Raw genomic sequence first — 124,821 nt, 5'->3', positions numbered from 1 at the left:
GATCAAATGATTAAGCTAACCAACTGTGAAAACATTTAAAACATTAATAGATAATAAATGATGGAAAATAAGCATTTGTTGCAGTTTTCCATCCCTTGTAATAGACTCATGAGGTCTGTTTCTATTGTTAAAGCTCATAATTAATATTCTCGACATTAAGTACTCTGTATATATATATATATTTTTTTTTTTTTCTACAATGAAACAGCTATATATTAGAGGTATGTATTTATAGGGAAGTATTAAATCAGCCTTTCTTTCTCGTTCTTAATTCCTATGTGGCTTTGCTTTTTCCTTTGTAGTGGGGATCCCCATCCCCCTCTACTGGACCACTGTCAGTGGGAATCTCCTTCAAACCCCCGCTGCTGCCTGGCCCGGCATCGCCTCACGCTGCCTCCGCACATATGCATGTCATGCGGTGTCAGTGCCGAGGTGTGCTCTGATGTTATGGGGCCTGATGGCAACATATTCCCTGCTGATAGCGAAGATTGCTACACTCAGGTATAGCTCTGAGTCTGTGTGTCTTGTGAGCCCGCCCTTCATGTTATGGGTCTATACCCCGGCTGACTGGTGAGCCCCCTGCACCTAAGCGAGTCCTCAGTGACAATTCAGCATGGCAGCCGGAGGTTTATGGGGCAGGCGAGTCTTCTCCACTGTTCTCTATGCTCTGTTTCACTGGGCACTTGCCCCCATTTCGTCCTCTTCTCACACTAACCCTCCTGTTTTTCCATGTGGCTGAGCTTGGACCAGGAGGAGGTGACTCACACACTGTGGCTGATGTACTGAGCATCATCACTATGCCGCTCTGTTTTGCATCCCCCCAGTTAAATTTAAGCGAATGCCTGACGGTACGGGACGCAAAATGGTATCGATCCTCACTGGGCAATTCAGCTGCAAATGCTACACTACGGCTCAGTTTCCGCTACTGCTCCTAAACCTCAGAGAGCATCAGTGACTTGCTTGTCTAATCCTTAATTTTTTTTTATTTTAGCAAAAATAAAATAACTAACTCAATAAGATATGAGATAAAATATAAAGATCATAAGAACAGATGGAAGAAATTTCACAAAACTTATTCACGTAAGGCCTTGGAGGAGTTTTTCCACCTGTATTAAAAACAGCGCTGAGTAATATTCAAGTTAGCTGTGATTTAATATGACATTTAGTAGATTTTGCTGTAGCACACAACACAGAACAGCAGCAGGCAGCACCCATGGGAATCTCCTCTCCTGGCACACAGTTAACATTCTGCATTTGTCCGGCACTCTGTAATTTATTGGATCTCATCTGTCCAGGCTTTGATTTATATATTGATTTGAAAAATAAATAAAAGTGATAGGAACCTGCATTGGGGTGTAATGATGGACTGTGTCGACATGCAGGAGTAGGGATATGAAACATTGGGAGGAAATTAGATATTATGCCCCCAAGACAACTGCAGCCAGCAGCACATTCATTATTGGCTGGATATTTATTATTAAGAATTTCTCTTCATGAGTGACTGCTGTGGAATATTTCGACCGTGCTTGAGCAACCAAAATGGTGTGTGTGCGCGAGTGTGTGCGTGTGCGCGCAGTACAGTACGGTTTTGTAAGTGTGTGCGCAAATGTTTGCTGCCATGTTTCAGCAGATGAAGACAAGAAGAAGGCTTGGTTTGTCAGACTCTTAAGAGTAACACACACACGCACAGTCCTGTCAAGCTCCTTAGGTAAAACGATAAAAAAAATACATGCAGTTCACGCATAAAAAGTCACGATCTCGGTTATAGAAGGCACCGGCACGCTCTCCAGCTCCATATTTCAACATGACAGGACCACATTTGAGAAAACAGTGGGCTAGAAAAACACTAGACAGCTGTTAAATACCAAAACTCCTTGCCAGGACTTCCACCGCCGCTCTGCACCAGTTTTAATCACAGCACAGTGAATTTCAAACAGCAGTATACAAAAAAGAGGGCTGCTGTCCAAGCCTCCAGAATTTTTATTTCATTTTTTCCCTCCCACTTCTCTGCTCTAATCCACTTCAATTATGTTTCCTCCCATTTCTCCTGATCACTTTACAGCTCAGGAGCACCTGTGCTAATTGTAGCTGCGATGATTGCTGATATGTTTCTCATCCTTAAAGGAGTTTGCGAGGGGGACGACAGATAAACATCCAGCCCTGGGGCTTTTTGAGAAGCATGGCTCAGCCTAGCAGATGGCCATCATATTATACGAGGAGAGCTTCTTGCGCTGGCTGGTACGGGTGGGTGGGGTGTAATGAGTCTGAGGTAGGAGGATGAAGAGGTGTGAAGCAAGGCTGTTGTGGAGAGTGAAGGAAAAGAGGGAGGAAAAGGTGGGGAGGTGGAGGTGGAGTGAAGGAAGGTAATGAAAGGAAAGAGAAGATACATAATGAGAGAAGAAATGAGAGCATCAGGAGGAGATGAGAGAGAACGACAGAAAGAAGGCCTAAGAAAAGGGGGAAAGCTATTAAACGAACCTCAGCTCATTTAAATTTCTAATTCGGTGCAGAAGTTTGAATTTTGGAGATGTAATTTGGTCTTTTACTGAGAATCAGCCTTGGGGCTATGTTTCAGCTACAGCCAGCAGCTGGTCAGCTTAGCACAAAGAGCAGTAACAGCTAGTCAGCTCCGTCCAAAGGTGATAATATCTGCCTTACAGCACCTTGAAAACGCATTAAGGGAAAAAAAACAAAAAAACTCCACTGCTTTGTGGCAACCTCACACTGATGACAAAACAGGAAAGTACTGCATGTTCTTCCAAAAATAGTAACATAATCCTACTTGAGGTTGTGGAAATGCACTGAAATAATATGAAGCTTCAGGCATGCTTTGCATTCCACATCTACTGTCTAAGTTTTTATACATTAAGGTGCTAGTAGTTCACTTTTTTGTTAAGTTCGGGCAGAGTCTTGCTAGCTAGTTGCTAGTTGTAGCTTCATATTCATCCTACCAATCAGACGGTCGGTGTCGGAGTTTTCTTAGGCAAGGTACTTGAACCCCGAGTTGCCCCTGTGGTGTCCATCGGAGCCTGAGTATGTGTGAACGTTAGAGTGTGTAGGCATAGATATATGAATGCTGTCTGAATGCATGTGTGTGAATGTGCCTTGCAGTAAGAAAATGCTTTGATTATTCAACTGAGTAGAAAGACACTACATAAGTGCCAGTCCATTTACCAATCACGAGCACTATTAGCAGAATAAGCTGCTTCCCCAAATGCTAAACTGTTTCCTTTAAAAATACATTTTTCTTTTAGAAATCAATCTTCATATCATCTCGTTACACTGCTGTTATTCAGGCCCTTGTCCCATCAGAAATTAACAACGTTAACTGTGGTGGTGTTGTTCCATTAAGATTGTCTTAGAGCACAGCTATCTGCGACACACTGATTCATTTTACCAGTTACGCCCATGTTTACCCTGCTTATAGACTTCTCAGAATGACTCCTGTGAAAAGGGCCTATTCCACCTCAGGTTGTTCTCATGTTTTAAAAGAGGCACAACAGGCACAATGGGAGTGTGTGTCCCATTAAACCCACGATGACAGGGACTGTGTCATCTGGTGTGTGTCTGTGTGTGAATAGCAGTGTGAGGGCAGCTGCATATCCCTCATTTCGCCACCTTACTGCCCTCACTGACACATAGCACCCATAATGAATGGCTCTGCCAGCACTCCCCTATGTGGCCATCCGCGGTCTGACCACATATTATATAGCAACCTATCTGAGGTGGACCGCATATTATATAGCAGCCTATTTGCGGGAATGATGAGCTGCGGACACCTCCCATTATTTATTAGGAAGGGCCTCAGCCGTGCGAGAGCAGAGGTTGGTTGGATGTGTGTGTGTTGGGAAGTGTAGGGTGTAAAATGAAGAACAAGAAATGAGTAAAGGATAGAGGAAAAAAAGACAGAAAAGCAGTATCCCAGATGACTGCAGCTGCATTTATCTTACAATGAAACGGTTTCCTGTTCTTGGATGTTTGCTTTAAATTTAGAATTTCAAACAGCCTGTCAACGTTTAAAGAAAAACTAACCACCTAAACTCACTTATTACTAGACAGCACAACAAAATAACGCAAAAGTACACGAGTTAAAATAAAATAGCTGACTTCGGTGGATGGCAAATTCCTCTGTGGCTTTGAAAAATGGCAAAAAACCTAACCGTTCTAACAGGGGTCAGCCGGCTTCGTTAGGTGTGTTCTCTCGGTGCTAAAAGACAAATGATGTACTTTGCCTTGGGTCAACTGGGCTTTCCCATCCCATAATGACCTTTCAGGGAGCTGGAGGAGAATAGCCTTTCCCATAGCGATAAAGCAGTTCTGTACGCCGCACATCGAATGTATGTAATGGCAAACTAATGTTTTTAACCCGTAACATGACCCCTCAACCTCTAATGGACTGTTTCGCTGCCCATCAATCATACAAAGACAGTATTAAAGCAAGGCGGGCTTTAAAAAAAAAGAAAGAAAGGGGAAAAAAACATCTGTTTTTCCTCCAATTTTCTTGTCTGTGTGAAACTCAAATCTACAGCCAAACAAGAAAGCATCCAAAGTAATTTTCTCTTTCCAATTGAGTTACATGCTCTCAATCTGCGCAACACTTGCCATTTTGCTGTAGAAGAAAACTTAGTAGTCCTTTGTGTGTGTGTGTGTACTGCTGCACTACCAAAGGTTCCCCGGAGGAGGGAAGATCTCTGTCAGTTTGTCATCACACACAAGCTGCCAAGTTTTATGAAATACCAAATTACTAATTGGCCCAGCGTTAGGTTTCCCGCCTGGAAGTGAGACTGTAATATCGGGACCTCTATTAGGATCACAGAGAGAGCCACACTCAGCCCGTCTCCTGCTGAGCTGGCAAGTCTCCGTCATTTCACAGCACGCCGGAGACATGCGCATACAACACAAATGATAATGAGGGACAGACTCAAACATTTTCACCGTGTTCGTAGGCTACTTAAAACACCGCCGCGGCCACGGTTTCACTACCAACATTGGCGATAAAATGAGCACTACTGCGGTGCAATTCTTTTAAATGAAAGGGAAACATCTGATCGGATGGATGATCCTCAGTCCAACTGCATTGTCTAACCACTTTGTAAAGTTTGCACAGATGTGATTGTTAGACTAAAAGCCTACACATTAACTGTGAAAACTGCAGAGGTCTATTTGTTCTGAATGAGGCCTGAAAAACGTCAAGCTCCTTGGAGCCTGTGTGGAGCACAATGAAAGCGAGCAGGTGCAGAAGAGGGTATGATAAAACCTCTATGAAAGGATACACTTGCCTCACAATATTTCCACAATACTGACAGACACCTGCATTGTTCATATCATCCAGTGCTTTACATCAAAAGAGCCGTGCGGTTAAGAGGGGCTAAAAGCACGATACTGAGTGAATAAGACCGGACGAGCACAGATCTCCGGGGTGATGACTGGATACTGAATCTGGATTAAAACCAGATGCACAGATATGAAGCTAAAACCAGAGATTCAGAGACGGGTGTGTGTTTGTATGAATGTGTGAAAAACAGCAGTACACCACTGTCCTGAATGTACTGGCAGTCGCACTAATGTCAGTCAAGTAATCTTTTTAACCACAAGAGGAAAAAATAAAGCCGGATATAAATCCAGACCAAAAATGCTTTAATAGCCCTGCAGGGGAAGCAGCGGTTTGCCTGAGGAAGAACCAGGTGTGAGCTTTATCATGCCATCATTTAGAAAAACTGAACTGGTATTTATGTGACACACACACACACACACACACACACACACACACACACACACGATGGATCTAAATGAATAGGACAGCCTCAGCGCTGTGAAGACTGCTGTTTATTTTCCGTCTAGCAGTGCTCTCTTTTTTCAGGACTCCTAATCAAACACGCCCAAGGCCACTGGATGGATAAACACACACACATTTTGGCAACATTTCAATTCTTCTCTCAAGTGGTGCAAAAGGAGAGAATAAGGGCTGGCCGACAAAAAAAGAAAAGAAAAAGAAAACACCACCACTGTAATTACTAAATACATATTTTATTGTAAAAAGAGCTTTACCCTTTGACCCAAACGTATATGGTTAGCAAATTATGGCAGCTGTTGATGTTCAGGAGTGACTGACTCCCAAAAATGTGACCATCGCACATAACACAGATTATGAAGGTTCGAGTCACATATGGATTACCCCAAGAAACCCAAAACAAACAAAACTTATGAAAGCCACTTTTACGTATAAAGAAGGTCCTGAAAAACATGTTCTTCCATCTTTCTGGCACATGCAGGGGCAAATATACTTTTTTTTAAAAATCAATATGTATTATTTTAAGATGGGTGACAGTAATTTCACACATGATACAGATTACCACGTATCTCTGTACTTGTTCTTTCAAACATTTCATTTTTGCTCCAACCACTCGAGGGTTAAAGTGTTTCACTCAATTCCAGTGCAAAACTGTGCAATTTGGTGAGCTAATGAGCTGGCTTCCCTTTAGAAAGTCTCATACTGCATGTCCTCAGTGTTGTACAACACATTGGAAAAAAAGTTTCAGTGGGGCTTTGAAGTATTGCTTCACAAGATCCCACTAGGCATTGATCCCCTTTTAAAACGCAGTTCCTTCATTTTCCTGCAGACAGGGCCACTTCGGTTAACCCGCAGTGTCCTGGTACGCAGATGGAAAACAGCGACTCCCTCTCCCACAGTTTGATTATTATCAGCTGTCTGTAAGGCTGATTGGAGGTCGAACCCTGTGTGCCCATCTTTGGCTCAACATTAGTGGTGATGAGGCCCGGCATATGCTTCAGCACATCCTGTGGGTATTTCATCCCGGAAGTAGTCTGTCGGCACAGGACTTCCACCGAACCTCTGAGTGTCTCCTACACGTTTTGTGAAAGAAATCGGACTTTCTTTCCCGCCAGCAGCCAGCTCCTGAGGTCCTTGATGGAGGGAAGCTTCATTTTGTCCTTGTTTTTACTGTAAACATTCAAAAAAATTCCAAAGAGCACCAGAAGGCCGCCCCAGATGTACCTGACGAGGTCAAAGACGGAGAGGTTAGATGTTTTATACAACTAATGTGGGAAGACTTACGACACCCCGAGAAGTTTGTGGCTTCAGCTGAATGATGTAAAAGGTTAATAAACGGATAAATATCTACTTTCCACAGAAATGCAAGGATACAGTCTGTCCTAATGAGCAACACTGGGCAAAGGCTTGCATGCACAAAAATCCACAGGGCATTGTTAAAATAACAACACATAACTTTTTTTTTTTGGACAGTTTGAGTGAAGTTGAGTTTTGCTGAAACGATGGACCAATGCTGCTGCCCTATCAAACACATGCAAACCAGGTGTAATACAGGTGTTGTATATCATACAACTCCTCAGAAATTGATGCAATTAGTATTTATAAATTTGGTTAAATCTGCCATTTACTGATAACACACTGTAGTACTGCAGTTTTTTGGTTTTAAAAAGTGTTAGCTGTTGCCATAAAAAGGGACTGAGTCCAGTTAAGGGTGAGGGCACACACCAGCTGGAGGGAGAATAAATTTGGCTGTGATGACACACAAAAGTTTTTCTGTTTCGTGATACACACACACACAGTTTTTAAGAGTCACTGAACAACAGAGCAGTGGATTCACTCTCTGACAGCGCAGAGGGCGAACAAAAGAGGAAAGGACAAACTGAAGGAGCGGAGGAAAACTCGAGGTCTGCAAATGGACTGAGGACATAAAAACCAGGGGCAGAGAAGCCAGATCAAGTTTTTTATTAGTCAAAAGAGGGGGTCAGCGGTCACACTGTAGACTTACTTTAAACTAGGAGGAAAGTGTTTTAAGTCAAAAGGTGGTGGTACTTACTGGAAAGTGAAGGGTTTTGCAAAGAACATGAAGGAAAGTACGATAGTCATGGCCTTCCTCCCAGTGGTCACTGCACAGAAACCCGCACAGATGCGTTACCATCAGTGACACTCGTTACATTTCTTTACTTAATTACTTTTAAAATATGTCTAAGAAAAGACAAACATCCTGGGTTAAGATAGTGATAATTTTTTTTATCTATATAATTGTGTGGCTGACTGAAATATGACTATTTGCCGTTTATGCCAACAATGCTGTTTTCACACGAGATAAAACTATTCTGAGGAAAACTTTATAAACTGCGACTCTGACCTGTTACAGCAACCAAAGCCCCAAAGAGCTTGATTAAGGCCAGCACAAAGGAGATCCCAAAATAACCCGTAAGAGAGAAGAAGAACGCGTAACCATATGTCTTCACGGGATGCTGAGAAGGAAAGAGGGGAGAACAGATAAACGAACAGGGTCCAGATGAAAAAACACTAAAAACTGCAACCCTGTGCTACTGGAAAACATCAAAACATCATCAATCTACAAGGTTAAAGCTGAAATACAAAAAACAGGATCCTGACACATTAGTCCTAAAAGGATCTGATTTCACATTCCTTCCAATGCTAACGGTTGAAAACATAAAGCAAACAACCCCACTAAAAGCTAGGAATGTGTAATCACATCATCTTCAGGTATATTCACCTCTGAGCAGAATGCTACGGCCGGTCCCAGCCCACCAACACACAGCAGGCCCACCAGTATGTAGACAAAACCAATGGAGTATGAGTACAGCACCTGTGAGCGACAAAATGCGGCATTACCACAACATAGAACAGAAGTACTTTCAATCACACCATCAACCAAAGCATTCGGGATTTTTCTCCAACAATGTGTGATCCTATCAAAATGCCTTTGGATTTATATTATTTCACTAGTGTACCATTTCAGAGTTGGAGCCGTTATGGAGTTTCATGGCTTTCTCTTGCACGTTTCCAATGGCAGCATCTGCACACAGCGCCAGGGAGATGAGAAGGACACCTGCGTGCACAGAAACATGCACATGTAACCATTCAGGGTGAAGAAGGGGAAACATTAACAAACTACTCAATTTCAAACAGACGCCTCAAGGTGCTTTAACTAAATATATTATAATATTATTCTAGAAGTTCATAGAGCACAAATAGACATTTTATGCACTAAAATAAAAGTTTCCAGCCACAATTCAGTGATCCAAGAGTAAAAGTGAAAGAACCTGTGACAGACGTCAGCAGCTACATTATGGAGATGTACATCATATATACAGTGTCTTTAATGTACTCATGCAACATCTCTGTATTTGTATAGGAGCCTCTGTTCGAAGACCATCTGAGTTTGCAGGTGGATCTCAAAGGAAATACCTGTGACATTGAAGTTGGGGGCCACTTTGCTGTCTGCTAGGGTAAACCAGATGAGTCCCAGACTCATGCAGAGAGCAGCAGACACATCAGCCACATTATAACGTTTACCTGGGACATAAAGATGGAGGAAAACGTTATTTAAAATCTTATATTTTTATTTTTCAAGCCTTAAATCTAAACCTATTTCTTTTACTTGTCACCTACAAAAATCAGGCAAAGTTTTTAAAACTACACCAGCATGAAATCTACACTTTAATGTATGATATGTGTAACACTTTAAAACATCCCAGGCACAATAAACCAAACTGAGAGAGTTTCCCCTCAAGCACAGCTTACAAAGAAATCTTTGAAAGATGACGACCCACCTTTAATAAACAGAAGTTGACATTGGACTGAAGTAAAAACACATCACTAAAGAAAGTTTTTGCAACAGATATTGTTCACAACTTAAAGTTTCTTGGGCTGTGCATGCAAGAATGAAAAAGGAAAAAAAACTGAAAATGAAAAAAGAAAAAAAAACGTGGGAGGAAATAAAACAACAGGATGAAGGAGTCTTTCAAAAACAGGCTGACGGACGGATGCCTTGAGGTTGACGGGGGACGTGGCATCAGGTTGTGGTCGGCTTTGATTCCCTGACTCGTCTTTGAAGGGCCTCACATCAGATGCATCCCCACACCCCTGCCTCCATCCATCCATCCATCTGTTCATCCATCCCTCTCTCCCACTTTCTTTCCTCTTTGCATTTGGAGTGAACAAATTCTGTTTTCCACTCGACCCCCTTGAGGGACCGTGGTCCTCACATCTATTCATCCAGAGAGACGTAAGGAGGCGGGTGAAAAAACATAAAGAAATTTTAAAAAAAATGCACGAAACCCTTCTCACGTTCAGGACGTTGAACCTTGTGAAGGCCAGTGTGAGGATGAAAGGACAGACAGAAGTAAGAGCGGGGAAGAAACTGCACGTACTGCCGACCGGGCCCTCACGACAGAAAACAACAGACGTGGATGAAAAGGATGCACTGAAAGTTGAAAGGTGGTCACTGCTTCAAAGGAAATATGTGATGAATGAAATGAGGTGGAAAAAATGAATCTACTTTTCCCCCCCTGTAAATGATGATGTAACATTCACTTTTATTATATTCTGAATAATAAAAAAAATCTTCATTTTCAGTTATTTTGAAAAGACTGTTACCTCATGTGCCAACAGATTTGAGCTACATGTACGATTACAGTTTTGTTGAAATGATGAAAACTTAAGAGATTACAGTAACAGGTTCATGCTCTAAGGCGATCTCCTGAAAGCAGGAACCTTTAAGCTGACCCTAACTGTTGATTTACATTTGAACAAGACCAATTAAGCTTTTATAAGCCAACCCAAAAAACAAATACCAGACTAAATAAATATACCATTCAAAAAAGTTAAAGGAAAACTTTGAAAACAAACCAAATCCCAGTGGGGGAAAAAAAAAAATACTGATAGGACTGGATAATGTGTTAGGAATAAAAGGAGCCCCAATGTGCTTGTATGCATCCCTAACAATATCAGGGGAATGCTGCTAAACGAGATGAAGGATGGAGTCTTGGGGGGGGGATCCCCTCCCAGTTCTGAACCATTGCATCACAGAGCTTCTGGACAACTTGGCGGCATAAGATGGACAGAAACATAATGTCCCAGAGGTGTTCTCTTGGATTTAGGTCAGGTGAGATTCGTCAATGTTATCACTTACTTACTCCTCCAGGACCTGCCTATAAATTCTCACTGCATGAGGCTGGGCATTGTTGTGGACAAAGAGGACCAAAGGACCCATTGCACCAACACAGAATCTACTAATAGTCCAAGGATATTATCCTGATACCTAATGGCAGCCAGGATGCTGCTCACTAGCCTGTAGATGACTGTGCGTCTCTCAATGCATTCACCTCCCCAGACCATCACTGACCCACCACCCAACCAGTCATGCTGCATGATGTTTCAGGCACCATAACGTTCTCCCCAGTTAATCCAGACCCTTTCACATCTGTCACGTGTACTCAAAGTACATGCTCTCTGCTCCCATCTAGAGAGCTAGGTGTCTAGAGGATGTCAGTCCCTCATGCCACCCTCATGAAATTTGCTTCTGATTATTTGGTCACACCAGTGGCCTTCTGGAGGTCACTTTTTGTAGCTCTGCACATCCTGCACAAAGGAGCAGATACCAGTTCAGCTGACGGGTTGTGCATATTCTACGGTCATGTTCAGCTCTCCTAAAGTAACTGTCTCACCCACGCTTTTAAGACTGTGCTGGGAAGCATAGCAAACCTTGTGGCAATCAAACATATTAATGTGTCATCCTGGAGGAGTTGGACTAAGGTATCAAGGAGTTGGTCAAGGTATCATCTCATGTCATCAGTAGTGACACTGATTCTAGCCAAATGCAAAAAATAGTTCTTTTAATTTGTTGAACAGTTTACATAACACAGGAAATCCCCTCAAATTATTTTACAATGAGAAAGGCATAGAAATGGTCTACAGAGAGCTGCAATACTGATGCCTGCGGATCATCTAGTAGCAAGGATGAAGACTTTGCAGAGCAGGAACCAAAAATACACACAATGCGCACACTGTAAATAAGTATCAACATAGGAAGCTGACCTTGTATAAACACTCCTCCAATCATGACTGGGATGAGTTTACAGCACTTGAAGATGACCTGTGTAGGGTAGTTCAAGTAGCCCAAAGAGGTATTTGACAGGCCCATAGTGCCCACCGTTAAAAATGCTATAATCATATAGGTCTTCCCTGGTATCCTGGAGGAGATGAAATTTAAAAAAAAAACAACAAACAAACAAGGAAGAAAAAGTCAGACACAAAATGTGTTTTACAGTAAAGGCTGTCTTCTGGGGGGCAAAGCATAATCTGTTATCATACCTTCTGCGTTTGTCCTGTGTGAGCTGAAGCTCTACTAATCCAAACATGGAGTAGAAGCCAAACTGGACCAGAGTGAGGTACCAACCAAAGGGCTTGAATCCTTCCACAGAAAATATTAACTCCTATATTGAGGGACGAATATAAAGACATAACAAAACACCCTTAATAGCCTTGTCTCAGTTTTATTTAATCAATATATTCACATGTTATCATGTTGAATAACACATGTAATTACTGCATTTTTACTGTATTACTATACGTGTGTGTGTGTGTGTGTGTGTGTAAGAAGGATCGTAATCCCCGTTACCTGTAAGTATCCATACATGAGGTAAAAGAAGAAGACTCCAGCCACACAAATAAAGAACTGTGTGGGTGCACTTAAGCTGCTCAGGTTGATCCCCAGAACCCTCAGCTCCTCCACAGACTTTATATGAGGTGACATCACCTCTGTAGACGAGGGGATGGAGATTGAAATGTGCTTCCGTGAACTGTTGTAGCCCACCAGGCCATATTTGGCACTCATTGTGTCAGCGCCTGCTGGAAGCTGCAGGGACATAAAGAAAGATTTGATGCTCCTCCTTTATGATGCTTCGGCATAAAGCACAGACTGAAGCTTTGATAAGAAGATAGCGAAAGAGCTCACAGAGGCATTTCATCATTACTGTGTATACGAAATGCAGATTGATACACCCTTCAAACTGCATGCAGTTGAGAAACTAGCATTAGGCAGGCTAACCTAATATTCCAAAGTAGAAAATGAAGGATGGGGCGGATAAACTAAGCCTGGAGCTGAGCTTTCATCACCTCGTGTAAGAAATGGTGACCATTCACTGGGTCATTTTTATGATGACAGTAAAAAAAAAAAGTAACTAGAGTGGCTGTGCCATCAACAGAAAGACCTGTTGAACACGTTACACCATGGGAACTGTGCTGAAATGAGGCGACTAAATGAAGCCATATTCTCTATTATATGAGTATGCAAACGATCCTTGCAGGCAGTGCAAAGCAAACAAGAGATCTTAGAGTAAACACTTAAGCAAAAATACCAGGCGAGGCTTTAGTGATGCAGTATTTTCGATACTTCGTTATTGAGCATGCACATATTATTGTCACTGATTCCCCACATTCTTTTAAAGACTTCTTTTCATTTTTTTCATTCTAAACTATGAGAACTGCTAGTGATCACTACTCTGACTCAAATCCACTCAGGATACGTTGCGGCCAGTGATATTCTGCCACGAGTAAAACCACTGAATAGCATTCACCAAAGCATCCACCACATTAAAGCTGTGCTAAATGAAAAAACATTATAAAAAGAGACTGTTCTTACCCCTGTTTAAATAGCCGGTAACGGTAGCTAGGCTACGAAGCAACCCGTTTCTAACGCCATGAATACTGAATGGAGGCTGTCATTTGATCAGAGAGCAACGATTAACAATCCAAAGACGCAGCTATTAACGTCATCTTACCACACGTTTGCTGTTAGCCACACATGTCGCACCTGACATAGCTTTATCATTCACCAGAGTAAGCTACAATAGCAATCTCGTTACCTTCAACAACACTTCCGGGTGTCTTTACGTGCTCTTATCCCCAGTCTCAGAGGCAACACCGGTGAAAATCATTCCCCTCGACTCGCTCGGCTTCATCTTTCACACACTCCGAACATTTTCACGTTTTTGGTCCTCAGTGACAAAAAGGCCAAAAATGCGCTTACAAGCGTGCTAGCCTGCTAAAGGCTACATGCATTTGCAGGGATGGCAGGCTAGAAGCAGCCAACAACTTCCGCTCGGCTCCGAACTCTGAACTGCGCCGCTATTGGTCAGCGGAGACAGGCACTGCTTCTGCAGGTGGCTTGTTTCATGTTTTTTAGCTCCCGTAAAAATAACAAAAATGTATTGGTCGGTGCCGTCCTGTCGATTCGGCACAAACACAACAGAAGTGAATTATTAGCTGCATTTAATAGGAGAAAGACCTGACGGGCTGTAATACGCTAGCTTACCTGGGTAGAGGAGTTCATCATGAATAGGTAGGGTAGTGTTCCTGTCGCTGTCCACATCATCAGTGACACACAAGCACTTCTGGTTAATCCTGCTGAGTGACGGTCTGAGGTGTCAGTTTTCATTTTACTTTCAATTTTAAGAATTTATTTTTATGATAAAACTATTATTTTGAAAAGGGTCAAATTATGTACAGATATAAAGTTGAAGTCAACCAGGATAAAGGATAGTCAAATATAATGTAGAGGTGTTTTGTTATTTTGATGTCATGCTACGTTGCACCTCTAACTTTGCTAGCTTTTACTTTTTTTCTTTAAAAAATTATTTTTAACTTTTTTTTAAACATCCAATACTGCAGTTAGATGGGAGAATTTCTAGGTTTATATTTTATTTAAATTTTTTAAGTATAATTTAATTTTTACGCTATCACCTTCAAGGTCATCTCCTTGTGCATTTCTTCCAGCGTTCCTGCACCTGCATCACTCTGTGGAGGTTTAGTTTGGACAGCTTCACGCAGCTGTGCAAGCTCGTGAGAGCAAACATCAGCTTCTGTGGTAAGGTATCAATCAGATCCAAAGTGCATGTAGTGGAGCATTGCTGGTGGGGGGAATTTGGTCTCCAGTTAAGGCATTAAAGGTGCATCACATCAGGAAACATGTTCAGCATTTGTCCCCAGAGGTCAGCCTGTGGAGGCAGAGCTCTTTCATAACGTCTTGAGCTGTCTGAAGGAAAGCATTTAGTAGAAGTGACTTGAACCGTGGTGTTTGCCGTTTTCCATACTGTACCCACTGAAAAAAAGCATTAAAAAAGAGCATAGTAGTTTTCCCCAACCCGACGTAATTGTCCCTCAACACCTGGCAACCCTAAATCCCCATTTTGATCTCTGATCATCGTTAAGCTTCTACGTTGATGCTTTATATAAGAATACTCACAGAACTTTTAGATTGCATGTCATCCACCATCGACACTTTTGCTATTGATACTTTACTTGATATTTAACTGTAGAAACATTTTTCTGCTCTCATTCTGGACGATTTAAGTTAATTTTTTGATGGAGTTTAAGTATCAACGGTGGAGATACTGAAGCTGTAGCAGTAATCATTCTGACGTTTAGGTGTCATATAAATATTGTTACTGTGCAGGACAGCTTCACAAGTCAAATATTGTCCTCAACAACTTTTTTCCCTTGATTTTCTACATTTCCTCTTTCCACCATTCCAACAGTCTTCCACCTTTATCCTAGTATATTTTCCCATCAGCTCTTCTCTCCCTTCACCGTGCTTTCATGTTCATATAAGCTTTGCTCTGCATCACAATTCTTTTGCTCTTCCCTCCCCTTATTGCATTATTCCCTCCTCAACCTCCTCTGTTCTGGCTCTGTCTCTTGGCCATCTCATATCCCTGCCTCTCCCTCTTTGGTTTCCCCGGCATAAGGCATGAAGCTCTTTTTTTGCCCCTTCATTTCCCTCCTCCCTCATCTAGCCTTCCTTTCTCCCTGCTGTCCAATCTCAAATCCTTCCCTCTGCCTTTCTCTCTGTCTCTCCCGCTCTCTCGCTCCCCCTGTCCTCCTTCCCCAGCCAGAGGTTAATACACTCCAGGATGGCATTATTTCCTCCCCAGCCCTCCGACAATATAAAAATTCAGAATGGACAGCTCAATCCCTCTTCCATCTCAGATTTGATTGTAATGGTATTGCCTCCTGTCCCTGGGAGGCCCCTGCCGCCTCGCCAACCCAGCCTTTATGACACTAAATGGCCGGGCTACAATTTTTCCATCTTTTCAAAAAATTCTGTTAATAACTCATTTGGAATGAGCCGTCGACACTCCCTGGGCTGTCTGCGGCCAGGTCTCTCACCTCTCTGCTCACAGGGGTCACAATATACAGAAAAAGATGCAGGGCTGAATCGCAAATGTAAAAGGTTAATTAATCTCCCTGAATTTACAATCCCATTCCCCGCGCACTCCAATCGACAGTCCCACAGAGACAAAAATGTCATATTTACAACCTGGCATGGAGAAAAGCACTCAGCAATGCACAGTTGTCGAGCACAGGCGAAGGCCTGTCCGACCACTTTTCCTTCCCCCCGTCCAACTTTACAAGTGCAACCATTCATCTTGCATGATGGATTTATGTAATAAAACCCATTTCCTTTTCCCATACGATCCTATTAAATAATAAAATAATTATTTATTGATTATTCAAAAAGGTACATATGCGCGGGTAATGGCTTTGTACCACACCACTGGACCCGCAATAAATAAAGCAGGCAATGGGAAGGCTTGAGAGGGACAGAGGAATAAAGCAGGGAGAGAGGGAGGGGGGGGGGGGGATGAAATGACTTTTGAACTAGTGAAATCTGGATCCAATATGGCCTCTTGCAGTACAGATCAGGAAGGACATTATTCGATCTTCAGGAGGCTCATGTGGGAGTGCGACCTATGAATGTTTTTAATATTGTAAATCGACCATAGAAATTAGACTAGACAACTGGGTCACAGAGTTTCTCCTAAACGATGGTAAACACCAGTTTTCTTTTTCTGTCCGGGTTACGAGTGTTTACTGTTTTGCACGGATACAGCGAACACCTGATAAAGCACACGATGAAAAGTTAATTACAGAGTTGGAGCTAGGGGAGGCTAAAAATGTCCATTTTAATAATTAACAGACTCCTAAAGTGTTTCTTTTAGAACTTTTTGCTACTAAAATATCTTATTGAGCTACACTGAGCTGTCCAGTAGTGTCTGAACAAAGACATTTAAAAAAAAAATTTTTTTTTCAAGAAAATAATCTCATATAAACACCCTGCCCTTAAATGGTGCTTCATTTTATTTATTATTCACCATCAGTGTCATAAAAAAAGCCCCTCTGCCCAGCCGTGGATCATTTCAAAAGAGACACTTTAATGTCAGCCAGATATTACATTGAGGGCTTCTTAATAACCCATTTGTGTTTGGTCTTATCCTCGGCTAAAGTGCACTCGCTCTCCGTTGTCTTTTTCCTGGGCTTGTCTCAAGCCTCCTGCATGCTACGGAAAACAGATGCTATCTCGGCTATATTACTTCTCAAAGCACTCATATCCTCTCCCATGTTATTTTCTTTGATCTGCTAGGCTTGCTGCTCTTACATTTTTTTCTCAACCCACCCTCCCCACCACCACCACCACCACTCCATCTTCTATCCTCTCTGCCAGAGTGCAGAGGCAAACCGGCCAGACTGGTTCACGGTGGTTGTGGACCTTTCAAATTCACCTCATCTGTTCTCTGTCATCGGAGGGCACGAGGGGCACGGTGTGTCGGATCTCTTAGAATCTCCGTTTAATGAGCCTGCACCATCAGAGGACAGAGTGTCAGCTTACATCCAGTGAACACGTTAAAGCAACAACTCCTAAAGTGTTAGGATTTATATGTTTTGTAAAAAAAACCCAGCAAGTCCAAAATCTTCTTTAGTTCCAGCGCTTCATACCTGTACAATCATAAAGAACACAACTGTTTTATGTAAGAAGAATAATTTTAGTTACAAGTTGCTTTGAGTTGATGGGAACTTTGCAGAAAGTTTGGGTGAAGATAAACTTTCACAAAAACAAGTTCAGGCTTTGGCGCATTAAAGTGGGTCATATCAGTACCTTATACTCATGCATCTGTATCAATACAATTTAGAAATAATGCCTGATCTCGTTTGTAAAGACTATACTTTTTTTCCTTTTTGACATTTTTACCTTTAGAGAGCTGAGAGTGAAGAGAAAATAAATACAGGGCTCAACTTAAAGTAGAATGACATACATTAAAAGTCCCCAGGCATCGATCCAGAGTTATAGCCTCTACTGTACCAGGTTGTTTCTTCAAGTTGTTCCCACAAAAAAACAATAAACATCCCTCCTTTTTCCACCGGTCGACTTCCACTGGTTTTCCCGGTCAACTTTCTTTCAAGAAGTCAAACATCCAATTGAAGCATCGCTTCAATTGTTCTGCCTTACATTGAACATCAGTGTGTTTTTTCCAGGTTTTACAGTAACATTCAAACACATGCAGTTTTTAGGCTTATCTGTCCACATGCACAGGTCATAAGCGGTAAAAAGAGAGTTAACGGGGGCCACTGAAGGCAGGCACAAGAGACCGAGGAATCTCTGACTTTCTTATGAGCAGCCAGGAGGGGGAAGCATCCCTCTTTGCAAGTGTGCTTAGAAGAAAAGGAAAGAAAAAGTAATTAAGCAAACAATTTACCAGGAATTGTGTGTCTGCTTATCCAATCTACCGTACTCGCTTTTGCTCTAATACATACAGACAGAAAATGGAGGTGGGGGTGTGGGGTGCGGGGGGCGCAGATAGATTGTTTTTTGTCTCCTCAGAGTGACGGTAAATGACACACATGTTTCATTGCCCATTCATTTAACCTGCACTGTGCTTATGAAGAGAAAGGGATTGCAAAACAAATTACGTAGTGTCATTTAATTAGGAGTTTGGCTGTGAGCAATAATCCCGTTTTTTCTCATAACCTTTAACTACTTAATGGATTTGAGAAGCTATTACCTTTCAAGATTTCCGTTTTTAATTATTTGGAGTATTGTCACAGATATGAAATGTCAATCACACTCCGGGATTAATGCTGCGCTTTATGACTGAATATTATTTACTTATGGGTTGAAGCTGGAGGAGCTCTCTCATCTGACAGGTTTGCAGACGCAACAGAACTTTGCAATATGCAAAATCCTCTCCGTGTCGTTTATGCTCCCATTTGCTAACAGCCTAATTCTAAATCCACGAGAGGCCATTATTTACTTAGATATTATAATTATGTTTATGATAACGGCAAGCCACGGTAAACCTCATAGTAATATTAGAAGCGCTCTTATGTGAAACTTGGATTGGATTATAATAATGACTCAGTTTTAATATGTACAAACTCAATTTATAGCTTCCCTCCTTTGGCGTTTATAGTGCAGGTGTGCGTGTGTTTAAAACATAATCCGTGCGCTATGTGTGCATGTGTGTTTGGATAAGTCCTCTGCAGAGGAACTACCTCTCACCCTGATCACGTTTAAGGCAACGCTGTGAAAGTAGCAGAGAGAGTTTGTTTAGTTTCCCCTGGAGGACATCGCAGTTCTCTGCCAACAGACCAACCCACGTACTGTGACGCTAGGCCTGACTGTGTATACAGATATCTTAAATACATGAGCCATCTGAGGTACCCTTGATTTTTTCTTCTTCTTCTTCTTTCTTTTTTTTTTTTGCCAGATACTCACAGGACCACAAGGGCATGTGTCCCGATCTTAAATCAGCACTCCTGCTGTGACAGCACGCTCCGTACCTGGACAAAGTGGATAATACGTGTCTATTTTGAATTTTTAAGTAGATCCAAACTATATATATATATTAGAAGCGCCCAATATAGCTTGTCTGGAAGTTGATAGTTTTACTCGTGCTAATGTCGAGGAGAATAAATGAAACGCACCTCAAGCAGTTCAAATATTCATAGCTTTATTCAAATAGATGTTTTCACCCGGGTTTGACACGGCTCTTAGGCTGGCGTGTTGGCTCCTCAGACCCCCCATGGCATGGGGCATGTAATCATCCTGAAAGTCTCTCTGGGTGTCTGCACTCTCATAAAGCAGGAAAATGGATCGTGTGGCCCAGGAAGGGAAAATGAAAGAAAAGGAGAATGAAATTACAGACCTGGCTGACTGCACAAATCATGCATATCATGTTTTATGGCTTGCCAGAAGAATTCAACACCTGTGGATCATCGTAGCTATAATTGTACATGAACGCACCGGGATGGAGGTGGGAGGAGAGAGTTGTGGTTTGCGTGTCGCTGAAAGTGCGAGCGAGAGTGCGCGCGCGCGTTCTTGTAGGTGTCTGTGTGCTTGAGAGTGTGGTTTTATTTTTTTTTCTTTTGCTGGCATTACTGGCTTTTAGAGACAGAGGTAAGACGATAAAAGAAAGTTACTGGAAACGCCTGTTGTTCTTCCCCGTATATCCTGGGTGAGCCACCCGCAGCCCACACGGTTCTCTCACAGAGGCTTCATTTACCAATGTAATTACCCTGTTTATTTACCCTACATGCTTTTGGTGGTAAAACGGGGCCAATTCATCAGATCAGGACAATTTGGCCCGGCTTTGGGCTTTTGCCATTTACTTTAATTAAATGAGGCAATCAGTGAATCATAAATCACAGCCGGTGTGACCACTAGCTCTGTTTGAACCCGGTCTTCCTCTTTAAAGCTGACACACCTCGCGCTAAAGCTTAAATTAGACACAACTACAGCCTCTGAAAGCTCCAGTGCGGATTGTAATTCTAGTTTATTATCACTCCTCCAGGTGCACGTGGGCTAACGCTGAAAATCAGTTTTTTAACAATTATTATTATTATTATTTAGTCCTAATTGTGTTTTTTATCATCTTCACAAGTTTTGACACTTTCTTTAAAAGTTGCATGAAAGATGCATGAATAAAGGTGAAACCCCTGATCGAACACCACCACCACCACCACCACCACCACCACCCTCTTCCTCTTCTCTCCCTCCCTTCTGTTGTGGATGCTGATGCTTGAGTCAAATTGATTACACCACTCCATCTGCATCATGACTGGCCTCCTCCTGTGTTTGCCGCCTCTGCCTACAGCACAGAGTTAGTGTACAATTACATATAGTTTAATATATCTGCCTGAGCACCTTTAAATAAGCATCACAAGTCCACAAGGTGATTTGTCTTCCAGCCCCATTACTCCATTGTACATCTTGATAGCCAGGGATCGCTCCTAGCTATGTTTAAGCATTAAATAGTGTATTATTATTTCACATAAATCAAGCTGAGTTGTGAGGGGGGTATTCATAAATTTTGCATTTCTCACAGACAGTATTTTAAAGCCCCTCTCTCTCTCTCTCTGTCGCGCTCTCTCCCCTTCTCCTCCCTGCCGCTCTGAATTTGGGAGACTAAAGCAATTCGGCTCCCTGCACTTGATAGTACATTAAAGATGGGCATATCAGCGAGGTATATTCAAAACAACATGTAATGCAGTTTAGATTAAGTTTGAGTTGCTTTACCACATTCATCATAGCACCGTTTCCATAATGAGCGCCCTTGCTTTTTTTGTCAGCGATGCAGCCCGACACATGCACCGATGCCATCAGAGAACACTGTATTGTTATTGTCATGAATAATGGGGGAAAACAGTAATAAAGCCCATTTATCATAATATTTTCCCGGTTAACCATGGCTACTGAATCTCTTATCTGTGCTCAGTGACGAAAGGACGAAACTCAATTTAAATGTGAGCGTTTGCCGTCACTCTTTTCTCGCCAGGACGAGTTGCAGCCCCCCCGAACACCCCCTTCCCACCGGCCTTTGGATATTAGACTGTTTGCGCAAGACGTCTACTGAGGAAATGACTTCACTCAGGAAGCTGGATGTCAGCTTTGCACACGAGCAGGAGAACTGCCAACGTTACAGTCAGGCCGACAACACGTTCTTTTCTCAGCTCGCGCTCCGGTTGAGTGTAAAGCCTACAAAAAGTGACAAAGGAGGAAATTGGACTCGCGGTTGTTTTGGTTACTCCAAGGACACCTTACACATTCGTTTCTATCTCCAGTCTCTGGCCTGGTTTTCTGATTGGTCCTGACATACCAGTCACAGACCGGTGTGAGGTGAAACTCAGGGATTTGTGTGTGTGTTAGCATTACGAGCTCTGCCAAGTCCCCCTAAAGTTTACGCCATTAAAAGGTGGAAGATTACACAGTCGTGAATATTTACATCACTGTAAAATAGCTGTGATGCTTGATTATAATATTTATGCTTACAAAATTGTGATTACGTTGGCAGAAACAATGTCTGCATTCTTTTTACTTGCTCTGATGTCTGTGCTCATGCAAAAAAGATGCAGAAGACTTTATAAATTTATCTAAGAGAAAAAAACTACATAAGCCACCCCGCAAAACAAGATATGATGGCTGTCATGTTGTAAAATGGATCAAATTACCTGAATTATGCAGTATTAGTGAAACTTCATGAGTCACTGGAAATCATACTCCTTGCATATTGGTTAGCTTAAATTGTTCAAATAATGCAAAAGTCTCATAAGTTTGACTTTTGTGATTCCATGCTCTCATTGCAACACTACACCACAATTAAAGCTAATTTTCCCTTTTAAAACATGCTTATCATTTTCTGTACCTAATAATTATATGACCCACTGGGCCCCCGGCGGGGCTTCACTGCTGCAACAAAGTCAGTAGAAAAAAAAAGAAGAAAAATCTTGTAAAAGTCAATGCAAATTGGAAACTGACTGGATGCCAGGACAGTAAGTTGAGGATTGGGTTGGGGGAGGAGGAGGAGGAGGGGGGCGAGGAGGGGAAAAAATGTCTTTGAACTAGTTTTTGCTTGCAGAAAATATCGCTCCTGGGTTGATATTCTTTCTGAAGTGTTTCATGGCAGCGAGAATTAAGAAATAAAGCAGAGAGCCAAATGATTCAGTGAAAAGATGGCACACACCCACAGGTATTCTGTTCACATGACATCACCATGCGTAAAATTGACAACTTCAAGTTTTTTATTATTGTGATTTAAAAAAAAAAAAAACTTGGTTAGTTTATAAGAACCTCTTCCAAGACAGCAAAGTTGCTCAATTCTTTGTCGGGTTTTTGTCAGTCCGGCAGTTTTCATTAAACACAACTTTACAAAAAGACCTATCAGGGCTTTTGTTCTTAATCGCATCACAGCCGCATGAAGGTACATGTGAACGAGAACTCTTTTTTTTCCTTCCTCCACCTTCCTTCATTCCTTGGAAGAACGTTTGCTCTGACCTTGACATGTGCAGGCTGGCTGGATGTTTTCCTCTCTTCTCAACTCGGCTCACGAACTGGAAACTTTGCTCCTGTCATCTCTCTTTCTTATGATCGCTCTGCTTTCTTTAGCTCACGCACACAGGGAACAGACTGGCGACGGTACCTGGGAGGATAAATGCTCAGTTAAATTGAATAAACACGATCCAGACATGCGCCATTCCGGCCTGTCTGTTGCGGACGATTCGCAGAGATCCCCCGATTCCATCAGTGAAGAAGGTGCAAAGATTAGATGTCAGCCGAGAGAGGCCACTGTCAGATAAAAGAGGATCCACGGCTCTCGCGATAAACGTCATTTTAATCCAACATCAGATAATCAGTGATTTTACTGAAATGGTTTCATAGCTTCCTTTGTTATCTTTTGATGATAGATAGCAGTATAGAGTGCATACGTTCACGCTAGTATTTCCTCTAATTTTTTTTGCACACACCCCTGCTGTTTGCTCGGTTCCTCTCAGTTTAGCAACGTCTTTATCTTAAGGTTGAAGTGAAAATATACTCGTATTTTTCCATCTGTGTAATAGTTTGTAAGTGTTCGATCAGTGTCTGTTTTTCAAGATTCAAGATGGCGCTGGAGTGACGGCAGCCTTTCCAAGTAGCTCTGCAACACCGCACCTTTTTGTTAACTTTAACTTTTTAGACTAGGCTTTTCAAACTTTTTTTCACCTTCCTCTACTTATACCTCTTAGATATAGCGATACAAGATGGATAATGCACTTTTTAGTTCACTTGTATTTTTATTTTTATTCCTATTTATTCTATTTATCCCCTTCGTATATTTTATTTATATTGTCTCTGTATTTATATATATGTGTGTGTGTATAACTCTGTAACTTCTGTCGGTGCTGTGCTTTTTTGGAAATCGAATTTCCCAGAGGAACCCACCCGAGGGATTAATAAAGTTCTATCTTATCTTATCTTAATGCAGGACGCGCCCCACCCTCGTAGTCACCATATATGTTTATGCTCCAGATGCTCTCTTGTCCTCTCGTGTTAAAACAAAATCGCCTGTCTATCATCTCACCATAGGTGCACTGGGTGGGGCAGGATTCCAGTCTTTTGAAGCGAACTTGTCATGAGAAATCTGCATCGCCGGGACAGAGTGCAGTCACAGGCACAAGATTAATTGTTTGCGGTGCACCACTTCAAACGTTTTTTTCCAGACGCTCCATTATAATAAACTTTTGCACAGCTCATCATCACCTGTGTGCACACCTGCGGACGGGCACGCTCAGTGAAAATGTCAGTTGTTGTGAAAATACACGCACGTGTTCACGTGCAGGAAGGCGAACATGCACACAAGGGTTCATAGTCATGGAATATATACGTGCGTGTATATGTTTACTTAAAATGTGTAGATCCATAAAATAACTGCATAAATGTATATTGACAACTGACACTCCTCTACACACACACACACACACACACACACACACACACACACACACAACACAACATTAAGCGGTTTTCTCTTCTCTGTTATCTCCAGCTTCCTTTTTGCCCTTTGGTTAAACATTCTCTTGGCATGCATGATCTCATTTAACTTTGATTTCCTCTTTTTCCAGGACGGCATCCTCGATGGTTCCAATTTCCAGCCCATTCCCCAATTTTCAACCCCAATGACAGACAACACACGCTCGAATGGGTGCTTTGCTAAAGAAGGGAATTGGTAAGTGATGATTTTAAATGCTGTTTAAGATAAAAAGAGGAGTTTTCAACAGATAAGAGTGTGCCTGGGTAGAGAGCAGGAAGCTCGGAGATACCAGTTAGAATGTACTGTTACAGTAGCCACATACCACATGTGTGATTTATGGTGCTGGGCTTCAGATAGCGCTGCAGTAGAAAACTATTTTTTTCTTTTTTGTTGTTTTCAATAAACTATTACTTTACATTAGATATGAAATATTTCTATAACAGTGTTGGAAAAAAAAGCTTTCATGTTTTTTGAAGTTGTGCTAAAACTCTGAACCTAAAGGGAATATGTAGATAATTAATTTTATTCTTAAAAAAAAATCCTAAATTTAAAATGCAAAACCCTCCAATCAGTGTAATTTGAAGGTGAACTGCTGAACTGAACTGACCTGACTGGTTCTCAGTGGTGTAACAATAATTATACATATTGCATTCTGGGCTGAAAATAAATACAAATTATTACACCTTTTCCTGAGTTGAATTTAGGCTTTGGATGCATAATTTTAGTTTTATAAATTAAAACATAATTATAGCAAATTTTATGTTTTCTTTAAACAATAAAGTTCTTCTGATTATTTTATTACTATCGCAAAATAACTTGGAAGCCTTTCCCTTGAGAAAATCTGTAAAATTAAAAATAAGACAAAGGATGGATCCCAAAACAATGACAATATTTATTTAATTTGTTCCTCTTCAGTGTGGACAATTTGTCCAGCATGAAGTGCTTTTTTTGTTTTTTCCTCTTGGTTGAAAAGAGCAGCTCATTGTAGAGCTTTAAGTGGTTTGTGTAATCCCCTATAACCTATACCATGAAGCCACAGGATTGTGAAAATCTGTTTTCAGCACATTTTGAGTAGGAGCGAACCTGGGAATTCTCTCTCTCTCCCTCTCTCCCCAACTCTGTCATGAAACAGAGCACCCCATTTCCATATCAATCGGATTAGTTCCAAGACCAGGCAAGTAGGAGTAATGTAAGTAACCGTACAAATTTAAATATAGGACATCAAAAACATTGTTAGGCATTCATTTATTTTTGAGGCAGCCCTGGCTCTCTGTTTCCCTCTGTGAAGATGAGATGAAAATGTATCTCCTTAAATTTATTTTCATTTTATTTTGAAAGGCGCTCAGCACCATAGTATTTTTTTTTTTTTGCCATTTCATGTGCACCATGGTACCCCGCAGTTTTTCTGTGCTTAACCTCTTTTGTGAAATGAATATGTCATATCGAGCAATCCACTTGTTCAGAATGCAACGCCGAGGCGATTTCAGGTGGGCAGCGTTCACGTTCACACGGGAACGGACGCTAACAGTCGTGGGCCGTGGACTCCTGTGGTATTTCAAGTCACGGTTAAACATTTAATTGATAATGGAGTTACACAAGTACATTTTCACATTTATTTTTTTTTCATACTGTAGATAAAATAAAATATGTTGAACTTTGCGAGTGTTTTTATTACTGGGATTACAGGTTGGTTGGTTTCAATAATATTGCAACAGCAGTGAAAAAGTGAAAAATCAAACATGATCTGATGAGAGACAATAATGTCATAAATCGTAAATGCTGCACTTTTAATTCTGGTGTTTTTTTAATTTTCAGACTTTAAAGCAAAGAATTCCGTTAAACTTGTTGAGGAGTTTCTACAAACGACACTGTTAGCTGTGTGTGTGTATTATTCCAGATTACAAATTATCACCTTTTTAACTGCACATAAAACAAAATCTCTGAGTCAGAACCAATAAAAGGAGAACATTTGTTTGGAGCACTTGCTCTGAGTGGGAGGAATTGGGAGGTCATCGTGTGTGAGAGAGTATCGGAGAGATTATTCAGCAGTCCGTGCTGCTGACTGATCAGACGGCCCAGAAACTCCCTGTCCGGATGTGGAGATAGATAGATGGATGCCTGCCTGTGCTTCCTCAGCCCTTTATAACTTAGCCCGTCTCTCTCTGTAATTGAAAAACTAGCTAGGCTGTTTTGTCTTGGGATTTGTCCCTTTATAATGCAGCTTCAAAACAGGAAAACCAATAGTGGGAATAGACCCCCAAATGTAATTAATTTTGTTGGGGGCTGTGGGGGGGGCTGTGGGTGGGGTGGTGGTGGGGGTATTATTGCAGGAGGAAGAATTCTAATCAGTTGCAGATTCCTTCCTGTTTGGTTAGCGTGACCGTGGCCAATTACCAGTGAACTCTGTGTTACAGTTTCACTTCCTGTGCTACCCAAAGAATGGGCTGAGGACGCTGATGCAGAACCGTGGAGGACAGAGCGAGGGAGTGCAAGAGAGAGAAGAGATAGCAGGGAAAAGACAAAACAAAACACATGAAGCCGAGACAGCAGGAAAATAAACAGAAGAGAGGAGGGGGAAGTGAAAGAAAAGGAATGGGGTGGAGGGGAAATCTCCGGCCAGATCTTAGGTGCACATACGTCCTTTATCCACCTAATATAGGACATGACATGTGGTTTCCAAAGGAAATGAAAGGATTTTGGACCTGATTTCTGGAGCTGTTCTCAGGTAAAGGCTGCAACTGCAGAGCAACAGACTTGAACTCAAGGCACAAATGCAATAACGCATAACTCAATCACTGCAGCGATGTTATCGAAAGACACAATTTGGCTTCGCTGTTTTCCCCTAAATGGAATCAAACCACAAGACTGAACAACTGAATGACAATTGGCTGAGGCCCACCTGAATTTGCATAAAGTGTCCTTATTCTTTTTGTTTTTTAAATTTTTTTAGCATGCAGAAGTAACTCAATAAGCTATGGTACTTCCTGGGAAATTCACCATACCTATTAACCCATATACCGCTTTTGGCCAGGCCAGCTGTTTACACCATATTACAACAACATGCCTGAAATGTCAGTCATTGCAGGACTTGAGCCTTTTTTCTTGTTTTTATTGCGTGAATGCTCGCTCGCTTCCACCTCAGCAGGTCGGTAAAAACATGAGATTTTGGTGGGAAGCTAGACTCGGTGCCACAACAGAGCTTTCCAGTGACAATCGCTAACAAGCTCCACTGCCAAATTGGTTCCCTTTGGCTTGATTCCACTCCTTAATTCTCTCCTCCCTTACCCCCGATTGCTCCTCCAGAGGGGTCTAGGCTCATAGTTTCCCATCTGTAATAGTTTTTGTGGCATGTTACTCTCCTATAATTCGCTTTTGATGGCACAGTTTAGTTGTAGTTAGAGGAGCCGTGCACTCTGGAGACAGCATTGGCAGTGGGAAATTAATTGATAAATCCTGTTGTGATCTGATCGGCAGTGCCACCGTAATGCACGTCCTCTATTCATCTTCTTATAAGTTGAAATGGTGGAAAATTTTTAAGGCAGGCACATTTAATTGCTTAAATATAGCATCAGTTGCAGATTGCTACCAAGTTTATTTGTAAGGTATACAATATATCTTACAGATTAGACAGAGGTAATTGCCATTTCAACAGTGTCAGTGATGACACTGCAGATAAATTCAAATAAAAAACAAACATGCCGGGAGTGATAAGAACAAATTTCTTTTCTGGTAAAATTCGAGATATCTGTTTTATATTACACCACAGATGACATGACATTTATTACCATTTCCAGCACAGTTGAAAACATCTCAAGGGGCCCGGTACTGTAGCGGTTACAAGTGGAATAAACTGCTTAGAAGATGTTCAAGGGATGATGCACATAACTGGCAATATGAATGTGAATTCCCTGAGAAGCTTATTTTTGCACACACATACACACACGCACAGAGTGAACAACATGAGAAATGGGCGAAGAGCCATAGTATTCAGTGCAAACTGGAGGGCCCAAGTCGCTAAACTAATCCTAGTACCATAGGATCCCACTTTCAGCCCTGTCTTTTGCTGCAGCTGCCTGGGATCATTTCACAAACACGAGGTATTCCTGGAAGAATTGATTCTGTTAGATAGTACATTGATCACACACATCGCCTGCGGACAGAAGATGGCTTTACAAGCAATAATACGGGAGACAATTATATTATTTTAGTGAAATAAGACAGAGTACAAGCAGCGAGTGCCAATAGCCCAGGCAGGGGGAGGGAGGCACAGGCGGGCCCCCTCTGCGGCTGCCTCGGTGTGTTTGTGCTCCATCCTCAAGTGGCACGGTAATCCACTAAACTTTCCTCCACCCGCTTCCCTCAATGCAATCAGGATGCGAAGGCTCACCAGTGATTGCGTTCATTTGTAAAAGCATCCAAGCCAAAATTGAACCCCAAGGCTGATAAACTATAAAGATGCTGATCAGATCGCAGCTAAGGAGTCCACACTTGAGGGCACGAGGTGTCAGGGCTGGAGCCAAAAGAGCAATGACTCTGTATACCTCACTCAGAGCGAAGCGACTGCCCCGGAATACAAACAAGAGGGGAGAAAACACATAAAGACGACAACAAACTGCGATAGGATTTTTCATCCTGCAGCATCTCCCAGAAGAGGAGGATTTTTAGATGTTTTTTTTCACCCCCTTCCCTTCTTCTGTTTTATGGACTCAGTTGGTAAATGCATTTATTGCTCAGGCTTAAGCAAATGTATTTTATTGATGAATTCTGTGCGAATTTCATAATGCATCTCATGAAAAGCAGAAGCCCAACAGAGATCTTGCAAAGGGAGCTCATATGTTTTCAGCCCTGCAATAGTAAGTTGGAATGAGAGCAATATATAACTATTCAAGTCCGGCCTATTTTGTCTTCCGCCGCTTTGCCCTGTTGTCACCGCACGCACTTGAAGAGTTACTAAAACTTTTTGTCTGTTAGTTATTTCTCACAGCTATTGCCCTGTGTCTTTACTTTAAACACACATCTTCCCCCGCCAAAGCACAAAGACTGAGGACAGACAGGGGAGAGGAAAAAAAACAAAAAAGAAAGAAAGGCAGGATTTGAGGATCTCCATCCTCGTGGCCCCAGTGCGTTAAATGTCAAAGAGCAGTCAGCGGGAGAGACTGATTCCAGGAGGCGATGTGAATGGGACGATTGAAGACCTGCCTTGATTGACAGCTCCTCCTCTCTCGCTCTGCCCCGAGGGTGATTGACAATGTGGTTCATCTCACATTTTGTGACTGAGCTAATCCAGTAAATTCCTACCAGACGCAGCACAACTCAGCAGAGACCTGCCGCTCCTTTCCCAGGTGGAGCTTTCATTTTATCTTTCGCCCTCTCCCCAAAATAAATATGTTTTTCCATCTGTGGCACTCCAAACAAATTGGGGAGGGGTATGGTTGGGGGGGACTATAATTAAGTGTAAGTACATAATTAAGCGAGTTTAGAAAAGTGCTAGTTTTCTATGAATTAAAATGTAGACTAATTACATGTGGGAATTAGCCTGCTGTTGTGCTAGTGATTAATATTGTCATAGGTTACTGTCTCAATATGCTGCCAGTTAGAAATGGGATCACCTCACTGGAACGATTGATCTCTTGCCAAGTTCAATAATTAATTGACTCAACAATCACTGACATGCATCTATCTCACACGTCGTCTCCTATGCCCACAAGGTGCGTCGCTCGTCCTCTTGACCTTGCACCTGTATTTTGACGCACGCCTGTTCCCAGAAAGTCGCTTCCGCCGCACTGCAGCTGGCTTTTCAAAGACGAAAGGAGACACGAGTGCAACATAAATAAAGAAGAACAATGAACTTAGAAGACCTTCGACCTTGTTTTTGGGTGTGTGTGTGCACCGTTGCCGGTAGAGCCCGAGAGTTGTTGCAGTTTCGTTTTTTCTTTTTTTGGGGGCCTTCTTGACAGCCGCGACCCACATTAGTGCAGCAGCTCCGTAAGGAGAGAAATGGGGGAAATACAGTATTTGATGGTTTCATTAATCATCATTCCTAAATTATCACTAAAGTGAGGGTGTGCGTTTAAGAATGATTAATTGCAGAGTGAGGCTAATCAAGCAGTGAATTACCTGCCTGCTCTTTTTGCAGGAGGTTGGTGTTAACCTCAAATGCAAAGCAAAACGGTGTCACAGAAAATCAGTCAGAGATACTAATCGGTGAAGGCCCTTTGTTTAAAAAAACAAAGAGACACACATTGTGACGTCATGTAAAAACGACTCTCCAGAACATACCGGAAGAATGCTCCTCCTACTGTTCTGAAAACCATACGCTAATACTGAAAGATAAGGCTTTTAAAATGTAACCCCCGGTTCTATGAATCCAAAACTGTGTTGATCTGTGAAATCTTTGTAAATGACGAGGCTGAGAAAATGTTCTGGGCTGCTGCAGTGCTAATGTCTTAAAAGTTTCTATCTTTAATTACTAAGGACAGCATTAACATCAATAATTCTCTGTCTTGGTACAGGTGGCTCCAGTGATCTGCCCGAGCAGAGCCCAGACAATACCCCAGTGTGTACAGATCAGGTGTTTAACTTATAAGCATGATGAAAGCCTCGGCAACCAGTTGCGACAATGGCAAAGTGAGATAATAGCCCGCCAAGATGAGCCGCGGATGACTTGTACAAGCATCAAACTTTCACGGTGCATTGCACACTCTGAATGGTATGCTTTTGAAGTCAGAGACTCTCAGGGGTGTGGCAGACGTTGTCTGGTCCACCTCACCGTGTTGGGTTATTAGGCCACTGCTTTGGCTCACACTAAGGCGCTTTCTGATAAGGTTTAGTATTCGTGACATTCAAACGCGTGCGATGTGACCAGATCCTTGAGAAAGGAATAAGTATTGCATTAAAATATACCCCATAATTTGACTCATGCTTCAGAGCCAGCGCTCATTTGGAGGCAAATATTTTGTTCACATACACAAATGAGCCCTCCTAATTGCACGATTTTATGCACAATTCAAATTCAAATCATTCCTTCTTGACACAGCCAATACATCTGTCACGCGGCTCCTCATTTTTTTGTTGAATAATTAAAAAAAGAAATAGAGAAACATACTAATGAGGGAACCTTACTTGAGGGCTTTGACGCTCCACTGACTATCATATTAATGTATTCCTGTGTGAATTAAACGCATCATCAAACACCTAAGTTCCCTCCATATTTTCCTCTGAAGACAAGGGCTGGACACCGGTGTCTACCTTGCCCTCTGCAAAAATGAAGGGCATTCTTCATTAATACATCTCTTGTGATTACTTGTTAATAGCCATGTACTAAAAAGGCCTCCTGCTCAAATTGACAAAAACACCGGGAATTTAGCTTTTTATGACAATGACATTGTTTCGGTCAATGATTAAGTCATTAAGATATGTTAAAGTCAATTTAAAGTGATATGTAGATTTAATATACCTTGCTGCCTTTGTCTTTCCCGGCTCTCTATAAATGTTGTATGCATCCAGAAACCTCCTCTGCTGTTAAGAAAAAATAGATATTTTGAACTGTGACAGCTGCAGACATGTTTCAGGCATGACAAAAGACCTTTGTGAAATGAATTTCCTTACAAAGATCACAGGAGTTGTTTAATAATGTGCCGCAAACACAGTTTTTCCCATCCTATAGTTTAACTTATTAGATTGCTTAAAACAGACAAGCTATCCAATCCTGTGCCAATCCAAATATTTTTTCCAGAAAGCTTTCTAGGCGGTCTTCTGATGTGGCTCTGTGTAAGAAACCAGGCACGCCAGATCAGTGTGGAACCGTTGGTTTAAGACATTTTTATTTCCATTTCCTTAGGTCTCGGCACCAAAACAGCTTTCTTAATGGTTTGGCTTAAATTGCACCTTTCTACATGTTAACCACGCTTCCCCTCTTCTCACCAGGATGATGAGTCATAATCCATCCACCCCTCCATTCTCTTTCACAGGGACATACACTGAACAAAAATATAAACGCAACACTTTTGTCTTTGCTCCCATTCCCCATGGGATGGACGTAGAAACCTAAAATTCATTCTAGATACACAATATAACCATCCCTCCCAAACAGTGGTCACAAATCAGTCCAAATGTGTGGTAGTGGGCACATCTGCTATATTGAGATAATCCATCCCACCTCACAGGTGTGCCACATCAGGATGCTGATCTGACATCATGAGTAGTGCACAGGTGTACCTCAGACTGCCCACAACAAAAGGCCACCCTGGAATGTGCAGCTTTTTGCGCTATTGGGGGTCTGGGGACCCAGAACCGGTCAGTATCTGGTGTGACCACCATTTGCCTCATGCAGTGCAACATATCGTCGCATGGAGTCTATCAGATTGTCAATTGTGGCCTGTGGAATGTTGGTCCACTCCACTTCAATGGCTGTGCGAGGTTGTTGGATATTCGTGGGAACTGGTACACGCTGTCGTATACGCCGGTCAAGCACATCCCGAACATGCTCAATGGGTGACATGTCCGGTGAGTATGCTGGCCATGCAAGAACTGGGACATTCTCAGCTGCCATCTGCCCTGAACAATGTGAACCATGATTCATCCGTGAAGCGCACACCTCTCCAACGTGCCAGACGCCATCGAATGTGAGCATTTGCCCACACAAGTCTGTTACGGCGACGAGCTGGAGTCAGGTCAAGACCCCGATGAGGACGACGGGCATGCAGTTGAGCGTCCCTGAGACGGTTTCTGACAGTTTGTGCAGAAATTGTTTGGTTGTGCAAACCAATTGTTCCAGCAGCTGTCTGGGTGGCTGGTCTCAGACGATCTTGGAGGTGAACCTGCTGGATGTGGAGGTCCTGGGCTGGTGTGGTTACACGAGGTCTGCGGTTGTGAGGCCGGTTGGATGTGCTGCCATATTCTCTGAAACGCCTGTGGAGACGGCTTATGGTTGAGAAATGAACATTCAATGCACGGGCGACAGATCTGGTTGACATTCCTGCTGTCAGCATGCCAATTGCACGCTCCCTCATTGCTTGTGGCATCTGTGGCATTTTGCTGTGAGACAAAACTGCACATTCCAGGGTGGCCTTTTGTTGTGGGCAGTCTGAGGTACACCTGTGCACTACTCATGATGTCAGAGCAGCATCCTGATGTGGCCCACCTGTGAGGTGGGATGGATTATCTCAATATAGCAGATGTGCCCACTACCACACATTTGGACTGATTTGTGACCACTGTTTGGGAGGGATGGTTATATTGTGTATCTGGAATGAATTTTAGGTCTCTACGTCCATCCCATGGGGAATGGGAGCAAAAACAAAAGTGTTGCGTTTATATTTTTGTTCAGTGTATAATCCATTGTCTGAAAATGAGTGACCAAAGGAAAGCAAAACATTCCAACATATTGGAAGAGAATACTTTTACACAAACACACACTACTTCTGTGGAAGCCTGGTGTGTTTTATCACCAGCTGTTACAGCAACAGTATGATTTCTTTGTCTTTTTCCTATCCTTTCTTCAGTATACCTTTGCACACCTCCCTAAATCTCCCTCCTTCCATTTATCCCATCATCCCTGCCTACTCACCGCAGACTTACAGTCAGCAGAAATCCTTCCTCTCGGTTTCTGACAGCTTAAACTGGCTCATTAAGGCAAATTGGGGAATAGCAGAGTAAACTGAGCTTGCACTTATTTTAATGGCCGCTTTGTAACAGAGCAAACATGCCAGCTCATGCTCCATGTAATGGCTTGTCCATACTGAAGACATATATTAGAATTAATTATCATAATAGACCATTTGTGCTTAACTACTAAATGGGTCAGTTCTTGTGGATTGTACCGCAAGACTTTAGAGAGATAAGTTAAGCTGTGGGAAAAAAAGGTGGAAAAAAATCAGATTCTAATAATTACACTGGCTCCAAAACAAAGGCACAAAAAGTACAAAGCACACAGTTAAGGTGTTGGTTTGAATATTTTGAATAGAATTGCCCATAGCCGTTTGAGAGCAAAGCAGGCAATGTGTGATTGATCACGTCCCACGGGGGCGACAGCCAGCATGCCATTTATACACAACAAACGGCATTGGCTACACTAAACTAAGCTCACACAACCTATGCAGATAGCACAGTCTTTCATTTTAACATGTGCATGCTAAACCTGGCTGATAAACGATTTGCCTAGCAGCACTTCCGTCCATATTTTATCACGGCAGACAATGCTCGGTGGCGTTGCCAGACTTAGTGTATATCCAGTATTTAGGCAAAAAAGCTTCTCCTCAACCTCTCAACAGCTTGGCACCCATAATTAACTTCCACGGGACTGATGGGAGCTTAGTCAGAGGCAACAGGAAGAGAATAAAATCTAACACAACAGGTAAGAATAGAAGAAAACAAGAGAAAGAGTCTGTCAAGTCTGGGTCAGTGATGGTTCAGAGCTTCTTTTTCCTCACTGTACAGATAACCTCCATCATCCAGCAAGTTCCTGTTAAGGGTAGAAATGGCTGAAAGGATTAATGAGTGTTTATACTTGAAGCTCTGTAGCTGCTAAACGCATTAAAAACCTTTAAGCTGTTGCATGCCGAGAACATTTTAAGCTAGTATTCTCAAATTTGCCAATAAGTATGAGCAGGGTGGAGTGTTAACTTTCCTATCCAGAGGCAAGAGCCTGGCAAATCTGGAGTTCCAGTATTTTAAAGTACTTTTTTTATTTAATGAAACAAATTTCTTATATTAAAATTTGAAATAACAGAAAATAGAAACACACCGTTTCTTGAACCAGTGCGTTCATACACTAAAAACTATAAACTCCACAAACCACAAACATGCATCTACATACATCTGATTTTTCAGCTTTGGCTTTTTCTCAATGGAGTGTCAACCAGACAGATTACAGGATAGATCCTGCATGTGCTTTTTGTTAAAGGGGTTCATTAATAGCTGGATATGACCTCTGACCATCCCTTTAAATCATTAGCCGGTCAACTGGCGGTTTCTGTTTACCGTGCTCATTGGAGAGCGGCGTGTTAGTCGAGATGGTTAGGTGCGGGTATTTTGATGTTGATGTTCATCAGCTCATATCTGCTTAAATGAGAAAATATTACACTGGATAAATAATAAAATTTGGTCCAGTATGTCTCATTACTGATATCTCATTACTGTATCACATAGAAATAATAAAACAAGCATCTTTGAATATTAATGTATTTATTGTAGTTAGACTGTGTGGCTGTCAGATTGATTGGGGAAGCTTTATGTTTTTAAAAAAATATAGCAAAAAATTGAAAGCATTTGGATTAAGAAATAAGAGTTACAAATGTAAGCGCGTTCATCACATGTGTGTCCATTTGTCTCTATGTGTGTGTATAAATGAGATAGGAGGGTAGCTCCCATTCAGTAACCTATCACTCGAATCTAGCTGTGGGGCACAAAGTCCATTTGTCACGTCCCACTTTTGTTATCGCGCTGCTCTTCAGAGAAAACAAACAACAAAAGTGCACAAAAGACCTCCACAGAAAAACGCTGCCTCATCCAATGAGAGGTTTGCATTAGATACGAAGGGGAGTGCAGGAGAAGTGAAGCTCTGCACAGAAGGCAGGGGAGGAGGGAGATGTGTGATTAAATGCGTGTGTGTGTTTGACCGCCACTCTGAGCGGATGCACGGCATGTGTTTGTGAGCTTTCATAATGTGTGTATGTGTACGTTCGGCACTGTGTGGAGGTGTGCAAGGGATGTCTGTTAGGAGGGTACCCGGAGCCTTGCCATAGCGCCTGGTGCCTAAATCATGTGTACAAGCTGTTTCCAATAAACTGTTAAATTTGATAAAGAGGTCTGGTATTATATTACAAAGCCCACGGGGCACTCGGACCTCTGCTATCATGAATACATTTTGCCTGATAATAATGCTGTGACTTCAGTTGCTGCCACAGGAAAAACTGCTGCCCTCCTGGAAAATCAAGTTGCGAGGCAGGGTGACACCTGTATAAATGGACAGGTGATGAGATTATAATATATTTATGCTTTCTCGGTTAGTGTTAAGGGACTTCTACAAGTGAGCTTGAGTAACACAAGTGACTAGAGGGGGTGACTGGGTGTGCCACAGGGGTAAATCCTCTCACCTCACAGATCAGGACTTTTATTCATGAGGGGAAAACTGCAGAGATATACAGTGGCATTTGGTTATAAGTCACTGTGTTTTTTTGAGGCATCCATGATACTAAAGACCATTTGAGTTTAGAGGATTTACAGCTTAGAGGAATCCTTTATTTCCCCGTGAGAGAAAATAATCACAGAATGAAAATTACTGTATTTTAAATAAAAAACCCAGTAGTCAAAATTGCACTAATTTGGGTCATTATGGACATATTTTACTATAATTTATGATATACCTATATTTTCATAGTTGTGTCTACATACTTGTAGGTATTCTTTTATTAATTTCGTACTTTTAGTGTCAGGTTATTCTTCCAATAAAATAAAACTTTGTTTGAAGTTGATCTAATGTTGTTATATTTAGAAACTTAGTGAATAAACTGTTATATGATGTGAGAATGTGATCAAACTTTTTATCAGAGAGAAAGTGTGAGTTTTGGACACTTGAGCCTAACATTAGCTAGCATAACATTAGCTAGCATAACATTAGCTAGCATGTCTAATCTGCTGCTACTTGTGACAATATTGGGAATAAATAAGCATGGTTTTGAGTGTTGTCTCTTTCCTTTGTGTTTTTACTTTTTTAGTGAAGGGGACCCCTCCAAAGATAATAAAACCTAGGCATGGTCCTTCATATTTTGAGTCTGAAGGTGCAGGCACGAATTAATATTTGCCTCCACGATACACGAGTGCCTTCAAGTTTTCTTTCCCTCTGGCTTTGGCGGTCTCTAGCCATACATATAAAACGCAGAACATCAGTGTTCATCTTGCTACTATATTCAAGATAGCGGGGCAACATGGTGGCTTCCACAAACTAGCGGCCGCTCTTATGTATTTTTAATTGATTAATTCTAATGTTTATAATAATGCATCAATTTGTAATTTTTATATAATTATATTGCCTTTTTCCATTACAGAAATAAAATAATTGCTGACTATACCTTTAAGTATTTTAGTTTAAACCAGAGAACTGGTTGAAAGTTAAGTGTGTTTTAAATAGCATAAGACTGATTTTGTAAACTAGTCCTGTTTATAGTAAAATAGACAATAAAAGGGGGGTAATGTTTGGTGTGTGGCGACCTGTTGCTAGCTCATTAACATGAAGTGTCCTCACTCAGTTTAGCTTTTTGTTAGTTAAATAAAAGCATGTAACCAAGTAACACTGCTGGTACTAATAAAATAAACATGTTCCTGTGATCTTAGGATTTTAGAATTCCTTACTGTGTTACAGCAGTCTTATTTGGTATTCCCGACTGCACCAGTCTGCCCCATATCTCTGGTCTCCATACAGTATCTAGGTAGCTAAGAAGGTAGGCAGGTGATGAATGTTCAGTAATTGTAAGAGTTCAGTGGTAAAAAGATTCAAATCCATGACAGTGAGAAATGGAAGAGAGCCCCCGGGGGAAATTTCAGGCTGTGAGGAAGTGCATCCAACCTGTCTAAATAACAGATCACACCTCAACTTGGTCACTTGCTCAGAACGTAGGCTCTGATATTAGAAATGTGCCTTTATTGCAAATGAGGGCTGCTGTGCAACTCAGTGTAGCACCTTGTTTTTCTTATTAAAAAACAAGTATTAAAGGTGTTACATGCATACTTTTGACATATTGACATTAAGCAAATAAAATGTTAACAGTTAAAAAAAAAAAAAAAAGAAGGTCAGAAGCACAGGGATACGTCTCATCACTATTCTCCAGTTTTCCCACTGCGGCTTTGAGAGGTTTGAGATTTGCTCAGTGTGCAGCATTTGCATAATGATATGACAAATGAATTGTGGAATAGGTGTCGTGTGTTTTGGTGGGTGCATTTGTGATTCTGCATGCACACAGCAACGAGAGCTTGTGTAACGTGCGCATAAATCCGCAACCTTGTTACATGTGTGCAGTTGTCTGTCTGCGCTTGTGCATGATCAAGGGTCTACTTACAGGGTTTGAATGCTCCACGGATTACTGTTCTCTGTTTCGGCTGCACAAGCCAAACTAAATAAACACAATAAACTAACCACATGTGTTTAAGTTCAACCGGTAATATTAATAATCTGCACCATACTTAAGACAGTTTTAAACAACATCCCTCTAGGTTCAAGAGAAACGCTCCACTCATTACCAGTGGATGTCAGATTTGGCCAGCCTGCCTCTGAATCTGACTTTTATGACTCACCGTTAAAGTCCAAATGAAATGCAACAAAGGAAGAATTTTGTTTGGCAGGAGCTGAAATTAATAACTGAGGTTCTTTTTTATGAGTGATTATGACTGAGCTGTGATTATTTCCAGCGTTGTAATCAAGGATTTTGTAAAGATCAGAGGAAATATTTATGTGTGCATTTGTTCCTGTGCTCATCACTGCAGAATGCATTCTTTTGCATATGTGCATGTACACAAAACAGTTTTTCTCTGCAGGGCTCATGATGCAGCCGTCCATGTTTCAGCCACCGCACCACTTAACCAACCAAACCTCTGTGCTGAAGCTAAGCGTGCCTTATCCCATCCAGTATGAGATGCGATATAGCAGATTTGAAGCTAAACAATTGGGCAGTTGTTTTTTGATAACATTGCCCGAACACATTAACCGTAATGATAGCAGTAGCGACACTATCTTAATTTAGCACAAATGGACAAAGGAACAAAAGCCTTGTGTTATCAACAAGTGGCTGTCACTAACTTTTACAGCATTCCCATGTCTTATTTAATGAGTTTTCACTGATGTTGTACGATACTGTAGATATTCTGACAATGAAAAATGAAGGCTCATGATAAATACCTTCAGTGGGTATGGTACTTCCAACAAAGTTTTATAACTTCATCATCAAGGATGCCGCCTTGGTTGCAGTTACATTTCATAAATCATCAATGATACATACACAGAACAGTGCCTGCGGGTATTTCCCAAAGCGTAAGGATAAAACTTTTTGCTAATAATATGGAAAGACTTCATCACTTAGTCACAGCAAAACTGCATAAGACATCAAATTGACAGGAGGAAGATGGTTGGCGCTAAAGTGTAATCAATGTTGTCGATCTAGAACGGCACGTGTGGGCAACATCCTCCCCAGAAAGGACGTCGACCTTCCGGCTTAAAGTGGACGGACAGTACAAGGATAAAAACCTACAAACCTCTTGTATGTTGCCTAGAGATATTGTCCATGTACAACAACTTTACAATAAACCAACAGTCCAAGTTTAACTCAGTGGTCACAGTCAAAATATAATAAAGAAAAGACCAGGGGCCGTCTGCTTCACTGGAAGTGGGGCTCGTAAAGAGCTGACCTTAGCAAACAACAACAAATGAGCGCTCTGTTGACTTCCTCTGTAGACATACAAACCGGATAACTGGTCTTAACGGGACAATCACTGGGCCCTCGCATTATTAATGACATTATTACTGCATAGCGACAGAGTGAGGGAGAGAAAGAGGGAGAGGTGGTTTTAAAAAAAGGAGCGTAAAATGAGGAAAGCTAAAAAATGAGGCAGACAGAGGAAGGTTTTAGAACGAAATAAGATGGATTGACATCACCACCTTTGGAGGATTGTGGAAAGGACGCTGTCTCTCTCCTTTTTGGGTGGCTAGACCCTCCCTCACAGTTAATTGGAGTCCTCGGCTCGATCCCACCATCCCATACTCTAGTGGCGCCCCCCAAGGTCCGGGGAATTACCGTGTCTACCTCCCCTCCTCTATATTTAGGCCATTTAAGGTTGCACTGTTTTAAAAGGGAAAGTCAAAAGATGCCATTCTTTATGAATGTCTGTGGATATGAATAAGGTCACAGCTCCTCTCCCTCCATCCCCTTAGGAGTTCACCTTTTCAAATATAACGAATGCCTCAATTAAAATCCCTTTCAAACTCCATGCTTATTTTTCGATAACAATTGTCCGCCGCTTCCCTTTAGTCCCCCACTCTCTCTCCACCCTCTCTTTTTTTCCCTCTTTCTGAGGAGGGGTGATGTAACGGGCAGACGATGGCTACGCGTGCAAAGAAATGAAACAAGGGAGGAAGAAAGAGACAAAGATGAAGCAGAGAAAAGGAAACACAGGGAGAGAGATAGCTTGAAAAAGGGAGAGGTGTGTGCATGTGTGTCTCTCTGTGTGTGTGTGTGTGTGTGTGTGTGTGTGTGTGTATGTGTGTGTGTGTAGAGTGGGAGAGGGAGCAAGTGCATGACGGAGGGATGAATGTACTGTAGGGCCTAGAATAATGTGAGCCAGTAGATGGCAGGGTAAGAACAGTAATATGGCTAGTTCCACTCTGTCTCTCTGTAGCCAAACAGCAGGTCAGTGGGGAGTCCTAATCACACACACACACACACACACACACACACACACACACACACACACACACACACACACACACACACACACACACACACACAAGGCAAGCTTGCTCAAAATGGAAGCAATAGTCAGAAGTACATCTTTTCCAACAAGTGCATTTAAAGACACTTCGGCACATAACCTATCAGCATGGTATTCCTAATGTTTACACACATTTTCTTGCATGAGCACAAAAAGATTCAAGTATGCAAGCAAACCCTGATTCATGTCGGCAAGTACAAGAAAAAGAAGAAAAAGAAGAAGACATTTTTGCAGGATACGTTTGTTTATGTTAGCTTTCCTCGCAAGACTGTCTGAAAATAGTTACCGTAGTTACACGTGTCATGTTTTAAAAAAGACGCTGACGTTTCCTGAGTTGTTTTGTCCTGATAGGTAATTTGGAAAAACTTCCAACATTTTTTTTTGTCTTTTTCTTTGAGCTTTGTTGTCAAAAATGTTTGCATGTGGCGTGCCTTATGCAAGTTAAAACTAATAGTTACAAGACAGTTTGTCGCCATTTGAGGCTCAAAGGGAAATGAAACTAATGCTGAATAATAATGTGTTCTTAGGGCGCCATTAGCATCGCAACAGTGAAATGCATTAAGGCTCTATGGAAGATGGCTGGCTTTAATAAAAGACCACTTAAAGACAGCAAACAACAGCAAACAAGCAAATCTAAAAAACGTGGGCCCGCTCGCTCACTTAAAACCCGTGGACTCTATCTGCATTCGAAGGGTACGGTGGTGGAGATTAACTGCCTGGTGTTGTTTAACTTGGCTTCGTCTTTGGCTGTGTTCGATTAAACTGTAGGGAGGAAAACCAAAGGCAGGCTTTTTCCATTCAGTAATATTGACTAATTAATAATTATGACAGTTCCCCTTCTATAGCTTTTTGGTTACATGCTGATTTGTGGCCATGATCACAACCACCCATTTTTTTTAAATGAAAACATGCACAACAGTTGAGTTTACTGCATCTTAAAAGCCTGCGAATACACGCAGCTAAATTAGACTTGAGCAAATGATGGTTTACTGCGCAGGCTACAACTACAACGCAGAGCATGTAAAACTGGTTCTGTCACAGTCAGAAACTAACAAGCGGGCTTGTTTTTGGAGTTGAGTGTGGTTTCCATCAAGAGCTCCAGCTGTTTCACATGAACGACATCGAGAGGCTCAAAGCTATCTGCGCCTTTGCTAAGAGGCAGAATATATATTTGAGCACTCGCCCTCTCTCTGTCTACGTCCCTTTCTCTTGCCTCTGCTATCTGTTTACGCCGGTCTCACCCTCTCTCTTTCTTCGCCAGTCTAAACCAATAATCTGCGATATCTTTATCTTGAGAGTCACGGTAATATCATATAGCACGCAGACATCCCCACTTGCCTTTTGGGCTTTTTCCCCCCTGCCTTTGACTCTGACTGGATACTCATCGTCAGGAGCATCTCTTGACAATTTCCAAAATGCGATGTAATGGTTTGTTTATGATTATTTTCTGTAGAATTTGTCCCATTTGTACTGACTGATGTTTATAGAAGAGCACACTGGTAAATTGGATGGCGAAATCCCCCGGTGAACGTGTCCCTTACACATCCAGTGCAACCTCAGTGAATAAATCTCTCAGACTCCAATAAAATATGTTATTTCTTCTCGATGAATCATACAACGTGGCCGCCGTTCATTTCTGACCATGCTGCGCTGGCTGCAGGCTCTGATATTTTTCAGAGAGAGCGTAAGATATATAGAGTAGGACAGTGGCTGTTAAAGTCTGTTAGGGAATACACATCATCAGCTAATCTATAACAGAAAATGATTTTCTAACTGATTTGGAAGGTTGACCGCTAAAGTTGTGCCGCCTTTAATATATTGAATCCCGTGTTTGCTTCCTTTTGGTTTTCAACAAGTTACTCCATACTTTTTAATATTGCGTTTTTCCCACGCACTTCATTTCATCCGCACTTTTAATTTATGACCTTTTAAGGTGCACCACCCTTTCTTTGGAAAATGTGTTGTTATCTAATGATTATAAAGAGGCATCTAAACCTGTCACAGTCTGTATTCTTGTCTGTGCATCCACACCTGTGTTTACTGCTCCTCTATTGTTACAGTTTTATTTGCCCTCCGTCGACATCACTCACCTTTCTTTCCTACGAATCCCTACCACTGTCGGCCTAATATTATCCTCCTAAAACGCAAACAGCTTTTTACCTCGCTGCTTTTCACCTTGTCAGGCCACAATGTAGCAGGCAAGTCGAGGCAGACCTCTATTTAAAGATAGTGAAAATGTTTGGGTGGCTCAACCCTTTCAAATTAAATGGATGGCATCCCAGGGAGGCCTATCAAAAATGATTAAAAAGGGTGGAAGACAGCAAGTGTGTGAAGTGTCAAGACGAGTCGGCACAGGCTGGTCGACCTGCACCGAGAGCCAGGAAGCTTATTAGCATTTCAGCGCATAGCAACCTGCCTAGCCCAAAGCGATGATCTTAACACGGTCTGTCCAAAATCTCACCGCAACCCCACTCCTCACCCCCGCCCCACCTCTCTCTTCTCGTTGCCTTTCCTCCTGCATGTGCAGAAAACATTCACGTCAAGTCGGTTGTTCACTCAAGTCAGGAATGTTTCTGTGTGTTAATGTCAAATTGGAGCTGGGGCCTGACACAGTGGGTGTTTGTATACAATACTCGGAAAGGTTTAATGCCATCCAAATACTGAGCAGAAGTGTGTGTATGCGTGTGTGGGAGGGGGATTCCTATCAGTCCGTTGCATCAAATTGGAGTGTTGGAATAGATTAAAGCTTCGGTTTGCAACTTTTTTTGAGGTAGAAATTGAATTTGACTCCGACTCATTAAAGCGCTTAGATTCCCGTCACGTTGCTGGACCCAGCAGAAGTGTCAGTTTCTTTTAGTAATACCAGCGTATTTCTCCGCTTTCCAAACCAATATGTTTAAGGCAAACTTAAAGTGCCGCTGTCAGCTTTTACCTAAATGTAGGCGTTCAATTTTTGCGATTTTCTAACTCACGGTGCTTCTGTCTGAAGCATAAATCATGTGTAAGTTTCAGCTCGATCTGATGCTGCTGTTTTAGTTCAGTTAGTATTTCAGCCTTTCGAGAGCTGTGGGCTAAAAGCACAATCTGGACAAAGAAAAAAAAAGTGGCACTGTCTTTCATTTTTAATATCTGTCATACTCCTTTTTCTCATCTCACCATCTCTGCCTGAGTCAGTATTGACTTCACTGCTCAGAAAGAAAAAGAAAAAAAGAAATAAATTGGTGCCCCAACCTCTATTCCCAGGCACTGGTATGTATATAACTAGAGTGTATGAACATACTTCCTTCTCAAACATCCTTCTAACTGGTTGTTATTATACACATACCAATTGAGTACAGCGATTACTGTAATCAAGGAAAATAGTAATGTTCCAGTCAAATAACAAGGATCATACCAAAAATGTAAGGCTTAAAGACAATCTTTACGCCATCATTGAGTCCCCACATGACTCAAAAACAAGCTCAGAAATATAAGCAACCAGAGCAAAGTCATGCAAAGTGGCTTCTTCCTTTTCCCCCCTTTACTTGTTTCCTGTTCCCTTTGTCTTATCCCACAGCAAGAGCAACGCATCACAACTGGACCTGAATGCCGAATCAGTCACTGCGCTGCGCCATGTTTCGATATCAAGCATTTCATATGGCTTTATCGACTCTGCGTTTTTATGCTCTTCTTCATCCTGACAGTATAAAGAATGGGCTGACGACATTCTCCCAAGATTGGAGGCCATTTTGTGGCTGAGCTCTGAGCTCAGCAACGTGACTAATGGGAAGCCCTGGAGGACTTTCGGCGGTATCACTCAAAAGCAAAGTTTGAAACAGCGAGGCGGAGAGTTGTGTTTACAGATGCACTTTGGCAGCAGATATTTTGCAATTTTTGAAACGTCTATTTTGGCCGCAGACGAGGCTCAAGTTTTGATTGGTGTAAAAATAAACCAAAAATGAAATTATAATTAAACTGTCAAAACCTGCGCTCGCATACAGGAGGTATCCTTTTGTCCCCAGACTAGCTTGTCTCACTAAAGCGACCTTGGGAGGGGGAGCCTGCCTGTCTACCTTATAGCTCCCAGCTCTCCAAAAGCCCCCACAGAGCATCTCAATGTCTCAAATTAAAGATAAGGTCTGCCTACTCTGTGTACAGTAGCTACCCTACCTTTGGCATGTGGTCGTTGCTAATTACTTTGAGCTGTTAAGGGAGACATATCTGGGGAGACAGGCAGGAGGGAGAGACCTACAAACCCAGTTTAAAAGAAGAATCTGATTTTCCTGTTGCTCCCGATGGCTTTGTTTGACCTGTTGGGTATGCATTGTTCTCTTTTGGACACGTCTGCGTTGGGTTATACCTGTTGTTTTCATGGGAGTTGAGTGACATCCTGCAGCTCTGCGAAGCTTGCTTGCAGCAGCTTCTCAGATATTGCATCGCAAATAAATACATGAGACACCGTGGGTGTGAATGTATAGGAAATATTCTGCTGATCGTGCTTGGTGCACTGTTGCATGTGCAGCTCTGTGGATGTGTGTGATTAGTAGGTCTGGATGCCTTAAGGAAGCTGCCGAGTCTCTCCTGTGACCTGGCCCCGGTGTTAGTTAGTGGCATGGGAGCACTCAGCTGTCATAAATAGGTGTAATTTGCTGGAAAACAGTAACCACGGCTAAACATGCTCTGGGTTGTGATTATTGGAGCAGGGTGGGGGACAAAAAGCAAAAGAAACAAAAGCAGAGAACAAATGGTAAAAGCATTCATTTGTGAACACAAAACAATACTGGCGGTAATCAATTTGGAACACTAAATTAGCTGGTATAAATCATCTGCCAGGCTGTGGCAAGCAATGGTGGTGGTTTCAGGGATCTGGTTTTAGCGTGCTCACTGCCGGGTAAACTGCTCCATTTAACTCTCCTCCGACTCCCACTGGCTCATTGCTAAATAAGGATATCAATTAGGCTAAAGCATTCAGCAAAGGCTCCCAAGTTAACCATCAGCCGAGGCATGAATGGATCTTTGGGGATATTGACTGCTGCGGCAATAGGTTTGTAAGTGGGCTGACCAAGGGGTAATTAAAGCAGCATTATCATGTTACGCCGTTTATGGTACTTCTGCGGCTCTATGCTGTCCATGCACACAGAGGATGCAAGTAGCGACTAGCAACAAGTAAGACTTTGGTTGTAATCCAGAAATATCTTCTTATTTCATTTAACTTGCAAAAGACATGATGTTAAATGGCAGGAGCATCCATAAGTTTGTATCTCACCTGCGCCATTTAAACCAAACTATTAACCAGCGTTAAGTGAATAGAAATGTCAGTTAACGTTCATTCAGATTCTGCGAGAAAGACTCATGTCTTGACGTGATATGAGGAATGATATGATATCTGGAGTAAGCTCAGGGCTGCCCGCTGTATAAGGTGGCCTTGATGTATGTGCAATTACAGCATAATTGCAGAGATAATTACTGTATGGGCAAGATTAATAACTTTATTAGCTAAAATGGTTCACTTTTAAAGGAGGGAAATGTATACGTAGGTCTTTGCGGATCTAAATTTGCTGAAAGTCAATTAACAGGCTGATTTTGTATCTCATTACTCATGTGTTTCACCTTTGAAAGGCACCTTGAGGAGCTAAATTTAAAATGTAAAAAAGGTCAGGAAGTCCCTCGCACAATTAAGCCAGGAGTTTCTAAAAAATTCCATCAATGGGAGGAAATGACAAAGTGTCTGCTTCGGCTAATCTAACAAGAAAGAGCTACTACAAAATTAAATCTTGTTAACTGTCGGACCAGCCTCTTGAACATATCTCAGTGACCAGACGAGTTAACTACAGTTTGCTCGAACAGCTTTTTTTTTTCTTTCATGCTAGTTTTAATGGTTGCGTTTGACGAGGGGACGGCTCTCCGAGCGCCGTGTTTCGAATGAACAACAATCGGCCCTTAAGCTCCTTTGAAACAATAATAACTTCTCCTCTTTAATTTATCCAACCTCACCACGTTGCACCGTTGACAGGGCTAGATTTGTCTTATCAAGACCTATTAACCATTTCCATTTTCTTATTAAATGCGTGCTGTATAATTTGTGATTTTTCCAACGTGATGTAATTATGATGTATCATTTCCCTCAAATAAAGGCCCTGTCCTCTCTTGGTGTTAATTTGAGCGTGTGAACTTTATACTTTGAACTAATTGGTTGCTGTCGAAATCCCCTGAATGTGAGTAATTCGATCAGGTATTCCATAACCATTGTACAATTTAATTTGAGTAATTTAATTGGATTTGACTGCTCATTTCTGGGCCACTCTCCACTCAGTATCCAAGAACTGCAGAGCTGCAGAGGTGTCCTGAGGCAAACACACACACTAGCTGCCACCAGTTTCTCGCACCAGCAGAGTTGGGATCTTCCTGCCGGATAGCGTAGACGGATCTGACGGTGGACGAGGAAATCTGTTTTGTGATATCATGTATTTAATGTGGGCGATATTAAAGTGCAGACATAATGTAAGGTTAAGATTATTAATTCTAGGTGACGGTCAGCACAGGCCGTTATCCATCATAGCTACAAGGTAATACCCTAATATGTTTACACAAGCTTTATTTTTTCCCCTCTCTCTCCGTTTTACACTAAAACAGGGGAATTGCTTTTCTGAAATTACATTAACGCAGGCATCTGTCCTTATGGGGTCAGCTATCTTGTCTTACTGATGGCTGGGGCCTGGAGACTCGGAGGCGGCAGAGAGCAAAAGCAGCAGAGACTCCCCTGCCACCCTGATGTGCTGGGAAAACAGTGCAAGAACCATACTGAGAGACAGAAAGGGAGCAAATGAGAAAGGGAGGAAGAAAGAGAGAGTGAGATTAAGTGCACTAAAGATGAGGGAGAAACACAGAAGAAAGATACTGAGTGAGCGATGCCCATGGGCAAGACTGGCTCTGCCTCAGCCTGGGCCCTCCTCCTAGCGCCAGAGACAAGGATGACGCTGCCACTCTGCATCAGCCTTATGTAGTATTCATAGCAGCAGGTCCTTCTAACACAATTTGTGACCTCCACCCTAGCAGAGGAATATTGGAGTTTAACAATGGGTGGCTCGGTAGGGAGCGAGCGCGCTGAGACCCCAGCGAGCAACTTCCTCGTCTATTATTTCTCTTTTTATATATTGTGTAGAATGTGTCTTTTCTGGGAATTCCACAATAAAATGACTGTTATTTATCATTACCAACCTCTTTATCATTTAGTCAATAAAAGGCCTCTCACTTTCTCTCTCTCCTTCCCTCCATTGCGGTCTGGGAGTCAGATATCTGTATTAGTCCCCACCTGCCTCGGGGCGAGCTGTGTCAAAAGCTAAATCATGATCAGCTATGGCTTTCTGGCTAAATTGTGTATGAAGGCCCGGGGCGGAAAAGGTGCACATGCTCATTATTGGAGACACAGAGAGAAAGAGAGTGAAGTTTGTGCACACACGCACGTGCACAGACACGCACACACGCCGAAGCACATGCATACACAATAACAAAGCAAGGATAAATCGCAAGATTACACATATGCTAAGAGTACAGAGGTCAGGAGGATGTGTATAAAAAGTTGAAGTAACAACTTGAGTGAATCTACGAGTTTGTATCGTGTGAATGTTGATGTTACACAGCTTTACACTAAAATTCAGGTTGAAATATTCTGTTCCCAGACTTTGGTATCTTATAACTAGTGTTTAGTGTTGTTCCAGTCAAACATCAAAGACCTAAAGCTTAAAAACAATCTTTACGTCACTCGTATTCCCCCCACACAAACACAGAAACAGCTTAGCAATACAAGCAAGCACAGCAAAATCTTGCAAAGTGTTTCCACTGACGACTTCTTCTTCTTAATTTTTCCTTTCCTTTCTTCCTATCTCCTTGTCTAATCCTACAGTACTGGCAACACATCACAACTTGGATTCTTATCCATACAAATTGATCTCTTTTAAGAAAAAACTTAAACACAGATCTGATGTAATCAGCCAAACTTATTTGTGTGATTGCAAGCTGCTGTCTCGCTCTTAGCTTGAACAAATTTCTTTTAACCAGTGTAGTTTAAGCTATTATCAAGGGTGAGATGACTGTTTCTGAACTTGGAGTAAAAATGCATCCAAAGTTTCATTTTAGGAGAAAAATTTAGGTTTTAAAAAATTCGGACCTGATCCCCGATAAACAAGCTTTGAAATTTAAAGATAAAGCCTAGTCTCCTGGAGAAACGTAATCTTTTGAGCTTTGGAGGTAGACAGTAGCTATTTGTATCTCGTACCTCATACGATCATGTAATGTTGTCTAATTTGTGGCACTTTGTGCATTCTTTAACTTTGACCTGTCTGTGGACGGCAAATAACTCTGGTATAATCCGCCAACAATCCACCAACTAATTCTGGGACACCATATCGAAAACCCTTTATTAGTGTTAAAGAAATGAATAAAAGAATGTTTTGTATAAACATGCCCTATTATAATTCTCTCTACTTTGACACCTCAAATGACACATTCACCAAACTGTGCCAGCTAAGAAAACTTACGATTATCTCTTGGCCAGGTAGAGTAAATTACAGGAATGTTTGGAAACTCTGTGGCTGTGGTGAATCCAGCGTGAAAGCTTGAAACGTATTCGTCGTACCATAAAGGAAGAGCAGGGAAACTTCAGTTAAAAAAAAAAAAACAATTAAAAAAAATCTCCCCCTCAGCATGGGTGCTTGTCAGTTATGTGCCAACATAAATTCTTAAACCTATCACAAGCTAACTATTTGCTTTCATGCCCTCAAATTACCCACCTGTTCCTTTAAATGCAACATATTTCTGTGTAGTATATAATAAATTGTCAAGACTTGTGTGTGATAAACACAAAACATACCTTGAATGAAATTGTCCAAATTCGTTGAGGCCTATCCAGCAGATGCCAGAAAACATTAAACATGATTGCTTCTCTTCATTTAGAGCTGGGTTGTATCTACTAGTAATGCACACACACAAAGGATTTGGTGTCTCCTTTAGGACATTATCACCTTGTCCAGTCCTCTGGAGTTTACTCCTCTCCCCTGTGGACCTGCACATCCTGCTAGCGCTAATTAATTAAGAGGGCAGGTTGGCCACAGTGGAAAGCAGGCCCAGAGCCTTTTCATCTACCAGAAACAACCAGACAAGACGCCTGGAGAGTTATCACCTCCTCTCCCAATAATTCTGCTGCACAGTCTGCAGAAATCAGTGGAGATTTGGGAACAAGTTGGCTACATATGCAAACTGTACTGCAAGGGGAATTAGATTTTGTAATATCTTTGCGGGCTCGCCTACTGTCTGCATCGTCTGCATGATAGATTTATTGTATGACCTGTAATTTATTAGGAAGACAACAGTACCCATCTATTTGATTCGTAGATCTCACTGTATGTAATGTAGCCCGCTACAGCACTAAACTGTATTACTCGCCTCTTAACACGAGTGCACAGTTCACATCGTAACATTTGCACATGGTTCTTGTACACAATGGAAATAAAGTGTCAGAGGGAACTAGAACTGGGAAGAAAGTAGGGGAAATAATACGACCACATTTAATGAAAGGTTAAATTTTCATTTACTCACTATTGACTGAGCTGAAAGGGCCATTATTTATTGTATTGGCATGATGTGGCCCATTAGTGCTGTATTGGAATTGGTTTGGCTTCTTTCTCTCTCCCTTCCTCACTGGCTCTCTGTTGTTCAGTGTTGTGAGATTGCTCCAAGCTAAAGTGTGAGAAAAGACCTGTATGTGTGCGAGTGTGTGTGTGTTTCCACGTGTGTGTATAGGAGAGGCACAGACACGGGGTGATGTGCGCTCAAACTTTCCCTGCTGAATTCCTTTTGTTCATTTATCCATTGTCTGCATCTTCAAATATCGCTCGCTGATTCGGCCATCGATCTGTTGTTCTCGCGATCTTACTGACACATCAATGACAATCTAATTCCGTTCAACGGATTTTATCGGCCGCTGTCTCCGCAAAGTGACAAGACACATTGCGGCTGCACGTAACCTAATAAAACAGTGGTCTGCTCAATCCAGATTAAGTCACGAGACACCGCGGCTCCAGAAACACACGGCACATTCATTTAGAGAGGCCTTCTAATTGGGGCTGTTAGAGGGCAGGCGAGAGGTGGGAATGTTGCTTTGTTTGAAGCCAGAGAAACCCTCCCGAAGACCATTTATTTATTTGTTTATTAGCATCCCGGTGTACACAAGACAGCATTGCAATAATGAGGTGACATCTACATAATTCCACGCTTAACGCAAGCACCCCGAGGCGAAACTCTACTCAAATATTCAAACGCAGGATCAGGTCAATAGCTTTGAGGATAATAAGGTCACAGAGTTTTTGTCTGTTTTGAATACTTGCTTAGGAAAAGCGCAGTTGAAGCGTTTGCAGGCCAGAAGGTTTTTGTCCTTTATATACGAAAAATTTATTGTTTTCACCATGAATGATGTATAGCAATACAGAAAACGATGAGTTTCATTCTTCTGTTGTTTGAAAATATTAATCAGCGTCTGCAAATTAAATCGGAAGAAAAGTAAGAGTCATCAAGTTTTTGCTTGTTCCTGTTTCTCCTTGTTTTGTTCGTATTTATGCCGTGTTTTTAGACTATATTTAGCTGTCAATAATTTCAAAGTTTAGACAAATATTGTTGTTATTGTAGCTTTAAAATAAAAAACTCAAACTACTTGTTTATTTTTAATTACATGTAATATGGGAATGTTTTTCCCTGACAGCAACATACATGAAATAGAGATATAAATGAGGTTGCTGGAAGAACCTGTCGAGGCCTGTGTCCTAGTACATCTCAAAATACAATTGGTAAAGATAAATAGATGTTAGAATGATGCGTGGCATGTTGAAATATGATTAACCCCATGCTGGAATCGGTGCTGCTGTGACCTGACCTTGGCAGTGAAAGTCTGGCCTCCTACACACAGTAATTCTGGGCCTTTATCTAGGAAAGCTAAATAAAAGCACTCTGACAGAGGGCACCAGATGGCCTGGGCTTTGGACAGACTGGCATGGATAGACAGACTTCTCAGTGTCACATTTATATAGCCGTACACACATCACACACTCATTCAAGCAGATACAGTCACATGCACACAAGTACACACACTCTCAATAGAGTCACAGAGGTCAGCGTGCTAAGTATGGCGATGCCACTGTGAGTGCCATCTGGCAAACCGAGGTCAAGGTTACACCTTTGGGAGCTGTGACCTGGAGCAACTGAACCTGTGTGCACTTTTGGTAGACCAGATTGGATTTTACTGTTGTGCATTGTAGCCATTTGGACTCCTTCTTTTTTTAAAAAAATGTTTATTTGCTCGGTGTCATTGTTTACAACAATTACCCCAGTAACAAATGCGCATCTACACAGATCACACATACCTGCACGATCTTCAGGTTTTACGACACCATCATTTCCCTTTGACACGGTTTCTTTCCTCCTTTTTCTTAAACTCTACATAAACAGCATGGGGCTTTACTGCCTTGTTTTCTGTCTGTTGGCACGCTGTGCCAGCATCCGACACCAGCTCCCTGCCACTTTCACAGGCTGTAAACATCTGGGCAAGGCCTTTCATCTGGTCAATGTGGCAAGGGGACCCAGGGGCTCTGGATTAGAGCCATGATAAAAACAGGCTCCAGCACTTGGTTTAGCAAGGTTTAAGACCGCCACTGTGACAAGCTGTGTTTAAAAAAAAAGCTAAAGGAAAAAAAGAATTTACAAGCCAACACCACAAATTAATAGTTTCCTACAGAAGGCAAACTTGTTTTAGAGTGAGGTCATTAATTTAGCATAAAAATGGGAAGAGGTAGTAGATGCCGTTTGAGTGTAGTTCCTGTATTTTTCCATATTAGTGGACGACACAGGGTTTTCTTTTTTAGCGCGTGGATTTCTGACATTTGTTTTTCAGACTAAATGTGAATTCAAAATGAGGAGTTAATGCTATTTTAAACTTTCATGTTTTATGGCTCTACTTTACTAGACAGAGTAAAAGTCAGGGCACGCTCACATGGGAAGCGATGTGCCTCACATTCAGGAATAAGTAGTAGGATTTAAGAGTGTAATAACAGAGTGAAACAGAAGATGGCAGCACTGCATGTACAGCTGCCGTTAAACCCCGAAGAAGAAGAAGCTGTGTCCGGTATCGTAGCTGTGTCCAAATTCAGGGGCTGCATCCTTCGGAAAACGCATTTGTAGGCCGATTACGTTTCATCTTGTCTTTATTTTTAGTTAGCACATACCTTAAACACCTTAAGCTTTAAGCTAATGATAGTTATATAAGAGCAGACGCATGCTGGTGCAATAAGCTGTACATTTACGTCCAATGGATGCATGATCTGATTAGTCGACTGATCGCAAAAATAATCGGTGACTAGTCGACTATCAAAATAATCATTTGCGGCAGCCCTATTGGATACTATGGAAGGAAACTAATTTTTCAAACCCTAAAAGGGTATTGAAAGTGTAGCTGCTTGAAATAAAGTTAGCTAAAAATGTGTTTTTAATCCAAACACACATGACAGCATTGTATTAGCAACATTTCAGAGACAGTCAAGTGTTCGTGCTGCTAATTTGTGCCACCAGCTAGCAAGCTAACATGTAAGTCTCACTGTGGTCGCCTTCCATGCAAACTTTTATATCGTTAGCTTCATAGCATAATTGCCTAAGTCATTGACTTAGGCAATTATGCTATGAAGCTAACGATATGCTCAAACTGCCAAATTAAAAATGATCCTCAGTCTAAACAAGACAAAATCAAAATTGAATATTCTTCGTCTCAAAGGTGCACGGGTGCATTCTTAATCTGTGTTACGTTCACAAACTTACCTACTTCTTGACGGTTGTGCCTTGTAAAAGTATGTCATAAAAATTGAAGATAGAAGAAATGACAAGCAACAAAAGTCTTAAAACAAGCTGAAAACATTGCACGTGTCCTTTCCTGTAGAGCCTCCTGGCTTTTTGTTTCGGATCCCGCAGTAAATCTTCTGAAGTAAGATGTCAGTCAGCGCTAGTGTCATCAAGAAAAGATGATGTCATTCATCTATCTATATATAGACCTATATGGACTCGGGTATATCCACAATGTGTTTTATCTCATTGAAAGGGCAAATGATTTTCTTTCAGCGCTGTGTCAGGATTGGGATGGACGGCAGTTCAACAACATTAATATTTAAGGAACCTCAGCAACTGGCCTCACCGCCATCCATTATTCGGGTGCTTTTCGACACTCACGGATTGTTGTCCCTGGGTGACACACAGAAAACATCCAGATCTTGCAACATATAGTGAAACTTTGAAATGTGCTTGTCTGTTTGTTATGTATAATAGCTGCTAAGAAAAAATATATATTGAAATAATTGTGTCCTTGAATTGTTGGCTTGTATGATCATTAGTTTATACACTATTTTTTCCCTCTCGAGGAATGCCACGTGGGAACTTTTTGCCGCTTTTTTATTTCAATATACTCTAGCTTTAAATGAAGTGCCCGTATACAGCATGTGCACATGACTCTGAGTAACTGTACATCTCAATCTCACACACACACACACATGAAGCCTCACATACCTGGAAATGATTTCAGGGACTCGGGGGAATGTGGCCTAGCCGCACCCCAGTTCTGACACTGAGAAGCAGCCCCAACTCCATGTCCCTCCTCAACCCACCACCTCTGTGTCCTGTTTCTGGGGCCCCTAATGCATCCCCAGACCCCTACCAGAGCAGAGGCTCTACAACATGCTGGAGCAAATCAAGTATTGACCTGAAGCAGTTATGTGCTGTAGAACATTATATTCTCATCCGGCCATGGTGACTGTAAAGAACACACTGTTTGCCGTGAAACATGGCTTTGCTTATGCACTCTGCTGCATGCCCAGGCGCCCACGACGCTCATATATCAAGCGCCGGCCTTGTCGCTTGCTTTATTGAGAGGGAAAACAAAGGGTTGAGCCGTTTGGAATCATTTTTTCTCAGGACAATTTTTCAAAACAGCACCAAAAGCTTTCCTTTTGGGTTATGGGGTGGCCGAGGAGGAGAGAACGGGCGATAAAATTGATGAATGGCAGATTGATGGATTTCATTCCTCTGCTGTGGAGAAAAACAAGAGAGATGCACATAAGGTTTTTTTTATGTTTTGAGAGTTGGAGAAAGTTACTTGTGACTAATGAAGATGTTTGCCTGTGCATTTCTATGCACGAGTGATTTTAGCAGCTGCAGTGTTTGTTATTTTTGAGCCAGCCGGATATGTATAAGCACATGAGGAGAAGGAACCTAAAAAATAAATAGTAAAATCATAAATGACATGATTACATCATGAAAATACAGAAAATGAAATGCTCCTGAATTTGGAAACCGAGTCATGTGCAACAGAGCAAACTCTTGAGCAGATGCCTGACATGGCTTTGTTAACAGCAGAGTGGAATTTCAGTATCCTTAATGTAACATTTAGATCTGTATATAAAGTGCAGTTCTTTGTTTAACTGACATCATCAAAATGAAAAATGAGGTTAAAAGTTTTAATATCCATTTATTTTTACAAGCTCAGTTTCTATGTTTGGTATGTTTGGATGAATAAAATGCTAAGTGTTTACCTGGAGCCATATGTAGAGCAGTGCATAGTTACACAGGTGTAACTTGAGGCTTCAGATACCTTTAAATGGCGCTTCTAGAGTTAACACATGAAGGACTTTATAAATACAGGTAAAAACATAATTTGTAAAATCTATAACATTTTATTAGTGTCTAACATATTGTATAGAGCAGCTGTTAAAAAGTCAGATGGGCTAAATGATAGATGTTGTTACACTGGTGGCGCTTTGTTACATTTATGTCTGGGAAAAGCACTATATAAATAAACTTTACTTACTTCCATATTGTGGTCGCGTAGCTGGCTCAGGACTCCACCACCAAGTGTAAAACACTTTTAACAATTTGAACTTTGAAGCAACAATGCAATAAATACAAAAAAATAACTCATGAACATTTACAGGAATTTATTGTATTTACAGGAAATGGATGCTGAAAGTTTAAAATCTATTTTTAATTTGATACATTTCATTCAGTGTGGTCTGAAACAAGAACTGCAAAGCATTACACTGACCCTACTGCTGAATGCTTAACAAACTGCAATCAAATTTGAAGCTAAATTCAAGTACAGAAAATAGCAAAAACTTTATTTTAAACACAGAAAAATCTTTTTTTTCCCACTTTTTCCACTGTAAAAAAATCCTAATATAAAAGTATTTTACTGTGTATTTTACAGTTTTGTACTGTTCATTAAATTTACATCAATAGACTGTGATTTCACATTTCAAATGTAAATTAACGTAAAATCACTGTAATGTAATAAAACATAATTTTCTTGTTTTTTAAATGTATGTGTGTACATATGCATATTTAGATTGTTAAAATACATTCACAAATGTATCATCATCTCACAAATATCTGTCCGTTATTTGAAAGATTGAACTGTTAAATTCAAATGTAATGCTATGGAAAAATATATAAAATGATTCTTATAAACTTTTTTTTACATCAAATAATAATTATTATTATTGTTATTTAGGGCGATCGTGGCTCAAGAGTTGGCAGTTTGCCTTGTAATCAGAAGGTTGCCGGTTCGAGCCCCGGCTCGGACACTCTCGGTCGTTGTGTCCTTGGGCAAGACATTTCACCTACCACGTACTGGTGATGGCCAGAGGGGAATTATAAAGTGGAATTGTAAAGCGCTATATGAATGCAATCCATTATTATTTAAACCAACTGTTAACTGTATATTTCTGTACATTTAAGTATTATTATTCATATTGCCGCATTCATTGACCTTGTTTATAGGTAATTTCATTGTTTAATCACATTAAATTGTTCCTAATTTAATGTTTAAAAGCACTTGAAAAAGGCAAAATCCCATGTCAAATTAGGGCAACAAATTGTATTTTCATTACTGGAAATAACCGTGTTTTTATGAGTAAGTTATTTTTCTGTTATTTTACGGTTGTATTTTGGCGCCCCAGCTGCTATTACTGTTTTTTTAAGATGTTTTTTCTAACAGTGTAAGACACATTAGAAAATTCAATAAATAAATAATAAAAGACATCATAATAGTCTTTTAAAGGTTACTATGTTGTGTACCAAACCTGTGCACTTAGGGAAGAGGTAATGGTATCAATTAAATATTCATAACTATGCCATTTCATGGATTTTCTATATTGAGAGCAGAAAGTTTGTGAATAACAAATGAAAAGCATTTCAGTGCAAATTACACCGACATGATCAGCAATCTGTGACGTAGCGGATGTAAACATGATGTTATTGAGAATACGGTGAAATATGACGGTAATGCAACACAGATGTATGTAATACATAATGTTTCGTTTGAGAAAGTGCGTCGTTTCTTCATCCTTTGAGTACACTGCTTTGCTTGGTTAATAAAATGTATACAGCTCAATGGCAAATAAACACTTAAATCTTTCCAATCAATTGCATTTAAGTAAATATATATATATCATATTTGATAACCTAACCTCAATTTTCACCCTTGCATTCTTCCTCCCAGTCAATACAAGGCCTTAGACTTTAATAATGACCCATTAAACAATGTGTTTAGTAAATTGATCTGTGAAGAAACACGCAATCACCAACAGCCACTAATGAGTTCCCATTTGTCTCAGCGAGCAGCGAGGAGACAGAGTGAGCAGCCTTCATCCCTCTCGCTTCTCTTCAATTTGTTCATTTATTACCGTTTTCCGCTATTTTTCTTCTGCTTACTTTTCTCAAATTCTTTTCCTCTGCCCAACTCATCTGAAACCCGTCTCTGTGTCTGGCCGCATCTCCAGCTATGCCCCCCTCCCTTCTTCTTAAAGGCCACAGGTGACTGAACCCGTGACTGTCCTGGCGTCAAGGGATGATACATAACAGCTCAGCCTCAAATGACAAATCCAGCCGACACTGGGCCGAGAAGAGACATATTGATTTTTCAATGATTAATAAGTGGAAAATAATTGTGTTTCATTAAGATGGATGGAGTTTCATTTAGTCCTGTCTCCTCTTCTTCACTTCAGCGCCAGGCAGGCAATCAAATCTGCCGCTGCTGCAACCCGTTAGCCTGCTATGGCAACAAGGCCAGCCACATGTGTTTTGTGTGTGTGTTTGTGTGCCGCTGCAGTTGGAGTATTGGGAAAAAGGAGAGTAATGTGAAAAGGAGATGAGAGCCTATCTCTCAACAGGCCACGCATTTACTAGCAGCAACAGCAGGGCAAAATATACAGACCCCATAGAGAGATCACATGGCGACCACAAGAAGTCAACTTTTCATCCTGTGAATATTTCAACAACACTGATTATGTTTACATACATGGAGATTTCCCCTCTGAATAAGATTTTTCATCCGGGTTTTGAGTCAACACATTGAAAATATCAACACTTGGTTAGAATAACCCTGGTTAGCTCATGCCCTTATTATGGGAAACTGGAAACCATAAACTATTGGTGGTGATGACTGGCCAAATGTTGGCACAAATGTGAGTTCCTGCAGAATCAAAGGGCTTCTTTCGAGACTCCCTCACCCTTTTGTGGTTATTTAGATCACAGAAAAGGAAGAGAAACCAATTTCCTCAGTGATAGCAGCTTTAACATACAGCAGAAGACACTGCATTTACAAACAATGCTAATAAGGAGCACAACTGGAGTGGAAACAAAAACTCCACTCTGTCTTACTCACAAGTTTGTCCCTGCACATGCTGTTTACAACACATACAGGAATACTGCATAAATACGGCAGATGTAGCAAATCAGTAACTGAAGTAAGAGTAGCTATGACTAAAGGAAATACTCTCATTACAAAACAGCAGGTCATGCAGGCGAATGCGAGAACGTGTTCAAATAAGGCACTGTGGAGTGATATATGAATTCTGGTCACGGGTTAAAGTTAGAAGTTTTGGAGTGGCTTGTCAGTCTGCCAGCACTGTCTCGAGCAAAAATAGTTGTAGTAAGAATCTATTTATTATTCTAACCCTGCATTTTTATTAAGATAGGACTGTTATGGAAATCCACTGTTCACTGGAAACTCAGATAAGCACATTTATTTCCCACTTTAGTAGTTCAGACATAGATCACAGGCAGTGTTGGGTGTAAAGCTTCACTGTAATCACAGTTCATTTTTCGGTAATGCTGTAATGTAGCTCATTTCTTTTCCAGCATTAGTAATCACATTACAGTTTTACTTATGGTGTTAATTGTGTTGCAAAGTTATTTGAAATGTCTGCATAATCAATGGATAGAAAAGAAGAAAAATCAAACGTGTCTTTGTTTTCAGCTGATTTCAGGCGCAAACTGGTGGAGTGGTTTGCAAAAATTTGACTAATGGAAGTATTAGTGTTACTTTCATTTTTTTATACCCAAAAAGGACAATAGAATGATAGTAAAGTGTAATTTGGGTCCATGACAGAAGCGACTGCATTATACTGATAACATAGCATCTGCTCTATCTAAATAACTGCACAGACAGCATGCTAACACGGTCAGGAGGGTCAGGCACTACTTTGGTTTGTTAGACCCAAAGGGTTATCAGCTAACACTAGCAAGGCATTCGTTAATAAGTGCTCAGTGGCTTACATGTCAAATATTTGAATTCACTCACCAATATTAAAGAGCAGTCTACTGGGATGGGCTGTCAGTACAGTTAACTGCACAGTAAATCATATTATTTGTCTGCTTATTGTGTTTATCCAGCACAAAACATAGTCAAGAGATCCAGTTCAGTGACTCAAAGTAGATGAGGTGATGCCAAGAAGTGCTTCACCTGCTGTCAGTCAAACTGGCCATGGACCTAATCTGGAACTTTATACTTCAAGTTATTTTTAATAGGTGAGTAAAAGTCATAGAGACTAAAGCCATTTGTTGTTACCAGGCTGTTTATTTCTGGTTTAGAAATGGCGATTGACTTACTTTTAGAGCCAGCCACAAGCGGCTGCTCGAGGTACTGTATATCTTTATTTGCTGAAGGGTTACCCCGGGAATACACCAGGCCCGGCTGAATCATGTTCTGGTTCTGATCACTCCCACTCAAAACAATGCTCGCAATTTCACCAGACGAGCTGCAGCGGCCCAGAAATGGGTCTCCGCTCTGTGCCACTAAAAATAGCGGTCTATTTTATACAAAAGCTGCATGAAGCAGCACAGAGAGGATGTGGAGGGCAAGAAGTCAGGCTCACAGATGGCATTAGAGAATCCGTCAGAGATGTGACATCACACACCACGCGCCCGGTGTATTCCCAAAGTTACCGAGAGGAGACCTGTTCACCTCCTGTTTACCTATAAAATTACTGATACAGATTTTATTATTTATTTTGTTGAGCTTATTTCTTGCATTTAAACCTAGCCAATGATGATTTTCTATACTAAATGGGTAAATAATATAAATGTGGTATAACTATGTAATAAACCGTTCTGAATATGTAAATACAAATTAATGTCATGTTTTTGGCTATTCTCAAGTATAAGACGCTTAAGTTAATGCAGACATTCATTACGATGCAAATCAGTGTAATATCATTGCCGCACAAGCTGCTAATATTATCGAGTCCGTCCCCTAAAAAATGATCTAATAACATTGTTCTGAAGGATAAAGTCGTACAAGACAGGGCCTTGTTTTAAATGAAGGCGTCACAGCAGTCGTGGGAGGGGAGGGGGGGAGGAGAGGTAGCAACCAGGTCTTCCATCCCGGCTTCTCTGTGTATCACTTTAATGTTCATATAATGACATCCCCTCCAAGTTTGTGTCATGGGCCATCAACAATCATAATTGTAAAGTGATTCACTGACTGATGTTGTCAACAGTGCTACTGTCAAGAGAAACTGATACCAGAGAAAGAGAATAGGGCCCTCTAATGAATATATCAATAACCTGTGACAGGTGAAGGAGTGCTCCTGACGAAATTTCAAATAAGCACTAACACCTCTCCTGGATGCCTTCATTTGTTTTTGCTGTCTGCCAGGGTGAATAAGTAAATAACGCAATTAACAGCAAAAATAATGTCATCAACAAAATTCAAACATTCCTTTTGAGGTTATGAACCAAAAAATTCAGTTTTTGTCTTGAATTCTAAATTGCGTAATGTTCAAAAAAATTGCAGGAATATTTCCCTCCTGTTGTCATGCGATAATGTATCAAACCGCCGCCGTCTGTTTACACGTACACCGTATTTTAGATTAGACTGGCGCAGGATACTGCTGAACTTTTTGCTCGGCTTCGTTATTTGCTCATATCAAGGACACCGTAAGTGGGGACGTCAAATTGCTTGGGACCGATTTGTCGTCTTTCGTTCCGTGTGAGTGTTTGTGTTTGTCTTTGTGTCTGCACATAATCACCTACACACTTCACAGGGGAACGCTAGCGATAGATCACCCAAATGAGGTCCAGTCGAGGCCATGATCCATCACCCAGTGTCTAGTCTAACAGAGAGGGTAATGAGAAAGGAACCTATGCAACATTGATGGGGCCCTGGCTGCCGACTACGCATAGACAATGATGGCTGACTGAAGGAGTGACCGTCTTATTAAGGGCTGTTATGAAATGGAGATGCACATTTGAGGTTTTACCATTCGAAGCTCACTGCTATAATTAGGTGTGTTCACCCGTGCACTAAAGTCCAAGTGTATGATTGTGTGTCCGTGCACTCTCATCTGCTGCACACACCTGTCATCCTTACCCATTCTGGGGAATAAAAACATGGCTGAAATGCAATTAAAGGGGCACAGTGGTGCTCCATTGTCACATCACGCTAGGGCTACCTCTTTCTGCCTGCTGCATTAATAGAGTTTCAATTGCCAGCGCCCGCTTCTTAATGGCTGATTTATTTCATTTTAATGCCCTTGTCAGGAGGTAAGGCCTCGATTGAGGGTCTCATAATAACAGGGGGATCTTTTCCCTCTTTCTGCAGCGGTAATGCTTGAAATGTGGACCGGATCCCTTTTCACTGACGCAGCGGGGGCATGTGTAAGTTGGGGGATGGGATGTTTGAATATAAAATGACTTATACTGTTCGTTAATCTGAGCTGCTAACTTACTGAAGTTGACTTTTATGCAGTTATATGACTTTGTGTTCGTAATGTTGATCAAAGTTGCACAGGAGGGTAATTATAAAGTGAAAGGGGAGCATATCATAATGTAGGATAGTGTATCATTAGTTAAAACAAGGGACATAAATGATGTGGGACATAACATACATCATATGTGTGCAGCAGTATTTAAATGCAGCAAAGGTTTTCCCAACATCACTGTCTTTGCCTTCATCTGTCTGTGTCTTGAATTGTAGGACAATGGCAACCCCGCCCCCAAGAGAAACTCAATTGACTGGAACTTCTGTCATTTAACACACTATTAATTGACTAATGTGCATCACATCGCTATGCAGCATAGGTAGATGAGGACCATGGGGCCTTATCAGAGTGGATTATGGGAAATTAGCTGAAGCAGTGACAAAACAGGCACACGCCTGCCTTTTCTCAGCATCACAAGAGCGCACAATCGGCTATGGCAGAGCGCATGTTGCTGTTCGAGATTATTTGCACAAAGGCGATTATTCTAATCACTTAATTCCGGCATTATGAGAAATCTGCTCTGTTAAGCGTTATGTTCCCATTTCCCCAGACAACTGTGTGCAGAGGAGACTTCATCAATATCATTACTCACTACATTGTTTCACTCAAACAACACTTGTATGATTAATGAATAGGCAAAAGACAGTGAACAGCCATAATTCTCACAAATCAATTACTCATGCTAAGGAGGCCTGGGTTGCAGATCAGCCTTAATATAGTTAATCATACACTTTCAATGGGATGCATGAAGTCGGTTGTGTGGGTGTGATAATCAGCACTGATGCATTAAGTGCTTACCGTGTGCATGCGAGGATAGGTGTTAATGCATGTGGTACAAAACATACAGCGCTTTATTGAATATAACTACATCTTGTACATTATACGTTCTTGGATATAACATAATACACAAAGGAGACAAATGCATATAGTCTGCATCATTTTCCTCAATGCATGCTGTTTATTGAATGGGGCCTCCAACTGAGAGCTGGAATAGTACATTTTGCCATTAGCGCAAGAGGTCTTGAAGTTGAATTTCTAATGGTATGATCATCAAAGGACATCATAGCAATGAAGTGATCGCAAAACTTTGAAAATTAATGTTTATTAAGCGCAAAAACTGAAGTCTATCCTGATTATGGAGCTGGGAAGGCTCCATCCATCTGGATGCCCTGTCTATAGACTAATCTTTCATTCATCAATCGATTGATTCCCCTGTCTTCATTATGGCAGCGTTGACACTGTGTTGCAGAATTGAAAGCAAAGATGTCCAATCCTGTGCAAAAGGTTAAACATGTTTAGGTTGAAAACGACAGGTTTATAAATGAATAGTTTTTCTTTGTCTGTTTGTGATCATTTTTATAAATGACATGCATTTGACAAAAATAATCAAGTAAAATGACCTGAGCTCAGTGAATATTCATAAACAAACAAAACATTTAAGTGGTTAAAGTTATACTGACCACATATGCCGAGCTGAAGACTATTGATAAAGAAGTCGGGTACACAGTTATGCCATCGTAGTTAAACTTATTATTGAGTTAGCTCCCAGCAGATACTACACATGCGTGTGAAACCTCTGAGAGGAGGAAAAAGCCTGGTGTTTTCCAAAACGTGACCGTGTCTACTCACGTTTCTGCAATTCTACTACAATTTCCGATGCTTTCTCTTCTGCCTCACTCTTACGAAATCGTTCCGAAGTCGCTGCCCTCCTCCACCCACTGATGCGATATCGTGCGTCGCCAGTCACGGTTCAAAGCGGAGATTAACTTGGTTTTAGTTTAAAAAAAAAAAAAGCAAATAAACTCGTCTACAGTAGCAACCTTTGCACAGAGCCTGCTGCGCCTGTCAACAGGAAAATAACAGATGTACATTTTTTGTTTATATCTACTCAGTATGATGGATTACAGAACACAGATAGCGGTAATTATCGGAAAACCATTAACATTCCGACATTATCCATACCCTTCCACATAGAGATGTGTTGTGGACACGGGGTGGAGAATCTACCTCATAGAGGGAACATATGCTGAGCGGATAAGTACTCGCTTAAATCCAGCCGCCTTGCCTTTAGGTTATATTTATCCTATATTTATTTTTACCACGTTTGCCCAGATTCTCTTTCTCTCTTTTTTTCTCGACACCAAGGTGTATGGGCTCGCAGTAATGCAGAGTGTATGGGAATGGCAATGGCACGCATTGTCCCTGTTTGACAGCGTCTCAATAGATAATCTCTGAGAGTCTTGGATTTTGTTCAATCTATTACCCATAATGGCATATATTTAGTGCTTTCTAACTTTCCCTCGGGCTTCTGTCACCCTAACACAGCATTGAAAGTGGCAGCATGTTAAAAGCAATGCAATGGCACGCTATCTGGCTGTTTATGAGAACTGAAAAGCATTTTGTTTACATTGGAGAAGGGACAATTTATTTGTAATTTTCAGCAATAGAAGCATTAAGGCTTTCAGTCTTGTGAACATAAGCATATTTCAGAGAAAACTGACCCTAATCAGTTCATTTGACAGCAATAATTTGAATTCAAGGTACAACAATTAATGACTGTTTAAACAGCAGCCAGCATCACAATGCAGTCTGCAAACAGTTCACTCAACACTTGGGGATTTCATGTACATCCAGGGATACCTTGGGGAGGAGTCACCTGAAATACACTTAAGCTCAGTCTTTATTTCACCGTATCGGATTCTATCTGCAAACAAACACAAGCGCACCTTCAGTAATCTGAGGAGAAACTCTGAATTTTCTGTACAGTTTAAAGAACACAAGAAGGTCCTAGCCTCTGACATTAAGGTTATATATATATATATATATTACTGCAATAAACTTCCATATATAATGTAAGAACTGTTAAAACAAAAAGATTGAATGATTAATTGAAACATTGTCGCTGAATTTACTGAATAGTTTACTGAAATTTAAAAAGAATGATTTGCGTTTTTGTTTAATATGCTTGTAAAAAAAAGTATTTTTAGTGGAAAGGAGAGGGGAAAATGGTCACTTACTAATACCGGTTTCAGCCTTGAGTCAGTACACATGGCATTTATTACAATGTAAACATGATGGAAACCACCCCCAATACTTCCACAGCGAACACTGCCTTTACCTTTCATTTTACTCTGAAGGACACTGAAGGACAGTGATGTTGCTGAAACTAATTTAAGCTAACCTTTAACAGCTGAGTAATATTCCACCGAAACTGTTGCATCTCTTTAGGTTATAGAGCAAATGTGCAGCAACCTTTTTAGTTTACAAAGAACCTAAAAATACTTGGATCTTAAGAAAAGAGCTCCCTGATCATAATGTTAATTTGAAATAATCTCAATATGAGCAAACATTATACTTAAACGCTGGTCATATCACTAAGATATTAAACTGGTGCAATCTTTAATATTATATAGACAAACCACATAAGATTTGATTTTGGGTTTCGTCAGTCTTCTATTAACAAGTTATGTGATAAAAAACTTTAAGTTCTGTTAATCTCTGTGTCTCTATACATTATGGTATAGCGGGAGCCTTGTCTACTGAGGTCAGTGGGTGGATAAGGAAATGAGGCATCAAGATTTGCTCTAATCTTTCCTTCCCATCATGTTAAGTCCATGATAACAATAAGAACGTGAAGACAGGAGTCTCTTTTCACTGATAACCTTACCATTTCCAAGTTACACATGTACCAGTAGCATGCTTAGACTTTGTGAATCATCTGAAAATTCCAGTTACATCACAGTCGCCGATTGTAGTATAGGAAAAAAAGTTTTATTCCTTTTTTTGCTCATTCTAGCTCTCCCCGTTTATGCTAATAGCGATGGTGTTGCATGATTAGTAGCGACTATTAACAGTAGAGACATTTGCTAATCAACCCGTAGAGTTATGCTGCAGGTCTGGGAGCAATTATGTCCACACACAGAGCCCATATTTGCAACACATACACACACACACACACACACACATACACAGTCGAATGCACCTATACAGACTTGGGCATACTTTCACACACATGTACACACACAGTTAGAAGCACATCAATTACCAGGGCCCAAGTTTTACATTTAATCTTCTTATTGGATCCTTGTTAATGTTAACCACTTCCTTCCCCTGCAGTTTATTTTGCTTTTGTGCATGTGGCCTCTGCTCTCAGCGAGTGTTCGTGGACCAGACCATCCATAACCTGCACAGACAGACAGACAGAGGACGGGGGGGGGGGGCACACGGAGCAGCTGGCCTTTCTGAAAGCGTCGGTTAACTGGAAACAAAAGTGATGCGCCTATTTAAGGACAATCGTGGCCATTTACTTCAACCTTTCTCTTCGAAAACATGAGCAGAGAAAGTTCATGATACGATTCACCCTCCTCAGACTGGCCTTACGTAATCTCCCAGTGCTCTAAAGTAAACTAAACAGATGCTGGCATTTTTTGTGTGTGTTTTTGCTGTCACACCTGGCCACAGTTTCATTTCCAGTAATGCTTTTACTGCAGACATCTTTGTTACAGTAAAGCCAGTGATGCTATCATGTAAAAATGGCCAGTGAGAATTATCTCACCGGTGTCACCTATGAGTCAGTGGCAGAAAGTGAGATAAAGACTGTGAGTTACTAGTTAAGGTAAAATTTAGTGTTGTTGAAACTTCCTGGTAAACATTTTCTGCGCTACAAAAAGTAAAAGTAAAAGCCCCACTGTGGATAGTGTCCATTTCTTGTAAGCACTCTTTAACTGATCTTTAAACTTTTCAGACAGCAGACATTATAAAATGTTGATTTTTTTATAACTTCCAGACTTCTGTGAGTTAACACCACTCCCTATCTTGGTTTCCCGACCAGCGCACAAGTGTTCCCACCACTTCCCAAAGAACCTGACCGCTCAACCCCTCCTGCCAGCCCGCACTGGTGCAACATTTTCCCTGTCTAATTACGTAATCAGTGTCCTCTTAAAGGTATAAGCAAATCACCATCAGGGTGAGCCACTGACCCTCTCTGTGAAAATTTGAGGCTTAGAAAAACGCGATTTGTACCAATCAGGGAGAGCCGAGTCTTGACTCAGAGCCGCGGACAGAGAGTCAGGACCTCTCTAATTAAGACTCCTAACCCCGCACTGACAGACAGATTTGTTTTTGCCTTGCCTAGTGTTTGGCCAAGATCTGCTGGGACCCCTGAGATCAGCAGATATGCGAAGTGAACTACCAGCATCCAGCGATTGCTGTTCATTAACTGACTTGTTCAAACAAAACACAATCAAACCCCGAAAGCTGCCTCGGTGTGCAGTCCAAATAATAGAAATAATGGGTCTTTTCCTCTTACTTTATACCCTGCAAACACTGAGGGTTATAGCTCATACATTATTAGCTGTAATTATGCTAAAATAAAGGGAGCAGAGAGCAGACACGACATTCACTTTGAAATGAGACAAATGCCGGCCTTTTTGCAAAAAAACCTTGTTTTTCCTGATATAAATTGCACAACTATATGTCAGACTAAAGGAGGCATAGAGTCTGCATGTGGATAGTAATAATTGATCTGGTGCATTTCATTTTAGACATGGGGGGAGCTTGTTGGGTAAAGAGTGAATCCAGGCCATCAGTGCTTCCTATTAGGCATCTCTGGTATTTTCCAAACAGCTGCCTTTGATTATTCGCAGCAGGGGCTGCCACAATACTGCCATGAGATAGCATCAGCTGCCTCCAATGGCGCAGGCAGGGACAGGCAACAAGGACAGGATGCAGATGCAAACTCATACGCAGACAGACACACGCACGCACGCACACACATGCCAAGTAAAGACAAAGGCCAAGTAGCAAGGAGGAGGTAAAGGAGTAGGGCGAGATGGCCTGCAGTGGCTCTTCAGGGCTTCCTGTCTTTTTTTCTTTCTTTTTTTTCCACTCCCTCGAGGCCAAAGATTCTTCCCATGGCTGGTCACGCTCATGCAGACCATTTCACATAGAACTCAAACCTTATTTGATGTCATACATAACCGCAAACCAGACCCATTTCCCCTCCCTGGCAATTTCTTTTATTAAGCAACTGAGTGATGCTTTTACGGAAAGTGATCTTATTTGCACAGTCAGCCCCCATTATGTAGACATGAAAAGTTAATCATTTCAGATTTCGGCATTATTATCAGTGACTGCATTTGTAATACATTAAGCCGTGATAGTCTTTTAAGAGGACACAGATGTCTCCGTGGGTCGCCGCCCATAAAATGTAATCTGATTAGAGATAAGTTAAGGTGAGTTAGAATTAATAATAATTGCGACTCATGCATTAGCTTCAAACATGCACCGTAATGTCACGATAAGCAGCAAAAAATAAAATAAAATACAAATATTTAGGAAACCGATAATCAGTCGCAGTATTAGATTAGGGCATAGAGTCTCCATAATAACTCAAATGATGTTCTGGTCTGATTAAAATGCCAAAGTGAGGTGTTCTACCTCCATCTGTTGAATGCCTCTAAATTGAAAATATGCTTGAGGAAGTGGGGGTCGGGTGTTTGTAGGGAGGGGGCTGCTGTTGATGTGGATGTGACGCTTAAAGCCTTTTCCATTTTGGATCAAACTGAGATGAAACTTCCCCCCGCTGCTCGCTTTACAGCAGGTGCTTCATGGTGTGTGCCTCTCTAAACTCAACCCCCTTTTTACCCACTGACATTTAGCAGGCACACACATTTTGATCCCCCGCTGCCACGCTGCCAAATATTGAAAGGCAACGAGGAACATAAAGAGCGCGTATTTACTTAGCGCTCGGCAATGACACTGCACGGGAGGCTGAGGGAGAGGAAGAGGGTGACAGAGAGAGGTTGAGAGGAGGGGTGTGTGTGGGGGGTGGTGTTATCTGTATCCATGGAAAGGCTCAATCAAAGCCGGTTTTGCGACCTGGCGTTTTAGCAGTTTGCGATTTTCGCGAAAACAGTTAAGGGTGAAAACTACTTGGGAAGCACTCAACGTGCCAACCATCAAGCTTCTCAGTTTGCAAGAGCCATTTGGCAAATAATCAGTTTGTTATTGGTCTTAAATAGTGCCTAATTAAAAGAGTGACCTCAGCCAGGCACCCTCATCCTACACCTAACCTAAACAGGAAAAATCTGTTTAATTGCAGCTGGAAAAAAAAGAAAAAGAAAAGAGGTTTTTTTTTTTTTGAATGGGGTGGTGAGAGGTAATTGACCCTCTGTGAAATAAATGAATCCTCGGGGGAATCGGGCTCAAATGGATGTTTAAATGCAAACAGTAGTCAATCCACTCACAGCGAAAAGGGGGCCGAGAAGCAAGCAGCCCGCCCGGTCCCCGCTGAAATCCTATAAAATCAAATCAAAGAATCTGACATTTTCACTAACCAGAGGCCCTGGCGCTGGTTCCGCTACAATAACAAATGGACTAACGGGACAAATTGAAATGAAAGTTGTAAATGAATTCACGTTAAAAAGGTGCTGAGAGAGGGAGGGAGGGATGCAGAGAGAGAGAGAGAGAGAGACTAGAAGTGAGAGGAGAGAAAGAGAGAAGATTAGTGGTTAGGTGAAAATGTTTATTTTCACACTTCAAAGTTCCCAGCTCAGTGTGTGTGTTTAAGATCAACAGACCTTGTGATGAACAACCTGTTCCATGCTGGAAATACATTCTGTGAAACACAACAGTCCTCTGTAGAAAGCCTGCAAAGCACTGACTGGGGAGTATTGAATTACAACTCTACTGCTCTGTGAAGCAGAGAGAGAAATACACTTTCGCTCCCCTTTTCAAAAGATGTCACTTTTATCTGCGTGCCTCAACCTCGACACGCATCGAGGCCTTTTCATCTCTCTAAAGAGACGGCGCAGGAACCCGCCGAACAACTTGTACAGCACGCCGAGGCGCACCTCCACATCATGACTGGGCTGTGAGGAACTGAAGCTGTACAGTAAAGTCTACTGTACCCACTTAAATTTACGGTACCGCTGCAGAAAGGTACTCATTGAGTCTGCATTTTCTTTTAGTGGAGTTTTTATTTAAGTGGTAATATATTTCATATCCTCATATTTGTACTACAGAGAGTTGATTAAAGAATTTTAAAACATTTATTTCAGCTAGCGTACTCTCTTTTATAGCTAAAAATATCAAAAAGTAATAAACAGATACCAGACAGTTTATGCTTACCTCGCTGTGCTCTGATTTATGTTTATTGTGACGTCATATTGTTGGATAAATCCATCCCTCTGTCAAAGAACGATTTGAGGAAACGTGCATTAAAAATATAAGCAAAGTATTTGATCACATGTTGGGTATCTGATCCTCCAGCACGACTCTTTGAAACCCTTCGGCAAATCAGAATCACATTTTATTTATTTCTTTTCTTCCATGCCCAGCAGAGACCTAGCCTCCAGTGGCCTTCGACATATGATTGAAGTCACAGTCTTGAGCCACCATGGGTCCCCCTTTTTTGTAAAAGTGCTCATTTTTGGTGCCAAGAGATGGCAGTATTTCACAGAATATGTGTCAGCGAGCGGCGTAGAGGTGGTGGGGGTTTATCTGAAGCCACTGCAGCACTGGTTTACAGCTTTTTCTGTTTGAATTTTTTTTAAAGGGAAAAGAAAGAATGAAAAAAGAAGGTCTTAGGAGAACTTGTAAAGGAATATCTGAGGAGCGTATTGTCATTCCTTTTTACATCTCTATACTGTATGTCTCTTAATATTTACATCTCCCTGTTGGATTTAATTCCGCTACTGCCCCTCGGTTCCAGTGTGTATTTAAAAGATGAAAGAGTGAGCTGTAAATGTTGATGAAGTAATATACTGCATCCGAGTGAACGCATTTGGTTGGAGCAGATGGAGCCCCCTTTTTTCTGCGTGCTGGTTTTACTCTCAGTGATTATTGCAGAGATATCTGTCAGTGTTTCAGACGATGCTAGGATAAAGCAGCAAGAAATATAGAGGTGGTAGTGTTTAAAGGTTTCTGTTTTTATCCTGTATCATGATCATATCACGTCATGTTATAACATCATTTCATTTTACAATTAAATAGAAAACTGATAAAACAAGAACCTCCCGAATGTTCATCGCTGGTCTTAAAAAGTCGAAATCATCAAGCCGGCAACACACTTTTTTTTGTGCCCTTGAATGAGATATTTGTGAGGCATGTATTGAGAGGCAGCTGCTCAAATGTTAGGGGAGGAAATGAAATCTAAATAAACAAGTTGCACCAAATGTTTCGTCAGCTGTCAAGACGGGATGAGGAGGGTCACACAATGAGCATCGAGGCTTCCTCCTCTGTGTCGCCCTGCATGCTCCTGGAAAGCCTGCCAAAGTTTTGTGCAACATTTTCACAGAGTCAGTATTAAAAAAAAAAGGAGATCTTTATAGTTCTGCTTTTATTAATGCAGCTTGTGTGTGTGTGTGTGTGTGTGTCTTGTTAGAGTATGGTACAGTGCATATACATAAAAGTATCTCTGTCAAAGCATACGTTACACTGTGATGTGTGCGAGTTCCTCTTTTTATTTGCTTGTGTCCTGTGCTTATCTGACCATCTTTTGTGTGTGTGTGTGTGTGTGTGTGTGCGTATGTGTGTTACAGTGTAGAGGTGTGTGCGAAGGCTAGAAGTCAGGCCTAGGCCTTTGTAATGAGCAGCCTGGGTTCTTTCTGGTTCAGCTGCTCCTCTCTCTTATTTCACGCTGCGCTGCTCTTCAACTCCAGCGGCCCAGTGACTAGAGTCCTGCCTCTCTCTCTCTCTCTCTCTCTCCTTCCTTTATATGCTCTCTCTCTCTCTCTTTTTAGTCTGTCTTATATCTCCTCTCTTTTTGTTTCACTCGTCACCTTCTTCTCCTCCTTAATTGTTTCCTAATTCTTTGTCCGCTTCTTCCCTTTCCTGGTAGTTCTTGTTTCACGAGGCTAAAAATCTCAAATAGGGAACAGTGAGAGGATTGGGAGAGAGCGTGCACATGAGAGAGAGAGGTAAAAGAGCATGCATGAATGGTCACTACTGCTCCATACCATTCATTCCAGGCAGCGAAGGGAACTGCCCTCCACCTCCCCTCCTCCTTCTTTTCCCCTCTGCAGCTACCACCACCTCATCTGCAGGCTTCGGTGGAGCAAAGGGGCATGAGCTGCTTTTAGTGTAGAGTGATTTTAACAAGATGTTTCTGCACACAGAATCACACATACGTCCACGTGGATGTATAGATGGGAACTGTATCGCCTACTTCCTGTTGTGTGTCGGCATTAAAAGCCACAATCTCAGGATTCACGGATTTATTTTTTTGTAATAATCATTTGCTCTCTCTTACATTTCACTTCACTCTTTTCATTAATGTGACCTTGTGTTGAGCACTGTTTAAGTCACTCAAACATACCGTAGCAGGAAAGGTATGAGAAGAACGAGGAGGCTGAGTCCCCTCGGTTTGCACATGCATCCATCACTCCATCCGTCCACATTTACACACTGAAGCTTGAGTACAAATGCGGTCAGCAAAGTGGAGCTGCCTCACTGTAGCGCTTCATAACCACACATTCAGTGGCTGCTTTGAGAAGACGAAGGCATGAACAAATATGAAGTATTATTAGAATTGTAATAAAAGAGAGGTGGGAGCGGGTGGGGAGGTGGGGGTGCGAATACGCCTTGACTTATTTTCCTCCTTTTGATGAGGGGGAAGAAAGGATGTTCCACAAAGGGTCCAATAAAAGCAGGTTTCCCTGAGTGGAGGCAGAGCGACATGTTTTTGAACTACGGGGCGGGGGGCGGGGGGCTTCCAGGCCACTCTTTTGAATGGGTGGGAATCTGTCACTTACTGAGCCTAAGGTGTGCTGTGGAATTTAAAGTCGTGTGAGTGACAGCCGCGTATGTGTTTTTTCTCTCTCTTTTTTGTTATGGGCCAAATCTGATGAATCTTGTAAATGTTCATGTTGACAGACAAGCAGTGAAATCAGCTGTTTTGATTATTGGTGGGTGTGGGTGGCAGTCAGTGTCTTTGAAGGCTACGCATGAAAAGAGATGAAATTCTTTTAGGGAAATATTAAAATGCTTTTATTTTGATTTTCATGTCGCTTTTTTGGGATTTGGATTTTCAAAGGAAAAAAAACGCATTTCTTCCTCTTAAATTTACACGTGAAGAAAAGTTTTTCGTATTTGTTTAATCAGGGAAAAAAATAAAATCCTTAAATGCAATTTTTTGGTTATGTGGTTCTGTTTACACCATATTTTAATCCCAACCAATTTGCCACTTATTGCGGCTGTGGCGTAATGCACTGTGGCATGCATGAAAGCATGTGTGCAGTAGTGTAAGTGCAGATGTGTCATCTAAGTACAAACATTAATGCATTTAATTCAATCGTGACTTTAAAAAAAGGGTAGAAAGAGCAAAATAATGTTTACTCGACATTTTGTTACTTTAATTTTGCGACGCTGCGCCGTTTCCTGCAAGCGCCTGTTTTTGCAACATGTCAGATGCCAGGTGCCTTATTTGGGTGCAGAACTCTTCACACCTTGCCCTCCTGTGACAGCAATCCTCAGAGAATGAATCAATTTACACCACACTATGGATATTAAAGCAGGTGATAAATATAATCGTCTCTGGCGATCACCTTCCAAAGTAGCCGTGTAACTGTTTTCAGCGGCGTGAAATCCTTTATCAAGCCGTCGCTGGTTGACAGAAACAATTATCCAGAGAGGGAGGTAAATGAATAAAATTAGCACTCGGAGCCCCTTTGCACATTTGTGCCCGTGGCTATCACCATGCGACGAGTTCCCAAACTCTTATCGTGAGCCTGACACCAGAACGGCATGGGCTTTGTGTCACACAACCCCTCAACCGTTTTCACAATGCCACCCCGCTCTGCACACATTTTACCCCCACGAACCGTGCTTGGTTTAATCACACTGTCTTGCTTGGGCAGCGGCAGTGCAGTTCAATATGTGCTCATTTTTGCTGTGGAGGAAACCAGAATGCTGCCCTTCCATCGTGTATGTGTGGCTGTATATGTGTGTGTGTGTGTGTGTGTGTGCTCAACAGGCTTAGCGAAGAGAGGAACCTCGGTTCACATACTTGACATACATTTTTATTGCAACAGGAAACACTTAGGCCAAATGCTTGCATGTTCAGAGGTGACTTGCGGTTTTGAAACTGGGCATTCCTTTCCGATCTCTGCCTGGGAGCCCAAAGAAAGAGAGACTATTAAATGAGGTCATAATTGTTTCCTCCCTCCCTTCCTTAAACCCCCTCCCCCAGTCTTCACCCCCCACCTTTTTCACTAGTCCCCCGCATAGTATTTCCTGTTAGGACAGCAACCAGACAGCCTTTATTTAGCCTGTGCTCATTTCCCTAAATTAATACCCCTTCGCCCACATCTATGGCATGGGATCTTGTTTTGTGAACCTAATAAAAGTTTGGTAAATGCTCTGCAATTTGTTCCACTGGAAACAACTGAGCCTGGAGTGCTGGGCGAGGTGGTGTTAGCGAGGGCCTTGTTTTAGTGCTGCAATTATCAGCGGGGAGGATGTATAACAAATACACACTTCCTCCGAAGACACATTTCACAGAAGTGCCAAAAGAGTACGCTGCGCATTGTTGCACGGACATTACGACCAGAGTTATCTGTGCTATATGGATATGAGGTGCACATATTATACCATCAGAGGGAAATGTGAGTGCATTTGTTATGTTTGAGGAATTAGGTTGTGTGGAAGTCTCGAGTGATCCCTGGAAACTCATCTAAGACTCCCGGGGGTCTGCGGACCTCGTTTTACAACCCACCAAAATTATTGTTCAAGGAGGAAAAGCACTTTTCTCTGCTAATACTGCACAATCTTGTCGTTCATCTTCTCCTGTATATACATCTGCTCATATCCTTCTCGGATGGATCGTGGTCTCTTTTTTCACCACAAATACACACTTTTAAGATGAAAAACCTCCTTGTTGAGGGTAATAGAGTGACTGTTTGTCTTGGGAGTCTTTACTTTATCTGTGCTGTGCTTTTATATGATTTTTCTGTTAAATATCATCTTTATTAACATCAAATGGCGAGACTTACAGCAGCTCAGCCAGTCTGTTGTCTCAGCTTCTGCTCAAATGCGCTGAAAGTGCTACATCCTTATAAGAGAGTGCCACTGGTTATCTTCTTAACTCCTCAGAAATCTAATTTCTCTCTGGGCAAGCATTTAAATGCCTAATGACTGATAAGTGCAGCTTGGACTGCATGTGTGTGGTTCCTCCTTCAGCTGGATGGAGATAAGAAACTTTGCTGAGCGTCTTCATTCGCAGCTTATTTGGGATCATTATGTGTAATCGGACTAACAGAGAGTGTCGGTGGCAGTACGTGGCGTTCGAGGCTCGCTTTGAATAGGTAGCCTTCACGGAATGACATTTTCAAATGAATCTTCGGGGTAAATTGAAGGTTTCGTGTTACAAAATTTGACTATTGATCCCCATCCTACCAGCCCTGTAGCCAAAACTAAGAAAGAGAAAAAGCACCAGAGAGAAAGGAAGAGGGATAAGCAGTATAGGATATCCAGGAAAACACTCTATTGCTATGGCTAAGCCACGAATAATGACTTTATTGAATTTGACTGTGGTGCATTACAGTCTTGCATTCTTGAATGGCAGACTTCTCTCTTCTAATGTTTTCTTTTCTTCTTCTTCTTTTCTCCGCCCCTGTAAGACATTCATCTTTGGTCCGAGACGTAAAAAATAATGTTTCTCAGAGGCGATCGCCAGTTGACCTTGGGGTTTGTTTTTGCCAGCAAAAATTGTACTTTGCTAATTGTGCATAAAAATGTGCTTTGAACTCGGTGGGGGAAGTTGAACGTGATTTTTGCCTATAACTGACGCTCTGGCACTTTTGGTTCACAATTTCTGTCACTGTTTTGAATATTGTACTTTTTGTTCAGTTGTTTCTTCCTCCCCCGCCCCTGCCACAAGTAGAGTACCTCATCAAAATCCAGCGCTGTCGCCACCTCCAAAGGCGATGCCTCTGCTCGAATAGTTTAAACGGAAAGTGCACCACGTTCAGTTTACGCCATCGACAAACACACACTGATCCCACTGTCCGCACGCCGACATGTATGCACACACACATGCTTACACTGTCACAATGAAAAGCACGACATAACGCCACACATCTCACGCGCCTCCTCAGTCCCCCGACGCGCTCACATTCGCTCACATGCAGGCAGAGTCCCTAAACCATGACATTCAGGACCGTGCTATAATTACAAGGCAGATGAACACATGGCGACAAAGCGGTCTCGGGAGGGGAGCGGAGCAGAGTGGAGCGACAGAGGTAATGATCTCTGGAACAAAGAAGCAGACCTGGGAGAACAGGTTCAAGAGTCAGCCACAGGGCCGCACGACACCACAGGCACGACCTTGGAGAACTTTCAGGAACACTCGAGACTCTTTCTCCCGCTCTCTCGTGCGATATGGGTCCTCGTGTTTATGTGCAAGTGTGTGCTAGTGTGCTTGCGAGCCTCTTCGTCAGTGCCTATGTGTGACTGGTTGTGTGTGAGCTGGTTGCGTTCAAAGGCAGACGTGTCCTCGGGGGAGGAAAACCCTAGAAATTGGTTATTGTATCACTGAGGCTATTTACCTATTTTGGGGATTAACATATTTAATTCCCCCTCTTAATCCCGTTGGAGTTAATGCCCTCGCATTTCCAATTATCTGACTAAGTGTAACGCAGAGGGAGTCAGGGCTTCTCCTCTTGCCTGTAACTGGGTTTAGCATGCAGGTCGCAGAGCTGTAGCTACAGTGTGTGGTGTCTTCAAAGGCAGCTTGTTTACGCAATGGTTTAATTGACTTACCAGGCTCACTAACTTTCTCCTGTGACATTTTTTGAATTGTTAACTTTATTTAACCTAGCGAGAATGAAAGCGGTGGTGTAATAAATTCTCCTCTTTAATGGTTCTGCTTCTGGTTCTGCAATATAGCGTGAGTGGAGCTGCTGCTGCTGTGATCCAGAATACAGTAGCTGCTCCATGTATAAAAATCTTGGCCTTCTTGATCATTTTCCTGCATTTATTTTGGATATGACTACAAGACGGCTGCCATTTACACAGCTATTGGGTGTGTGGTGATTCAGTTTCAGCTTTGGAAAGAGGGTTCGGTATTTAAGACACCTGTGAGATGTAAGGGGATATTTAAATGAAAGATCAGTTGAATTAATCAAAGAAAATCTGGCCTGTCTGAACGTTTCTTTGCCAAAACAAGAGAGATGAAAACCTAGGAGAATTAGAAATCCTCAAAATACTGGTCCTAGATATGACTCAGAGTTTACAGAAGCACACGAGAATACAGTTTTAATATTGAGTAATGATTAGGAGGTAAGAATATTACTGATATCAAGAAAGTATCTGAACTTTATCCAAATCTTCCAGATGTATTTTCCACCTATTTCCTAACGGCAGTTTCAATCAGGTCCATCTAGTGTGAGTCAGCCTCTAAAGCTTGGCTGAGTCACATGCAGACACACATGAACGCATGCAGACCAAAATATCTAGGCAGCATACGTTGATGCACACAACGAAATGTCAAAACAAGCAAATATACGCTGACGTATATTTGCACATGGGGTATTTGCACATTTGCCTGTGCAAATACCCCTTCCAAGAGGCTGAATCATGTGGGTCAGTGTGCTCAGTGTTGGTTATCAGTCAGTCCTGAGCCTATATTCAGTTTATAAAAGATGAACATCAACATAACCTGAAAAAGAGATCATGAGAGCGATTGTGGAAGAGATTGAGGTTAAGCAATAAGTATCATGCACTGTGGGCATCATAGTTGGTTGACAAGACCACTTGATGTGATGAATGAGGTGGAGAAGGAAAGACAGAACGGCAACAGCGCTTCATAATCAGATGATGAAGATAAACTGATCATAAGTCAAAGAAGCCTCTTGTGTTTTAAAAAACTGCAAAAACATATTTTTTTTCCCCTTTGTAGACATTCATGTCCAAAAATGAGAAGAAAATAGTAGGTTAAGGACCAGAGGAACACAAAAAAAAACATGTTGCACATACAAGGGCATCGCATATGTGCGTGGATGTGCGGATTGAGGCTGTTTTGGTGATGCTCATGAACACAAGTGATTGCACTCACCTTTGTACTGCGTCGCAAGTTCATCATCTTAAAAGGAGCATGCTATGCATACTATAATCCACTTCCTCAACGTATAGTAATTACCCCTTCTGGTGATCTGTGCATTCTTCATTAATCCAATAATTACACAAAGACTGCACAGAGCAAAGTTGTAAACCTTTAAGATGTTTTCTCTACGCTCTTGCACATTCACCGGTAATTACCGTGTGCCAGTTCCGGCATGCCAAGTGAACAGAGGGAGCGTGTGCATCTGTCAAATCTGATTCAAGTCCTGAAAATTCTGCATCATTTAGGATCCATTTTCTTTAAAATATCTCAAGTGTAAAAGGTGAAATGTCAAGCTCGTTCGGAAACATGCTCGCGCTGTCTTCAAGGGATTTTTTTTTTGTGTGCAGAACTTGAAAGCGAGCAAAATTTAGAGACATTCTGTCTCAGCCAATATCAAAAGACTATTCAGTGTCATCTCCATTACCCATAAGCCGTCTATTGTGGACGAAGACATTCCCTGTCACGAGACTCCAGTTCATTGGCACCGTCTCCAGACCCACGATCCTCCTAACAAACCATTAATGAATGCATCAGATTCATGGCTGTAACATAAAACACGATGACATACCAGCTGATGGTATGTTGGTGTGATTCTCTTGTGCACGAATGTGTGTGTGAGTAATGTTTGCTCTGATAAAGTATCCTTTGACTCGTTGTTATGCAGTGTGCTCCATAAATGTACAGAAACCTTGTTGAAACCAGATTCACGAGGAAAATTTATCTGCCTTTGGCAATAAAACTGTTTCCAGCCAATGACTAATTAGCACCAAAACGTGTTCTGTTACTGCCACTGCTGCTGTGTAATTCACTTCAGATCATACACAAGGTCATATAAGGCTTCATAAACAGCTATGCAGTCTTACTGCCATCATATACTGTGCAATAGAATGACAGGAGCCCAGAATCTTGGCAGGAAATGTGTTTGTACCTTTTGAGCGCACTGATGAGGTCAGGAATATCATGCATTGTGCAGAAGTGAGAAGCTACAATATAGAAAGATTGTTAAATCTTCAAAAAAGAAAAAGAGCAGTAAGGGCATTTGCTAATGCCCATCAATAAAAAAAAATCTTTTAACTTTTTTTCCACACACATTTTTGTATTTTTGTTAAATCGGGGCACATAAAAAATAGTTATTAATGTCTAATGAGTATTTATTTTTAAGTCACATTTATCTAAACTGCCTAAACATTTGACAGAACTATTTTTCGAGGCGACAACAAACGCTTGATTCAATCTTGATGCTTTAAAAAGCGGCCGTGTGAAGGGCATTATTTACAAAAAGTCGTGCAGCCCAGTCACTCTGGACAAATTCTCCCTCCTCCTCTCCACATAAAGGTCTCTTTATCTGCCCTCTGAAGTGAGAGGGCCAATCCGGCATCTCTCCTGTCCATCAGCACTTGTTGTACTACAACTCATTCCTGATAAAGAAAAGCTCCAGTCTTTCATTCGACAAGTTTGGGTCTTCCTCCGCCTCCTCCCTCTTCTGACCCCCGCTTTAGTTCTTCTTCCCCTCCCTTACCCTACTCACTTTGGTGGTGACAATCCGGTCATTATACCATCTTCACCCTGTCTGCAAAGCACCCCCTCCCACCTCATCCCAACTTCTGTGCTGCCCTCAGTCCTTTCCTATCACCCCTCCCCTCTTGCTGAGCCACCATGAGCTATATTACTTTGACCCCAGCCCATCAATCTGCTTCAATTGGATAATGATCTGTAATCACGTTCTTTCAGGGGAGTCTATAAAACGAGCCAGGGCCTCAGCACCCCGCCTGAGAGGGCTCCTTCTGTTCCCTCACCCCCCCTCTCTCCGCACACACACACATTTGATCCAGGCGCTTCTCCTTTCAGCTTTCAGGCCCCCACTAAATACCCTCGCACATGGGCAGCCTCTGCAGCCGGCGGTGGGCCTTGTAAAGGGACTGGAAGAGAGTGCGTGGGGTGGGGGGAGCTGATGGCTCCGCTGTTGATTTTTCATGGCCCTCGCTCCTCAATGGAAAGGGTCTAAGAGGGACAAGGTGGAGCCCAGCAGGAGGGAGCAGGGACACAGGAGAAGGAGAAGCAGAAAGAAGGGGTGTATAAAACCAGGCTCAGTTCCTACTAAGACAGGGGGCCCCCGCCCCTCACATTAAAGCTGACCCTCCATTAGGTCGTTTTGTACGACAGGCTTGTAATCGATAGAGGCTTATAACTGAACAGGAGGAACAGCCAGGGGTAGGGCTAGACCGCATTAGGGTGAGTGTGGGGGCAGCGGGCATCATGGCTGTCAAGGAAAGCGTAGGCGGGGAGGGAAAAAGAGTGAGATTAGGATGAAGTTGATGGACAGGGAGAAAGAGGCAATGAATGAATAAGTAAATGAATGAAGTGGAATGGAAAGCAAATTAAGCCATGAGCTTGGTTTTTCCCACCTTGTTTTAGCCCCTTTTTTCAGTTAAACTGCATTTCAGGACAAAAAGAAAAAAAGAAAAAGCGATCATCAAATTTGGACTTGCTGATAAAAATCAGCAGAAAAAACACGGCTAATAATGATCTAGTGCTGAATGTTTTTTTCCACCAACGTTCCTCTTCAGTTTGTTTGGAGAGGGAAATGACTTAATGCGTGTTACTGTATGAGATCTTAAGTGGTGTTATCACATGCGGAGATACGATCTGAAGGGGTGAGAGAGCGAACACAAGAGGGCTGTTTTCACAGCATACTGCACATTTCCAAGTCCAAACCGACCCAGCTTGCCACCCTCGGTTAACAGTTATCAATTGTTCCGTGGCGCCTCCATCGTCACCGGTGGAGCTGCGAGCTGCGTTTCCCTTCGCGCAAAACACGCGTCCGTATTCCTGACGCGGTTCAGAAGGTGAGCGGAGCAGCTTGACCACGATTTAAAACGCCATCAGTTCGGCGGGGGCTTTTGTGTAATGTCTTCTGCACTCTTGAATACACATAAAAAGGCTGCAGAGTTTAAAGAGCCGTACAATAAACTGATGAATGGAGTATTTTCTCTGTCTTCCTCGGTCACTCTCTCCTTCTATGAAGTGAGGGGCCCGTCCTGTATATCATTATTCCTTCCATCCATTCTTTTGCAGGTTTAGGCCTCTCACATGTGGAGCATATGCCTATTGAAAGGGTGGCACCACGCGAGGCAGGCACAGATGGAGTCACCCTCCCCGTCAATGGGCAGACAATAGAAAATGGAAATCAAAGTTAAAGGGGTGCATCCAGCCCCATTTAGCCCATACAAAAGGTGCTTGTAGGAGGCAGGGCGTGCATGCTGAAGGGAGGGGAGAGGAGGGCGTGACAGGGTGGAGGAACATGTCCCTGGCTACAAGGGTCCATCCTCAGCTGGCCTCTCCATCACTGAGGTGATAGAGACACGCTGACACTGTGCTAGACACCCTGGCCTTGCTACTTTTAACTCCCTTGTCGCCCTGGTTGATAAATCGCACAAAGTGATAATTGAATTCTTGTATTTGTTCTTAATGTCTGCGCTTAAAGCACAGTTTCTCACCTAAAATTGCGTCTCACACTTTACAACTTTAAATAAAAATGTAACAAAAAGTGCCTCGGCTGGCCTCTCTCCGCTTCCTGTTGGGAAAAAAATGCTGGCATAGTGCTTGAAAGCCAGGGATAGATGTATGAGAAAACACAGCCCGAATGCATTAAACTTCTACTTTTGCTGCAAACAGTCACTTTACAAGACTTGTTATTTGTATGGGTTATTATTTTCACAAGTGAGGATGTGGGGTAAGCATGAAAAATCCGTATTTAGAGCATTTAAAATATTAAAATTTGTCGAAAGGTCAGAATAATTGCAGTATTTACAGTCTGAGTAACAACTTGGAGCAATTAAATGCTCAAATGTTTTTTTTTTTTTGCATAAACAGTGAGACAAGAATCCCTTAATTGAGCATTTTCAATCCTTAAGATAGTGCCACGCATGTCATGCAGATATCTGACCACGAGGTGGACATTTTAATCCTGTCTTGTAATCGTGGAATTTTTACGAATCGATTTAAACACAGCTTGAAATGATCTCGAGCTTGCGTTCAAGTGAAACCCTAAAGACATTTTTATAAATGAAGAGAAGCATAAACACCTTAAACCCAAGGATTTTTGGTATTTTCAGCATTTGTTTGTCTTATTTAGTGATGCAATATCTTAGATATTTATTAGTAGCAAAAAGCACGTCACCATTCATGAATGACTCATAACGTAATCTGTGTGGGAATCACTTCCACTGTCATTAGCTCTTTTGTTTTTTTTGCAAATCAGCCAATCAGATTTCTATCATCACTCTTCCACTGGTTTCAAGTGGTCCTCAGTAACATATGTTGGTACTTTTGAGGGGTCTGCTTCTCCAAAAAGCATCTAAAAAAGGTAATGGCTTGGGCTTTTCTTCTTGCCCAGCTGGTTTCATGGATATTAATATTCTTTAGAAGTGCTTGAAATGTTTCTTCTGATTTTGTTTAAGTTTAAAGTGATTTTATCCACACCTCGTAGAAGAGCTTCTCTCTTGTTTGTAGCTGTGTATTGGCAATTCTGATCCTGAGCAACTTAAAAACAGAAATATTTCCAAAAGTAATCAAGGACAATTCTTTTAGCCCTCATATTAAACATATAAGCCTTAATCAGACTTTTTAAATATACGTTACACAAAAATAGGACGTTGCTACACTGCTGTTTACCCTTTTAATGCTACTATTACCACTACTATCAGTGTTTTTCTTGACTTATGGTTTAAACTGAAAACTGAATGATGTTTGTTTTAATGCATGTGACAAACGCCTCTGCTCGTGTCTCTTCTAGCAGGCGACACAATAGCTGTGACACCCTAATGGTAAATAAAAGCATTAACAGAGGAAGTAAAATAAACTGGAGGAGGAAGAGGTGAGCGGTCCATCCTGTTGTTGCGGTGGATGCTTGCTTTGAACGCAGCTCTGATGAGCCCTATAAAACAGTATGTGCTTTTTTAAGAGACAGTGATTTCACTCCCATTAAAGATTACTGCACTCTACTGTACATGAGTTTATGGCAAATGTGTGTCTAACGATACACTTACTGTGTCCTCTCTCGGCTTGTGTGCTCATTAAAAGAAAACCCCCCAAAACACCTCTATGAGGAACAGGTGAATCCCAGTCACTGAACCTGTTTTTTAGACAGCTAAGCTTTAATTGTACAACATAATGTATATAAGAGGCAGTTTTCATCGGGACTGTTCATCCTTCAGGTAGAATATGTTTACTGAGGTCCATATCAATATGTAAATAAAAGTGCATAGTTCCTAGATAATCAGTAAACAAAAACAAAACATGTGTTGCCTCATAATCCAGGAATATTAATATTTTAAGAACTCTCCAGCAGCTTTTAGTTTAAAGTGAGTCAGCAGCTTAGTTATTACACGTTTGCCTTTTATCATGAAGGTCTAAATGAACGTAATCCTTCATTTGATCTTTTGGTGCCATGTGGAGCCGCTGACAGTGGGATGTTGGTATCTTTAGTATGATCTGTAAGAGATCATAAAGAACCCCGATCTGACCTTTGACCTCCTACCCCGAACAGCATCAGCAGCTGAAGGCTGACACAAATACACTGTTTGTGCGGTATTGTGTGCGCACAAACATCTCTAAGATGTCCTTCATAATTAATGTTACGTTTTCTTAGATTTTATTTATTTTTTGAAACCATAAAAAAATACCGCGTTAAATGAAGAGACGCGTCACTCTCAAGAAGAATTAACATCCTCACGAACCGTTTTTTGTGTTTTTAAATTTGCCTAAACTAAATCATTTGTTGCTTTGTCCATCTGTTATGAGTTTGTCCATATTCCTGTTTTATTATTCAGAATACTGAAATTCTTTTCAGCTGGAGAGAATTCACCTTAGACGCCCTTCTGTTTTCTCACTTTTTGTGTGTTGTATGTCAGCAACCATGTCGTGCCCCCCATCCAGGGGGCACGACATGGTTGCTGAGGCATAATACCCTCTGACATAATTGTGCTGTCAATCTACAATATCTCTAATGCATGAATAACTCATGACTGCAAGTGTGATGTCTGCTGTCTGTGGCTCGAATGAGATTTCTCTTTCCATTTCACATCTCTTTTGTATCTATTTTACCTCATTTGCAGCTGAAAGAAACACAGAATTTCATTCTGCTCAGTAAAGCTGAAGTTTGCAATAAATAACAAGAAAGAACATATGGATAGGATATGAAACGGCAGCAAAATGGTGAATATAATGTACGAGTGAGAAATCATTAAAATATTAAAATCTTCATGTTTAGGTTAAGGTTGTCTATGACGACTATCTAATATACTAATGTAGACAGCTTGATCTTTGCCTGCTGTTTGGATATTAAAGATCTGGGAATATTTTATCATTGAAATTTTACTAAAAGGAGTTGTTTCTGAAAAAATATTTAAAGAGCTCACTATATGTCCACTATATTTTGACATTTAAAGCAGGAAAGATTATTAATGCAGTTAATTTTATTTATATAACACCAAATTACAACAACAGTCGCTTCAGTGTGCTTTATATTTTAAGGTAGATACAATAATTAAGAGAAAACCCTCAAATCAGATGAGCCCCTATGAGTGAGCACTTGGTGACAGTGGGAAGGAAAAACTCCCTTTTAACAGGAAGAAACCTCCAGCAGAACCAGAGGGTTGTGGGTAAGGGTAGGGGGACAGGACAAAATAAAAGGGACAAACATCAGTGGGAAATATGCATTATTATCGTGTTTTTGTATTTTCTATTGAACAATATGATTTTTCTGCTTGCTTTTCTTTAGTGATTCTCATGTTGCTAAATTTCTCTCAGTAGGGGCCCTCAGCACAGATGCCTAACTAGTGAACAACTCACAAGTGAGGCCATTTTTTCAAAGCCTAACACAGATCAGGTAAAGCTTCCTAAAAAGCTGCCTTTAACTTACTTTAATTTCATCCTCCTCTTTACTTTTCCACAAGAATAGACAATCACAGCAACAGATTTTTTTTTCAAGTAGACTGACCTCTGAGCATCTAGATTGACCTTATAGCTGTATGCTGTGTTTGCACATGTATCTACATGAGTGCACTTTAGTCTTCCATCTCATTGATCCCCCACAAGCACAAGCATCCACTACAAACACCCAGATTGAATATTACAGCGATATAAAATGCTTTCGCTAAGCCATATCCTTTGTATTAGGATAAAATATTTTTAGTCGGTTTGGATAACGGTGCTGTCCTGTATTTACTGTATGCAAATAAACTGTACAGAAACACCTGAGGACACAGACACATGCAGCCGCTCATGCCAAGCCTCTCCAATAATTGACTTATCTATCTAGCTTGTCGTGGGTTCCGCCCGCCTCCTCACAGTGACTTATCAAATCAATCCAGGCTCTTGTCCTAAATGACATGTCCCGTAACAAATTACAGCTAATGAAATAACCATCAGAATATCATTACATGGGCGGGCCTGCAGTATTATTGCCCAGCGTGGGCCTACATGTGCATGTGTGTGTGTTGGAAGCAAAGAGAGGAAATGTGAGCGCTCATAAATAGCCTCGGTTATGCTGTTGTTACTCCGCACGCTATTTAGCACCTGAGTCATTCTCTGTGACCAACGGCTCTAATGAGGGACTTCTGTCATCCGCCTTTGTTTTTATTTGGGTCAAAAATGATCTGAAGTCCTCAATAATTATGAAGAATTATATTTTTTGATTCGACAAAAAGTTCATAATAGCCATTTTTGTCTGGATAATAAAACCCCCACCTTTTGAGGCCTTGAAAGACGGATGCAGTGATTTTCTTTTCAGGGTTGGACCTGCCGTTTTTTGGAACTCATTTTTGTTTATTTGCATAACCAGACTGGTCATTTGCAGCAAAGATCCCATTTAGCTTCCTCAGTCTCGTGCACTGTCAATGTCCCTCTGACAAGAGACCACTGCGGCAGCCCGCACTCTCCACGTGAGTCCAGCTCCTTCCATTCTGCAGCCAAATGTATCGCTTGTCTCCCATTGCCTTCCTCTACCATCTCCTCCTCCACCACCTCTACTACCATTCCAGAGCTGACAGCAGATGGTGTTTTAATAAAGTCCAGTAGGAATAGGACTGTGAGTAAACAATGCAGCACATGCCAACTCAGTAATTGCTGGGCACTATTACAACCCCTATGTCTGGCAAGGGAGGGAAGGATGAGAGGCAGAGAGGATAAAAAAGAGAGGATGTAGCAGACACACAGTGAAAGGACAAATCAGGGAAACCAAGAGAACAAGGAAAACCAGAAAGGGAAAACATGAGAGATGTAGGGGGAAAAAACTGGGTATGGTGGGGGCGGGCAACATACACACATATACACCTAGCAGCTGGAGCCAGAAAAGCGCAGCTGGTGAAGGTGCAGGGAGGCCACAGGGAGGAGGGGGGGGGGGGGGGGCTGAGCAGAGCAGGGATGGGCTGGTCTAGGCTGTGCTGGGCTGGTCTAGGCCAGTGGGTGCAGTGCTGGGCCTATAGCCTCCAGGCTATGGGATCCAAGCCCAGTCTCTGAGTCCCAGGCCTTCACTCTGTGGTCTCATTGCTGACACGAGGCCAATGCAGTTCCTTGTCAAACCCCACGTCAATGGTCAGACACACTCTGAAGGAGGTGGACTGAAGCAAGACCAAAGTTAAAGCTCCCGTTCCCTGTGGTAGTGATACCTCAGCTCAGCGTGTAGCAGGAAAGATGAAGACAGTGATATATTTAATAGTCAGAACTGAAAATCTCACCAGCTGAACTAATATGTCGCATTACACTGATTTTATACTCAAGTGCAAAATTACTGCATGCTGGCCCTTTGACAGTAAAAGCAGCAAAATGGATGTAGAACAAATACCCCCTTTATCTCTCTCTCTCTCTCTGTCTACATATATATATATATATACAGATGTGCATTTCGCCACAAAAAACGTACCCTACACACACACACACACACACACACACACACACACACACACACACACACACACACACACACACTTTGTGCCATTTGATCCTTTTTTTCACTAAGCCTTCATCACATAGGAGAGATGTTCTTGCAAGTCTGCAAAGAGCTTTCCCATGATGCACTATTAAACTTGTTGCCTCCAGGGGTGTCAATCAGAAACCATCTCTCTGCAAGCCTGACAGCTCAGCTGCCTTACGTCACACACCTGTTTGGCTGAGGCATTTTAAAAGAAAATATGTGAAATGATAGATAACTAAGAAATACGCCGGTGAGCGGTTTAAACATATTCAAGACCCAAATAATTTATCTTACAGTGCATGAATATTTTAGATTTCCCAAAGATGCTTGAGCATCTCCAAATGATAATAGGTAGACTCGAGCAAAGCAATAACATTTCACTTTTACTGGGGTAAAACTTGATGAAGCACTTCCCAAAGCTATGTAGTTAGTGGCTCTCATCAAAGACAATTAAGGAAAATGGCTTTTATTTTAAAGCTAAGGTTAAATGACCAGTCTCCTTAACCTTGAAGTTCTCTGTCCACATGAATATTGAATGATTCTTAACCTTCTGTTCTAATGCTAATTGAAGCAGAGGGGGATATTACATATTTGTAATTAGGAGGCTCCTGGATAGGGTTTAAGCTCTAAGCCTCATTAGTTTAATCATGAGGACTCTATCAATTATGCAGGTGGAGGTATGGTGGTGATTTGAAAAATATTCTGCTCTGTAGAAAACTAGAGTAATTATATTGATGAATTTCTCCAATCTTATCATTAATTCCAATCCCTGTTTGGGCGCCCTTTTCCCCTTTCGATGGAGATATTTATGGATGCCGATTGTTGATGAGTTTGACACCAAAATTGCTGCGTCTTCCACTGATTGAGATTCTCGGGCAAGGCCGCGCTATATGAAGCTAATCCTTATGGAAGCTAACACAAACAGGGCGCCTGAGGACATCACCCAAATGCGACATCAAACGGCCTCCTGACAGGTTTGCTGATGAGCACAAACAAGGCTTCATGTCGAAACACAACTTCTCCTCTATGACATCTTGAACTTCTGTCCAACCAAGTCTTCTCGCATACTTTCAGGCCTTGAGAATTTGCTTTTTTACCCCCTCGAGGCACCAAGGCAGAGAGACAGAAAGAGTGAAAGACAGAGATCTTGGCTGCTCAGAGAGAGTGAAATATGAGTTGCCCTCTCCTGAAACAAGATTAGTAAGATCAGTCTTCACCGTAAGGACAGTCCCTGTTAACCCTGCCGTATTTATGTGCGTACAGTCATACACAACTACATAAATGCACACATATCTGCGCTCTGAACGTCTGCCAGGTCTTACCTCAGACATCTTCCTTACATCCAGTTTGCCAGCAGGTCTGGGTTCACACCATTAATCTTGACTGAGAAAGTGGGAGAGGAGATGGCGGTGGGGAATCCACGGGAGGTGGAAAAGGTGGGAAAGTGGGTCAGAGAACTTAGACCGAGGCGAAGACAGCTGCCCCTTCGCCACCTCGGTCTTCCTCCAGAATCTTCCACATCGCCCTCCTTCCTCTCGGTGGTGTGGAGGTGACAGTTGGTGAGGGACCTCGGAGAGGCTCGCACGCTGGCTTTGGCTTTTCTATACTGCCCCACGCTTGTATGTGAAAATGTTTCTCAGAATTGGAACAGCACTTTAGAGAGATCTCTTTGGTCAAGTGATGTGAAATTATGAGAGTGAAGCAGTCTCAGATGTAAACTGCTATATCCGTCACGCTTACTTACTGACGTACTTGGACTTTTCTATTCCCGGCAGGTGCAAGTGTCCAACTTCCCTCTGGATTTTCTGACCCTCATTCACTTTAAGCATTTTTAGGCATGTACATGTGCCTGCAGTTGAAACCTGAATTTGCACATCAACATTTAATGGTGCAAATGCTGTTCTTGCTAGCGTTGGTGAATTGGCTTAATCACCAAATATTTTTTGCTAAAAATTAACCAAAAAATGATGCTGCACTTCTATCACCCTCACCAAATGAACCCAAATAAAATTACATGTTTTAGCACAGAAACAGTGTTTCCAGCATCAAGGGGTCTTGAAAATATATACCTATAAATGTTTTAAAATATTGCTTTTACACCCCATCTATCATGAGTGCAATTTCACGGGTCACCTTTTTAAAAATGAATTTAATTCTTTGACCTGTTACGAGTGGAAGCGCTAACATGGGTAGGCTCTGAGTTAAATTGCACTTGTGACTTCATGGATCACATTTTCAATTACCTCTGAACACCGCGTGGTAAGATAGGGAGAAAGAGAGGGGTGGCGAGGGGAAAAGGAGGGAGAGAGAGAGATGATTACGAAGGCAGCGTGGGCCAACATCAACTTTATTTACTGGGACAAGTGGTATGGAAAAGTGATATTTAATGAGCTATGTTAAACAGCAAGAAGGTAATGGAGTACAAGCAGAAATATCCAGCAGACGATGACTGGTAGTCGATTGGCTGCACACTGTCTGCTGTGGCAAACCTAAACTGGGGTGAGCCTTATTACAAAAATGACATGACACACACTTCTGAAAGTTTACTCAAGTCTGTCCTGACACGTGTTCCATATTTACCTCCACTTATTGCCAATATATGATGATACCGTGCGATATGACGATGACTTATCCAAACTCATCGGCCTGTCTGTTTGTTTAAAAGCTTTCTTCAATTATTTACATTGGAATATTTAGCAGATTTCAAACTGCACAGGTTGTATTTTAACCTTTACGACAACATCCCGCGACGGATTCGCGACGGATCGTCATTAATGTTGAATTTGGCGGAAAAAACGGTGGATTCATTGTTAGCTGACTCTTGGGTGTCACGGCAACAAACAGCCGTGCACACGGGCAAAGGCAGAGATCATGCCATCTCTTTCTTCCCTGTAAACACTGGGCTGAAAGGATATCCCGCATCCCTTCATCATGTGAAAAAGTGTAACAAACAAATGCTCTTTTTATGGTATAGCTGGGCTGGGTTCTGTCATCCCGCTGTGTGTCCTAACCAAGAAAATTCAGTCTCAATTCAATCCAGATGGACACAAACCTTTTTCTTTTGTGATTCTGTAAATATTAAGAGAAAAGACTCGTATTTATTGTGGATTACTGTCTATGGGGGACATGACCACATGTCCCAGCCCTAAGGTAAATATAAACATTACCAATAACGCCGACTCCATTTGTACCCAACACTGTTTTCTCAAGGATTAAGAACCCTGCACAGACTCTTGTAAGGCGAAATCCGCTGAAATTTCTGTAATTTGGCTAAAGTTCAAAAAGGCAGCCATTAAGTTCATAAGCTTTAAGTTTGTACTATAGCTTTCCTGTCATTCCCATTACCCAAAGGGCACTCCCATGTGATTAAGTACTAAACAGTGACAGTTGCTGGGAAGACAAAAGCTTAAGTCAAGGAAACACAATGTGGCGAGCAAGGAGAAAAATGCACCTCAGTCTATTGTACAACCAAGAAACCCTTAAAATTAAATATCATATTTTATTACCCGAGTCACCTCGTTTGAAAAAAGAAAAAAAAAAAAGCAGCTGCCAAATCAAACAAAGAGTGATCTGTTTGTGAAAAGCCGGCCGCTTCAGAGGTTTATTTTGTGAAAGTTAAAAGATATAGGGAGACAAGGATCCCACCAATGAGAGCACAAGACTGTGTCATATAATTACAGGGCTCAATCACTGGAGTAATCCGAAAAGCTAATGTTGACTTACCACATAACCTTTCAACTGGCTAATTCCACCCCTCCTCTGCTTTCGGAAGAGGTGAAAATGTAGCTGCCTCTTTCCTGAGGGTGAACTGTCTTCACAGGCATTACAGAAGAAAAAGAAAGAAAAGTCGCTCAGTGATAGATACGAGAGTGCATCCATGCCATGTCAACCACATCCTGAGGTGAAGAGGACACAGTGAATCATTAAGTGGGAGTACTGCACAATTTTCTAATGGTCCTCTTATCGTCTCACTTTGAAAAGAAAAATCAGCTTTCATAAAGGTGTGTTTATTTTAAAGCAAATGAACTGCATCGCACGTTTGAGCTTTCTAAGGTTTTTATTAGCAACAGTGCCAGTTTGATCTAGAGAGGCATGGGAAACACAAAAAAAGAGCATTTGGAGTAATAAAGTGTTAATGAATCGAGCAGTCTTGTGCTAAATGTTTCTCTGTTTGATACATAATGAGTAACGGCCTTTATTTATTAATTTATTACCTAAAATAGAAGCTGAGTGTTTTGGAAAGCAGCTCCTCAGTTGTTCCTAACCTTGTTTTGTTATCATGGCATGGCTGTTGTCAATGCCAACCGAGCTACAGTACAAGCTCAGAGGCTCTGCCATGTGGATGTAATTTTACCAGGATGATTTTTTTTTCTACCGCAAATCAAATAAAAGATTCAGCTTTGAGGGTAGAAAATAAACCCAGAACTGATCTGCATTACACCGAAACAAACAAGAGTGAAGTAAGAAAATGAGAGAGACAAAATCTGAATGTAATGGTTGTGGAGCTATACACATTTCCTTTGATTACAAGGTATTAGTGTCATCCATGGGCCCATTGGCAGGAAACGCTGGGCTGTTCACCACATTGGAACAAACACAAATGTCAATGTCTATTAATTCACTTATAATCATATTTGAATGGATCTTCACTGCGCTGCCTATCTGTCTTTCTCCACGCACTTTTGAATGAGTGCTCTCAGGGATTCTTGAATCACAGCGGAAACCACACAACTGGATCGCGTTTGTCGAAGATATATTAAGAGGAAAAAGTTTCCGACGGTGGTGATCGCATCTAGAAAATCCCGAATTGGCAATGAGGAGAGCGAGCGTAAGTAAAATAGGTTTCAGAAATCATGATTCTGAAACACTGACATGATTATTCATTGTAGGTAAAATCATCTCAGCAGACTTGCACACTATATCGATAATAAAGAATGAAAACTAACATTGACTTTGAATTTAAGCTAAAAACACCATTGGGTTTTTTGGATATCGTCAGGCCATATCCAGTGTAGTGTACTCAAAATCATAAGTATTCTCTAATTCGTCTCCAGCCAATAACATTTTTATTCAAAAATACCTCTTTTATTGTTTTATGCATCTTGCAATTCTTTTTTAGAAAAACTTGCAGTGATATCTAAATATGTATATCTCGTTAGAGTACATTTTTATTTCTTTTAACTGTGCTAACAGCAAAACTGTTGGGACTAATGCCACATTAAAGCTGTGAGGAAACTGTAGAAATAAAGGGACCGGAGGACAGAAGGACTGTCTGCTTCATCGATCTTTAGCTTGTGGATGTTCAGGCCACCATTTTCATCCCTGCGGTTACGAAAACAGACAACTACGGATACCGAAAAGCACCCCTCACCCAAAAGAAAAAAAGCCCAACAACTTCAGAGCCGAGTGTCAAAGTTGATCTAAAAAGGCAATTTTTCAACTGTGACAAAATAGCACTTTGCAAAATAGAGACCGTGGTCGCAGTCAAATAAATGTCGTTCAGCAATGTTGACAAATTGCTTGAGTAGTGGCATGCGATGCCACTAAGGCACTGTTGAAGCAGTGCAGCGTAGCCTCTGTGCAGCATCCCACTCCCACCCATCCTCCCAATTAATCAGGCTTATCTTCACCTCCATCACTGCTGTCAGTCATACTGGAAAAGCCTTCCACGGCAGCATGCACGTGCATCATGGAGTCTGAGACGGGAGTATGCGCCTGTGAGCTCTATACACACTTGTGTGCAGGGCCAGTGTGTGTTTGCGTGCGGGAAGTAGAGCAGTAAACATCTGTATCTGGTCAATCCACATAGCCAAGCTGATTTCTCAGCTCATCTTAAGACTAAATGTTCAAGACTGTCCGTCACGCTTAAGCGTCAGTGTTCAGAAAAGTGTTTGCCAAGGAAAACTGAAGACCCTTGCTGTGTCGGATCCCTAAAATTTGTCCTTATAACATCTGGAGCAAAACATATTTAAATCTTAGCAGGTTCACTCAGTGGATGTAAGACAGCAAGATGATCAGAAGCTGGGTAAACTGGGTAAAACATAAAAGCCGAGCAAACTTTGAAGCAACTGAATTTAATTATTGAATATCACTGAATTATTGAAAGACAGTTTTTCCTGCAGTTAGCACTTTATTACACCTAACCTACTTTTCAGCAAAGTGTTACTATGGACACATCTGTCAGAATTCAAGTGTTCAAACTGTGGATTAAGAAAAAAAAACAGTAAAGTTTTGAAATGTTGCACGCCAAAACAAACTCAGTCTGTGATGCATATCTGAATGTGAATGAAATCAGTCTGACATTAAAAGCAAATGAGATAAACTGTGTGTGTGTATATATATATATATATATATAAAAACAGCATGATCAGGATTTCTGACATTTCTTCCGCAAAACCGCCATGGGACACTTCGCTCATCTGACAGTTTTATAGAATCTTTGTTTTGATAATCCTTGTATTGGTGCTACCTGTCATAACACACAGTAGTAAACACCCCCAACCCCTCACCCCTCAATCTCTCAGCTAAATCTCCCTGTCTACACAACATTGGTCCCATGATAAGAAGGTGACACTGTCACTCCAGCCCACACACACACACACACACACTGATCACTCTCACGCACGCACACACACATACACGCGTGCACACAAACAGCCTCGGAGGCGTGAAGCGTGCATAGGCGTTCGGCATCATGCTAATTTTCATTGTTGTGATAAAAATAAACAGGTCTGGGGAGCCGAATCTGAAGGCCCGAGGGTCACGGCGCGCTCGACTGACAACGACGGGGAGGGGGGAGGCGGGAGGGGCGGGTTTGGGACGGAGGCTCAGACTGAATTACCTTGATCCACCACGACAGCCTCACATCACTGTCACCAGCCTGTTTGGAAGGCTTGATGGGGCCGCGGCGCTAAGTTGGAGTAAGCCGACTGCGATGGATGTGTGTTGACAGTGCACTGTATTCAAGGGCACATTGAAATGAGGAGGTGAAACAGGGGGAAAGTTTGCTAAGCCATGTGTGCCATAATTATCCCGGGCTCTCCTCGTGCCTCTTATCTGGTGGCTGGTGGTGACTGTCAGATGAGTGAGGGATCGACTGTGACATTATCTCTGTCTCACTATAGCCCCTCACCCCCCTCGAAAAAAATCGCAGAACAGACAGGAGGTGTTACCGTATGCTGAAGCCATTTCTGCTGCATTTTCCTCTCCAAGGGCCGTGTCATATAATTAATATTTTTATTGCAGTATAACATTAAGGTAGAGTTGCTGTTTTGAGCATTACAAAAATGATATAAATTACCCTCCTGACAGTGCATAGTCTGATCTCCTACTACTCATAAACTCAGTATTAATGGATTATATAAAGGATAAATAACTATTATAATAAGAGTAATGCAAAAGCATGCGCTTGCCTTTCACTGGCAATATACAATATATAGTTTATTAAAATAAATTTTAAAGTATTCAGATATAAACATTCAAAATTATATCCCTTGCACTTATTGCTTCCTTCAGTGTTTCAAGCTTACACCCTGATTGTAACAGTTGAGGTGTTTTCCATCACAGGTGAGGTGCCACACTCGAGCACTAGGTGGTGCTTGAACACAGCCCTCACACAGACACACACTCGCTGACACACACGCATATTTAAACACACACCTCTTTCCCCCTCTCTTAACACTATCATCAGCTCCCTTTCTATTCATTCTAAGAGAACAACAAAACACCCCACCCCTGCCCTTACACACAGCTCGCACACATGCGTACGTACACACAAAGAAAGCCAAAAGATGCCAGGCTCAACTTACAGGCCTCTTCTCTGTTCATTTGATATGAAGCGGCTTCCCTTTCACCTCTCCCGCCTCACCTGTCATGCACACAAACAGACGCACACACTCGCAGATGCACTGCTCTCCGCCCTACTCATCAAATCTGGGCTCCACGTGTCTGCAGCCATGATATCCATCTAATCGTCCAATCTTTTCAACTCTGGCTGCTTTCGGGACTTCGAGGAAGATGTGGTAGCATGCTCAGTGTTTCAGGGGCAGGCGACCAGTTGCAACAGTACACCTTTGCAACCGCACGCACAAAAAGACACAAACTTACACCTTTCCCATTAAAAAAGAAACCGATGTATGCATGCTAAAACAAATTTGTTAAGTACAGCTCTGTGGGTCGGTTGTTGCCATTTGGCTCTTATGCAATGAATTGAAATTTCTCACTAGATCTTTATTAAAGGCTTTTGATTTCCATTGATCTGCTGATGTTGGTGTAAAACATGCACAGAGGAGCATCTTAATCAACAGCTTTCCATTTTGATTTATTTTTAATATTTATCTGGAATTTATTGAACATGAACCTTTAAATTACAGGTTTATGGATGTGCCCAAACCAATCAAAAGTAAATTACAGACTTTCATTATATGATTGCTGTTGTAAGCTTGAACAGTGCTGATGCTAGCACACTGTAATTTTACAAATATTTAGATGACTAAGACGATGACTTTGCTCATATATGTGTATTCTGTTTAAAGACGCTAAAGCGCTTTACCCACTGCTGTAAATACAGTCACTGAATAGCAAAACCAATCACGTTTGCATTAGTACAAACGAGGCTGCTGCACTCCAAATATAAATGATAACTGACCAATAGTTTAATGCATGCCCTGATGCAGCGCAGCATCAGCAAAAATTAAACAGGATGTCAATTCTATTAAATAAACACGTCACTGTGCATCAGAAATGACTGCATGTTTAATGACCACACTGTACGCGTGTGTGTTCGTGCATGTGTGTGGCTGGTGCCCGTAGCTACAGTGTGACTGTACTAATGGGAGAGGTTGTTTGAGTCCCTGTGTGGCCCTTTTCTCATGCTAAACCAGCCAGTGTTTAGCGGTGTGTGTTGTCTGAACCAGGGGCTACACAGGGACACTTTGTACGTGCCCGTACGTGCGTGTGTGTGTATTCACGATCGACTTTCGATCTTACGTGTGTGCGTGTAGCGAGGGTGAGCGCGCATATCTGCACGTGTGTTTGCTTCGCCTCTGCTATGCTGTGTGTGTGCTCACCGGTGCTTCTACGGGGCAGCTGCGTGAGCATTCCTGTTGACGTTAAGCAGCTAAACAGTACCAGCTTGCTGGGCTCCTAACCTCCCCTTTCAGAGAGAGAGCCCTAATGAAGTCCTGAAAGGCTTCCTGACTCCCTCATCTGGCTTTGTTTAGGCCCCGCTCTCCCTTGCTTTGCTTGAGGAAAGCCATTAACCCATTGAGAAGACAGTCACACAGACCCTGGAAGACAGTTAAAAAGAAAAAAACAACAACTGTAGTGGTGTGTCTAAGATCCTCAGTGTCTCTCAAAGCGTACATTGAAGGTGCCTGGAAAAACCATAAGGTCCCACCGGAGTGTGTCCTTCGTGGCTGGAATTCTTGGAGAGCTTTGAATAGTTTTGGACACATCAGAAGATTAGTTTGAGTTTTTTTTCAGTTTTCCAAAACATGCAGTGTGGAAAGTTTTCCGCTTGTTAATTAGTGTCTGATGACAAACAGCTATAACAAACATGTTAAATCTACCACAAAGATGGCAGTTAATAATAATAATACCATTCTCATTAATCTAGATTCATTATATTGAGAAGATCTATTTTGGATTTTGTGACAAATGATTTTTTTTTAAAGACATGAAAGGTATTATTTAGAGCTGGATGGGCATCAAGTCAAATCTGGAACACTTAAGATGGTATCTATTCTAAATGGCTGCTCCATTAAACTTGCCAGGAAACAAGGCATAAAACATTAGCAACATGTAGCAAGCGGGTTATGGGACAAGGAGGAGAGAGAGAGCGGTATGGGCAGAGACTGATGGACGGAAGGAATAAAAGAAATTGGACGGATCACTCTCTGTTCCTGAGATTTCCAAACCCCCGCGCACGTGTAATAGCACTTCATTTTAATTTTATAGTTTGTGTATACTCAATAAAGGAAAATTGTTTCTATGTGGTTATGCCAGTCTATTGAGAGCAAGGCAAGTGAAAAGGTAAAGGAGGGGGTACATGCATGGCAAATAAAAAACTGCAGCAGTTAAAATTGAATTTGTATTCACCAGGAAGTGGGTTAACCCAGTTAAAAGTCAGGGAATCCAATAGCACCGACTGATATGTGATGTCGAGACAATCTCCTTTGGGGAGCTAAGGCGCTTGGCTCATATGCTGCCTACCCGGGCTCAGAGCGTGTTTTCAGGTAATAATAATACATCATATTGCTTAACGGCATATTTATGTAAGAACTCAGCGCGAGGAGCCTTCTGGAGTGCACTGGTGTTGTTCTTTGAAATCACCTCCTTCAGATATGTGCCACTCGCAGTTGTTATGTTTTCTCTTCCTTATCAGTTTTGCCGAAATGGAAAATTCTATTACAGAGCGTATTTGGTTTGTCACAGTCAGATGCCTTCTCCTCAGGTTGCATTTTGCGGGGGGCGCAGGCATTTTCCCCTAGATTTCTCCTTTTTAAGAGACAGCGCAACTGTGTTTGTGTGCATCTGCGGCTCTGTCGCCGCCCGCTTCTTTGTATGCTAAAGAAGAAAGGCATGTTTTTTCCATCAAAAAAAAAAAACAGAGTGGGAAAATGACAAATCTCCCCGTCTTTGTTATTGGAATATATTGACTGCCCTTGGTTCATTGACTTTTTATTACAGGAGGTAGCACAACTGTCAGCAAATAGGGAAAAAATTGTTTCAGCCATTTGCTTTGGAACATTTGAAGCTTATAATTTTTGTACTCCACGTACGCACAGTTTTTTTTTTGTGTGTGTGTCAGCAGCAAGCATGTTTTTGCTGTGTGTGTGTGTGTGTATGTGGATTTGAGTGTAGGAGGTGCAGCTGTAAGCACTGATGATGGTGTTCACAATATTAAAAAAAAAGGAGGAGGAAGAGGAAGAACTGGAGACAGGGAGAAAAGATAGAAGGAGGGAGGGGTAGACTAAAGCAGAGAGAGACAGAGAGCCAGACAGAGAGGTGGTTTCGGTCTACCAGGAGCACACAGCTCTAGCCGCCAGCATTGTGTCAGTGGTGGTCCCCTCATCCAGTCTGCTGCAGCATCTGCCACAGAGGCACCAGGCTGAGCGAGACCCAGATCCTTTCACGGCCCTATCTCAGGACCAGAGCCCCATCAACTTGCCTTCTCCTCGAGGCCCAGCTGTCTTGCTCAGCTCTTCCCGCCCCATACCTCTCTCTGTCTTCACACCAAGCCATGTTAATAACCCTGAATCAGAACCCGCGGGCTTGTATCGCTTCTTTTCATGCAGCCTCAGCTCCCTCCAGCCCCATTCCCTCATATTCCACTCCTACAAAAACCATCCTTAGCCTCTGAAGACCCCCCAACCTCATATCTATCATCCGTCCTCTTGCAATCCAAATACCGAATCATCCCAACCTACATCCATACAGAGCTGTATAAGAGTAAAGTCTGTGCTATAAATGAAAGTCTAAGTCATATAAGCAGAGCAATTGTGACGAAGTATTGCAAACATGCAAACAACACGTCTGCATGTTTGTTATGCATAAATTGTAGATTTTTGACTGGGAAAAGAGTAACAGGAAGTGATGCCTTTTAAAAAATTCAACAATGCCATCATCAATGTTAACCAGTAACTATGAAGTCATAGCAAGTATCCAGTATGGCTGAACAGGCACAACAAAGAGATCTGACCTCCAGGAACTGAAAACCTGATGCTACTTGGAAATTACATCAGTATGCAAGTGATAACAAGGACGTGGAAGCAACGTGAATAAAACCTGCATGCTTAGAGTAACGAGGTGCAGCGTGACCCCCGTTCAACATTCAGTACATTTTAGATTTTTTTACAGATAAAAAAAAAGAAAAAGAAAGACTGTTCTGTAGCTATTTCATTAGCTACACACTTCAATTATTCTGAGCTACTGTCTCAGCCGTCAATAGCCCATAAAATGGTAAGAATGATTAACTTGTCAGTTAATTAATAACAAGTGAGATCACCTCGCAGGCACTTTGATGTGTGCACTTTTTTTTCACCTGCTGCTCCCACTTCATTCCTCTTTTCCACCTCAGTCTCTACCTGATTTACACCAGCTTTATTTGTTCATATTACAAGCACCAAATAAATGCAGCAGTGAAACAGCTGTTGCTGTAGTGTGCCTCTAGTAAGAGCAAACCATAACAACAAACAAGTGAAGTCGCTTTCAGTGAATATTTTCTTACTGTTTTAGTTCTCCGGTGTTGAGAGCCACCTCGAGGACCTATAACCTTTAACCCCAGGTCCGACCTGTTCCTTTTTCCCCTGGATCACTCAGTCATTGCTCTGTCCCTTCCTCCCCATTCCCTTCCCATTACCCCGCAACAAACATTCTCCTCGAGCCCTATCTCCATTTAAAGCCCTTTCTCTCTTCCTGCTGGGGCTGGAGAGGGGCTGAAGCTGCAGCATCTCCCCATCCGTTAGCCAGGAGCCAGAGATCCCAGCCAGACATGCCATCTGATACAAGTCTATCATAATGAAGGTCCAGCATGGGGCTAAATGAGTTTCCACCTCAGCCGCGCAAGGGGCTAATGACAAAACAGCCTCCCTGTGCTCCTTGGCCTGCCGCTAGCTTTAATCAGGGCATATGGCACTTGCCTAAACTGCTTGCCTATGAGGAAAGAAGAAAAGAGGAGTGGAGAGGATTTGGGAGAATGCAGAAGGGAGAACCTTGAGAAAGCGCTGAGGAGATGAAGAAAAAGACAAGGAGAAGGCGAAGAGTTTGCCAAGACATTTTGAAAGTTTACACTGCTGCGTTTTACCTGAAACAATGCAATAAGTCCAGCGTATTATATACAGCAAAGTTGACAGCAGACGTCTTTTTAGCTATTTTAAGACATACTCTCGGTTACAAAGGCAGGCCTTTCTGGCTGTCTGATGCAGAGTGGAACTCGCTAATAGCTTCCATAGATTTATATTAATTTGCAGGATTTAATGTGCCTTAAATGGCAGATGATCAACAAGGGAAAACAAAAGTGTATTAGTGCCCCGGTGGCATAAAAAGAGTGTGGAAGGGGGTGGGAGCTTAACAAATAGGCTACTCCATTTCATAGCCCACTTTATGGCTCCCCAACCTATCCAAATTAGCTTAAAGGATTGATAATTCTTTACTAATATAAAACTGTTACTGAGCCCTAAACTGTGACTTGCCCTTTTTAGGTTTTTTCAAACACTAAATAGAGGGCTTGGTTGTGGAAATTAAATTGAAATCGCATAACAAGGCTTCCTTTTAATTTGATTAATTCTTTGTTGTTGTTTTAGATCCCTCGCAAAGACACCCATGACGTTTCGAGGTTATTTGTTCCACTGTCTAATGACAATTTTCTTGCACAATAACAGCAGTTAAAGAGCTGCCTCAGAGCGAGTTTTTTTTTCTACTTGAAATCACAGACAAGGCTAAGCCAAAGGGGGACTAATAAACCTCACTCTTAATTCCACTGTGAGGCTACTGCTGTGACTGCTTACACTACAACTTCCCCAGAGCCCTAATTGTATAGAGAAGGATGATCAAAACTTCATTTAGCCTTCTTGGCTCAGCTTTGGAGGCAATGGTCATTTTAAAATAAATATATGGTGGTATGTGTAAGAGACCATTGTGAACAGCTGACTGATGACCTCTCCGTTTCCAATCTCAAGCCTATTAAAGTTTCAGCAAATGTAATAGATGTAGCTGTGGATGTTTTTACACTTGAAGAATTTTAATCATTTCAAATCATTTCTCACTGCGTGCACAAAGCAGCTCATTCTACCTCAGTTACTGTGAACATGTTTAAAATGAATTCGAGTGCTTAGAAGATTTTGGTTCCATTTTAAGCTGGTGTACTGTAGGATCTATTTTGGCAGGAAGAGGGGAAAAAAACAGAAGTCAGGCTGTACCAGGCTGTACTCAGCATGGAGAAAATGAACCTCCGAAACCCATGCTGACAGTTTTGGACCCTACTGTTCCTGATTTCAACAGCACCATAACCAGTCTTGGCAAACAACAAGCCCCCGGTACAAATTAGCCAGCCATCAGCAGGGTGCAAGGATTGCTTTTCCATGACAGGGAAAAGACAGAGGAAGGCTGAGTTTATCTAGGCAAAGGCCTCCACAGACAGTTTCTTGGACTTCCTACTGAAGCCTCCAGTTGTTTCTGCTGCGTTCCTTTCCCTGCTCTCTGATATATCTCTTCCTCAATCTCTCACTCGCACAATCCTTCCTCACTCCAAAGAGTGTCGCCCAGGTTTCCCCTCAGAGTGGGGTGATTGCTTGCAGCTGGGGTGCATTGAGAACATTTTAATATTATGCAGAAGATTAGAGCAAACTAACTACATTATTCTCCAATTACACTCATTTCATCCAACTGATGTCTTTATATCCTTCCCCTCGCCTCGATTAGCCTAATGTGAAAATGGAATGGGGGAATGCGCTTAGGACTGTACCGATTGTTCCTCGGTTGCCTATTATTTCAGAGCACCATTAAAAGGGAGGCGTCTTTTATAGTGACTGTAAATAAAACGATTAGGGGCAGATCCAGCCGGGTGCTGAGGAAGATTTCATTTCAGGGATCTGCTTATCAACGTTCTTGGAGGGTTTGGAAGGATTGCGAGAGCCCGCCACAGACGAGAAGCTACCTTCCCCCACCTTCATCCCACAACGGCTCTCTGTCTCTCTGAATCCGCATTACAGTAGCAAATCTCACACTCGCTTTGCATCCTTGTCATAAAATAAATAAATCAATTACATTCCCGCACACATACGCGGCTTCTATCTAACACGAGTTCAAATCGTTTCGTTTCACATTGCCTGTAAGCCTGCTTAATATCCCGCCAAGCATGCCCAAATTATTAGAAAGTACACAAGTGACAATTGTCAGCCAATGTTGGTGATCTGCACGCGCGGATATAAAAAAATATGCTGTCTGCCTGTAAGTGGAAAAGAAAAAAGCTCCCTCACTTCATAAACCCCTTGCTGAGAAGGAAGCTTTTTGAATTGTGGGCGTTCTATACAAAGCAAATGCGACAAACAACATGGAAGAAGACCTCAAACCAGAGAGCTCCTCCAGCACAGTTACTCTGGGTCTGATTTCTATGCGTGCAACAAGTCCCTGAGCCATACTTGGAAGCAAGCAGCGCCTTTCTGAAAGTTTTTAATGGAATTTTGGCATGTTTGGGACTTTAATCGTTCACAAACATGTGGAAACCTAATCTATTTACCGTACATCAGGAATAATCCCACATCAATTAATACAACAAAGCTACCATCAACAAGAAAGAGGTCTCATGATATCAAATGCTGGACTTATATGGAGTACACTATGGTGGCCCTATGAGGTCAAATGCACTGAACTTAAATACTAGCAAATACAAAAAAAAAACCCTGAAAAACATGCAAAACAAAACTGAAGTTGAATAAAACACAATGGGGAAAAAAATGTAAATGTTCACAAGAAAAAGGGGAACCTTTTTGGGGAGATAAGACAATGATGGACCAGCTGCATAACTGACAAGCTAACGGCTAATGGCAAATATGTATCGACAAGCTTATATGAATCATGGGATTTCAAACACATGTTACGTAGCGACACTGATCAATCCTCCACTCCTTTAAAGCTAATCTCTGTGCAATCCTTTGCATGTTTCAGTTTTTGTCCTGTTTGCAGCTGTGCCGTCACACTATCCCCCAAAAAGCACTTTTGTTACTTTTTTGTTTTGTAAGCTTTTGCAGCATCTATACCCACTGCGTTTTATTCGACTTCTGTTGTGTTTTGTGTGCTTTTTGAGCGTTTTTCCATTTGCTTGCATTGTCTTCAGTTGCAGTGCCTTTGAGCCCTCAGGGCTACCGTAGTACACTGCTTATTAATATAAATATTTAGGATAAGTGGTGTAAAACAATTGAGTTCTGAGAAATGTTTTTAAAGTGAACTTAATAAACCTCTTGTGTTTCTGTTAGTCTTTTGAGTGCATATTTTTACTTGTCTTACCTTTTTTTGCATGGATAGAATATAGAGTTTTTTTCCAGGTGCCTCCCATACTGTATGCTTTTGTTGGGGATGGGGCCAACCAATATTATGTTTTATTGCCAGCTGATTCGACCAGTTATCTACAGCTAGACTCATCAGTCACATTCTTCTGTGTACAGTTAGTATCAAGCACACTTGTCTTGTAGAGTGGATATGTCTTTCTTAAAAAAATACAAAAAAGAAATACTTATGTTATTATTATATCAACTCATTACATGCTGTGCTACATATTAGGCATTGCTGTGAAATTATTGTACAGTGAAACCCCTTTCGGCTACAGTGAGGCACCCTTGTAATGTTTGTTTTCTTTTTCCCCTCTCTCTTTCCTCCTCTCTCTCCTTTAGTTTTTTGGATTAACTCCCCTTTTGTGTTGGATAGCATGGACACACAGTGTTGATTTCAGTTGTTCGGCAGTTGTTTCATAGCTCGCAGCATGTTTGTCTATGGTGGCATTCCTCAATTCCATTCAGCACACAAGAGCAGCCCCTGGGGCCGGGCATATCCCAGCATCCTCTGCTCCTCCACCATCCCAGTGATGGACCAGGCAAACATCTGATCTCTTACCCAAACACGCTTGTGCGTCCACAGATGCACAAATAAAGAAACGAGCTCACACAAACGCAGCGACACACACATTCTCGTGCACGCTAAGACACACCGCAAACCACCATCTCCACACTCAATACTTGCTCCTATCATATTGCAGTAAATCCAGTTAAGAAGCTCTGTGAGGAGAGAAAATAAAAGATACAGTTACCAGGTCTAGAAAGGTTTGACCTAAGCTGTGTCATCATGTACCAATGCTATTGTCCAATGACATGTTTGAATGTTACAGATCCACAAAGCCTTTTAGCATGTCAGCATTGGTAATGTATTATCGTGAAATTTCCCACTTAAAGAACCTTTAACAGCTTGTTTCTTTCACACATTTCTCTTTAACTTTTGTGTTAAAACATAAAAAGCGTGACTCTTACATTCTCCTCAAACCCCCGAAATGAAAAAGACAACCAAATTTGGTCCAGTGCTTTGTTTGGATTTGTAGGCCTTTTCAGTTCAATTTAGTCTGAGGTAGCGATAAAAAAAGAGCACCGCTTCTTCGTGCAACCAGAGGTTATGTTTTATTGCTGGGAAGATAAGCTCTTGAAAGGTTTGACAGATGATTTTTGTTTACTGAAAGTAAAACTACTCCGACCATAATTCCCGTTGGAACTGGAGCAAACTCTGGTGCTTTGACCTTTTGTAAATGTATCTGAGCAAACCTGAGCACCTCATGTGATTACACAGCAAAACTGCTTTGACAGGACCTATCTGGACTGAATTGCTAACCTTATATCAGTTTAGACTCACTGTCTTGGAGAAAGAATGCTGCCGTTTTCTGCAGCGGTGATATAGCAAAGCTGTAACACTTCTCTGTAAGATGTGCAGAAGACTGTTTCACTTATACCCAAGGAAAATACGGCAAGGAGAGGAGAAATAAAAGATAGAAATGCTAAAATTGATATCTGTCCATCTTACTGTTAAAGACCCTTAAAGTCACTGAAGCGAAACAACCACGTGGTTTCCTATGGAGCCCATGTTGTGGAACCAGAACCAACAACTGCTGCATACAGAACAAGCAGCACCTGAGTGGATAAGCCTTAAAATAGGAGCCATCGTTCACAGTGTGTGTCCTACTGCCTCGGGGACATCAGGGCTGACCAGACGACATTCATCTTCAAACTATCATGAACTGTTTTTTTCTTTTTTGGGGGGGCAGACAACAACTGAAGTCTCAAGTGTCTTTCCTCCAAAGTATGACTTTACAGGCCTTGTTTAGCAACCGATTTTTAGGTTACACCAGCTATTCCTGTCACTGAGGCTCATAACACATTTTCAGATGTATGCACCTGAAAGTTTATTCAGTTAAAAGTACGTGAAAACGAGTGAAAGCTGCCAATTATCAATTCAAGTGTCTACTTAAAAGCATATATTGCTGAGAAACTACTCGTTCTTTAATTAGATGACATGTGTCCTCTCAGCCGTGAAGGGTGATTTAAAGAGATGCACATCATTAAATATAAATGTAGGTAAATAGGCTACTACTTGTTTTTGTCTGTTACATTATACTGACAATATAAACCTGCTTTACACCAAGTGAGTGAACAAAAAACACACAGCATACTTAGTAAAGATAACCTTTAAAAGTGTAATGCAAGTAAGAAATGTAACCTAGAATCATTTTTGTGTGGTTTACCTGATGTTTAAATCATGCAGTGAGAGTTATTTCACCTGGAGTATCTGCTGAAAAATATATGTGTAAAGAAACGCTCTCAGAGAGTGCAAACCTGCACCATTCAGCTCACTTTCTGGGCAGTATTTACTTATAAGGGAATAATATTGTATTCTGCATGTGCTCATTTTGGTTTGTTTGTTTGTTCTTTTTGAATTTAAAAAGTTTGCAGTGCAGAAAAAAGAAGTGCAAAGTGCAGGCTTTCATGCATTTGCACTGATACATTTTAAATATACCTCATAGTACATCTGTGACATGGGTTTCAATTTGTAGTAAATTGTTTAATTATTTAATAATAGTATTTAAATGGTTATAAGATGTTACTGTAATGTACATAACAAAGACACAATAAAATAGTTAGAAGTTCCATATATAATTTCCTATATGTTTCCAGTACAAACAATGGCACTAGCATTATTAGCACTATTATAGCATTGTCACTTTGAGTTAGAGGTCAAAGGTCAAATGTGACATATTTTTAATCCTTATATGGTACTTTCTATATGTTGATTCACACACACACACACACACACACACACACACACACACACACACACACACACACACACACACACACATATATATATACATATATGTACATCATTAAGATGACCTTTGAAAAACATTTTGAGCTATCATGTTTACAGATGGAATGACGCACTAACAAACCCTAGCAGAAACATAGAGAGTGGCCTCCTGCAGTGCATAACTCAAATATTAGTGTGAAGACACTCTCGGGCTTTGTTTACTGTCAGCATTCGACATTGTTTCAGAAATTCAAGATGGCAAAATAACAGGAATGTTTCCGAGCCCGCTTAAACATGAACTCTTCAGTCATTCTCGAAATAATGGGTTTTGAGATACCAATCAAACCTGACCTAAACAGAAGACACAATTGCACCCTATCAATCAAACGGTGATGATACGCTGTCTTAGAAATGCGCTCTGGCTGGCATGCCGTAAAGCGGTTCTGTTTTGCAATACCCTGAGAAATGAGGGTGGATAGATGTACTTATAGTGGCAACTCGGATAAAATAGCCTATATCTCACCTTTCGCACACTCATTCTCTAGTCTCTTCCCTCCACTCCCCTCCTTGTGTTAGATGAGTTTAAAGCAGATCGTATTTCCACAGGTGGCTGTGACACGAACTTACCCTGGAATGTTGAGCGGCATAAATCTCCGTAATTGCACGGTATCGACCACATAACTGGAGCTGCAACTGTTAAGGGAGACGCCCTCTCTCTTTTTTTTCTTTCTTCTTCTTTTTTCGCTCCATACCATTTTTCATGCTTTTATCTGACATTGAGAAAGGGGGCGTTAATCACTGCACATGCACACTTATTCAAGAGCCAGTCTCCTTCCCACACACACACACACACAAATGGTGATACATCCATGTCAAGCAGAGCTACTGACACTCCTATGGAAAAAGTGAGGATGTCAGGGATGTGCTCAGAATATGTTTTGACTGCTCTGACTTTGACTGCATATATTGAAAGTATTCACAGAGAGACCCGTGACATCGGTGTCCTGTAATTGATGGGACAATGTCAAGACTTAAAATCTGTAAACTTCTGCAGCTTGACTGCACAGTTTGATGACTTGACTGAGGAAAGAGAGACAAGTCTTTTCATCCAGACTGACTTCCGTGACATGTGACGATGTCTTTCTTGTTTTTCTTGTGTGCGCGGTCGCTCGACTGTACCGAACAAAGGCCTCAAACCTTTTTTAAAAAAGAAAGCAAAAAGTAATCCAGCCCCAGAAAGAATCTTGGACACTGTTTCGATGATTGTCTGCATGTCCCTGTTTACATAGTATGTATACATGTACATCACATAAGGCATTTTTCAAAGATTCTTCTCTGGGATTGTGCACACTTACAGATATCTTGCACTGATTAACCGTCAAAATTATGCTCTCCGATGTCTTATTAACATCTCTAAAAAAACGGGAAATGCATTTTCTGCTTTTTTTGTGCTACTGGAATCAAAATCCTGTCTGCAATTAGATTGTTGGCTATATATATATATATATATATATTTTAAATATTTTGGCTTGTTTAGTAAAACCTGGTTAAGCTAGCAGGTTTTGTTCTCAAGAGTTTAATCCAGCCCCCTGTAAACACATGCCCTTCATGGTCTGCATTAACTTTTGTTTGTGTCTATTTTTTCCACAGTGCTCCTCTCATCATCCCAGTTGTTCAAGCAAAAAACAAATAAACCCCATAAAAGGTAAGAAAAAAAAGTTATACCATTGCAATTACATACATACATTTGAGGACAAAGCAAACGATAAAAAAAAAAAGACTTCACCGCAAGATGTATACAGAACACGACCTGCCTAGAGAAACGATTTCAGATCCCACATACACGTACCAGTATCTGTTGTAAACAAAGTAAGACAGCTCTTCCAGTTCATCCTTCTGAGCTTTAAAACCTCAAGTTGCCAAGAGTGACATCACCGGGTCCAGACACAGATACATCTCTTCCCTCGGGGTCTAGGGTAGAGGGAAGGGAAGAAGGTGGGATGGAAAGGTGGAGAAAGAGAAGCTGGGGGATGTGAGGGTTCTGAGGTCGGCCTGTGGAGGGTTGGAGGTCTCCTTTCCTGCCAGGTGTGCTTTTCACACACACACACACACACACACACACACACACACACACACACACACACACACACACACACACACACACACACACACAACCTCTCTCCTTCCACGGCGGTGTCAGTGCTGCGCTGAAAAATGACAAGGCCAGACACTGAAGCCGGCATGACAGGAGAGCTGCTGTGGCTGCAGTGAAGAGTTCCCACACAACTCACAGCGGTGGGAAGAAAATACGCACACAAAAAACACAAGTCCTCATTAAAAACACAAGTTACACTCATTTTCCAAAACATAATATGACTAATCTTATAATACCTGTTCTCGGGTGTTTTCATGAGCTCATTTACACTTATATGATTTTAGTTAGCTTAGCTTTTACAACACAAAAATGAGCTAATCTTTACTAGAGATGGACCGATCCGATATTACGTATCGGTATCGGTCCGATACTGACATAAATTACTGTATCGGATATCGGAGAGAAATAAAAAAATGTAATCCGATCCATTAAATATCAAAAAAGCACCTCACAAAACTTGCGACACGGCGTAACTCGGCTCATAACCGCAGCACGTCGGAGCAGTGTGCTCACGTGATAGAGCGGCTGTGTGTATTTGTAGCCTCACTACCAAACCAGCATTTCATCTCCGAGGAAGTTATCCCAGAGAGAAGTAAAGCACGTGTGTAAGTTCATCTCTGAATGTTTGTAAAGCATTCCCACGGTCAGCTTAACAACCAATATATGGAGCGACTGCCTCTTCTTGCTGCTACTTCAATCGTGAAACTGATTAATGATCAGCTGTTCGGCTTTTCTGTGGCGAGTCTGTCTCTCTTCTTTGTTTTTGGCCCACTTTGCGCCAGAAAGAGGAAACCAGCAGCTGAACAACAGCAGCACGTTTAAGCTTGATAAGCTGTTGTTAGAATTTATTTAATATTACTTTCTACTCCAGGATCTTTTTCTACGTAGCTGACAGCTGGTAACTGTGCAGGGGCGGATCTAGCAAAGTTTAGCCAGGGGGGCCGATAGGGCATGAACAGGGAAAAGGGGGCACAAAGACATACTTTTCTTTCTTATTCTTATTTAAAATGTCGAGCTTTTAATAAATAATTATCCGAATCTTACACCCAAAGTTTTAATCTGATGTAAAATATATAGAAGTCCATTACTGTGTATAGTAACTGTTAAGTCTAATATACCCTAGTAAGCTATAGTACTTTTTCCTTTGGGAAGATACCATCTGTGCAGTCTGCAGTTCTGTTGAAGAAAGATGTTGAATCTATTTAATTATTCTTGAAAAATAATTTATTTCTGTGCATTTTTTTCCACACTGCATCAAATTAAAGTTGATTACGTCGATTAAGCATCATGAGGTGGAGGTTGGGGGGTGGTTCCCTATTTTTTTTTTTTTTTTTTGCTGGGAGTTTGCAACCCTATTAGTTAGGTTGCTTAATATTTCTGCTAAGCGCTCTTTAAAATACCAGAATAGGGAGGATGGAGCAGGTTTAAGTTTATTAGATTGATCAGTGTTGCTGAACTGTGAAATATTTTGGGTGCAGTGTATTTTTTACATACAGGTATAACAGAATAGCTTTAGTGTTGTTGTTTATTTAAACTTGAGTATGAACTTATACAAAATGCAGCAAGATATTAAAAAACAGTTTTATTGATTAAAAAACACACTATATCGGATTCATATTGGTATCGGCAGATATCCAAATTTATGATATCGGTATCGGTATCGGACATAAAAAAGTGGTATCGTGCCATCTCTAATCTTTACAGGGGAACAAAAGTGACAGAAGAATGTCCTGAATTAATTTTTGTAAAAGTTTCCTATGAAAACTCGTGGAGCCGGACCAATATTAAATCTAGAGCAGAAGATGCGACTGTCTCCAGCTTGTGCTGATGAACAGGATATACAGTGACAGGACAAACATCCCTGGGTCACCATGCCATTGCTTCCCTGCCATTAATTACAGCTCAGCCGGTGCATATAAGCTACTAAAGATTATCTAAGGATACAGAAGATTATCTCCGGATGTGAGCTCTTCGGGAAACATAAATAGTCTACCTCTTCTTTCCTCTTTTTATTCCACCCACTGCTTTGCCTGTGAAACCTGGGGTTCTTCACATGGTGTCCATTATGATTAAGAAAGAAAATGATGACCGGTTAAGACCACCAGGGCAGCTTTTAGACTGCCAGCAGAATTTACATTTCTCTTTGTCTTCTAATTGTTTTTTTTTTCATGCATGCATGCAAACACTCAGAAACAGAGAATTCTTTGTTTAAAAAAAATTTAAATACAAAACATCTTCATGACAGTACTGTAAATTCACCCCATTAGCCATTTGAGCTGAATGCCATTTGCATCTCCTTAAGTTTGTGTTTTGCATCGGTTCACTGACATAACCTTACGGTGGACAATTTTACTTTTAGAATGGTTCCGACTCAAAGGACTTGAGTTTGACAAGGTAATGAAATACTAATGTGCAGTGACATAGGTAACCCTGAGCAATACTTGTGCAGCAGGGCTGGAAAATAAAACACTCCCACTCATTTTGTAAATGTTTTCGCTTTGAACCTCATTTGAGTATTTCGGCTAATTTATACTTCCACTGCACATTTGCCCTTCAGAAACAAATACTGCTGATTGATGATCCCGCATTTCCATTTCTCTTTCGTTAGTTGATTATCCGTTTTTAAAATTAAGCTTTTTGCGTAAAAAGAAAAAAATGACACAAATGAGACGCTGCGTTGCCGGTGATTTTTTTGTTTTTAATTCTACCGATCTCGTGACACCTTGCACAAAACATTTGGTGCCTGTTGATATATTTCAGACTCTGCAAGACAAAAATGACACTTCCTCTAACACTGCACAGCTGGCATCATTAAAATCTGGAAAAAGCTGGAGTTATCCAAATATGTCATAAAAAGCAACAATTTGAGAAGAGCCAGAAAAACACTGATTAAATATTTCCTTCCCATAACAATATCCTTCCTAACAGTAGGTAAACTTACCCATGTGTGGGTAGTATTACTCTTTTGACACCACTAAATGCTGGTGGTACTTTGTTTAAGCTGTATGTACATGATCAAAATGACAATAATGGCTCAGCAATCACTGCCTCTGTGTACCATATTGAATATTAAGTATGTATTAAGTAATATTAATAAGTAAATAGGGCACCTGCCACTGTCTGAAAAGGCATTACTGTTTGTCTAATGTCACTGGATTGCGTAATGTGCATTTTGTTTGTACAATGTAATTTTATGTCCCAATAAATACAAAATCTTTCTTATTTTCTAAAGAGCCTGCTGCTTTTTGATTTAATGCTCAAAATTTCTTGTGCTACGAGTTCACCCGGTCTTTTGTCTTTGAAGTAAACACAAGCACTAATGAGAAAACAACAAAGCTAGAGAAAAAAAAGAAGAAATAAAATAACCTGGAAGCCACTGTGTGCTTTAGATTATATGTTTATCAAGTCTGAATGGGAACACATGTCGAAAAGCAAAAATGCCCAAATGCCTTTTTATCAGCTGAAAATAAAAAAGTCTTGCAATCTGCCTTGTTTCCACCTTTTAGGGTTCATTTGCACAGATTTGTCTGGTTTGCAATTTCCCAGATAATTAAATTGATTCCCAAATGTCACTCATTTGATTGTTTTGTATTAATCCTCATATTTTATTTCTTGTCCATACAGAACTATGAGGCCAAAGGCAAAGCGTGACACTTTGAAAAAGCAAAGCATTCCAATAAATGAGTTCGGCGTTTGAGACTAAATGAACACTTATCAATGCTCATAATTTCTCTCCAAACTTTTAACCGCCTTCCTCACTTGCATGCGTGCGTTTTCATATTATTGCTGAGTTACAATTACTGCACCCTTCCTGTAATCCATTTTCACGGAAAAGCGACTCTCAGCATGAGCTCATCAGCTAAACATCCCTTCTAAACAATCGGTGAGACAACTGGCTTTCTGCTTTATCTGGAACAAAAGGCGTCTATGGTTACATCTTCTTGGTTACAGAAACATGACACAGTGTTTTTACTCCAGCACTTTTGACTGATTCCAGATTATCTTCCTCGGGGGGCTCCCGTGTAATTTGGTAATTTGTCTACGACTACCTTTTAGCATTTTTACAACTTTTTTAAGGAATGCGGTCGTACAAAAGGCCAGTGTGGCATCACAATACAGGACAAAAAGTCTCTGGATCATACCCATGCTGCATCAGTGTGGAGTTACAATAATACTGTGAAGGTATGGTTACAGTGATAATGACAGCCGATGGTCTTTTTTTGTTGTTCAAGGAATTCCCCCTATTTTCTTTTGTTGAACTGTCAGTGAATCGGTGTCACCTTTGGATACTGTAACGATATATTGCATTGAAACATATGAAAATTACTGAGTAAATTATGGGAGATTGTGTAATTGAGTTCTGATGTGATAGTGTTTTTTCCCCCTCCGCAGCGCTGTGGGAGCATTCGGGTGGAGGGGGAAAGACCACAGGACACAGTGACAAGCTAGTGCTCTGCCTATTACCGGCCATGAGACTGTGCTCAGCTGATACGTCCTGTCACCCTTCTATACAAATCTTCCTGATATCGCCTCTGTGCACGCTTACACTCAGAGGCAGGCGGCGGCCTGAACTTGCTCTGTCACTCTGCTATACCCGGATTCCTACAGAGGAGAGAAGGGGCCCCCACGGGGACCCTAATCGCTAAAGCAAAGGGTCATCCATCAAGTCAGCCTCAGTGGGGACATTAGGGGAAAAAGGCAGAGGAGGGATGAACGACACAGGGAGGGAGAAGTAACGGGGAGAGACAGAAGCAGAGAGTGGGAGGGGGGGAGACTGAGAGAGAAACAGATTGAAATACAATGAGCACAGAGAGAGAGAAAGAGGCAGAGCAGAGCTTTCTGTTTGTTTAGGGTCTGTCTCTGTCATTGTGATGCCTTGGTAGAGAGGTTACCGGGGGTGCCTCTCGGACACTGGGGGCTGCCGTGCTCCGTTGACGGCCCTGCGACCGAGCATATGTCACAAGTCTAGTGCGAACGAGGGCGCTGCCTCTGCTGGGGCACACGTCATTAGCACCATCTGTGACAGTACCCATGAGGCCCTGGTATGCACAAATACACTGGTTTTGTTGGGGGGGGGGAGGATGGGGAAATTGAGGAACATGTATCTGTGTGTGTACCAGTTCTTCCATGGTCACTGCTGCTATCGATCGAATGTGAGGGAAGGGCGAGAGGGAGGTTGAGATGAAACCAAAGATAGCAGCACAGTGTGCGTGTGAGGGTGTGAATGTGAATGCACTGTGTGATTTATGTTTATGTGTGTTTGTGTGTGAGATTTTGAGTCAGCATAGTGTCCAGTGCAGCAGTGAGTCCAGGATACCAGTATGGCAATGATTACAGCCCTCTGGGAGGGAGGTTAAGACGGGCCCAGGGTTCGCTTGCTGCAGTCGTGTTGAGTCCAGATAGAGGAAATGCTGGAATAATAAGAACAGGAAGGGTAAATGGCCTATCAAACACACCCCTTTCTGACCTCCCCTGAGCCCGGCCGACCAGGATGAAAGATCCAGCCACTTTCTTCTTCTTAATGGTTTCCTCGGTAATCAGCGCAGCGGAAGTGCTCCAGTCCGGGGTGATTAGCCAGGGCTAGGATTCCTTAATCGCTCCAGCCCCATTCTCATGCTTTGAAAAAAAAGGAGGGAGTGGGAAGGAGGGAAGAGGAAACAAGGGTGATAACAGGGCTGTATGTTTAAAGAGAAAGAAAAGGGGGAGTATAAGGGGATGTGGAAAGGCCACAAGTAGAGAAGTTCAGTCAGATTTGTATGGATCAGACTAAATCATGTATGCTTTCAGTAAGGCAGATTTGTTTGTGGTTTCTTTGAACATGAACTGAGCTTGAAATATGTTTTGTACCTCATGATATATTATTTTTTAAATTGTTTTTTGTAGTTACTGTAGAGTCACGAGCAGCTCCAGCATTGAATAAGGTAGTAAATTTCTCAGACAGTAAAATGAGAACATATCTGTGGGCTGGCGGTGACTGATGATGGGGTCAGAGCCTTGAGCCTAACCACAGAAATGGCTCAGCATGAGTCACTGTCACAGGCAATACTCTCTGTACCCACAGGTTGCTCCTCAAAACCTCCTGGGCCCGAGTGTTTTCCCCATGTTTGTTCTGAATAAACATCTCTGACCAACTTACCACTGGCTCTGGGATCCCCATGTATGTCTCTATTACAAGGAAATCTTTTTTCATAATTATAATAATGAAAACAACAGCAATATGGTTTGGATGTTTAACCATTCTCAGTAAATTGCAGTCATTTCATGATTACCCCTCAGTTTTTATTTTAAATTCAAACTGATTGATCAGCTTAGTTATGGAATAATAACTCACATAAAAAATAGAAATGAAAAGACAGCAGTCATGCTGCAGATTTGAATGAAGAAGTGGTAATTTCTATCTAGATGCTGATTGACTGGCTCTTCGGTTATGTCTCTATCGGGACCACCTGAAAACTTTCCGAGCTTCCTAGGTGGAATCGTGTTACCGAGCTTCACTCAAGCAGTTTCATTTTGTAGCTGCTTTTGTGGTTTTTCTTTTCAGAAGCCATGATAATACTCATCTGCTCTCCTTCGCTAATGTTCCCCGGCTGATTTATGCACTGTTTACTTTCCCTGCCAATGAAGCTGTACAGTGGCAGCATACTTGCAGCATACCTACGCCCTGGCCTGTTTGACAGTACGGGATTTGTTTTCATATAGGAATTCCCCCAGCGCTGCTACTTTCTAAGTTCCCACCAAGTCCAACCTTCTTGTACCACACATTGTCCTCCGTACTGTTTTTCAGCGATCACGTTACAACGTCAGCTTCCAAAGCATCACCAGTATTGTGAACATGAACCCAAACAGGTATTGTGTGTATCTACAAATGTGCAAGACAATCGGTGGCCCCGCCTGGACTTTTTGTCATAGCTGCTACAGAGATTTGGCGTCTCACGGGGAAACGTCTCATGTGTCGACCTTTAAAAATCCCCCTGTCCATACTGTGTATGCCTTGCATATGAATAGCACGTATAGCACGCATGCAGATGGCTGCGGTGAACAGGATCACACATCGGCTTCACACACACCTGGTCATGCACTCGTGGACACTCACGTACACGCACTGTGGTTACTACAGATGATTTAATGCTCTTAAAGGATTGCTTTCAGTCTTGTCTCTGCTATTTTTTAGTCCTGGGGGCTGAGTAGGTGTGTGTCTTCAAATACAGTGGACTTTTACACACACACACACACACACACACACACACACACACACACACACACACACACACACACCAATGGCACTTGACTTCTACTTTACACATCCACTCAAACACCGTCATTTCTGCCATTCGTTTGTGCACGTTACCAAAAACAGGCAAACTGATATGAACGTGTGACATTTAATGCTCTTAATCTTGAGTTAACGTGCTAATATTTTTTTTAAACAACAGTAAAGTAGGGTTCAGAGGGTTATCCACATTTTTTCCCCCATTTAGCCTGATAAAAGGCATCAGTTTGTACCTGGTGTAACGGTTTCAAGCACAGCGTGTCTTTTGAACTTAGTATGCACTGAGGAGTGTAACTGTTTGAGCTGTAAAAGTCCCATGGTGCTACATCCCTTTGCCACCCCTATGGATAAAAGGAAGATGCACTGAAAGCAAGTCGGAGAGCAAGATGACAGATGCGCAAAAAGCAGATAAGACAGAACAAAAGATGGTAGACAAAGTGATAAGAAGGGCGAATTCGACAGATAGACAGACAGACCAGGCGTTTCTGTCTCACCATCCTGTAGTCAGTGAGCTGTCAGCGATCCTCCCTGCCTGCTCTATGGGTAGAGCCCCGCGAGCGATGGCATTTCAAATAGCCTTATAAATCAAGAGTTATGTCACTCTGCCACTGCCATTAACACACAGAAGAGAAAACCACCAGTTTTTTTCTTTTCTTTTTTTTTCCTGCAGCACACAGGGCTTATATTACTGTGTGCATCCCCTACTGAACCATTAATACTCTACATCGGGCTCTCGCTCTCAGGCCGTAACTGAAATTTGAGAAATTTATCCTTAACATGGGTCCAAGTCTCAAGAAAACTTACCAGTGCTCCTGTCATCAGGGGACACGCCAGAAATCTGCCTGACCCATTTTTTTTTTGGCTCCTAACCTGTAGGTTAAGAAATTCTTTCTCCTCCCTCAACGATTACTTAAGAGTACTAAAGAGAAACCCCTGAGCAAGGCACTTGACCTCCAATAGCTACACTGAAAATGCTCGCTGGTTATGAACACAACACTGTGGATCTGAAGGTTTACACTTGTCGTGAAATAAAAACACACAGGCACACGTGATATCTTGAAAAAATATGCTACAAATACAGGCTGTTGGAGCAATAATGCGTAATTTGCAATCATGGTTAATCGGTTTGAGACTAAATGAAAAATCGGTCCTTGATTCAACTATCAGCATCTAACAAACGCTTCAGACCTTTGTTTGATTAAGTGACTCACTCGCTATTCTGTGCCAGAGCGGTGCTGTTCCCAAACAACTTATCTTAATGATAGACAGATGGCAAAGGAATTCATTGCTACACCACTGCGCCTTGTGTCACCTTGAAAACTTTTTTTTTCATGCCCCACACGACCCTCTGCACCTGCCGCAAAAAACAGTTTTTCCCCACAAAGCAAGTCATCCATTCCACACGTAAGTCACGGCTGCTGGGGTTAAATATAGGAATCACGCATACGGGGGTAATCGGGAGTCTCGTTGCGAGATCCCCCGAGACTGATTCCCGGCGTGTGACATGGCTGTCAAAACACTGACGGATTGTTTTACCAGCACACTCGCACAAACACGCAGCTGTATGCATACACACATAGACGCAGACACACACTCCCGCACACGCGCAGACAAATACAAACACATGCTTGTAAGTACACAAAATCACACTGACAGATTGTTTTATCAACTCCACGGGCTTGACTGACATCTGTTCTCCTGGGTATCCTCCCAGCTCTCAGCTTTATGAGGTACAAACAGTTTAGTGCTGCAACTTTAGTTATTTTCTAAAGATTTTTATTTATTTTTTTGCCAAATCACATTATTGCTAACTGCTATTTCTAGGCACGAGTTGCTCCTTAAATTCGTCTCTGCTGTTCTTCTTAGGACAAATAGGAAGCACACGTGCAAAGGTGCAGTGGCCAGGTGCACTGCTGGATTCTGTCGGCCACTCCGTCAGCCAGATCATGAACTTTTGAACATGTCAAAAAAAAAAACGAATAACGCCATTAAACCATGTTGACATACTGTATGACAGTTAATTCTGTGGCCATATGTCACAATGGCGACTATATTGGTTAAATGCTTCCTGGGACAGATGCTACTTTTAGGCTAATCAGTAGTAATTGATGATCCAATTGGGTTAAAACAGCCTCGCTCTGGCCAGTGTCTTTGGCCTGAAGCTGTCAGGGGGATGGGCAGAGGAACGGGACAGACTGAGGCACTCCATCGTGCTAGCTTTGCCAGTGCTTCATTAAATGTGTCTGGGTGACAGCATGAAGAAACACAACACCTTGTACCCAAATGATGGCAATTTGTACGGTCACTGTCAGACATTGTGAGCGAAAATGCTCAGTGCACAAATTTGCTGTATTCAGGGTTTATCTCAGGAACACTCACCCCTTACCCTCACCTCAGCAGCTAATGGATACAGAGGAATTTTGGGTTACTGGCCCAAGGAGACATGATGGTGTATTACTTAAAGGAAAAATAAAACTTCTGTAAAGTCAAAACACAGTACCTGCTGTTTTTATTTCTGTACTTGAGCTGCGTCCACACTGGAAGCAACGTGGGGACCAGAAACCATAAAAAGTGAATGATATTCTGCAACTGGACGTGACGATGGGCAAAATAACCGCTGCATGACGCTGCCAGTGAGAGCAAAAACGGCTACGATTAATTGATGTATGAACTGGCAGTAAATACATTTGAGGGTCACAGAGACAAGTAGATGCTGGAATTTCCATAATGTCCAGCTGTTAGCGTCAAAGCTATGGGCGATGAGCTTCCAGTCCATGATCATTTCTGTAACTATAGCAACTTATTGCTATTAAAATTGTTTTTCATTGTTACTAGGTCTGCGGTTGCCATAGTTTGTTAGTTAAATTAATATTTATGGGGGTCATCTCCTGTATATAGTCATGGGAAACATATATTAACAATAATGCAGTTATCATGAGCACAAATACTGACTTTGAATTTAAACTGAAAAATAAAAAAACAAATACAGGAAGATATATTTCTAATTCTAGTTGGTGGATTAGAGTGGAGGCAATAACCACACCACTGTTTCCTCAAAGAAAGACGGTGTGACTCTGACGGGGCCTTCTGTTTGGAGTTTGCATGCTTTCCCCGTTTCTGTGTGGGTTCTCTCCACGCCAGCCGAAGCACCGGCCTCCCCACAACCCTGAACTGGATGATCTGAAGAAGGTGGAACAACTGATGAATGGATAGATAGACAGCGGCATAGAAAACTGCAGATGTTGAGATAACATAATATTGTTACCTGTACACACCGCACACTAATAACTGAGAGTCAGAGGAAAAACAACAGGAGAAACATCTGCACTAAAATAAAGACAGAGTTTTAATATCCCTTGCATGTTGACATAGAAATGATACAAACTTTAGTATTTGTGATTAAGATGTTTGGGTATTAGTTACTTTAGCCACACATGATGCAGGAACAGACACTCCCTTAACTTACTTTACTAGCTACACCTTGCTAGTACCAGGTTGTACCCCAGAAGGCCATTAATGAGCAGAGCGTTTCTTCTTAATGGTTAATAATTGAATGAATATCAGCTGTATTTCATTTAGAAGTATTGCTTTATGTTTATGATGCTTGATTCGAATCACAGCAGGTCATCTTGGCTGTGTCTACACGCCCTGGGTTTGTGCTACGTGATTGGCTGATTGGATATTTACATGGGTGATCTGTTGAAAAGACTCATATGAATACTGTGAATTTTTTTTTTTTCACTTGTAAGAGGTGAAATATGTTTGAAAACATCATACGATCTCACTTTAAACTCATGCAGGTACAACAGCTTCAAATTTATTAGCATACAATGAAAATAAAAGCTTCCATTATACTATACTTCAATGTTGCCTTGCCCAGCTTTATCGTACCCTTTGGTTTCCTTGTTATCTGTGACATGTGAGCTCCTCTAATGTCTTTCTGACGTCTTAGCTGTATTCTTTAGCACTGGGTTAGCCATCGTTGTCAATTTGCTATTTTACCTCTATTAACACACCAAACTAGTTAGTCTCTCCGGTAAGATGTGTGTTACTGTACATAAACAATAACAATTACTTTATTCCTTTTTAACAAAAGCAGGTTTTGTTAAGTTTCCAATCACAGAAATGATATGATAGCAACGAATTCCTTTGATAAAAATGATAAAAATTAGATTTAAAAACCTAATTCTGTGAAACACCCTGACAGATCAAGCTAAGCCGAACTATGTTTCCCAGCAGCAGTGACACAAAGTAACTAACAACATCCCTCGAGACATTGCTAAACGAATAAACTGCAAATTAGGATGTTGAAAAACACTAATGATGCCCAGCAAATCATTTGACGCCTGAGCCTGCCATGTTTTAAAATGGCCTTCAGACTTTACTTTGTTGCATTATATATCAACCCTTACCCTAAATATTACATTTGTAATCCAGGGGCAAATATTTTCAGTGTGGGTAGTTCATTTCTATGCTTTAGCAATTCCATATCACAGCACTTGAGAGTTATCGCCACAGTGGCCGTAAGCTCCGGAGCAATTCATAATTGTATTCCCTCATTTCATATTGCAGTAGCTGAAGTTTGTACTTTCTTTTTTTTCCTGCAACACACACACAACACACACACACACACAAACAAATGAACACACACGTAATCACATATATGTCTCATCCCAGCACTTTTTTTGATGATACACTAAATGGCTTAAAGTTGCATCTTGCTTTCGGTGCACACGGACGAGTGTGTGTATTTGTGTGTGTTTGTGTTTGAAGCAGGGTCCCTCCACCTGTGCTGGTTGGGAGTTAATCCGGTTAGATCCCAGTCTCGTTTCCATGGCTGAGCGGTGGTTGAAGCTCCACAGTGCCCTGCGGGGCCCCGAGGCGCCTCTCAAGTCCAACGCCTTGGCTTATGCGTGGCGCAGTAAGGAGATGAGGCCGGCTCGGCCCTCGTTACAGAAATTAGATGGATCAGGGAGTAAACATAACCAGCTTTTTATATGATCCCGGGCTCAGAGCAGACAGAGAGCGGAGAAGATGGAGGGGAAGGGAGGGGAGGGGAGGGAGGAAGAGAAGGCGTGATTCCTACTCTAATTACTTCATGGGTCACTGCTCCTGCAGGCAGATGTCAAAATCCAACACTTTCTGATGTGAGGAGAGCGCTGGAGAATGGGTTAGAGTAGGGAGAAATAAGAAGAATAGCAAAAAGCATCGGGGAAAAGGAGTGAGTAATGAGGACAGGAAGAGGATGAGATACCGAAAAAGAGGAAAAAGGGGTTTTAGGAGAGAATAAACTGGTGAATCGGAGAGAGTGGATAACAAAGATAAAGCAGGGTGAGGAGGAGGATAAAAGACGAAGGGAGAGAATGGATGAAAGGCAAAAGTAGGGGGTGGGTGGAGAGAAGCAAGGAGATGAGGGGAGGTAGAAGGCGATGGAGGACGGATCGAGGGGGTGTAACACGTTGTCAGGAAAGTGGTAGAACGTGTTGGTGATGACACAGATTGGTTGTGGAGTGGCGGTGACCTGGGATGGCCCTTGTCTGGCAGAGAGGTAGCAGACAAATACAAGGTCGGTTAGATTCGCCACATGCCCTCTGGTTCACTGACACCCAAAATGAAATGACAAACTGGCAGTGCCGCGTCAGGAAATATACCATGCCCTTTAGTATAAGAGTGGTATGCATGTCCACGTCAGAAATCACAATCATCTACGAGGCCGTGATGGTGACTCAGAGCTTGATAATCATTTATTTTGGATTTCGTTTCCACAGTGAGGTGAAACGACTCTTCTTGGGTTTGTTTTTGTTGCACACTGTTATTAGATTGGCAATGTATGATTGATAATGAGTGACTGTCCTTCTATTCGCCCCTAAACAAAAGTGTTGCATTAATAATCAGCTAAGTAACCATTTAATATTTTCAGATGCTACGCAGATCCTTCACAAAAACGGTTTTTAATTAATTTCATGTGCAAAAATTAAGGCTGTGATCATATCTTAGAAAGCAAAAGGAAGCGGGACTTCTAACGAAATGAGCTACTTAGGATTTCGTACGATACGTCGATTCTTTGGCGCCAAGAAATTTCAAAGGCAGCTGGAAGGAAAACGCAGAACCTGTTCAGCTGGCCGTCAAACGAGCACTGCGCTGTACAATGGTGCCCCTCCATATCCATTTATCCTTCCATTTGAAAGCAAAATTTATCATTTACCACAAAATCTCTGGGTCTGGATGTATCCAGTCTTTCAACATCCAAACCGTGCTGTGCTTTTCAAACGAGGTAAAACAAAGATATGAGTTTAAAGCAGCCACGCTGCTCTTGCAAACACCTCCACAGTGTAAATAGAAAGCAGGTTTTACTGTATTCCAAGTGTTGAATCGAGGGTAATCTGGAATAAACAGTAAATCTAAAAGCTTTTATATGGCTGGTTTCCTCATCATTTCTTTCATGTCTGGGTGAACATTTTATCATTTATCATATAAGGACCATTCCATGAACTAGTTTCAGGCTTTTGCTGGTGTCACTGTCTGTCATGGGGTTGCCTGTGCATCTCTTTTGCCCATAAGAGTCACTTCTTTAGTACCTTAAGAAACAAATAGAGAAAAATAGAATACAGTCTGAATGAGTTGTGTGATCACTGATTACTGAGTCTCTTAGCATAGCTACATTCAGTCTTGTACTTTTTAGAATGTAAATCCATAACAAAGAGAATTTAAACCAAAACCACAGCACAGTGCCCAACATAAAAAGTAACAAATGCAAAGCAATCATACAAACATGTTAGTGTGAGCAACTTAAGTTAATGGGAGGTGACACCAATGAATGCCACCGGTCTGTGGTGGTTTGATAATGCAATCTAACTGCAGTCCAATGCAGCAAACACATTAAAAGGCAAACTTCATACCCATGTCTGAGACACGACGATGAACCCACGCAAAAACAGAGGACCTGTGTTTATGAGTGGGCCGGTTGTTGGTTGTGGGTCAGTGTTGCACAGGGCTCTCTAAGGCCAGATTGAGGCTGATTTGGTCTCAGTGAATATGTCTCACTTCCCCCTCAGTGAAGCCGACGTGCCCCCAGGTCCTGATTTACTTCTGATTTGTGGGCTGCCTCTGTCAAAACTAGGCACCATTCAGGCCTCTATGAGACATAGAATACAATAAAAGCACACACACGGATGCACGTGTGCATCTACACAAAGAAAATATGCTCATGCATGCAGGTATGCACACCACAATTATTTGTATGTAGTTGGTGACATGTAAACTCACCTGTTCCACCTGAAAGGTACACACCAATAAACACACAATTGCAAGTGATAGATAGATAGATAGATAGATAGATAGATAGATAGATAGATAGATAGATAGATAGATAGATAGATAGATAGATAGATAGATAGATAGATAGAAGCAGATGGAGATCCCTTCGGCAATGACTTCTAAGCTCAGGTCTCCAGGGGCTGCCTGGGATTTTCATTTCAATGGACCCTAAATATTCATCACTTTCCCTCTCCCCACCCTGTCTTTAAACCTTCCTGCTGGCTGTTCGAGGCATGGAGTTTCCCAAAATGGCAACCCGGCCAGGATAAGTGAAACACAACTGAAGGCCTGGATAGACCAGCAAGTGGGTGGATGAAACTCACGGACTTACACTTACACACAAGCTCAAGCTCTGCAGTCCTACATGACACCCCCACCTCTAACACCCGGCACACACTACATCAAACACATGCACGCACACACACAAAGCATGTAACACGGAGCCAAGAGCCAACAATGTGCCTTTGTTTTAAGGAAAGCCCTCTTATTAAATCAAATATCGGGGCCGTCTTTCAAGCAAGTCTTTGTCTGTCTGTTCGGCTCACTCCTCTCTGGCCTTTCGGCCCCCCAATGGCCTGTGTATGAGCGTTAAGAGAACCCATTGACATCCTTGGATTAACATATATTAAGAGGTTAAATGGAAGTGCCATTATTGTGGTTTAAGAGTGAAAGCAACCCTTGGGATATTATGCTTCCCACTTGAAACTGTGAATGGCTAATGCTAAACAGCACTTTATTATGGCACCGCTCTTCATTGATCTTGTCTATCAGAACTGGAGATTTTTTAAAAAGCTTTGGAAGCTGCTAAAGTTAAACAGCTGAAATCCAAGCAGGCTGGTTTGATACTGTGAGGAGTGTACCACATGGGTAATAAAGCACAGTAGTGATTCAGTATTTCTGAAAAGATTTTATGTCTGGTTGATCTTTTTTGTGCATATTGCAAGTCAGCAAACCCCACACCAAAGAAATCCAAAGAAGTCCTATTGTGTTGTTTTGGTTTTTCTCTGGATGCTCGCTAAAGTATCGGGCAAGTATTTCTGCATTTTTGTGAGTTTTAGTTTGGGGATTTTTTTTTCTTTTTAATAATACTGCCACTCACCCAGTCAGTCTTACTTACAAATAATACATTGCCCTACCACAACCACATGTGCACGCACATAATGTTAAATCTGCTGGGATACAGTTATTCCACAAATTTCCATTTTGTTTATTTCAAACCTCAGAAAACACATTGAAGGAGTTTATTTGTTTTCAGTGCCAAAGTACAAACAAATGCAGACAAAATTAAAGTTCAATAGCTATAAAAGAAGCTATCATCCATTCGCTTCCGCTTATCCTTTTCAGGGTCGCGGGGGGCGCTGGAGCCTATCCCAGCTGTCATAGGGCGAGAGGCGGGGTACAGGACAGGTCGCCAGTCTGTCGCAGGGCCTAATTGAAGAAGCTACATTCAATTTAAAATCAAATGTAATCGATAGGAAGAAAACTTGAAATTGTCTTAATGGCATCAATTCAATCAAATCACCTTCAATTTTTGTTAAAGTGCATCCAAGTAAAGGTGGGCACAGTAGTAGATGATCCTAACTTTGATTGGTGTTTTGTTTGGACTTGGAAGGCAAGATTTCGCCATTGGGGAGGTACAGTGGCTACTAGCATTCCTAGAAACTATGGCTGAGCAATGCATTCTGGGCAAATCCCAGAGTGCGAAAACTACTGTTCTGTCAGTTGCCTGATGCATATGTGCAGAGAGTGACATCACTGCCTATAATGCAAAGATTGTTGAGACAGTAGTGGACTGCATAGAGATTGGTCCTCTTTTAAAGATCTGGAGGTTAAACTTTGAGTAATTCACAAGTTTGTTATCAAATGGAAAGTTCAGAAAAAAACTGTAGTTTGGATTCATTAAAAAACTAAAATCTCATTTTCAGTTCCAGCTTCAGAGACAACATATCCATATGAATGATAAAATAGGTGGTTTTTTAAATCTGAAATTTATATTGTTGCACTCTCTTTATATGTTATCATGTAAAATCTCAAGATAGAATCGATCGTTTAAGCTCTTGCTTGAAGCACATTTAAAAAAAATAAAAATTATATTGTTTGTTTCATGATGCCATCAGCTATTGCTGGATAGTTTTTTCCTCT

General features: G+C 41.6%; 1 protein-coding gene and 1 long non-coding RNA gene across 6 annotated transcripts; one reads left to right on the top strand and one right to left on the bottom strand.

Moving 5' to 3' along the window:
• Positions 1–5,804: 5,804 nt before the first annotated feature.
• Positions 5,805–14,213, bottom strand: slc35b3 (solute carrier family 35 member B3). 3 transcript variants are annotated; one of them, XM_085468695.1, is made up of 10 exons: positions 14,139–14,213; positions 12,444–12,680; positions 12,137–12,258; positions 11,861–12,015; positions 9,230–9,337; positions 8,773–8,870; positions 8,535–8,627; positions 8,157–8,268; positions 7,845–7,914; positions 5,805–7,015 (listed from the first exon to the last, which is right to left on the bottom strand). In XM_085468695.1, the coding sequence occupies exons 1-10, from the start codon at positions 14,196–14,198 to the stop codon at positions 6,865–6,867; spliced, it is 1,206 nt and encodes a 401-aa protein (XP_085324821.1). In that variant the 5' UTR covers positions 14,199–14,213; the 3' UTR covers positions 5,805–6,864. The 3 variants fall into 3 exon arrangements, with proteins under 3 accessions (XP_085324821.1, XP_085324822.1, XP_085324823.1); XM_085468696.1 differs by lacking the exon at positions 14,139–14,213 and adding an exon at positions 13,690–13,954; XM_085468697.1 differs by lacking the exon at positions 14,139–14,213 and adding an exon at positions 13,467–13,655.
• Positions 13,940–107,641, top strand: LOC146702131 (uncharacterized). 3 transcript variants are annotated; one of them, XR_014922285.1, is made up of 4 exons: positions 13,940–14,247; positions 14,600–14,690; positions 24,536–24,639; positions 107,588–107,641. It is a non-coding gene; the product is annotated as an uncharacterized LOC146702131 (long non-coding RNA). The 3 variants fall into 3 exon arrangements; XR_014922286.1 differs by lacking the exon at positions 107,588–107,641 and having other exon boundaries at positions 13,940–14,165; positions 24,536–26,103; XR_014922284.1 differs by lacking the exon at positions 107,588–107,641 and having other exon boundaries at positions 24,536–26,103.
• The last annotated feature ends 17,180 nt before the right edge of the window (positions 107,642–124,821 follow it).

This window comes from Copadichromis virginalis, linkage group LG9 (genome assembly GCF_057382275.1).
Source record: "Copadichromis virginalis isolate Kocher_CV1m ecotype Utaka linkage group LG9, C_Virginalis_male_GT1.1, whole genome shotgun sequence".
NCBI classification, from domain to species: domain Eukaryota; kingdom Metazoa; phylum Chordata; class Actinopteri; order Cichliformes; family Cichlidae; genus Copadichromis; species Copadichromis virginalis.
This window is presented reverse-complemented; position numbering and strand designations above follow the sequence as displayed.

Excerpts from the sequence above, each read along its gene's own strand:
- slc35b3 (XM_085468695.1), bottom strand. The coding sequence starts at position 14,198 with ATGATGTGGACAGCGACAGGAACACTACCCTACCTATTCATGATGAAC. Across the intron at positions 12,016-12,136 it reads ACACAGGACAAACGCAGAAG|GATACCAGGGAAGACCTATA; the intron begins GTATGATAACAG and ends CATCTCCTCCAG. Across the intron at positions 8,871-9,229 it reads CCCCAACTTCAATGTCACAG|GTGTCCTTCTCATCTCCCTG; the intron begins GTATTTCCTTTG and ends CTGTGCACGCAG.